This window comes from Falco cherrug, chromosome 3, assembly GCF_023634085.1.
Source record: "Falco cherrug isolate bFalChe1 chromosome 3, bFalChe1.pri, whole genome shotgun sequence".
Classification (NCBI taxonomy): Eukaryota; Metazoa; Chordata; class Aves; order Falconiformes; family Falconidae; genus Falco; species Falco cherrug.
Window position 1 is genome coordinate 32,492,634 of NC_073699.1, and position 144,179 is coordinate 32,636,812.

The window sequence follows — 144,179 nt, forward strand, 5'->3', positions numbered from 1 at the left end:
CCCTGGAGGCTTTACTCTGCACAGAATCTTATAATACTTCAATTAAGGGACACCAAGCTGCCAGCCAGACAGCAGAGCATTTATTTCTTGATGACTCCTTAAGTTGTGCCACAGGCCTATCATTAAGAGAATATTTTTCACAGCATGTTGCAAAGATCCTCATGCCATTAAAAGGAATTGAAAAAGCATCAATTTGTTGTTTCCACCTAACACAGATATTTTTCATTGCTGGAACAGCCATTAAAAACAATCTGTTTTATTGCATTCTGAAAAGATCACAGGAAGTACACATTGTGATTTATTTTAAGTATGACATTAGTATTAAAAGCATAGTGAATCTGAAGTATTTGAAATAAATACTTAAGAAAACAAAGTATTAAATATGTTTTCTTAAAAATTTTGCTGAAAAATCCTTTGCCACATTTTCATGTGAGACCTTCAAACAGGGATTCATAAATGCCCTAGAGGGGTTCTTTGCTTTTTGAGAGAGAATAAGGCCCTTTTTGGCCATGCAATACACAGAACTAATAACCAACCCCATGTAATGCATACAAAGCTGAAAGGGGAATTTTTGTCCTCATATTCCTCCTATGGCTGTGACCTTTCCTCCAGGTGGGTTAATACAGTCTCTAGGCCAGGGCATAGGAAATTTTAGATGGAATATAATATAGATATTGAGTAAATGACACTTTCTCTAACAATTTAGGACTGATCTGTGAAGGAACTCTGGCATTGCTCAGCCGATTGAATAAGTAAACTTCAGTAGCAGGAGAAACTGAGGTCCTCAGAAGCAACTAAGTTCCCAAATGCCTACATTTCCTTAGACACCAAGGAATTGCCAATACGCTGGCAATGTGACAGTCCAAGCTAACCTTACTGATCTGCTGTGTGCCTGACCTCTGGGTAATCTGGAGATCAGCAAGCCCACAGTGATCACTCCTGCAAGCCCTCACCTAGGGAATTCCCAGACCTGCCCCCTCACTGGACATGACTCAAGATGTAAGAGTCTAGCTGAGTGGGCATGTACTGCATCCAGCTCTGGGTCCCTGAACGTAAGAAGGACATGGACCTTTTGGCGCGAGCCTAGAGCAGGGCTGTGAAGATGGTCAGAGGGCTGGAGCCCCTCTGCTATGAGGACAGGCTGAGAGAGCTAGTGGCCTTCCAGTATCTAAAGGTGCCTAAGGGAAGCTGGGGAGGGACTTTTTACAAGGGCAGGTAGTGACAGGGCAAGGGGCAATGGCTTTGAACTGAAAGAGGGTAGATTTAGATTAGATATCAGGAAGAAATTTTTCACTATAACAGTGGTGAGCCCCTGGAACAGGTTTCCCAGAGCAGCTGTGGATGCCCCATCCCTGAAAGTGTTCCAGGCCAGGCTGGATGGGGCTTTGAGCAGCCTGGTCTGGTGGAAGGTGTCCCTGCCCATGGCAGAGGGTTGGGACTAGATGATCTTTAAGGTCCCTTCCAACCCAAACCATTCTATGATCCTATGATTCTATCATTCTATATGCTCAGTTTTATCAAATTGGTTGGTGAATGGGGCTCTCCTCTTTTTTTCTCATCATCACTTTGCCTGCTTTAGAACAAAAATGTAAGCCCTGGTCTCACACATCCACAGGGGAGTCCCCCATCTGCTAGGGCATGCTCTCCTCTGGGGTAGGTGTCTTGTAATGTTCCTGTGAGAGGTCTTCTGCTTTGTATTGCAGTGTGAAGGCAAATAAGAAAATCAAGAGGCTGGCTCCCTAAGCCATTGTGCAGGCACCTCATATGAATCAGAAAAATGGGGTCAATGCTCCAAATCAGGCACTATGGGGATCTGAAGGGAGGTTTCTCACATTCCCAGTGACTCTTTCAACCATTGTGCTATTGTGGTGATTTGATCCTGGGCACCGCATGCTCACCAAAGCCATTCTAACACTCACCTCCTCAACTGGACAGGGGAGAGAAAATGTAATGAAAGGCTTGTGGATCATGATAAGGACAGGGAGACCACTCAGCAATTACCATCATGGGCAAAAGAGACTGAACATAGGGAAAATTAATTTAATTTATTATATTATCTATCAAATCAGAGTAGGATAATGAGAAATAAACCCCTAAATCTTAAAACATCTTCCCTCAACCCTTCCCTTCTTCTCAGGCACAATTTCACTCCCAATTTCCTCTACTTTGTGCCACTGAGCAGCGGAGCGGGATGGGGAATGGGGGTTGTGGTCAGTTCACGTTGTCTCTGCTGCTCCTTCATCTGCAGGAGGATATCTCCTCACACTCTTCTCCTGTTCCAGCATGGGGTCCCTCACAAGGGAGACAGTCCTCCATGAACTTCTCCAAAGCAAGTTCCTTATGAACTGCTACAACGTGGGTCCCCCATGGAGTCATGAGTCCTGCCAGCGAGTCTGCTCCTGCTTGGGCTCCTCTCTCCACAGGTCCTGCCAGGAGCCTGCTCTGGTGTGGGATTCCCACAGGTCACAGCCTCCTTTGGGCATCCACTTGCTCTGGCGTGGGGTCCTCCACAGGCTGCAGGTGGATATCTGCTCCAGCATGGACCTCCATGGGCTGCAGGAGCCAGCCTGCCTTACCATGGCTTCACCATGGGCTGCAGGGGAACCTCTGCTCCGATGCCTGGAGCACCCCCTGCACTGACCTGGGTGTCTGCAGGGCTGTTGCTCTCACGTGTTCTCACTCCTCTCTGGCTGCAACGGCTGTTGGACAGCTTTCCCCCCCCCCCCCCCCCCCCTTCCTAAATACATTATCCCAGAGGCACTACCACCGCTGCTGATGGGCTCAGCCTTGGCCAGTGGCAGGTCTGTCCTGGAGCCAGCTGGCATTGGCTCTGTCAGACACAGGGGAAGCTTCTGGCAGTTCCTCACAGAAGCCACCCCAGTAGCCCCCTCCTACCAAAACCTTGCCAAGCAAACCAAATACAGGTATCAAGAACCATGTTGCATTTCTTTTTTGATCTTCCCACTTCAACAGTCTCTTAAAATTCTTTTTTTAATCTTGATTGGCCTATGTACAGAAGGGTGGATAAGAGCCTCTTAGAACCCACACAACCCTTACATTGCTGTTTCCCCCTTAATATCACCACTGCTACTTCTGTGTGCTGAGATATCTTTCCTAGGCACCTATTTCTGTTTTTGCCTATAGAAAAGGCAACTGCCACTGAGTGTTAAGCCTTTCCAATGCTCAGGTCCCTGGTGACCTCAGCCCTTGCACACTAATTCTGTAGTTTCATGGGCAATTTTGAAGGAAGTGGTTCCACCATTTTATGGTTTAAGGGGAGCATCATACTCTCCCTCGTGCTGGCACAGCTATTTGTGCAGTCATGGAGTTCAGATGGGCAAATAGTAGAGGTTAAAGCTAAACTGGCCAGAAAATAATTGGTTAGTTTTCAGCCAGATCAGTCCTTGACATAATCAATGTATGGCTCCACAACTGCTTGGGTGGACATAGGCCAGAGTGGGCTGAGAAGGCGGGAACAAGCAATGTGGAGCACAGTAGAGCAAGGATCCTTTCACCAGGAATAGTGCCAAATTAAATTATTTTGTCATGGAATTTTACTCCTGCTATGTTGTTGAGTTAGAGCTGGCTAAGTAAAAAATAACATATCCAGAATCTTGCAAAATGTTTGCTTTCTGATCATCTCTAACACAGAGAAATGAAAAGTTGCACTGAAAAGTGTTGGTCACCCAAATCAGATTCCTCAAGTGGCTGTTTCAGTGTAAAATGCTTATTTAATATAGACCAACAAGCAATCAATTATATTAGCCACTGGTTTATCTGGCCTTAATCTTGATCCTGGAATCATAACTCATGCGAGTAATCCCACAGAATGAAATAAGATTCTTAGCATGATTAAAACCTGCTTCCTTAAGTAAAAATTTCTAGGGTTAAGCTCCTTATTTGTAGTAAGTTGTTCTGGGATGAGCTATTAACAAGGGATATCTTAATTTTAAATCAGCTCTAAACTATCATGTTAATAGCCGAGAGAGAAAATTATTTGGCCTCCTACTCTTATTCATAAATGTGAATTTCTGTAAATATATTGAAAGGAGCAGCATTTGCAATTTCATCTCCTCTCCAATTAATTTTTTTAAAACTAACATGTATGGAAAGTGTCAATTTTGTGGAGAAAAAATACACTATAGAATGAGGGCCAGGCTCTATAGCTCTAATTCATGTTAATAGTCTTGCTTGTGTGAATAGTCCAATTGGTTTCAATGGACTATTCACACCAGTTCAATGGGATTATTCACATACATAATACCCTATGGTATTTGGGATGAAAGGCATTATATAAATGTAAACTATTATAAAAATATTAATAATATGCATTTTTAGTTACAGCAAAATATGTGTTTATCCTGGTAGTCATTATAGCCGATAAGGTAAATCATGCTTGAGCTAAGAAACTCCTACTACACATCCAAAACACTTATTTAACTGTGCTACTAATAAGTAGTTTTTTTGTAAAAATACAAATATACATTTACATGAACAGAAATGCGACATGTATTTATGAAAAAGCTTTTGAGAGCTTTCAGGTAAATAGTATGTATGTTTCCTTATTCCATAAAGGCAATTTATATTTTTTTTCTTTTTTAGAATAAACAAAATACAAAGGTCCAAATTCATCTCTGCAGTAGTTCTATTGACTTCAGGTTTTACCAAAACCAAGAAGGCAATTTCACACAAAGTGTATCACAAAAAACTGTACTGCCAACCATTCAAAGGGCCAATTTGCAATGTGTTGGGTGCAAGCAGTCCCTGCAAACCAGCATGCAACCCTTCAGCAGCTTCAGAGGAGCTGAATTGCACCTTAGGCAATATTCACATTTCTAATGCCAAAACCTAGAAATCCATAGTTATCATAGATCCTTAGAAATTCGTAGATATCATTCACAGATTGCAGTAATAATAATAATTAGAGAAAAATTGACAGACAAGTTACATCTGAAGAACCTTTCCCCAGTAAAATAGTGTATTAAAAAAACTCTGTGGGGGCACATCCACAGCCACTGTGAGTCTGCGATCGCTGATTCAAAGTCAGCCAACTCCTAAAGAATAAAAAAGGGGAGAGAAAGTGTGCAAGTAACGTACAGTTTTGTGCCTCCCAAACCAATAGCTGTGCAGTGAATTAACATCACATAGTCTAGGAAATCAGTCACTGTCAGGGAAACAGTCTGCTAATTTATTAGTTTGTTATTCTATTTTCTTATTTATTTATTTCTTAATGATTCTTCAGGATGCCCAGTAATGCAGTGAGTATAACGCAGATCCCAGCGGTGTCCCTTTGGGTGGAGAGGCAGGCTTTTTTAGGTAACCAGCATGACAACCTGGCAGAATGAAACCCTATCTTTGTGCTAGATGGGGCAGCTTCTCTCTTGTTGTTCACTAAGCATAGGAGAGAAAATTGGTGTAGAGATGACAGGGGTGGAGGCTGGATCTTCAAACCTGTCCTCCAGGCAGACAGCTGTGCGCTAGTTCCATCAGTGACTGCTTGGGCTCCACTTTACTACTGGTGTATTTCCTTGGTGTGTTTTTTCTGTCCCTCTGTGTTGTGTTTTGATTTATGTGGATTTACAAAAACAGAGGTCAACAGTACCATACATCAGTATGGCACAAACAAGAAAGGACAGAAGCTGGATTTGCTGGGGCCTTGTATGGCTCCAGCGCTGTAAGTCCACATTACGACTTCAATGGCAAAGAGGTCTGGACAAGGTACCAGTCCCAGGCACACACCACCTGTGCACAGAGGACAAACTGGTGGAGGATCCTGCAGCCACATTGTAGGTGGACCACCCAGGTGGTGTCTTGTTGTGTTGTTTCCCTCTTGCTTCCAGTAAGAGGGAAACTTCAAGTGTAATGGTGTGTCCGAATGCATGCTGCTTTACTCCATGTACAGGCATGAGGCAAATTTGCACCCAAAAGAAGCCCTCCTACTCACTGTATTGACACACTCAATGGAGACTGGAACCTTCTCCCTTCTTTCTTCCTCACTCCCCATGCTGGTGCTGGTATAAAGACAGCACCAGATTATTTTCACATGTGCTGCTCTACTTCTTTCCTAAATCCTCCATCCCATGCATCAGACTTGAGAAGACAGAGAGAAGCAATGGAAAGGGTGAGATGAGAGAAGCAGAAGCTTCTCCCTGGCAGAAGCCCTGTCACGTAGCCCAGCTCCTGTCAGATACCTCGCTATATTTTTCAGTTATTAATTTTCCAAATTCTTTCAAACTATGCTGGGCTTTCCAAACTGGATAATAAATGTTGACTTGAATCAGAATTACACTGGATTGACTTCAGTCACAGCTGAACTTGAATCAGAAGCATGCTGATTCATATCCCTCAATGTATGTCCTTTTCTTGGCTTACCTTTGCTTTCTCCTTCCTCAGGTGAAGTTCTTCATCTCATCTCTACATGTTTTCTTTCGCTTTTCCATCCTGTCTCTTAATCTCAGAAAAAAAAACCCAAAGAAGTGCATTATTCTAATAAGCATTCCACAGCAAAATTTACTGGTCATTAGGACTCTTCTTTCTTCCCCTTCCTCATCTTCCAGTGTGTCCAAATGACTGATTCACTGAAAAGAACAAACTTAATGGGAGGGTCAAACATGAATGGAGATGACAACAAAGAACTGCACAGCCCAGAGAAGAGAAATCAGATCTAATCTAGTGATCTGGATCCTACAGTTTCAACCCTGGGCTTAGTGATTGGGGAAAGGCAGCTGGATGTCTGAGACCCATCAGGCCATGGGAAGATAGGAGAGGTTAAAAAGGAACCACGCTTTGTGCTATCTGACCCAACTTAAAGTCTGGGCAGGCTTCACTTTTTCAGAAAGATCAGGCAGACCCATTCCACAGGTTTCAAAAGGGCCCACGAAAGTCTAGTATTTTCATCAGCATCTTTTAAAGACTGGTATGCTCATCATCTTCAGTGACCCTTTTTGCACAGGACTTAAGAGTGCCTTGTATCTCAAAGCAAAGTAATAAGCAGGTGATACAGAAAGGAAAATAAAACCCACCATTGTTTAGCGGCTTCTTAAGCCACAGGTTCCTTTGCATCAGTCATGTTTAATAGGTAGTAATGAACTTATCTTACATAAAAGTCTAATCTATTTTTGAAACAAACTCCCCCCACACACACGTCTTGTAGCAATGAGTTCCACAGTTTAAATATGTATTTTAAGTCTGCTGCCTGAAATCCCCTGAGCTCCTTCAAGATAGTGACTTGAGTGTCATTCTTATTCTCTGCTTTTAATCTCATTTTGCTTCTTCCTCTCACTATAAAACCAGATATTTTTATAATCTTAAAAAATACTGCTGTTCAGCTGCCACCCTATTTCTTTCTTGTATCTTCCATTTAAAAAATCTAGAGGTTTTTTGTTCAAAAATTATTCTGCATCCTCTTCAACTTGACTTCCACACCACTAAGGCTGGCAAATTGCTCTTGAGTCTCCCATGAGGCTATTCTGACCACTGAGGCACTGCATAAAACAGAAGCAGTGGCAGTAATTCTTCTTCCAGATGTGTTTTCTCTGGGAACAGCAAATTTTCACAAAGCTGCACCTTATTATTCTCTGTACAGCCAGTGTAGAATTATCCTTTTCTGTGAAACCTACAGCAAACAATGCTGAGACTGCTGCTTGTTTTAATGCTCCCTTTAACTTCCTTACATCCATCTGCCATATCTTCTTTTATCCTCTGAAACTTACTGAAACATGTCTTTTTGTCCTGTGCTTGTGCCTCTCTGTGCAGCTGAGATTCCCAGATGCTACTAAGCTGCAAGCAGTACTAATAACTCCACATCCTGCACCCGTTTTTTTGAATGTGGAACATGTACAAATCTCCTTTTCATCTGCAATATGAGTCGAATTTTGTCACAGGTAGAATGGCACATTTAAAAAAAAAACAGGTACCAACTGGTAGGATGCCAGATATAAATGTCAGCATTTTATCCCATTCAATCACTTGTTTTACAGTATTTTAGCACTCTGTTCATTAAATGAATGAAGCTGAGATCTTTTCCCCTTGTCTAATAACAGTTTTGGTGAGACCTAAACCCATTTTTCATTTTTGCTACAAGTTATGGGCATGGGCATGGTGACTACCTGACTGGGGTTATCACCAAACAACAGACTGAATTAACGCGTGTTGAGATGCTTGTCATTCAGTTGCTTGGTATCCCTCCATCACAGAATGGCTGTCCTTTACAATGTGCCATTTCTACTCTAGTGTGACTGAAGAAAAATAAGGCTGCTTAAGACAACAGTTGGTCTCCAGTCCTCTAGCAACTCTCTTCCCCTTTTCTGTGGACAAGTATCCTAGTCTTTAAAGCATTTTGGTTTCATTTTCTTGTCTGATGCCTGGTTTTGAGACAAAGGGATATCTGCCTGTCTATCCACATCAGTTGTGATTGTTACAGGCCTTTCTACTTACAATGCCCTTTTTAGTTTTCTATGAATTTTGGAAAGATCCAAACACAGCAGCAATGATCACCTTTGCCACCAAACATAGAAATAAATTTTATAAACTACTAAGTATTAGAACCGCATTATTTACATGCACAAAGTGAAATACATATCTTAATCTCCGAAGCTCAAATTCTACCTAAGCACAGAACAAGATGTAAATACAGGTCAGTATGTGGGAATTTTTGACACCAAAAGGAGAAAAAACTATGAAGAATGACCCTAATCCCGCAGACATCAGAGTAACTTAGGTCCTCTGTGCAAAGATTTGTTTCAGCATCTGAGGTTCTAAAACCGGAAACGTGAATTTTCAGCTGATTCTTTCGCTTTAAGAAGCTACCATAATTGAGTCATGAAAACTTTTTAATCTCTGCAAAAATGTGCTTGTAAGTAGAGTAATATCATAAACATAGATGAATGCTCATTCATGCTAGACCTTTAGTAATAAGCTTGCAAGTCACTGTCAGATGATTTGTTTCCATAAGATGCCTCATTTTTCTTACATAATTTAGGCAGCTCAAGGCATGAGCATTATCTTGACCTAAAAGAAAAAAAACCAAAAAGCCTCCATATACAGAGTTTTGTTGTATTCTGGCAAAACTCCCCCATGAAAGAACTGATGTGCTTCAAACACCCCACTAATGGTACAGTAAATTACATTTTCTCATTTGGAACATTGTAATAGATTTCTCTACAGAGTGATTTATCATGCAACAATTAGGAACCCTAGGGAATTAGATGACCATTTTAAATTTTATCAGCTTGTTTCAATAAACTGTTAATGTGACCCTAATGTTTGGGAAGCACTTTAATATAATCAGATTTCAGTTGTTCAATCTACTGACATTAATGGCTACCTCATTAATCATAGGATTCTCACTGAGACCTCAGAGGCTATGCTAAGTTCAGTGGACCAGTTCTTACAATAATAAAAACAACAGGCAATTTTCAACAGGGAAAAATTCTCACTTTCACTGCAAAACATTGGTTTTTGTTATCCTCCAGCAGTTGACAAGGTCATTTAATAATCCCCCCCAGCTTGGAAAAACAACATTTTTGTGTAGTTCAGCTTTATTCGTAAATTGGTCAATTAAAAATGATAGTCATAAGAACTGCAATTATGTTCTGTAAACAAACAGTGGCAGCCTAAGATGTAAAAGACGGGAGGAAGACCACGTAATAGACTATGTATGACTCGGTGTTATGGTTCAGAATATCTACCCCTTGTACACAGGGACATTGATGTTTCCTCCCTAAAACTGCATTCTTGTATTCCACTTGTATTCCACAATGACGGTTCTCAGCTTGCTGAATACACTACTAATTACTAATAAAGCTTATCAATCTGTAGGGCACTACAGAATAGAGCAGTGACTTCCCTGCCATCACCATCAAAATATTGTGTTATCCTGAGGAGTTCAATGGACCATATGAATAATACCAAAAGCTTTGTAGCAGATAGGGTGTTAGGATTTGTGTGTCGCAAGGTCTAGGGAAATTTTTAAGGCCTTGACCTTAGGTGTCCTTATGGAATATCTTAGGAGACACACGGTCATATTTCAGTGCAAATCTTGAAGAGGTCTAGGCATGGTTTGAAGGAAAGTTGATCCCTTTGCATGAACAGATGAACAACCAACTATGTATTTATTTTCTTTCATTCAGAAAGTTCATAAGAAGAAAGGTGTGGGCACTGGGTGTAAGGAGGTATTAAAACAATTTCCAAGAAATTAAAAGAGCAGCAAAAATTACTAGTATCATAAAAAGCTGTAAACTGAGTACAGTAGAAGGAGCTTTTCCCTTCCAGTTGCACAAGTAGGTTCAGCAGCTGAAGACCTGCTTGTCAGCCTTTCATGGACAACAGAAAGGTGGAAACTTCCATTACCTCCAAGAAAAAGCACTTTTGCTAATAAAGTATCTCCTGGAAATGAAGGAGACAATAATGTTCATAGCTCTTACACACAGCCTGAGAATGCCAAACAGCAGTAAGCACCGAAACAGTTAATTCTAGAAGTTGATTTTAAGAGGTCTTTGTTTCTCTATTGCTAATGCAATCTAACTTAGGTATATAAAATTGATAGGTTATTCACCTGACAGTCAATATGGTTAATGTGTACTTAGCTTATTTGCTGAGTTAATCTGTCCCAAACAGGAAAATGGTAGCAAGCCAAAGAGGATATGTACAGTACTGACACATTTATCCAGTCGGTTCTTAAGGCTTCCACAGAATTAGGTTTACCAAGTTGGAGAGTTGGTTCTTTAAGACATCAGCATGGATCATGCATTTTGTTTCCTACTTTGTTTAGTAATGAAGATAACAGAGACAATTAAATTATGTCTGTTTTTTTAAAGATTTAAAATACAAAAAGATGACTTGGATCTCATCAGATAGATGTGTTCAGAGGAGGAAGTGTTAGCAGCATTTTGGATAGACTGGAAGGAAGCAACGTAAAGCCACAGAGCAGAGGTGATTGTTTATATAGCACCCAAAAAAGAGTCCCAGATATGTTTTCAAGGTCAGTGAAAAAAGTCAAGAAAGTGTAAAGACCCCTGGATCACTAAGTCTACATCCTGGCTATCACAAGCACCACACCAGGCACTCTCCTTAATGTCTATTTTAAAAAGGGTTAGATTTCTTGCTAGAAATACTTCCACTGAAATATACCCCGTCCTTCTGCTCTCAGATGTTTCAAAATCTTAATAAACAAATAAAAATCATCCATGGTGAGCTTTGTCATTGTATTCCTCTTTTATAAATGTATTACCATGCTCTTTGTTATTTGACCAGCATTATCATCTAGCTCAAATATTTTTGTATCAGGCATTCCCATTGCCTTGGCATACAACCCACCAAACACCAAGTCTTCTACTTCACTGCCATATGAAATATTTCTTGTTTACCTGTGCATCCAAAGTTTTTAATTGTCTGTTCCAGATTGATCTAATTCATCTGGAATATGGCTGATGAGTCTTGCAGAAGTGGTCTTATCAGAAGTGAACCTAATATTGGGGTGAAGAGAGCTATGACAAACACATAATGGAAGGCAGAGTTATAATTAGTATAGAAAAGAGGATTCTCATATTAAAAGCCAGAGAGCTGCTGTTCTGAACTGGTCAGATGCACATACATGTAGCATGTATGACAGCAATTACAGAAAGTAAACTCACAAGGCCAAATTATTGTAAGACGAGTTCTCAAAAGCTTATCTTCTAGTTCTGTACAGTTTTTTTACTTATTAAAAAAAAAAATAATCCTAAGAACAAGCCTCTCTGATAGAATCTAAAAGGGCCAAAATGAAGGAGTCAGGATTAGCAAAAGGTCAGAAGTACTGCAGTGACAGCTATCATGAGAAGCTAAATAAAATGTTTGAAAAGTTCTGTAATACAGGATCTCTCTATGATATGCAAGTGCAGGAACAAAAGGGAGGAAAGAGCTTCATGGAGGTGACTGAGGTAGGAAAAAAGAACTAGCAGAGAGCAACTGGAGGCACAGGAGGTCAGAACGAAGACACAGGAAAATGAACTGCACTACAAGATTTGCAGTGACTGAGTCATTTTAATTTTTACTAAAATCCTTAAAAAACTTTCAAGCCATAATTTGTTAGTGATTATATATGGGGCCTTGGCTGACAGTCCAGTGCAGGAGTTGCCTGATGTATGGCTTTAGTGCGAAATGTGACATTTTTAGTACTTGTTATCGGCAGTGATCCATCACGGTGTTATATGTAAGATTACCCACCGGAACCCAGTCTTTTTGCTTCAGGTGATTTTATTTATAGTTTGTGCAGGCACAGATGAGGCAGTGAATCTAGGCTAGCATAGGAGGAGCCAAACAAATGAAGCACCTTCCTTCTGGATCGTGCTTTGAGACAGAGGGGGAACTGTGCGCTGAGCATCTCACATTTAAAAGCTGTGGCAGGCTTTAAAGGGACACTTAACTCCAGGACACAGGCTGGGCTCTTTGCTCTGGGTTTTGAGCAGTAAGGGTTGGTGTTTCAAGGGAGGATGGTGGTGTTTGAATTTCATTTATTTTGCTCTTTCTGATGGCTGTTTGGAAAGGAATGGCTTTGAACTCTTAATTGCATATTTTGTTTTTATCAGAGTACAGACCCGTCCTGTCCTTTCTCACTCCCCTCCCCACCCCCCCTTTTCTCCTGCAGCCCTCACTTTACTGCTTTCTTCCTTCTCTCTCTCCTTTCATCTTCCACTCTGACAATAAACAGTCTGGAGCTGAATACAGAGAGCAGAAATGGCTCTGATTCCCTCCCCATCCAATAAGGATCCCAATAAAACTTTAGAGTGGCATCCAGGTCTTAGCCATGTGGTATAGGGTCTGTCTCTACTGAAGAAGAAAGCAGCACAGCATGATTAGTCAAGGAGGAGGATTTTCCCTGAGCAATCTTCCACGCTAAAGGAGGTGCTCCTACATTAGCAAGAATATTTGTATATGAGGAAATGAGCACTAGGAATGGAAGAAGCACCAGCTTGGGAAGAGGTGGAGCCTGTGCAGAAAGTATGATGAAGATGCTAAGGATTAAGAGCCTGGTTGCCTCTTGATGCACCAGGTATTTATGTCAGTAATTCTCATTAGGTTTAATGTGAATAACAGTCACAAATCCCCTGGGGACTGAGAGAAGAACAGATTCCTTAATGTTTCCATGAGGAATACTTTGAAACCTTCATAAAACATTCATATTTGATGGAAAGGAAAACCTACTTTAATAAAACATGTTTACTACTGTTATACAATCAGCAGTTGGTATTTTATCTACTTGAGTATCATGTAAAACATACTTGCATTACCAGTATATATTATAAAGCTAAGATCACTTTACTTCGTATTATTGGTTTGCTTATCTAACATTAACAGTTCATTTTACTGTAACCTCAAAACGGAGTATTATGACTAAGTAAGCCAGAATGAACCCAAGTTTACAGAATGGTGTTTTTTTCTTCTTTTGCTATGACCCTATTTTTGTATGTGGCTTCAAAGGCAGACATCTGTACCGCGAAACTGCTGAGTTGTTATTTAAGGCTTATTTTACTGCCTTAAAGAAGGTCAGTTAGGTTGGGGTCCCTTGTTTTGGGCACTGCATAAATGCAGCAGGCTTTCAGAGGGATAGTTTGTTGACTACAAAAGGGGTGTCATGAGACACCTGATGTGCCCCAAGGTACTTCACCTGGCCGCTTCAGAAGGCCAAAATGTCCTGCAGGCTCTGTGCCTTACGTGTCAGTCCTGTGGGGAGGCTCTTAGTACACCACAGCACGCAAAATGGCATCAGATGCCTATGCTCAGGCAAATTATCCGATCTTTAAAATGTCTGCTGCTTCCACAATACATCCAGGGATGTTTTGCTTGTGACTGCACACCCTTAATGTCCTTTGACTATAGAACGGCACAGGATGTTCATAAAACAAGGCACACAGGTATTGAAAATACTCAGGGCTGCATATACATGGGCACTGAAATAGATACAAACAATTCAGAGGAGAGCAAGAAAAGCAGGCTCTGCTCCATAAAACCTTCCTCTGTCCTGGTGTAATTATCTTCATATAAGAATATTCCAAGTGAAACTGATGAGTATCTATTGTTGGTGAATTTTTACTTAACATAGGTTATTTTTAATTCATATGCATACATTTTAGAAACCAAGGATAAAATCCGTCCAAGTTCCAGTGCAGCTGTGTAAGTACAGGTGTGTGATCTCCAGTGTTTTATATACCTTTTAATGGTTGCTGGCATTTCAACCATTGTGAAACTTAGAGCAGTATACACTTAAAGATCACATATCACGAGTAAAATCTGCCACACTTCTCGAGGAAATGTTAAAATGTTCAACATCCATGTTCTCAACAAGTAAATAACACATTATAGGGCTACATTATGACCAGATTATATCTATTAGTTACTGCTGTGCACCATGTAAATCTCCAGATTCCCCTGGGAAATGAGAAAATCATTTCAGACTTCAATAACTAACAATCAGTTATTGCTCTGGGCAATAATAAAGCTGAATGCAATTACCTAAAGTGAAGTTAGCAGTGTAACAAATGAAATACAGATTTCTTTCTCTCCTAAAATAAATGTAGCATCTCCTCATCACACACTACTGCATGGTATAATAGGGTCTTCTAAACAGTGTATTGTCTGAACAGCCTATTTGAGATTTGAAATATATGTGATTAAAACTTATAAAAGTTACTTTTTATGATATCACTTGCATGATTAGTGCTGGAAAAAGACTAACGGCTATGAAACTGCAAAAGTAAAGCACTCATTCTAGGAAAACAGATTTCAAAACAAGATTCTCTGTTCCCAGTAGTACTCCTCTTCACACAGTAAAGACAATTTACCCCAAAAGGGAAATAGAAAATTTCTGTTTATAAAATGCCTTTGATCACATTTTTCTCAAAACGTTAGAGTTGTAAATGTAGCATTTCAGTCTTCATACTGATCCTGCCTCCTGTCACATTAATTTATTATTTATTCTGCTAACATGAAAATGTACAGCCTGTTAAGGAGGAAAAAATGTTTTATTTTAAGCTGATTTTTAAATTAAGTATTTGAGAACTGAAGTCCCTAGAAGCTAGAACTTTTCTTAACTTAGCACTGGATTGTATAATGTAAAGTATATACATAAATGTTTGCAGGATGAGGATTTTTGCATATAACTCTGGAAGGAATAATATTATCAGTAAAAACTAAGAGATTAGATACTGGATGAAGGAAAATATGTACAAAAATCTTCATAACTAAGAATAAAACTGCTACCTTTTGCCTTGTTATGTAGGGTAAGTTTTAATTCTCCATGATGAATTATTGCTAATTAATTATTTGCATGTACTTCCTCCTTGTCACTACAGAATTCAATTATTCTGGAACAGATTTCCCAGTAGAAAGTTAATCCTAATTCCTGATCTTTTGAGAAACCAGCTTTTTTATTTATAAATACAGGTTGGGCTTGAACAAAGAACATTCCAGTTATTTCTAGTTACTCAAGTCTTTTTTTACGCATGACGTTTATTATGTCATTAGGTATTTTTTAATGCCTTAAGATAAAATGGTGTTGACATTTTTTAACAGCTCCTTGGAAGCTAATGACTCTCCTTTCAAACTGTGCCCACTACTTTGTTGTTGGAGGGTAGCTCATTTTCAGAAATTTTCAGGCAAAGAATATCTTTTTGTCATATATTTATATGGTGCATAGTTCAACCTATCATTAGTATTACCAGTATTAATAATAATGTATTTACAAAATGTGTTGAAGCAACTACACTCAGATCTGGCTGCCCTTCATTTTGGTAAAAGTTTTATTAGAATAAAGATATTGAGTCAGTGGATGCTTTAAGCAGATGAAAATGAAAAGATGGATCACTTTGGCTATACTAACCCTGAAAATATACTTTTTAGCTTATATTTAGACCATTCTGATACAACTCTCATTTTTTTAAAAAAATATTAGAATCCATGTCACCATTAAAGCAAGGTAGCATCAAGAAGGGTAATGATGTGCAGCAACTAGGATAAAACACTACAGCATGAAGCTGCATCATTTTGGTTCAGTATTTTCTCAGTTAACTGGAGCAGTGCTTGGCAAGTTATTTGTAAGGTTTGAGGAGTTCCAGCTTGTTACTGCTCTACTCTTATTCCACCCCTGCAAAACAAGGAGAATGGGGATGCTTTCCATGAATGCTGCCCACCATTATGAACTTAAGTGTCCAGACTCTCTGGGTCTGATATTTAGATACAGTTTTCATAGGGGAGAATGAAACTCACAAAGCTGTATCACAGTAAAAGGGAATTAAGGAACTAATTACCTTACATCTGGACTTGTGGCCAGCCAGGAAACAGGGGTTATGTCTGTACTTAAGTGGTATGAAGTGCTGACAGAGAAAGCATCCACATTATCCTTGAATTCAGGCTGTGTAAAAAATCCCATCTGCTTTTCCTAGCAGGTGATGCCAGGATTTTTCTAGGAAGGATCCTTCTGCCTTGTGTCAATCATTACCAAAGGGAAAAGGTGTTGGGGGGGGCAGCCCTGCCAGGCACAGCATGCCAGCCGCACAGCAAGGGAGCTGGTGCCTGCACGGCTGCAGAGCCCTTGCCACCACTGATGCCCTCTTCCCTCCTGACAGCAAAAAAGTGCTGGCAGTAAATGTGGTCCAGAGGACAACCTTGAGGATGCTTCCACACTTCAGTGGCCTGTAGCCACGATGCATCCCATCAATTAGGCAAAGGCTGTCAAACTAAAAGACTTGCTTTCTAATTGTGAATTTGTTATTAAGCTAATTAAGAAATTTTGGCAGTCCGCTTGTGTTTGTGGGAAGAAATGGTAAAGCGTGACTTTGGTAATAACAAAACAATAGAGCATGCATTAAAGATATTAAGAAAGAGATGGTGAACCAAAAAAGTAGCTATTATTGAAGAATAATTCTGCTGAGGTTTTACAGTGAATGACAGCAGGCCATGCTTTTAAGATTTTTGACAAAACTCCAGCTAGAAATATAAATTCATTTTGATAAAAAATGAGGACAAAATGTTGGCAGGTAGTAAATAACTTTGAGGATAGAATTAATACAGTGATAAGAGAACCTGTTGCTAATCTGGAACCATTAAACAATTTTTAAATGAAGGCAAAGAATTACAAATGATGCCTACAAAGGTGGGAGGCTTTAATGTAGAAAACAATGATTTGAAACTGTTATAGTCACTGATTCCAAATGATTCAATGCAGTTTGCCAAAACAAAGCTTTGACAAAGCACATACTCAGTTGTTGGATAAAAAATCATGTAATAGAGTAATGGTCAGGGTTAATGATGTACTGTAATTCTGAATTTGCCACTGTTGGGATAATTTTTTTAATAAGTCATGCAATAACTCATCTGTATTTTGAAAAGCATTTTGAAAAATTAGATAGACTGCAGCAGACAGCTGTAAAAATTATGTGAGAGCTGAAGGAAATGCCTAACAGTAAAAAAACTCAGTAAAACTTCCCAAACCTCATCAAGTATAGTTCATTGAAAAGAGGGTTAGACTGTGGTCTGATTACAGTGTATAAGCACCTTCACAGAGAAAAGATGCTGAAGACTTCTCTGACAAATAGAGACAGAACATGAGCCAACAGATGAAAGAGGGAATCAAATAGGTTCAAATGAGAAATTAGGAGCCACTTTCTTTGGCTGTTATTTTTTTGATCTTAAGTATGAAGGTGATTAATTGTGGGAACAAAGTGCAGCAGAAAAATGACTGATTCTCCATCCCTGGATTTCTGTAACTCCTTTGCAGATTGCACAAGGCATTTCATTCAGACTCACATCCCTTGGCTCAGCAAACCTCAGCACAACAGTAAGTGGACAAGTTTTAATAGCACAGGATATAAAGACTGTGAGATAAGATGATCTAACTTTCTGTACTGACTGTAAACTATGACTCTGGAGAATGTAGGCACCTTTGTACAGGTGTCTGTGATGAACTGTACTTTCTCTGAAATAGATGTAACCAGTCATGATGAGTGAGACAAAACTCTGCAGGAACCATACTTACTTCAGTTTGAATCATGTAATCATTTAATTGAACAATCTTGTTACCCATCCATAAAATATATGATATATATAAAAGTCTAACACTGCCCACATAAAACAAATATTAACGGAGAAGAAATATTACAAAGTAGCCTTAACCACTAACTGTAACTTAACCACTAAGTAGCCTTAACCACTACTCTGATGACATATAAGAGTAATTTTAAAATAATACAAAATTATTTTTTTAAAAAAAGATTAATGTCTTATTTATCCACTTGAGATGCAAATCTATACATATATGTAGTTTTACCATACAGTAAGGTATGGAATTTCTGGCTAAATTACAAATTTACTGTCAGGAAGGAGCAAAAGTAAGTCTCTTTCATAAAGCAAGTTGGCCAGGAGTTGCCAGCATTGCCTTCACCAGCTGGACCCAAGCCCACTGCATCTGCATGTGACAGGCAGAGCAGGGAAGAAAACTGGGTCCAATGAGCATCCCAGGTAAAGAAAAGCAAGTAAGCAGGTCCACGGTCCAGTAAGGATCTCTGTTTTAAATCTGCTGCCTGATGTTTGCATGTGGTGCCCTCTTTTTTTTTTATTTTTGGAAAGCAACAATTGCTTTTTATTTACACTTTCTGCAAGCAATGACTTTGTATCCCTTTCTCAAGTTATCTCTTTTCTGGGACAAAGAGCTCTAATCAGTTTAATCTTCTCTTTTACAGTAGCCAAATCTGATCATTCTTGTTACCCACCTCCACAATGTTTTCTGGTTTTATGTGACAAGATGTGGTATTCAAGATGCAAACATGTTGTTGCATACTGTGGTATAATGAGGACTTCAGTTTTGTTCTCTGTTCCTTTCTAAGCAACCGATTATTCCATTTTGATTTTTCAAGCTGTGCTAAGCACTGACCTGTATATTTCAGGTAACTATCTACTGTGACTTCAGGATCTTTCCTGAATGGTAATATAGACACAGCTAATATATATAGCAGTACAATAAACACTGCCAGATCCTGGCACTTGCATTTGATCACCTGTGCTACTAAACAGCTACAACAGTCACCAATATAGTATTGGCCTATGCCAGCTAGCTCTCTCCCAAACTATTCCCAGGCATGGTTCAAGCTTCCTGAAGCATGAGTCATTGTCTGCCAGCAATGGTTACTAACAGGTAGCCTGCACGTAGCCACACTGTTCTAGAGGGTCAGAGGGAATAATATGGGCATGTGCCAGGACCTCAGTGTCAAAGAACAGTCCTGGGTAAACTTAATGTACAAGTATGTTTTGGTGACAAAGGGAAGACTAGGAAAAATACAGGCCCATTGCTCAATGAGATGGAAGCCCTGGTTACACAGGACATGGTAACGGCTGAGGTACTGAAGGCCTTCTTCGCCTTAGTCTTTACTAGCAAACGGGCCTTCAGATTCCCAGGTCCCAGATCAGGAGGAAAGGCTGGAGCAAGGAATATGTACCCTTGGTGGAAGAGGTCTGGGAATACTTAAGCAAACTGGATGTACATGTGTCCATGGGCCCTGATGAGATGCACCCATGAGCACTGAGGTGGATGTCATTGCGAGGCTACTCAATAATCTTTGATCAATCATGGTGACTGGGAGAAGTGTCTGAAAACTGCAGGAATGCAGATGTCACACCTGTCTTCAAGAAGGGTAAGATGGACCCAAGGAACTATAGGCCAGTCAGCCTTACCTTGATCCCTGGGGACATGATGCAGCAGCTAATCCTGGAAACCATTTCTAGACACATTAACAACAACAAAATCAGGAGCAGTCAGCATGGCTTCACCAAGGGGAGTCTAACTTGATGAACTGCTACAATGAAATGGCTGGCATGGTAGACAAGGGTAGAGCAGTGGATATTGTCTACCTGGACTTCAGCAAGGCCTTTGACATGGTCTCCCAGAAGACAGAATCACAGAATCATAGAGTCATTTAAATTGGAAAAGACCTTTGGGACCATCAAGACTGACTATTAACCCAGGACTGCCAAGTCCATCACTAAATCATGTCCCTAAGCACCACACCTATGCATTGTTTAAATACCTCCAGGGATGGTGATTCCACCACCTCCCTGGGCAGCCTGTTCCAGTGCTTAACCACCCTTTCAGTGAAGAAATTTTTCCTAATATCCGATCTAAACCTTCCCTGGCACAACCTGAGGCCATTTCCCCTTGTTCTTTTGCTTGTTTCCTGAGAGAAGAGACCAACACACCCCCTGCCTACAACCTCTTCTCAGGTAGCTGTAGAGAGAGATCAGGCCTCCCCTGAGCCTCCTCCTCTCCAGACTAAACACCCCCAGCTCCCTCAGCTGCTCCTCATAAGACCTGTGCTCCAGACCCTTCACCAGCTCCGTTGCCCTTCTCTGGACACGCTCCAGCACCTCAATGTCCCTCCTGAAGCGACGGGCCCAAACCTGAACCCAGGATTCGAGGGGCGGCCTCACCAGTGCCCAGTGCAGGGGGACGATCACCGCCCTGGTCCTGCTGGCCACACAGTTTCTGATACAGGCCAGGATGCTGTGGGCCCCCTTGCCCCCCCGGGCACACTGCTGGCTCATGCCCAGCCGGCCGTCAGCCAGCTCCCCCAGGCCCTTTTCCCCCAGGCAGCTTCCCAGCCGCTCTGCCCCAGCCTGCAGCGCTGCCTGGGGCTGCTGTGACCCAAGGGCAGGGCCCGGCACTGAGCCTGGTTGAACCTCCTACAACTGGGCTCGGCCCATCGGTCCAGCCTGCCCAGATCCCTCTGCAGAGCCTCCTGCCCAACAGCAGAGCAACACTCCCCCCCAGCTTAGTGTCACCTGCAAACTCACTGAGGGTGCATTTGATCCCCTTGTCCAGATTGTCAATAAAGATATTAAACAGGACTGCGCCCAGAACTGAGCCCTGGGGAACAGCACTTGTGACCAGCCACCGACTGGATGTAACTCCATTTACTGCCACTCATCGGGCTCGACCATCCATCCAGCTTTAAAACTAGCATAAAGTATGCCTGTCGTGCAAGCCATGAGCAGCTGTTTTCTTCAGGAGATGCTGTGGGAGATGGTGTCAAAGGCTTGACTAAGGTCCATGTAGGCAACATCCACAGCCTTTCCTTCATCCACTAGGCGGGTCATCTTGTCATGGAAGGAGATTAGGATCATGAAGCAGGACCTGCCTTTCATAACCCCATGCTGGCTGGGTGTGATCCCTCGGTTGTCCCGCACGTGCCGTGTGACAGTGCTCGGGATGACCTGCTCCATAACCTTCCCCAGCAGCGAGGTCAGGCTGACAGGCCTGTAGCTCCCTGGATCCTCCTACCTGCCCTTCTTATACATGGGCATCATGTTGTCCAACCTCCTGTCTTCTGGGACGTCTCCAGTTTGCCAGGACTGTTGATAAATGATGGAGACCACCAGCTCCCTCTGTATCCTCTTGAAAGATCCTCATAGACAAACTGTTGATATATGAGCTGGATGGGCACCCAGCTGGGTTGTAAACTGGCTAAATGGCTGGGCCCAGATGGTGGTGATCAGTAGCGTAATTTCTAGTTGGAGGCCAGTAACTAGCAGATACCCCAGGGGTCAATACTGTGTCCAGTCCTGTTTAACACCTTCACTAACAATCTGGATGATGGGACACAGAGTAACCTTAGTGTGTTTGTAGATGATGGTGTTATTGTCCATCATTTGTACAGATATTTTTCCCGTGGTGTATGCACAGTTCTTATTTCTGGATTTCATCAGTCATTTTAAAATGTAATCCCTGAATATCATGGTATGTTTCTGCTTATCTTTGAAGCCAGTTTTACTTCTGATTGCTTTTCATTATTTTGTATAATCAGAAAATATTGTTGCTTTATTATTGAGTCACTTAGGACTGTATTGAACAGCATGGATCACAGACAGATCATTGTGAATACACTACTATCCCATTGGTACAAAACCAGAGCTATTATTTCTATTTATTTTTTCTAGGTTTTATACAAGAAAAGTAACTTGCCTTTTATCCTATAGCAACTTAGCTGTTTTGGCTTTCCAGTTCTAATATTTTGACCAGTCAACCTTAGCCACATTTTTAGGTGACTCTTTCAAAGGACTCTTAACAGATGCAGGAGGCATGACCCTCATCCTCAAAAATTATGGGGTATCCACCCCCATGTGTGGCATCCATCCAGTTCTATTTGCTATTGTAGTTTCAACTGTTTTCTCTGGTACCTAAGTCAAATGTCCTGGTCTGTAGTTTCCCAGCTCCTCCCAGCTGCTCTCTGTTCCTCACTTCCCCATTTGTAAAACTGTGATTCCACTATCCCTTTATCTTATAGACTTGCAATGAAGATTAATTAATTTTTATTTCTGAATCACTCAAATATGAGTGACATGAATGACTATAAGGCATTTAAACTATTGAGAGAAGTCTACTACGTAGCGAATAAAAAGAGTGTGCACACAATGAACAGCAATAAGAAATAAAACACTATCTACTTATTTGTAGCGTGCTGAGTAGAAGCATAGAGAGTGAAGTTGAGAGGGATGATTATTACCCCGTAGTTTGTTTTACAGCTTCTCGAAAGCCTTGAGACATCCTCACTGGAAAAGGTCTCCTCTTCTGAGTGGAAAAAACACCTATTCAGTAAAAAAATGGAGAATTCAGCATAATGCTTAGAAAAAGCATATCCTTTCTTTCTATTCTCATTTTGTTGAGCTTGAACTCCCAGCTATTAGCTCTTTATATATATTCTTTCTACAATATATGAAGGTTAAGGAAGCCGTTGTTACCAGATTTTGGTTGCTCAGATAGCTTTTCATAGATGGTGATCAGATCGTCCAGTAAATTTCTGTTGTTGCATTAAACAGACAGGTTCACAAGTCTGGGGTCTTACAGAGTCCCTCTGGCTGGATATGCAAAGGGACTTAGACATCTAACTGCTGCTTTAGGTGACATTCACATAAAAATTAAGTCCAACATTTAATTGTCCCTTAGACACTGGACTCTCAGAGAGTTGCTGCATCTTCATGCCAGTTTCACGGGCATGATAGCATTTGGTCAGTTGTCACTCCTCAGGTCACACCTTACACAAAGTTTTCCAAGGACAGGACTCTTCAGGAGAAGAAATTCCTGTTTTACCTTGCAGTCCAGAAGAAAGGGCATTCAGCTGGTGGGAATTGTTTTCAACCCCTCTTTCTGCTTCATTGGAAATAAAGACTAGATTTCAGGTCCCCACACTTCCCAGGAGAGGGCTCCAAGGATTCTGCTGTTGGGTAACTGAGTGTATCAGGAAAAGTTCTCTGTTTCTCCTACAAATGTGTTCAATTATGTATTAGCTAATGAGATAGTAGTGTAGAAAAGTGCATAACTCATTTAAGGCACACATCTGGGATGGGAGAGAAGTAAGTCCAACTCCATACTTAATGGAATATTTCATTATTCATACAAAATTGAGGAGATTTCCGAGGGAAACTGAAAACTGTATCAACCTGGCAATTTGGGCCACTATCCTGCAACATGGAGAACATGGCTCCCAAACTATATTACAAATAATTTATAAAATTGTAAACAGGTTTGTTTCCTGGATGACCACACTAATTGGAGGCAGCCCATTTCTTTGGTTAATTTTGGCATGGCAGAACCCACATTCATTCTTGGAAGCTGAGCTTTTCCTCTGATGCTATAACTATTCTATTGATAATTATTAGGTTAACTTTTTAAAAAGAATAAATAACAAAAATACCATCACAATGATATTGGAAATATGTGATTTTTCTCAATATGAAATGCATCATTGTAATTATGTAATTAAATCAGTAAATATGAAAATTGTCTCCCACAACACAGATGACAGGTGTTCAAGTGTAAGGACTCTATGTATTACATAGAATCATATTTCCAAGGACTGTATTAGAAAAAACATCATACATTGTTACTAATCTTCAGTTAGAATCAGGACATGCACTTATATATATATATATATATATATATATATAAAATTATTATTGAGGTATGTGAGGATGTTAGAGTGCCCAAATTCAGTTTATAACAACAGACAATCTTTACCATACAGGAAATCTACTAATATTGTAGAATATAAATAAGGGTGTGCATGTGTGTGTGTTACTCTTCAAGGTCCCCAAACAAATCACAGCTTACCTCTGTCTTGTAATAGGGCCTGTTCCAAAGACCTTTGAAGTTTCCAATTGACTCAACAGGCTTTGGATCTGGCCCTAAAGTAGTAAAACCTTTGCTGAATGTTTATAGATAACCACTTAGTGCTGGCTTAAGAAAAGAAAAAGGAAATAAATTAAATGCATCTTCCAGTGACATAAGCCTCATGAAGAATTAACTAGGATAAGCACTTATTCTAGTTGGTGCACTGTCGATCTGAACAATGAAGACAAAAATAATAATTAAAACATAGCTTCATGCTGAGATGAAACTTTCAAGAGTGTCTACTGTGTTAAGCTTATGATTTTTCTGGTTTTGTATTTGCAAGCATAATTATGTCCCAGAGGCAACAGGAGCTAGTGCCTGTCAGTCCCCATTTCCCCCTCCGATAGGAGATTAATTTCTTTACACAGAAATCCAAAAGTTGATGCCAGAGCAATAATAATAATGTAAACAAGTCTTTTATTCTTTTAATCTGGAATGCATAATTTAATGGCATAGTTGTATAAATAATGAAAATACCACATCTACTTTAGACAATTAAGGGTAAACTGATGGTAACATTTAATGTAGTATTGATTGACTGTATCAACAATATGACGGCAGACATCTGTATGGATGATAGCAGTTAGGAAAACGCTACCAAGTCTATCAATACAGATTAAGTAGGGGTGGAATGGAGCAGTCTTGATGGCTCAGAGTACTGGTAATGGAATATGGAGCCTTTCACCCCCAGCACACTGATTCGAGCCAGCCTAGGTCAGTCTGTGACTGAAAGTCATTACCATCAGATGGTTCTTCAGTAAAATGTTTGTCCTAATGGCAGGCTGTCTACGTCACAAAATACACCATCTATCATGACTGACACCGTGTTGAGATTTTCAGCTGGAAGGCTGGAAGGAAGAGGATGGGGTCCACATCCCTTCTACCCTTGCAGGGAGCAGGGGTAAGGACAGCTGTCTGGGGCTGCTCTGCTACAGGCTATGCTGCAGAGGTTTTAGGGATGTCAGATTTTAGGGACAGTGGTGCTAAATACTTAAAGCAAAAAGCAAGAGGAAAGTACTGAAATGTAAGACAAGAGATAGGAACTAACAGACAGAAGTAATAAAAATGAGAGAAGCACAATAGGAGCAGGCTCAGCATACTGGCAGCAGCATGTTACAGTAACTATCCTGCCATGCTTGTCTTTTGTATGGATTTGAGAGTAACAGTGTTACGTGGGGAAAGCAAAACAGGTTTGTTAAAAAGGAATCATGAATAAAAGCACAGTGGAAGCTAGTATCCTAGGTTAGTCAGAGGTGAGAAGCAACATATCAAAGATAAGTGAAACAAGTCAGGATAGGAATAAAGGATTTCAAAATGAAGGCAAAGTGCATACAAAGCTGGCATGGAGATGGGAAACACTGGAGTGAGGAATGACATGGACAAGGAGATGAACTAAGGAGATTCTTTCAGCAGCAGTTCTGGTTGGATACAAGCAGAGCAAGACTGTATTTATCAAAGCCACCAGAAACTACATTGTTAGGAAGCAACGGAGCATAAAGAGTTTTAGTGTCATGGTTGGATGGGGAATATCGTACCTTTTGAGGTTCTGGAGTAAGGTATTAATTGAAAGATTTAATGATGGCCTGAAGAGTAGCCCAAATCAAACAGCTGTTTCAGTGGCAACATTCAGGCTACAGGTGCAGATTGGAAATGAGGCAAAACTCTTGACTCATAGTGATGGCAAAATGAATAGAACAAAAATAATTAAGAACATTCTTTCACAACTTTGAGCTTAACCTGGTGGCTAGCCATAAATGAGGAGACATCAGGTTACACAGTAGACAAGTTGTTGCATTTTTGATAGTTAGTGTTCTGTATGTGAATTTAATCTGTGTGGTCAACTTGGAACAAAGATGTTGAGCATTATTTTCCAATCTTTTATCTACTGAACTCCAAAAGCTCAGGGACTGCTTCTAGGAGCTCTGCAAAAGATAAATAAGAAAAGGAAGCCTATTTTCAGTAGGCTTAATTTAGCTTCTATTCAAAATTTTTTTAGAAATCATAAAGTTGAAAAGCACTGCATAGGAGAACAAAAATTCTTGTCAAGTTGCCAGAGTAAGTTTAAGATCTTGTGAAGTAATGAAAAATAGGAGGAAAACCAGGAAAAGACAGTCACTGAAAACAACAGCCAATACCTTTTCTTCAAAATTTTGTGAGATAAAATAAAACCATGTAAGTTTAAAAAGCACTTTTGGATTTTATAATTTGTCTGCTGAAGGGATATGGCACCAAATTGATGAGTGTGGCAACATCAATAAAATATTCCTCTCTGATTGATATACTCTTAATTTATAGTTACATATTTAGTAATTGTATCCTTTGTGTATTTATACCTGTAATAGGCAGATTATAAATATCCTGACATATATACTCCACCCAGGCTGCTTCTTATCCTACAGAACACATCAAGCCTGTCAGCTATACTTTCTATCATGTAAATGTCAACCGCCCTTCTGACCATTCCACCAGTATGCATGCCTTCTCTGCAGAAGAAACCTCACAATGGGAAATAAGCATTTTTCCCATAAAATGAGGATTAAGAAAGAAAAAAATATTGAAGACAGTGAAACTGAAAATGGTAAAAATTTCTCAGTGGTTGTACAGCTCCTTTTCATGAAGTCATAATTCCTTATGACTTCTTTATGGATTCAATATTGAGGCTGCCGGGCATATACAGGTTTATTACTTAGAAGAATATAACTTGGTGGTGAAATTAATATTGTCATTAGGTGAAATTAGGTGAAACTGAACTAGAACCATATGTATTTTCCTACACAGACTCATAAGGACAAACTCCTCAGCAGTGGTTCAGAAAACGCAAAATCTTGCAGCCGGGTATACGTATTCTGATATTCCTTCATGTTTGTTTATTTTGATTGTGATTACACAGTCAAAAATAATGTGTAAGAGCTATTTGAATGTGATTGAATGCTATTTTGCACGTAACACCATATTCAAATATCCATGAGCATAATCTTGTGTTTAACCACATCCTATTAAAAAAAAAATCAAAATAAAGTATTAAAATATTTTACATGTATATGGTTTCTGGCTTATCATTAGGAGTATAAATGAAATAAAACACTGTAAAATTCTGAACACACCGAAGTTAGAAAAATCAAGAGGTGGTACCCACAGTGGGTGTGACACCCCCTGTCCCACAGGGGACAAGACACCCTGGGAAGAAAATGAAAGGTTGCGTCCAGTGAGCTGCCATGTTCAAAGCAGCTAAATAACCTTAATGTGAGATTTCTTGGCAGAAAAGGTACAAAAAAAGCTTTGGGTCTCATCATTCAAAATCAGGACAGGCTGTATTTCTAAGAAAGCTGTTTCATTTTAGCCACTCATTAAGCTTGGTACAGAAATGACTGGAGAAAATTCCTTGGTTTGGTACAAATGCCAGACGGAAACTCTGATTAAATCAACTTTGTTGTAGGCTCATTCTCCACTCTGTATGCATGTCATCTAGAAAGATGGGAAAGTTCAGCTGGGTATGGCTTTCACTTCCTAAGTTGCAGAGGTAAACAAATGCAAATATTTTTATGTGTGTATCTTTCCTTACAGGGGAGTGTTACACTTGGTTATCAACTGCCATTTTGCAGGAAGCAAAGCATGCACTTGCAATACTAAGCAGTGAGCTGTTCCAAGAGTCAGTAGCTTACTCCTTGCACCGAAGTAAATGAATTATCTGTTGCAAGCTATCATCACCTCAAGGTGGTGAAAAATTACCGGGCAAGGTTAATAACTTTCTGTTTTAGGACCTTAAATGTAAGTTCCCGCTGAAGCAGGCTTTTGATGGTGATGATGTAAAGGTGGCCAATTGCTTTTCATCCTGCCCATGCGGAGCAATAGCTCTGACACAGGTAGGACTAAAAACCGAGCGGGGGGTGCGAAGGGGGGATGCTGAACTGCTCCACGGCTGAACCTTCAGCCTCCCGCAACGCGTCTCCCCTGAGAAGCCCAGCCAGGCACCCGAGAGGGCAGGCCGGCGGGAGCGAGGCATACCGGCGGGCGGGCAGGCGCCGCGGGGCCGAGCCGGAGGCGAGAGCGGAGGCCGCCGCTGCCAGAGAGCCTCCCCCGGTCCACCTGCGGGCGCAGCTGCCGGGCTGTGGGTTGCGGGGCCCGGGCAGGTGCCGCAGGGCCGGGGCAGCAACCTCCCCGGTACAGGGCGCTGCCCGGCAGGGCGGGCGGGAGCGGGAGGCGGGGACGCTCGGGCGGGAGGCGGCGGCAGCCCCGCCAGCACAGGAAGTCGCCCCGCCAAGAGAGGAGGGAGGAGGCTGGAGGCGGAGCTCTGCCGCTCGGCCCGAGGTACCGCGCCGCTTCCCGGGGTGGGCGAGGGGCCGCGGGCGCCAGGGCCGGCCGGCACCGCCGGGCCTGTGGTTGTCACGGCAACCGCCCCCCCTCGGGGCGGCAGGGGCGCGCTGCCCCGCCGCTCCTCCGGCGCCGCCATTGGCCTGCGGGCAGGGAGCGTCCGCACTGGCGGCGCGCTCGGCCGGCCCGCTGTCCGCCGCGGGCCTCCGCTGCCATTGGCCGGGAGAAAGCGCTCGCCTCCGCGATTGGCCGGAGCGCGCTGCCAATCGGGGCGGTGCCGCGGGCGCCCGGGTGCCGCCCTAGGAACGTGGGCTGAGGGGCTGGCAAGGGTCAGCGGCCGCGGCCAGCGCGGCCATTTTGGGTGTGGGCGGGAAAGGCCGCCGCAGGCTTCTGCCCCCCGGCGGCGTGCACGGTGCCCGGGAGGCGCGGGTGGGCGGCTGCCCCGGGGGCCGGGGTTGGCCGTGCAACCTGACGGTGTAACGAGGGCTCCTCGGCTGCCCGGTCTGTCAGCCCTGTGCCAGGCAGGGTCCCTCACCAGGCTGCGACTGGCCATTTTGGAGGGAAATAAACCCCTTGCCGTGGGGTCTCCTCAGCGAGGGCTCTGTTCGAGGCCTGGTCCGGCGGCTGTCAGGCTGGCAGAAGCCTGCAGTGCTTCAGTGTGAGGACACCCCACGGCTTTCCTTCGTGAGCCCAACTCCTGACGTGCTGCCCGCCAGCTCAGTGTGTTTGAGTATGTGTGTGTGAAACCCTGTCTGTGTGGGGTTTCCGGGTGTCTGGGAGCTGGACAAACAGCTGCTCTCGTGTGTGTGTGCATGCGTGCGCGTAGGCTGACCCCCCACACAGCAAGACCAGGACACAGGGCTGCTGCACGTGCGGTGTGTAACAGGGCTGTATCGGGCTGGCTGGCTGTGCGTGTGCAGTAAATCTGATACAACCTGGGCTTGTTGAGCTGGCTGTGTTTACCTTGCAGGTGTGGTGTGTTCCGGGTACATTGGACTCCTTTGTGTTTTCTGTAGAGTGTGCTGGTCATGCTTATGCTCTGAAAAGCCTGGACAGAAATATGGGAGCTGCAACATTTCAAAATGTGAAGTGTTGGCAGGGATTTCTGCCAGCATATTCGTGTGGCTCTCAAACTGCGCTGCCTTACATCAGCCTACATACTTAGGAGGATGGAGTGTAGTACCAGCAAGCTCCCTTCAAAAAGCTTATGCTATAACTGGGCTGTATGTACAGCACACACATTCACACGCAGTAATAGGGCTCAAGCTCTTTGCTGTTGGGGGCCAGGCTCATTCCTAAAGAGCTAATCAGAATGGAAGGGTACCTGTTACTGAACACATGTTGACTTTCTTCCAGCCTTTGCTGCTGATAGGTGACTTCCGTAGTGGAAAGCTGAAGAAAATTATGTGTAAGGGATACACGTAAACCTAACAACAAGTATGGGGAAAATTGAACCATTTCTTAAGTAGTGCTATTTGGCCTGTCTTCCTTGGCTGAATCACTTCACCTCTTGGTACAAAATGGGCTAGGGACAAACTTTGTTGTTCAGAAAATAGTTTGTCTGTTTACTAAGGAAAAAAATTGGGAGATGCTTTTGTTGGCATGATTATCTTTGATCATGAATTAGTAAGATTACCCTTCTAGGACTTTTTTTCTGTCTTGATGTAAGCCTACTTCAGTCAATACCGTAAGTGTAAGCATAGAGAAAACAAAGAAGTGTTGACTTTGAAATAAATTAATCACATCAATACAAGCAGTTGACATATTTTTTTAGGAAAGAGCAATTGCTAACTTTTTTTCTGTTATTGTTGGTTCAACATGTAAATTCTTCTTGTAATTTATTTTGTAAGTTATAGTGATATAATTTATGTATTGTCTTCTAGCTGAACCTGTTTGAGCATGGGTAGATGAGCCCAGGTAGATAACTTCAAGAGGTCCCTTCCAGCATCAACATCCTGTAATTTTGTGAATTTGATTTATTAATTTGACCAAGTAGGGTTTACAGCAATATTCTACAATTGCCCTCTTAGCCTGTCTAAAATAGTATTTTGTATCTGCAGAAGCGATATAGAAAATACTCGGTTGTTTCAGCACAGATGTGGAAGTTCTTCATACATGTTAGGTTTGAAAGATTACTTCAAATCAAATGACTAAACCAGAGGTTCCTGTTAGCATTGGTGAAACTCGTTTTATAATTAATCTTGTGTTGATCTACACACAAGCACACATACGTGTTTCTGTTAAGTTCCATAAAACCAGGACTAACTCTTCCATTTCAGATGCAAGCAGCTGAGTTCCTGAATTCAATTACTGCATCATACTGAATGAGCAGGATTTTTCAATACATCATTCCTTAGAAACAGACTTTAGCAAAAGGTGATATGCAGCAAGATACTTACTTTTCTTTGTAAGATCAACAATAAAGGCAGTGCTTTTATTTCTCTTTTTTTTTTTTAAATAAATTTATGAACTTGAACTATACAGTGTAAGTTTATATGCATTGGAAGATTCTACATGCAGTTCTGCCAGTTCCCTATCTTAATAGCTCTTGCTGTTACACTCTGCAGTCTCTTCAGAAAAGGAAGCCAGTTTGTGTGCCAGTTTTATAGCATAGGTATGGGAAAATCTTCTAACTCACTGTTGGTCACAAATACAGAATGAATGCTAGTCATATCTAGGATTTACTTTGGTCAAGTATTTCAGCCAAACCCTGCAACCCAATCTTAACGGATGACTCAGGCTCAGTGTACTTTATGGCAGTAGTTCCAGGAAGCATCCAATTTTAGTAGACTACATAGAGAAGAAGATGAGGGTGGGATTTTTGCAGTGCAATGAAGACATTTTCCTTGGATTTTTCTGTTAAATTTGTTTCTTGAGACCATGAATTAGATTTGTTTCTTATATAGTTTTAAGTCTTTCAAAAGAAACCAGATATGATCAAGATTAGTTTTAGTTAATTGCAGTTGTAATTGTAGAGTTTCTGTGAGATTGTTGGTTTTGTTTTCCTTTGGTATATTTCCATATTAATCTGAATTTTTAATTAGGCAAGACAAGCTGTGAATTATCTGCTAGGGTAGGATACTTTGGAAGGTCTTTATACATTGCTAAAGCAGGCTGACATTACAAAATGGGGTTACATGTTAAAAAACCTAAACCTGTTTAATATCCCCTTGGCAGAGCCAAGTCACTCTTAATTCTTCATAAGTAAATTGTTACATTTACATGTTATGAGATACATAAAGAGAACGAAACATAGGTGACTGTAAGGCCTAGACAAAGAAGCTAATGATTTTCATTTATAGTAGAAGTCTCCCTCAATCCTCCAACTGTCTTATGATACTACTGTTGTAATACAGTTGCTCCCTGGAAACAGGACTGCAAAAGTATATGTTTTCTGACACAAACTCTGCGTCAAATTTTTCTGCTCTTGCAGATTTTTTTGATTTGCTTGCAGGTTTACTTTTTATTGAGGAAAAAATGTGAAGAGATTTACAGAATGCATACTAGCTGATCATTTTTTAAAATAAAAAATGAAGTGCTTTTCAGTGAATGGCTATCCTCATTTCAAATGAAGTCTGCAATGATTAAATATTAAAATGATCGATGGTTTAAATTAATATAAAAACTTTTCAGGAGATTATTACAAAGATTAACATTTTTAATGTTTTAATACTTCCATAGTTTATCAATCACAGGCACAGTGAAACTGTTTTTAGTTAGCAAGCTGATGATCTCATATATCATTGCAGTATTATGCACAACATAAACATCATGGTATCGTTGGTAGAGGAGATGAAACACAATTTGTGTTAAGGCTTTTTAATAATCAGTTTTAGTCTCAAAGTATTTTTTCACACACAGAAGAAGCAGGTAAGATATTAATATATTTTTTCCTCTTTGGAAAGAAGGTAAGAAGGAAAGATAGTTCCAGAAAAACTGTGGTGGTTGCCATTTAGGAAGCAACTCTGTTTCATATAATGGCAAACATAGATGGTCAATGGTAATGCTACAGAAGGGAGGAAAAAAAGCACTTGCATGTGTTTTTCCAAGTAGGACTTGCATAATGCAGCTTTAATATCCCAAAATTATCTGCAACAGTCTGTGATTCCTGATAGATTTTTACTCATTATAATTATGTTTTGAAGGTGAAGAGAAAATGTCAGTACAGTGCTTTTGTATCACTAGATACCCCTGTAATTCAGTGGGCTGAGTAAACAGTTCCTCCAGGCACTCTTAACATGGACCGTGCTAATCCCTTTGTTTCCCATTTCTTCTGCTTTTTTTTTTTTTAGCAGCAAGGCTAAAAATCAGCATTAGTGATTCTTAAGTTTGATTTTGCCCCTCTAACCACGTATTGCAATGATATAATAGAGCTTTATACAATACACTGTATTGTGTCCTAGGATTTTTTGCAGTTACATATGATAATTCATACATCAGCAAAATACTCTTTATTCATGTGTTGCCATTGTTCTTGGCGTTGTCCTTCATCCAGTATGTTTTACCGTCAAAAACAAGACAGAATTGGAAAGACATGGTGTGATGAATTAGCCAATGTAAACCCAATAGCAGCTGTAAAGAAGGATGGGAGATAGTCAGGAGAGGAAGGGTGAAGTAGAACTCCAGGAATAGATGGTGAACTGGTGAAGTGAATAAATGGGCAAAGACTGTTCTGACAGCAGAAGCTTACAGTGGAGAAGTCACTTATACCAGAAAGGGCAGGTATGAGAGAGGGAAAGAGCAAAGGTTAGCACTGGGTTAATGTTGAGAATAGTATTGGGAAGTTAAAATCCAGAGGGCAGACGGAAGGACACCATTTTGTACAGAAGTCTGTTGTTGGCTACTAATGCTGTTATTTCTGTTATTAAGACAGACAACAAAATAAAAGATGGGGTTACATTGCCTCTAGTCAGAAAGCCAAATTTATCCTCATGTATTTCCATGGAAATAAAATAATGGAACAAAATAACCTTTTATGTTATGAACTGTTTTTTATAGTGAGGAAACAGATTGGGTTGGAAATGTGGTAGATTTCAAAGTTTCAGTTGTTTTCTTTCTGGTTGTGCTGTGTGGTGTAAATGCAGAAAAGGTTAAGTTTACCCATGATAATTCCCTCTCACATTTACATTATCAATCAGCCTTTGTAGCTTTTTGTGCTTTTATCTATTGTGTTTTCATTGTAATCTTTACATATGAAGTTCTCAATTCTACAAACTCTTATGCTCAAATTTATTCACGAATGGCTCTGACAGATGTGCTCTGGAAGCCTTAGATGCTGTGTTTTAAGATGCCGCCAGCTGGTTGCCTTCTCCCCACCCCTCAGGCTGCAGTCTGTGTGCAAGAGCCAGCAATATCTGCACCTCAGTTCACTTCCCTCACCTTAACGCACGTTTATTTTTGGGTGGCTTGCGCTGATGCATCGGCTGGGAACGGGGTCCTGGGGGCAGAACATACCCCCTGTTGTTGCCCTTTCTTACAGGCTTCTCACCCTGGCAGAGAGGTGATTAAACATCTGGGGTCAGCAACACCTTAAAGCCTCTCGGATACCCAAAGCTTGTTTATGAGACTCCCCTGTAGTTACAAGTCACAAGCTGAACAGGTTTTAAACTTTAAAATAAAAAGTACTATGTTTTTTCAACTTGTTACTGTACCCAGTCAGTGTGGAGAACATTTCACTACTTGACTTTGCTGTATCACCATCTCTACATAAACTGTCACTTCATGGTTTTGCCTACTCTTAAAAGTGATCATGACTAAAGGCTCACATTAAAAAACATAATCTTTCTTTCATTTAGTATGTATGCCATAGAAATTTTCCAGTATGCGGTTTTAGTATTGTAAGCATTGTGTGTGGAGCTGATTACACTGCCTGCAACTAAGATTACATCACTTACTTTATTGCTAGACCGGGTTTGTATGACTTACGTTCTTGCCAAAATGAAACAGTTAACCTGAAGCAGTGCATTACTTCTTTTGGTTTTGTGTCATGGTTGTCAAACTGAAAGTACACTATTTGTATAGCTAACATTTACATTTGATTAGGTCCTTGATTTACTGTTGCTCAACTAAAATTAATTTAAAAATTAGTACTGTACAGTACCAATAAAACAGATAAAGAGCTGGTGAGCTGCCAGCGCTCAGAAGTAATGGCTGGAAGCCACTGTCAATGGAAGAGAGCTTGTGGGGACTTTGCCCAGTATTTATGTCAGGTGTGATGCTTTTCGCTGTTTTAGTCAACTGTGTGGAAATAGAAAAGCGATAGTGACAAACGATGGATGGTTCAGTGATTGCTGGATGATGAAGAAAGGATGGAATTTAAAGCGTGGCTGAGATCATAGTAACACGAGTCCGTTAAAAACTAGTTTGCATGTGTTGAGGAAGAATGAATGCTCTCTGTGTGCAGAATGGAAGATTTTTATTTTGTAAAGCTGTGAGTGCGGGAAGACACAGGGTTTGTGAGGAAGCTCCGGTAGCCAAAGGGAATTCAAGTGCACTGTAGTGTCAAGAAGGACTGGTGCTGCCTGGTAGAGGTGTGGAGGGGAGAGGTAGGAGGGTGATTTAAATCCCTTGAATAAGACCAGTGCTGGAATGTTGAATCTAGTTCTACATACATAATGTTGAGTGTCCTAGGTAGGGGTATGTTGAATCTGTGTGAATTTGTCGTTTCTTCCTATCGCAGAGGGCATGGAAAGCATTGTTTCTTTTTTGTTGTATATAAGCATCATGGAAAACTTCCTATAATATGTTTTCTTAAACTTTAGACTTTGGTGTGATTAAACTTAAATTTGGTTTTAATGGAACCACAAAGAATTGCAGCAGCTAATGATTTGGGGGTTGCTTTCGTTCTGCAGTCATAAAATAGTCAGAGCAAGGATGGATGTTGCTTTCTTTGGAATTTCTTATGCTAATTAATTTATGAATATATCGTTCTGTAATTTGCAGTGAAAAGGTTAACAAAGCATTCTTAGATTGCTGTTTACCTTTTTATTCTGAAAGACAGGGTAATTTGAAAGCCTGGATTATTTTGGTGTCTTTCTGGGTATACAAAGCAGCAGACCAACAAGCTAAGTAGGAAGAAGGTATTCTGGTGAAATGATTATTGTAGAGACAAAACCTATTTTAAAAAGCTTCAGACTGTTTTCATTTTAAGTACACCAGTGGGGTTAAATAATATTAGTAACTTCTGTTAGAGTAACAGATCATAATAATTTAAAACAAAAGGTCCCAGCGCACTTGCTAATATCCTTTACGGCTTCAGTAAAATACATCTGAAATGATTTACAAAGCAAAGCTTCTGGATGAATTCTTCTAGTTCTACATGGGAGGAGGGCCTGTTTTTCTTCATGCATGTTTATATAGACCCATGGAAATTGTGATCTAAATGTGGGTACCATACTAAAACATAGCCATATATGCAGAGCAAAGAATTCAAAGCCACTTGCATTTTGTCATTTATTGCACACAAGTAATGTATATTGTATAGGCTTGGTTCAATTCTGTATCCTGACCATAGAAGGACTCTATAGAATATGTACTGTACCTTGAGGAGACCTTCAAAGGGAGGGAATGGTGTGTATAGGAAAAAGCTCAGGGCGATGGCTCTCTGACCAAACTTGTCTCGTGTCTGGTTTTGAGCCTTTGTAGATGCTTAGTGCTGGAAATACTGAAAACCTGGAAAGATGTTTCCCCTGTGCTATGTTGGTATACATCTTCATTAACTCATCTCATAAAAAAATAAATATATCAGTATGAAAACAACTGGGATGGCTGTAAAGCTGAGTGCATGGGAGAGTGTATTTCAAAAGCTAAAAGCAGAAGCAACTTAGCTAAAGTCCTTATCAGAGTTGACCCAGCTCTCTTTAAACTTAGTAAGTTTGGTTACAGGGTTGTACAGTTTTGGTACAGTAGTGGCTGCACTGAGCAATTGTAGCAGGAAGAGAACCTGCACCTTCTTGTGATGTTGGTGTTGGATCTGTTCTTACAAAAAACAGGCTGACCTCATTTTACTGTATGCTCTAGCAGGGTTTTTTTTGTTGTAGTTTTCAGTCTACAAGACTAGATTTCGGGTGGTATGTCCCCCTCCTGCTGATAAAACTTTACGGCAGAGCCGAGGCACACATTCTCCTTTGACTCTAGCCATGGGCATGTGTAAACCCCTAGTGCTTAAGAGAGATGCATTCAGGAAATTAGAGTGAATGGGGTGGATTGGCATCTGCCATTTTATCTCAGGTTAGGGTTTCTGAAGAAATGCTTGCAAGCTTATACGTACTTAGTAAATGATCTCTTTTAGGAGTCTCATAACTTCCGTTCCATTCCTAATTAGTTTGAATCTCTCATCAGAGGTATCTCTTAGGCCAGAGAAGGCCAGCCTTTCACATGTCAGAACCCAGGGTCTTAAAAATCTGCTATCTCCAAAAGCACCAACCCATGAAAAAGTGTTCTATTTTGTATTTCACTAATATTTATTAGTAAATACTAACCTAATTACTAATCTAATCAGTAAATAGAATTTCACATGTACTGTGTGACTTGAAACATCCGAAGGAGTACTTTTTTTCAGTGCGTTAACCTCCATTGGAATTTCCTCTTAGTGATGCAGGCACACTGTTCAGGAGCAGTGTGAATAGGTGGGGACACAATCTCTTTCCATCCTGTGATCTTATAGGGAAAGCTGTGAGAAGAGCCCAAGCACACATTTGCAGAAATGGGTGCATCCAGGACCTTCAGACATTCACATGACTGTTATTTCAACTGATAACTTTTCTGCTGGTTGACAGCTTTTCTTGCTGCCTGTTCTTCCCAGCTGCCCTCCACATTTGTCTCATCTGCCTTAAAATGAGGCAAGGAAACAGCTTGCCACATTTTCTGATAGCCATCGAAGTTTTTTTTTTCTTTTTTTTTTTCTTTTCATTTGGTGCATATGAAGGTTTTAGCCTGATTTTGATCCATTCCTTTAATTCAATTTTTGTTTAAGATTCAGATTTTTGATAGATACCAATGGTCTTGCATTCCCTTTTTGCCCAAATAGAACATAAAGCTCCTCAAGAGATGGTATCATGTACACAATTACTTTATTCTTTATCTTAAAAATCATTGCCTTTAATGGAATCTCTAGTTAGGTTTCAGGAGCCAAGGCCCGAGTAATTTAGATACAATCTGCAGAGAGTGTGCTTGGCCTATTGTTTTGAACTACTTTGGAAACTAGTGAGCCGATGCTGTTTAAGCCGTATTAAACTCTTCACCCAATTATGGCCTAATCCTTCAAAACCAATTGAGTAGGACTTGGTTTTGAAAATGCTGCTGCTAACATCTATGGGCCTGTTCACTAAGCCCTACTATTAAGCTAATTATTAAGTGCTGTAGGGCTGAACTTTACATTTGGTATGTTAACGCCAAGTTATCTACCAGTTTATCTACTGGTTTTTGCCTCAGACAATTTAAAAAAAATACAAAAAATTGATGTATTTCATTAAGGCTAAAGAAATGCATGTCAGCTTTATCTTCTTATCTTTATGGGAAGTATTAACAGGTCACTCTGTCTTTAAGCAGTTATTAAGAAATAGAGAAAACGTAAATGGCAAAACCACCAAATTAAAACTCTTTACATATATTTCTTTTGCCTGGTGACTAGTATAGATTTATTTTTTTTTTAAGCTGAGTTGCTTTCCTGAATGCCTAATACAGCATGTGAGACAACAAAAGTGGCATAAACCTATTTTTTTTTCATTCATACATCAGTCTATTTAATACTTATCGAGCTGCAGTAGTTTCAGAGAAAGGAAGAAAAAACCCACATTCATTCTGAACACTGGATGGAAAGATTACCTTTTAAGTCCTTTTGAACAGCAGGTTTAGTAATGGAACTAATAATTCAGTTTTGCTGAAGTGTTACGATTAGGTGTACATGTGCTGAAGTGTTATTTGCTGCTGTCATTTGTAGCCTGCTTTCAACTTTTGCATGCTTGCGCAAGGTAGAGAAATAAGGCAATCATTAGACTATCAATGTGGTGACCAGTTTTAGCAATTACTATGACCTGAAGTCATGTGGTAGGACATCGTATTATACTACAGTGAAATATCTAACAGAGGGGAACATTTGTCTGACTCCCAGCTTTGTGCCTGCGTGGCTTATTTGTGACTGTTTTCTCTTCTTCAGGTTTTAAGTTTTGTTGGTTGTCCAGCAGGAAGAGATTGTTTGCTGAGAGCTGCTTATCTTCTTGAATAATAGACATTTAAATGAAAATGGAGTCAAAATAGATTGGCTATCAATATTAGAATTAATGTGGGAAAAATCAAGCTGAAACCTAGCCTAACATACTTCAAAAAGGATTTTTTTTAAATCGGGGTGAGACGAGAGAAAAAATTCTAGCAGTTTCAGATTTTCTTGTTTGATATATTACTTCAAAGAAACTGTTTCAATTTTTAAATCACTGACAAAAATTATATTTGTTATGGTCCAAGGTAATGCAAGCAAAAAAAAAAAAAAAACCAACCCAAAAAAAGGCACAATAGAAACAAACAAAAAAAAAATGAATATGGAATTACTTACTGTTCCTAATTATTTTTTGTTGTTGTTTGAATAACTTCAAAAGTTACAAAATTTATTCTCACTGGGGGTTGTTATCCCATTTTACAATATTGATAATGTGAAACAGACCTTGTGTCCTCTGGATGGTGTTGGAACTGTAGTTTAAGATGGATATGCTAAAGGAAAGTATAATTACTCCCTAAATATTTCTTCTCACTTAGGGAAGAAATAAGAATTTAATATCTATCAAAAATGAGCCTAAGCTTAAAATCTACAGATGAGGAATTAGCAAGTGTATATAATTAAAGCACCCAGGCTTATAGCAAGCTATGTCTTGCAGCAGTCCCAGGAAAGGAGTAACATCTGGAAAAAACCCGAATTTTGGTCACTTCCCAAAACTAAAGAGAGGGGAGAGTAAAGGGGTTATTTTCTGATTGAAAGAAGGGAAAGAAGTCACTCTTCCTCAGCTGTAACACCTACCAAGGCAAAACAAAGTTTCTGAGGTTTTAGAGTAAGACCTGGGTGAAACCATGTGGCACTCTATTACAAGAATTGTAGCTTCATCTAGAGGTGAAGCGCTTAGGCAGACTAAGCTGATTTTGAAATTTAAGGTCTATGACCTCTAGCTTTATACCTGTTATTTAAATTATTCCCTACTTCATTAAAGGAAATAAGTGCTGAATGGGCATGTGGTGGGGATCAAAGACGGAATAAAACTGCCTGGATTTAACTGAACCGCAAAATGTTCACTGCTGATGCTCCAGTTACTGAAACAGAGCAAATAAGTGTTTCTTGTGGTTGCTCTTGACTCGATGAACTGTTAATTCATGAGGCAGAGAGTGTGTTTCTGTTTCTGTCTTGTGCAGTTGTCACCCTGGTGGAGGTGTCCTCCGTACAGGCCCTCAGAGGGCAGGGGCGGCTGGACAGCATCTGCCGTCACTCCTGTAGAAGCTGCACCCATCCTTCATGATGCACCTCCGGGCATCGGGTAGTCTGGATGCCCATTCTCTTCCCACCCTCTTTAGCTCTGATTTCTACCAAAGTGTTCCCCCCACCTAAAAAAAACCCCAAAGTTTAAACAGACTCTGTTATTTTGAAGAATGTTATCCTGAAATACTGCATATGGTGTCATTTATCGTGTAATTTTCCCTTTAGTGGCTATTACTCTTTCCTCTGGGAAATCCTACATTTTTAAGTGTCTGGCAAGGCAGAATCGAACCACATTTATGCTTTTCTCCTTCATTAACTTCTTTAAGGATATTTTCTTGACACACCAATGCTGTCATATATTCATAAAAATGAAAAAAAAAGTTCATCTTTGAACGTTTGGTATTTTAAATTTGTTCAGATGAAGATCTGTCTTCATATTAAAATGAATGTATGTTTCACAGATGGTATAGCTCTACTCAGCTCTGAAGTGAGTAGGGCATTTGGTTCTGAAGACAAATAACAAACCTTAATAATGAAAAGTAAATGTGAGGTGCCTATAATTGCTACATTTAGGAATATTCTGCAAAATGTCGTACTGTTTTTATAAGAAGTGTAACACCAATTGGTAAACAGCTATCTTCTGTGTAAGTAATGTTTTTATAAGTGAGTCTTCATGTAATACATTTTTATTCTTTTTGCCATAGAAGCTGTAACAAACTGTACTCTACTGGGAATAGATGGAACCTTTGATGTTTTTAATAGTCTCTTTTTGTTTAAAAACCCAAATTTACATAATACAAAGTTAAAAAAAGAAATCTTAGGTTTTGCAATCCTTAAAATTTTCACTTTTTTCCTGGCTGTCATGAATACACTTCATGATAATCTTTTCAGCTCTTCAGATATTTAAAAACATTTTACATCTAGTAAAAGTAAGTAGTCTTTTTGCTAGAGGAGTAAATGCAAATATTTTGGCATAAGTAATCCCATCAAAATTTAGGTACTTAGGGGAGGTTTAGGAGCATAGCGAGTAAGAGCAGAGGCGGCCTCCTGTATAACTTGGGTGTCTCACCTTCCTGAAATTAGGTGGAACTGATTGGGTGGGTGATGAAATTTATTTTTCATAATATATTGCCTCAGGATTTTGAAACATCCAAGAGAATATGCTGAGTATTCATATGGACTATTACCTGTGTACTACCTTTAAATAAATTTTGAGCTAATTTCATGGGTTTTGTAGGCACTATATAACTAACAAACAACAGTGCAGCTCCTTTCCCTAGAGTGTAAAGAGCACTTACTAGAAGTAACAATGTGCGTTTTATTCCTGGTACTTACATGAAGCTATGAAACAGCCTGATATTTTTCATTATAAAAGTTGTAATTCCTAGATGGTCTTGATGATGGGATATGGTGTAGTGTTTGTTGTCCTTACGTGGAAAGTTAAGGTTATTTTAGAAATACTTGTTCCAACTGGAGTTAGAAATCTGGTGTTTTGATTAATTTTCCCAAATTTAATTCAATTTGAATCACCCCTGATGTTTTCAAGGTTAAATCAAGTAAAGAAATTATAAAATCCTTTATTAAAAGAAAATGAAATAAATCCCCAAAGTAGACTAGATTCTGCAGGAAGTACCATGGGCAGGTACTTTTTCCTTTAAAGTAATAGTCTCATCCTTTGAAAGGGATTTTCCAGAATGGTAAAGACTACTGTAAGACATCAATAGAACATGAATGTATTTTTTTTCAAATTTTTTGTTTGTTTGTATGTTTTTTTTTTAAAATAATAGTTGTAAAAGTTTTAAAATTCTTTCTCTTGGCTAAAGTATAGGTAAAGAATTCAGCTGCATTTTTCTTGCAATTTTGGCTGCAGGTTACTTCCACTGCATTTCTTAGTTACTGTACTTCAGCAGTACACTTCAGCCAATTAAACTAAGGAACAGCAATGATTTCCAAAATACTTACATGCAGACAGCTTCCCACTCTAAATGCAGTGGTAACACATTTTTTGCAGTAATGGGTAGTTCGCAGGGGATCTGATGTGTTCCTTGGGTTTTACCCGAGGAGGATAAAAGGCTGGTTTTGCTGCCTTGTATCTTGTAAGGGTTTTAGTTTCCATTATTTATTTAACTATGAGCTATGGAATTGACTGGTAAAAGAACAGCTCTGTCACTGCCATCAGTAAGCTTTTAATCATATTAAAAAATAATTTGGGTTATGAGTTCAAATTATCAACCTTCATTGCATCCAAAGAACAATTCCCCCTAACCCCTCAAAAAAAAAATTAGAGTTAGATATCCATTTGCAATTAAGGATAAGGTACTTCTGCATATATACAGACACTCACTGTGTATTCACCTGAGTTTTCCATTACAGCTGAAGACTTGGTCCAGTACTTCCCCATTCTGTAGTGGTTCTTTTCTATCCTGAAGTTTTACTTACTTTTCTCTCAACCAACTAGCTGTATTTCAGGTACAAACCCAGAATTTTATTGATTATTTCTTTAACATGTCCTCTATTTAATATTTAGGCAGCTTATTGTTGAAGAATACAGACATACAATCGAATATCATTGCTAAGAAAGTTTGTACGTGTGCGCATATGCGTATCTTTTGAGTGTTCACTGGTTTACACTTCAAGCCTTTTCACTATTATTAACCATTTGTATTGCACCATCAATGCACAAAGTGCAGTCTTTGTGCTATGTAGTCCCTGTACTTATTTTTTATTAGTATTTCCAAAGTCATTCATGGTGTGTTTCCATTTCATTAAAGTGATTGCTTTGAATTGTTTTTTATTGATACAAGCTGCATATGCATCAAGAATAGTGAATTGGGATCTAAGCACTCCTGTCGCCAGACCTTGAATGGACATTCAGAACTGATTTATATTTCATAAAATACTATTGACAGTTGGAAGTGATAATAGGCAATTTATTGTGCATTTTAATTATTGTCAGTCACGGCTTATGAATAAAAGAGGAGGAAAAGAAAAATCATGTGTTCTTCTAAGGGTGCAAGCCTTCAAAAGTGAATTACTAGACGGGAAGAGAAAGAAAGTGAAAAAACCAGTAAAGAGGACCACAGAAACAAAGACTTATTTTGAGCTTGCAGTATCTCTGAAATAGCAATAAACAAAAAAAATTATTCCATTGGGCCTCTCTTTGTTTTCTTAAAATCTTCTTTTGTAAAAGCTTGAAAGTTGAAGAGGGCTTGTGTTGCCTTCAAGTGATCTGAAATTACTCTTGAAGAATTTTTAGTAGCTTGTAAAAAGAGCAGCGACAAACTCCATGTTTTTTAAATGGTCATTTAAACAGTCATTAAAATTCGAGGGACCTGAATGCTGCTCAGGGTGCATTTGGCAAAGAAATATAGGAAAAGCCAGATTGTCTACTTGCTGATGTTGGAGGCCATGGAGTGGCCAGAGACAGCTGGGAAAGACTTGAGTGCAAGTTTTGTTTACAGTAAAGATGACCGATGATTCTAGGACAACCACTGCTATTTTAAATGGGGAAAAGGCACTTTTCAAATTGTTTCATGATTCATAAAGGTTCCAGGCTTTTCCTTTATGGAAATGTGATCAGAAAGTTATGTTGGAAACCCCTCCTCAATAAGGTTCATAAATAATAAATATTATCTCTTATTAATCCATATTTTAGTTTAACTCTGGCTCATGGCAAGTTGCTTCCTCAGGGAATGCAGTATTCTTTATAAGAGAAGGTGATGAGCCACAGTCCCCGAGGAATTAAATTGTGAAAACAATCTCGGTTTCGTACATGCTAATATAGATCTGTTATTCCCTTTCCACATCTATCACAACACATTCTAAATTGTGGCTGATCTTTTATGCAAATAGCTGTCTTATTAGACATTGCGGCTGTATGTGCTAATGTCTCCATGGGTTTCTTGGGCGTTTGCTATCTAACCATCAAAGCGGTGGAAATGAATGATGATTACTGCATCCCTTTGAAGAACAAAGAGGAGTCGAGGTTCTAGATGCGGGAGTCAGTGATACCGAGCCACACAGGCAAACGTGAGCATCTCTTGTGGCTCATACGGAGTCGGGAAGTAATTTTTGCCTGTGTTTTCTTCTTGTGTTTTATTGGCACTGCTAAAACTGCAAGCATCTTTCACAGCTGACGTTTTGTTACAAAAGATTAGTAGGCTGTTGAAATTGAAAAAAGCAAGTCAAACAGTTTCTAGCAGTGGCATAAAAAAGCCAAGAACTAGTATTGTGGTGTAAAAATGTATCTGTTATTTCCTCAACTAGCTGAAAGTTCAAATGAGACTTTAATTTTTCACTCTTACGAAGTTATGTGAAAAACTCATGAAGTTATGTGAAAAATACAATTCAGTCAGGAGAATAGCTGGGAAGCATAATGGGCGGGGGTGGGGGGGTAGAGGAACCCCAGTGGGTTACAGTTCACTGCTTATGTGTTTTACATAAAATGGGAATATTCTCTGAATTAAACAAAAATATGTATGAAAGCATTAGAATACTATAACTGAGTTTTCAATTTGGGTTGAAAAATATTGGTAGTCTTCTATACCTTGTTATTATTCCTGAATACCTTTAAGAAAGGTTGAGTTTTGAGCACCTAAATTCATTTTATACCATATCCCACACTTTAAATTAGGGAGCCTGGATTTCTCACTTTACATTAAATGCCAATAATTCTTACATGACAGATAAATACAAAAGAAAGAAAAATTGTGGTTTTAAAATGCACAAATAACTGGTGGGATCATTCCTGCAGCTGTACCTTAAGCCTTGTTTGAAGGTAACAAAGCAAATAATGGTGGATGTTTAGGGCTGGGATGCTGATGTTAGCCCATGCAGCAGTGCCTTGGCATGCTTTTTGACCCGTGGTTTGGCACTGCAGTGCCTTTAAGGACTGCGCTTCCCAGACAGAGTGCCTTGGCAGAGCCTGGGGAAGTTCATCGTGCCGTAGCACAGCTGGTTATGGCTAACAGAAAAGTAAAACTCCTGCAGATACTCCAAGGCCATATGTGCACAATCTGCGGGTGGTTTGTGGCTACCCACAATGGTTCAGCCAAAGTTTGCCCTTGACACGGTGCTCACCAAGGCTGGCTGGAAAAAGGCAAGTGTTGGCTGTTGTGCGTCTTCTGTGCTCAAACGGTAAATCTGACACTTCTGGAAAATGTCAGTCCTCTTGTGAGTGCGGGGGTTGGTGTCGTAGAGGTGGTCAAATGGTGGGGCTTATCATCATTGTGATGGGTGATGCCTTCAGCCCAGCCAAAATGGTCAAAAACCAGTGTTTTGAGCAACAAGAGTGGCTATAAAAGTCGGGTGGTTTTTTACTGTGGAAAAAGAGATGAAATTAGCACATTTGTAGAATCTTAGTGTATCTTTTGAGTGGCAGCTTAGTGAGGGGATGAATAAAAGACCGTAACATTTTGCACATTAAATGGATACACTGAGAGTTTGCTAGAACACTACTCGGATTATGCTTGTTCAGTTACACAGGTAGTGTGGGAGCACCAAAGAACCAAAAAGAGCATCTTTGGATGAGTGATAGTGCAGTTCCCTTTGCACTCCTAGTGTCACCTGTTTGTGTTGTGCATTGTGAGAAGCCCATTCAAGAGGCAGGATGGTTGTTACCTAAATGCATTGAAGGTGGTTTAAAGTCTCAATACGTTGGCTGAGAGGTGTAAAATGGGCACAGCCCCAGCTCTCATTTTTATTTTCCGCTTCCTTTTCATTCGCAGATCTCTAGAGCCCATGGCAGGAAGGTAGAAGAGTGTGGGGTTGCTGTGTTTTAGGTATCTGTTTCTCTCTTTTGCTCAAGGTGGCTGCAAGGCTGCATCTGCAGGTGGTTTTTCTGAGCAGTTACACCTGTAGGTGCACACATGCCTAATCCTACCTCAGACTCCTGCATGTAAACATGTTTGCCAACAATAGAACCTGCTCACAATACTACATTCACTCCCTGGTTTACTAAAGAAAAAAATTATATAGGAATGTAATTCAATGGTACCAAATGCTGAATTACAGTGCAATCAGTTTAAATACTTTTTTTTAAAAAAAATTATTCAAACTAACATGCATTCTGTAGTGTTAATAACCCATGCAATGGGGAAGAAGGTATGTTTAGAATTTATCTAATAGTCTTCAGAATAGTGATGATTAACTCCAGTGTCTCATTGTACTCTGGGAAAGCTTTATGTCTTTGTGTATAATCATGTAAATGTTGCTTGTTACAGTTTTTTCTGATGTTATAAGTCAGTGATTTCCTTAGTAACTTATATAGGAATAATGCATTTATTTATTTTTTTTTTTCTGATACTGACAGTGATTTTTGGATTGAAAACGATGGGTAGAAAAGATGCCTCTACAGCAAGGACTCCTGTTGATCAGTACAGGAAACAAATAGGTAAGAGATATGAAGAAAAGTTTGTGTGCTTAAAAAAAACCCTTTTTTTTCAGTGAGACCAGTTTGTGTAACAAAATGTATAATTCCTCTTCAAAAACTTTGTTTCGCTGGTGAGTGGTGCAAAATAATGAGCACTCCAACAAAACTTTTTTTTTTGTGTACTGTTGACTAATTCATTCAGCAAAACCTTTTATGAAGACGGTGTTTCAAGTAACTTGATAAATTCTGTGTTCTGTGTTTGGAAATACTAGTGGGATACTGCAGTGCAGCGGCTCCATGATGTTTCTGAACTGTTGGAAATTTCCTGATTTTCTTGTTTGTCTCCAGTTTAAAATATGGGCATTTCTGACAAAATACTCTTCCTGCTTGTAACAATTTTTTATACTGAACATTACAGACCTTTACACTGTATAACTGCATTTTTTCTCACAGTAATGCAATACTTTTAACATGTGTAATAATTTATTTTCCTAGGTCTTTTTCTGTTCTTACCCACTGTATATGTAGGTAACTTGTATACAAAGTCCACACATGCACACAGATGAATGCATACATGTACACATGCACACAGATGCCTACGTAGCAGACTCAAATCCCTATTTCTTTGCTTAAATGCAAAGGTAAGTGACTTATTTTTGGAATACATATGTGAGCATTCTGTCTCTCTAGGTGTTAAAATATTGTATTTTTTCTATTATTTAAAAGTTCGTATATAAGATGAAGTACCTTAATCTATACTCAGTTACTTAAGTAGATTACTTTGTTTTACAGTTGCTAAGCACCCACATCTGTGTTTAAATATGCAGAAAAATAGCAAGTGTCTGGGAAAAAAGGTTGTTTATAACGTACATCCTCATGGTGAAAGAGCTAGGGCTGTGTGAACAATCTTATTTTTATCATGTCTTAATTCTTTTAGTGCTGCCTTATTATTTTGATGTAACTGCTTTAATCATCTTTTCTGCATTTAAAGTTGGAAGTAAGGGACTACTTTGTCTTTTATTTGTTTGGGATAGCTGTGGAATGCTCTGTGTTTCCTAATCTTAGCCACTTGTGTGGCTGGCTTCCTCAGTTCATTCTCTGAGAATGTGGCTGAAAACTTCTGAGTTCCTTTGTGGATGAGGAGCAGATATGCTGAAAAACGTTTACATAGATGTGCTCTGTGCTTTTGTGAGATTTGGGTTTTGTGCAGAAAACATTGCAAGGAAACTATTATTGAGCAGAAGATGACACCACAAATATTTCACCATGGGACATTTGGGACAACTTGTTCCCTGTAACTGGATGTTTGGATAGAGGATGATTGCATCAGCTTTCTGGCATTTTCTCCCCATGTTTTTCATTGCGGTCACTTCTTTTTCAGCCACCTCCTTTAGGGTTGCTTTTCTTCCTTTTGTGAACACCTTCAGGTGGCCATGGTGGGAGTTGTTTTATGAAGTCCTCTGCAGGGTGAAAGAGACTGGTGATTTCTAGTGGAATCCCTGGAGAGGAGGCTGGGCTGCTGGAGGACCACAGGGGTATGAAGCTGCATCTGAGACTCACAAAATTACCTCCTGCTCTTCCACAGCTTGGGCTATTACTTGCACATTTGTACCGTGGGGCACCAGGGTTGCACATCTCATACCTGTGAGGTGCCAGGACTGATCAGCTGTGCCTTGAGCAGGGGAGAGGGCACTGTGCTGTAGCGAGGGGGCGAGAGTATTTGTACCACAGCCCAGCACTCAGGGGGATCCTGTTATATTGCTGACTCTCCAGTTTCGGGCTAGCCTGTAGTCTGAACAGTTTGACACCTTCCCTGTTGTTCAATGCAGCACTGTGATCCACTGAGTACTGCAAAATACAGTGTCTGAGGGGACTCATAATAAGGTCATTTTCCTTAGATGCAACGCATTGCTCTTAACTTGGCAAAAGCAAGCATTAAAAATTATTGTAGGGAAGAATGTCACACTGGCAGGCAAATGAACTATATAACCCGGGAGGTGTTTCTATGATTGTAGTATTCCTTTGAGGACAGAGCGCGAGGACTAAAATAGACTATCCACTGCCTTTTGCTCTGGTGATGGTTGTTTAAGCTCCCACTTTGGTCATTCACTGATATAGCCATAGAGTTTGCCAATGGAAATTAATTCTCTGAACTTAATGAATCTGAGGGGGTTGAAAATTTATGGATATGGTTTTATACTTTAATGTTGTGGGCGTGTTTGAGTTTTATGTATAAGCATTTGGGGCTAGCTTTAGGTCTGGTAGCTGAGCTTAGTGGAGCAATCCCTCTGGTCTCATTATGCCTTTAGGTGTATTATAGGACAAATAGGTGTATTACTGAGAAATATTGTCCATTAAAGAACTTTCCTTGTCATAGTGAATATGGAAATCTTTTTTTTTTTTTGCCATTACTTGATTTTTTCCTACTTAAATAGTTTTGCTGTAAGTGATAGTAAGTCACTTTATTACTTTATTACAGAATCACAAGATGGCTGAGGTTGGCAGGGACATCTGGAGGTCCTCTGGTCCAACCCCCCTGTTCAAGCAGGGCCACCTAGAGCCAGTTGCCCAGGACAGTGTCCAGATGGCTTTTTAATGTCTTCAAGGAGGGGGAACTTCACAACCTCTGTGGACAACTTGTTCCTGTGTTTGACTACCCTCAAAGTAAAACGTTTTTTCTTACGTGTTCCGGTGTGTGCCCGTTGCCTCTGGTCCTGTCACGGGGCACCACTGAGAAAAGCCTGGATCCATCCTCTTTGCACCCTCCCTTCAGGTATTTATATGCATTGATGAGGTCTCCCTTGAGCCTACTCCTGGGTAAACAGTCCAGGTCTCTCAGCCTTTCCTCACAGGAGAGATGCTCCAGATCCTTAATTTTAACTCCTCTTGATCTAGTTCTTCATAATCTGATTTCACTCAGATACTTATGCAGAAAGAATTCCAGTTTTTTTTTCTTAAAATCCATTCATCAAATAATCCCTGGATTTGGCAGTTTAGGTGCTTTTGCAGGGATACTTTTGTGTGAGGCTGTTCAGTAGAAGACCCCCCAGAATACAGAACACTGTCATGCTGCAGGCTCATCTGTTTTGGAGGTGAATGTTTGATCGCCCTTTCCCAGACAGGTTATATCTAGAAACAGTGGGCAAAGGGAGGATACTTGGGGCCTGTCTTTAAATACGTTTGATAAATACATGTTTTTAAAGTTCTAAATTCATGCTTGGAGTGATTGCGGTCCTTCCTTTCCAGGTGTTCAGTATTTATGGATTCTTGAAAATATTATGATGGATGCTGGTTGAAAAGCTCTCTCTTGCTGACTAATAGTGTGGTGTTATTCTTTAGCTTATGATTTAATGTTTTCTAGCCTTGCTGGATAGAAGGTAACCAGATTGAAACATTTTTAATACCTTTTTTTTTAATGGAAAATGGCAGTCTTCAAGGAATAACATGTCACAAAGTCATGTCAGCTTCAGCACAATTTTCGGTTAGATGTTTGGTGGAGTAATTTGAAATAAAAGCAGACTTTTAATTTAATTTTGTTCCAAGCTTTCTGTTTTGTTCCGAGTTTCCATACGGCATGCCACATGTTTGCCCTGTGCCACAGTTCAAGTTCATGTTGATCACTTCGCTTCAGCTGTTTGCCTTTTTCTCTCCTCCATGAGTGCAGGATCACTCATGTCTTGTTTGCCACTGTGCCGTTAGCGGTTGCTTTTCGCTTCAGTAGCATTTTCAGAGGATTCCCCCAGCACAGAGATTGATATTGCTCTTCTTTGTCAGTTGGCTTTCAGCCATCTCTCCAGCCACCAGCCAAAATTTCTCTGTAGTGCCTCTTGTTCAGCAAGTGCTCCAGTATCCGACAGTGGCAACTGCCTTTTCCGTGGGGAGCAGAGGCAGCCTTTTAGTTACCAGACCAAACTGGCACTAGCTTCGTGAAGACTGTCCCCAAGTGGGACAGGCAGCAACAGCAGAGACCTTTTCAAACTGTCTTAGACTGTGCCTGGAGGAGGGAGGATGGCACCAAGGGAATCTCTCCCTGTTCAGTTCCCCATGAGCCGCCGAGGCTGTGGAGGAGGCCTGAGGAAAAGTAATTTTTATGCTCTTTATTCAGCTCTCTCTCACATACCCAAACATATACCTGTAGTGCAACAGCAAACAGGGCAGCTCTTCTGCATAGCATTTCCTTCTCACTGCTGCTGTTTGTGCTGCTGTGCTTAATTTGCTGGGATCAGAGGAAAGGTGTGAGGCAGTTTGCATCTTTCTGCATTTATGCAGCTTTGCTCAGCAAATGCTGTGAAAATAGCAACAGGTTTTGCACCATATTTGCTTTGTTTACTGTTATGTGTGCTTTAAGTTCCCAGAACAATTCCACATGTATATTTTCCATCCGTCTTCATCTGGTGTGTCGCTTGCTCGGCATGGAAGCCGCAGGATTTGTGGGTAGTGTTCATGACTCGTGTGATTGCGGGATCCTAAGCAGGCATACTGAGAGGATTATAGCATAACTAAAACCTGGTCTACAAATCAGGAATAGACATACTTTTGGCTCCCGTTACTATTGTGTTGCTGTAGCATAATTTTTCATGAGGAGAGGTTGTTTGCCAATCATTCAACCTCCAATTTGTAGACTTAAAGGTCTGCTTATTGTCTGCTCTGTATCTTGACTTGCTAGCTTGATCCTGTAGGGGCTGGAGCTTGTATAGGCATAGCCCAGGGTATCTGTGGAGTAAACGAGGCTCCTCACATCCCCTAGGAAGGAGTAAAAGTTATGAATGAAAATAAATTCTCTTTTTGTTTTGGAAAGCACAAGGTGCTAGTCTGAGCACAAATGGCTGGTGGTGGAGGTGGAGCTTGCTGGCACAGCACACGCAGAGTGATGGGGGGTGGTGAGGGGGACTGGGTGGGAGTCCTGAGCCCCTGGCTGTAGCAGCGCAGGAGAAGAGAGAGAACTGCCCACCTGAACTAACAGATAAAACTGTGGGTAAAACTCACCCCTTTTAAAACTCCTCGGTGTGAGGAACTGGTGACTTGTTCAGAAGAACAACACCTCATCCTAGTGCCAAGGGTTACGGTCCCACTGTAGCCCTGATGAGAAGGAGAAGAGCTTGTCTCCCAGCGTGAGCATGGTGGCCAGAGCTGGGCTCCGTTGCCTCCCAGCTTCCTGCTCAGAGTAGCTCAGCTGGGTGATTGCAAAGGAAAGCAGTCCCAGTCGCCCAAACCAGGCATCGTTTGTGGTAGTACGGTTGCACTGGCAATATGAAGGAATAGACCTTGGATGGACGGATGGGTGGGTGGGTGGATGGATAGATGGGTGGACGGATGGGGACTAGCGGCAGCAAGAACATCTCTGGTGTTCCCACCTTCAGCTACAAGCTCAGGTGTGAGCATGGACCTGTTGGCTCCCTGTCTCCAGAGGGAAGCCCTTCTTGTGGCAGATTGCCACTTCCACTTGCCCTGCTGCTAAAAGAAGCATCTTTACTTTCTACCAGCTCACCTTTTTCTCTCTTTTCTGTTATTGCTTGTCTTCTCTTTTTACAGTTAATATCCCTCCTCCACCTTCCTTATCTTAAGCCATTATATACTCAAAGCAAACTGGCCACTAACAGTCTTCCTTTTTGGCTTAATAAAAGGAATAGTGTTACATTTTGATACTTTCTTCTGAAATATATTACATACTTTGAAGTGAAATGTGATTGTTTTGCTTTGGATCAGGAAATGTTTATCAGCATGAAAATTTTAGATTTCATTGCTGAAACAACAGCAACAGCAGCAACAGCAAAAAAAGTTTCGACTGAGTTTTTGCTGAAAATTTCAAATTTGTACCATTTGTCACAAAATGGGAATTCCTCTATCTTTTGTCTTTTAAGAAAAGGCATAGGACCAGAAGGCAGCATTTATATCATCAAGATTGTTCTCCACTGCCACAGCCAAAGATGTAGCAGGACTGATGTTAATGGAATGAAAATTCTCCAAACTATTTTTTTAATTAGTCATCTCCACCCCCACCTCTGTTTGATGTCAGTCACCTATTTATTGGAGGAAAGGCAGAGAGAGGAAAAGTACAGAAACAAATACTTGTTATTCCAAGTTGAGACAAAAAGGGAAGAGTCCTCTCCTACTATTTAGTTAGAGTGTAAAAACAACCCAAGGAATAGGCAGTTCCAGTGCGCGGCGTGCCCTTTTTTTTTTTTTTTTTTTTTGCATGTGGAATATTACATTTAATCTCTTGAATTCTTCTAGTAAAAATGTACTATTAAGCACATAATAAAGAGAAGTAGGAAAAAACCCTCCTTTTGCTATTACGTGTGACTGTTGACAAGTTTTACAATCTTTTCCTATGCTGAACTTCATAGAATTTCAGAGTGGTGTGCTACAGATACCACGTGTAGTCCCTTTTCTTTTGTTTGGGAGGAGGTTTTATGAAGAATTAATTTCTTTGCCACAAAAATTGAACTAGGTATTTGGTCAGTGGTTGCTGTTTTGATTTCAGTTTTGTGCCAGTGGCATCACTTCTTGGAAACTAAAGCAGGAGCAGCTGAGGAAAACACTGCTATGAAGTGAAGCCTAGTCTGGCTGTACTAATTTAATCCACATTTTGTGATGATTGGGATGTCTTCAAATATGTTCTGTGAAGGCTGATGATGGATTTTAAGCACATACAGTATGTGATCACTTATTTTTTAAAGTTCAAAGCAGTAAAGCTGTATTTTATTGCCTTGGCTTGAAGCATAAAAGGTGGTGGTAGATCTGGATATGTACTACTGTTTGCGTGGGTATTATTTAGGTTTTGTTTGCTGGACAGATGCAGCCCCAGCCTGAGCAGGAACAGGAGGGGCAACTGTAGAGCCAGGGGGCTGTGGGAGCATGTGCACACACCATGCAGAGATGCTGAGGAGTAAGGCGTTGTATCTAACCCTTGGCTGCCATCTCTTCTCCACAGCAAAATCCTAATTTCTTTGAACTTGTTTGATTATACTACTTTTACTATATATTTATGCTACGCTTGTTTAGTACTTTTATACAGATGGAGGTTCATAATCTGCTCTTATTTTAATCTCATCAACAATATCACCATTTCACTCAGCGGAGTTGCTACAAACTCTTCATAGGTGTAAAAGAGTGAAATTCGACATGCTGTTTCCAACTGCTGAACTGCATTTCAGCATGGTGTTATTTCAAGCACCTGCAGTTCCTGTAAGGTATGTGGTATCTACAGGGCTCTTGCAATGATATATGTTTGTGCTTGTACTTTCAGGTTCTGATCGATTCTTCAATGGATTCATTTCTGCAGTCAAAAAAAATCAACCTAAACCAACTTTTTTGCATCCTCTCCAAAATACATAAAAAATTCATTATAGACACATCAGCATGTATAAATTACATTCAGAGGCAGAGCAGTTTAACATTTTTAGAAATTCATCAAGCTTTGAAAATCTTAGCTCGTATGTGTGAAGGGTGGACTTCAGAGTACTCGTATCTCAATGTGAATCTGTAAATCTAACTTTAGACACCCATTTCTAAAAAAATCTCAGACCTAATTCTTCTGTGTATACAGTGTTCATATATATGCATTCTCTGCATGTGGTGCATGTGCTTATATTTGTAGTTAATATTATGTCAATATAAATGCAAGGAGAATTGGGCAGTGAACTACAATCTGATTTCCTTGTATTTCATCATAAGCCAGCAGTGCAGAAGGCTAAGAGTGAAATGCCCAGTGCACATGCATCGATCAAGATGTGCTTGATAGATGTTTAAGGTGGACATAATGCATAGTTGTAACTGTATTTCTCCAGTTGCAATGCTATGAGATGTAGTGCTTTTTTTTTTCCCTTTTGGTGCAGTTCAGTTTTGTCCAGCCATTGTCCCCCAGCGGAGGGTGGCAGTCTGTTAGACCTGCGCTGCTCCTCTGCTGTCTGGACTAGCAGAAACGAAGACAGCAGGGAGTCTGGCGAGCACTGCAGGGGTCGCTGGTCTAAGAAGAAAGACATAGAATCCCATTGGCTCAATTCAAGAGATTCAACTGAAGGAACTTTTGTATTTTCAGGACATGACCATGTGCATTATGTAGTTCAACAGGTATTGCACCTATTTATGGCCTTAAAAAAATGCGTTGGATGTCTGTGTTCAGGGTAAGCATGATCATGGAACAGTCATCTGGCTTTTGTAATGAATTTGTTCACATTGGTGATTGCTATCGTGCGGTCCATTAACTGCACATTGTCAGGGATTTCTGTAACTGGTTTGTATTAAAAATATTTTTTCAGTGGAAGTTTTTGCTTCTATTATGCCTTATTTTGGAAGAAAGTTAGGAACTGGCTGCATTGTGGTTTTCGAGGTCTCGAGCTATTTATGGGATTGTCTGCTAGGCTCAACATATTACTTGCAGGCTTTAAGTGTTGGATGGGAAATGAAGTAACGGCAGCAGGAGGATGATCTCAGTAAGATCAAACTGCTAGAATGAAAATATAAAAAGGCGGTTGCTTAATCTGAATTAGAGTTACAGAAATCGCAAACATCATGTGACTAGCTTTTGCTTTTGCTTGATGGTAAAGGCTGATTAAAAATAAGCAGTATTGAAAGTATTCACACATTCAAAGTTAGAGATTTTTCATTTGTATAGCAGTTGGATCAGTACAGCAAAGTACCACAAAGTGAACAAAGAGCTCTACAATAAGAATTGGAATGTGGGAAGTCAAATACACTGCTCTGACTGAGCGCTCTGGTTGCAGTTAATTTACGGATAATATAAGGCAAGTAACTAATCTGTTGTTTAATCTCTGAAATGCTTTACTTGAAATCTGGTCCTTGTCATCATCCCAGCTACACGGATACCATATTTACCATGGGACCAATTGAGTTTTGTTCTGCTAAGCTACTGGTACTGTTCTAAAATTACTCATATATTAAATAATATTTTCAGAATTTTGACTGCCTGTTAAATAGAAAAGGTGGAAAAAGCCTGCCTTTTCCTTAGTTTATTTTCTGTGAATATCTTACCATTATTGCCATATCTGCATTGGTGCTGTAAGATTTGTAGCAATGGTGATACCCTTGATTGTGATATTTGATTTTTCATTAACAAAATAACAGTAATTTTAGAATGCATAGGTTTTTTGTTAGAAATAATTTTCTTATGGTATTTTAATCAAATACCGGTGAGCTTTCTCGTTCATAAAGATTGGGGTTTGGATGATCAAGGGTGTGATAGGTAAGAGGATGTGATGCAGCTCATCACTAAATCACTTGTTCAGGTTCAGCCTAGGTGATAGTCATGGGAAGATGGTAACTGCCTGGCAGATGTTGGGTGGCATTTATGATGCAATGTTTGTGCATTCAGTTCCTAGTGGAGAAGTGTTGAAAAACATCATTATTTGTTGGCAGTCAAAACAGAGAGGCGCTGAATAATGAACTAGCATATGGAGTGAAAGTGTCTCAGCGTTAGCCATGGTCCCTTCAGCTCAAGGTTACAGCACACTGGCGAGAGTGTGCCCCAGATTCACTGAAGCTGTTGTAAGTCTAAACTCAGAGGGTGCCTTAAATCCCTCAGCTTTGGACCTCCTGAGCATAGTGCTCGTGCTGACCTGCCTCTTAGCAGTGCTAATTAACTTTGCCACAATACTGTGTGTTATGGCAGTGCATCTCCTGCTTTGAAGCTGGTTGCTACCTAACCAGTTCACAGACAGAATGAGCGTGCAACTGTTTGTGTAGACATGACCTGAGGGATCTTCAGTCACTGTCACTGAAGAGCTGGAACAAGTTATAAATTGAAAGTAGAATGCAAGTGGGGCCTCCTAGGAGTTTCACAGGCATTGAGGGAGATGTGTAAGAATAATCTCTGCAGGCTTCTGTTCTAATGAGTGAAAGGTATGAGTTTAGGCTGGTGATTCACATCTTCACTTGTAGGTTAAACAAGGTTGGTACTGCTTTCTGGTACAGAGGCCAACTGGCATCAGTGACTCTGAGCATACTGTTAAATTCTTTTATCCTTAAAAGAGAGTGGCTGCTGGCAAACTGCTTGTTGAAAATTGTTCCAGGTGCATGTTAACTCTTGAGCCATGTGTAGGAGTTGCTTGGGAGAGGGTTGCTCTGGACACAGACTGTGCCAGGGACTGTTATAACAATTGCAATGTGCGTGCCATTGATTTCCAGTTCCTATTGGCATGGTAGAATACATTTGGACACCTACAACCAGATAGCCAGAGGGTACAGTTTGACATTACAAAGTAATCTCTAGCAACACTTACCTGTCTCTACTTGTTCCTGTTGCCATGTCACAGTGTATACTATACCATCCTCTGGGGTGGCACAGTGGAGCAAATATGCATTGGAGAGCAGGATGGTGCACTGTAGTGTGTGGTAAGACTCAAGTCAACAAGTGCCATAAGCCAGTATTGCTGTTGAACATATTGCAAAGCCAAGTGTGTCACACAACCTTGAGTGAGTCTAGGAAGAGTCTTTATTCCATGTAACATGCGTAACGAACAGATTACGAACTGTAAGAAGGGTTTGCTTCCTGTGCGGGTTTCCCCCGGCTTCTTAGAATCACTTTTGATTTCAGTCCAGTGGCCTCTGTAGGTCAAATCAGTACTACTGCCTGAATTACTTTATGAATAATAACTATGATAGTGTAAATCTGTCTATTTATAGAGGTATTTTACGCTGTCTGCAGTGAAAAATGATGTCTTCTATAGTTGAGGAAGGCACACCAAAACCTGAATGCAGTTCTTTTTTTGGCACAGCCTTTTCCATAACGTTCAGGTATAGGTACAGTGTCTTTTGCCTACTGAACATTAGAGAGAAATGGAGTGAAGTAAGTACTGGTATTATCTCTGAAGAAATAGTTTTCCAGAAAAGATAGGCTGCGGTCTGCTGTGTCTTTTCTGGAATAGACGGGGACTGTGCAAACTAGAATGCACTGCACAGGGAGAAACATTGAATAAATTGCAAATCAAATAGAACTGAAGGTACAATCCTTAACATACTTCATAGTGTGAAGTGTCTCAGAAAATCAACCTGCTAAGTACAATACCAGATGGAAACGATTGGTAGAGTTACAAGAAAATCAGACTCATGTCTGTAACACAGGAGGCTCCATGTATCTTGATAGGCAGCTTGGAAAACCACAGACTCCATAGCATATATTCCACGGAAGAGTTTCTGTCCTAATGGCTTCATGGAAAAAGTGAGTATGACCTGTTGTGTTTGTGCAGAAAAAAGTATCAAATTCTAATGAGGAATTGTCATGAAAAGGACAAAGAGGGAAGTACTTTCATGTACTCCTCAAAGAGAGAGAGATTAAAACATTCTGGTTGTGGGCAAAGCAGAAAGAATGTAGTCCACAGAGGATTGTCTTCCCTATCTTACTTCTGTCACTGATGCAAAAAGAGAAATTAAAAAGCATAGTTCATGGTTGACTTTTTTGCTTTATCCAACTACCTTTCAGGTAATTTTTTAGTCTGAAGAGAAACAAACACTTCCTACAGTCAGGAGGCCATGGTAGGAAGGTTGGATTTTATGGTGGTGGAGATTTGGACAGGTATCTGACACTACTGAATTTAGCAAACTTACTTCAGATGCTTATCCTTGTAACGGGGAGCAAAATCCAATCCGTAAGTATGAAGATAAAACAAATAACATTTAGGTACTGGAAAGGCTTATTGTGGTTCTTCACGATTTGTTTATTGACTATTGTCAAAATACTATCAGAGAACCATGCATGCTGCTAACTTATAAACATAATTAAAAATTATATATTAATAATTTTGGAAAAGTTTCACAATAAAGGAGGCTAAACACCAGTGCAGGTTGCCTAGAGAAGCTGCAGAATTTCCATCTCTTGAATTTTTTTGAAACTGAACTGTATGAAGATGTGAGTCATGGGATCTAGCTTTGAAGTTAGCCTGGCCTAGCTTCTGGTTAGAGTAGGTAACTTCCTGAGGTCCCTTCCATCCTGAATTATTCTGTTAATTTGTGCTATTGTTCTCATTTGTTTCTGAAATGCTGGGAATATTTGCTTAGAGTGGTACCGGCATAGAGTCCTACCACAGAAAAAGTTCTCAGAGGTGCTCAGTACACTCCTGTGCGTGGGCAGATGGAGAAACAGAAAACTAATGATATGGTACTTGTTATACGTCACTCTATGGGAATATCACGGTGGGTTGCATCAGCATCTTAAAATATGGCTTATATCTTTACTTTGATGACCAGATAGCTTCCTACCAATGCTGTCATTTCATCAGCTGGAAACCTTAGAGTAAATGTCCCCTTGTTTCCGATGATTACCTATGGTCATGAAAAAAATGGGTGTTTTGTCCTTGTATGTATTTGAAGTAGAGGTAAATATTAAAGCTATTAAATAGTGGACTGGAGACTGCATTTGAAGTACAGCTTTGCTCATCCACATTCAAGAAAGATGAATTGAAAGTGAAAGAGGTGCTGAAAGAACTGCTAGGGTGACCAAGAAGAGCCTTGTTTAGCACAGCTGAACACTAAGACAAATTTGGTTCCTGTCAGTGAGTGTTTTGGGAGTAAACACTTGGGAAGGACAACAGTCCATATATATCCAGTCTGTAACTGTGTATAACATGTCCATAAAGAAACATACCTGGAAATTAGAAGGCAGTTTCTTACCAATAGGATGTTGAGCTTCTTGAGTAATGTCCTACTGATAGGGCTGAAGATAAAAAGATTCCCAAAGCTTTAACTTGTTTTCCAACTGATCGTTTTCTATGATCAGTTTTGAACAAAACTGAATGATGTGGGTGCCTTCACTAACAGTGCTTGATTTCAGTTCACCAAGTCCTTTCTAGTCATATGTTCCATATGGACAAAGTTTCACTGTGAAGTGGAGCAGCTTTCAGAGATATTTAAAGCTAGAAAATGCATTTGGAAGGATTACCATAACTTTGACTGTAGTTTTACTTGTGGAAAAATTAATACTGAGTATTTTCACCAAAATCAAGATTTCAGGAGAACTGAAAACATAATCTTGAATTTCACAGGCTCTTCCCTTTTTTGTTGAAGAGAATATGAAATTCCTGCTGAAAGTCCAGGCTGAAAGGAGGGAGATGAGGGAAAAGAGGTACATTTCGATTGTAACATTAACCTTTGTTTTTCAGTGCCTGTGCTGTCAACCTTCAATGTGGTGAAACTATCAAAAAATTTCCACAGCATCATCTTCTCCTGTTTGTTTTGGGGATTTTTTAATAAACTACTGGGTGTACATTTGGTGTTGCTGCTCTTTTTGTTCTTTATATTAAAGAAGTGCAGTACTTAGGAGAATCTAGTAGTAAGTATAGTGTGCAGTTTCTCAGGGGATCCCTAGTTGTATATCATTGACAGGGTTCTCCTGTGTCATCCCTTGTCTCTAGCTGTTACAGGATGTCCTACTGGTACAAATAGGATGTGACTCAGGCATTCTTGTCATCAAAAATGTCAATGGAAAACTAAAAAATGGTTCATACCAAGTACTTCTAGCAATTGGCTCACCTCTAGGGGCAGGAGGGGGGGACAGAAAAGAGAAACACATGGTATTTGTAGGTTGTCAAGGAACCTGGGGTTGTATTCAGTGTGTGCATAGGAAGAGTTTGGAAACAGTTTACAGCAGGTGCCAAAGGTGGTGGAATAAGGGCATAGTAATATGGGTTGTCTCCACTGCATACATCACTGACTGAAGGGCTTTCTAAGGGAGTTTTCCTTCTCCACCTATCTATTTATTTATTGAACAGCATATGCAAGATCAGTCATTTACCAAGAATTATTTTAACCTAGCATAGCACATTTTGGAAGACATTCACGTGGGTGTGCAGCACTAAGCATTACTGAAGTCTTCAGCACAAAATTACTTGGATCTTGGAAGTGCATGCCAGTACAGGGCATATTGGAAGAGCTTCATTCTCAGTAAATCTTGGAAGAAGTTGATATGTTGGCTAGAGTGGGTTATACTTGAGTAAACACTTGGACTAGAAAGTGGTCAAGGCACATGTATTTACGTGGACTGTTGGTCACTAAAATATCACAGGGACATATCAGCTAAGGCTGCCATTTGGTCATGGTGTGGGATGCTGGCCTTGGCGAAGAATGAGGTAAGACTGTTACCATGTTTTATCTCATCAAATCTCTGCAATTTTCCTAAGTCAGAAGAAGGAAGACTGTTATCTAGGACTGCTTGCACATTTGATGAATCAAAACTTGAATGTCTTGTCCAAGGTCATACTCAAAACATGTGATTGAGAGAGGAAAAGATATTCTGGTCCTCATCTATTATCCTAACCATAAATGCACTTGTCATCTTCCATTGGTCTCTTGGCTCATTTACTACACATCATAAACTTGGTCAATGAGTCTTATTGTCCATATTTACTTAGCTACTGAAAGAGGAAGGGGCTTCTGAACAACATACATTATCATAAAATAGCAATAATTCAAGAAATTCTGTATTCTGGTACACATGTTAGGACAAGAGAACTTTATATTTATTCCTTGACTTCAGTGCTTGCCTTTGAACTTGCTAGCACTATATTAAAAGTACAGGTGGATACCTAAATATTTTTCCTATCATATTTCTGTGGAGAAACACTGTAAAAATTAAATTACTAGAACACCATGGAGTGAACTATCAGTGAGACCTTTTGCCACACTCTATAGCCCTTTTATCATAAGAGAAAAGAATTACAGATTAAGACATGAGCATTAAATTAGCATTGTACTTATGCTACAACTTTGGGGGTTGTACCGAAAGAACTAAAGAAGTAACTTGATGTAAATCTTCATTACATGCACGTTTCACTCAAATGTTACTTGCAGTAATTTTTTTTTAATAATTTAGTGTCCTCTATTCTGCATATGCAAAACCCCTTTGCTAAGTTCTTAGAACTTGGCATAATCAGATCTACGGGCTTTTTCTTGATCTAGGAAAAGTGTGTCTGTCATAAAGGACTGGGTTGTTACGGAAAGTGAAGTCGTGTCTCTTTTCTTCTGAGGGACTGAACTGTTGAAAAACGGGCCTCAGGGAGGGTGCGTGGCTTTGCTTTGTTCTGTGTTTCCATACCTATCTATGAAATGAGACGTTCAGAAAAACAATTCACTCTCCGAATGTGAGACACACCTCTGGGTTGTGAGGAAATGAAAAATCACTCTGAAAATGGAGTAGATTGACTGTTTTTCACTCTGCATGCTATGTATAATAAATGTGGCCTTTCTGGTATGTTTAAAGAACAGAATCAATCAGAGCAAGAAACGCCAATAGAGGACTGTTCAGACAGTTTATAAATAACCTCTCTCATCTGTCCTGAGCAATGCTTGTCCTGTCTGCTGGGAGCCCATCGCCACGGGAGGCGGGGCGTTCTGTCTGCCGATGGCTGCACATCAGGACTCATCTGCAGGACATGCACTTGGACTAGGACCACTGGTCATCTAATGGTGCATGGCTGAAGTTCTGTGTCCTGTATCGCATGCTAGACCACACTAGGTGACCCTAGGCACAGGGACTTCTTCAGCAAGGGAGGGGGGTGTGGGGTTATCAGATCAGAGCAGTATCCATATAAACAGCTTGTGAGGAAACAAGCATAGCTAAAAGTTAGTTTTCTGTTGAATTCTGTTGAATTTTGTATGCTTTTAATTCCAGAAACTGAAATTGCTTTGTGCATGGGTTTATAAATATTTAACATGCATTTTTAATGAATAAGAAATTGACTTTAAGGGTCAGTAGAAGATCCGGTTACTTTTTCAGGTACTTTTTTTTAATTGTTTCTCATTATATTTGTAAATGTAATTTTAAAACCTTTAAAAAGAAATTAATATAGACCATCAGAGAATCATCTCTAATAGATAACACTCATGAGTGTTTTTCACTTCTATTATACTGTTAGACCAGGATCTCAGAGTTTTTGATGAATACCAAAGTCTTGCAAGGAAAAGAGATTTCCCAAGGTCATACAGTAATTTTGTGGAAGATTCAGGAATAGAAAACAGCTCCGTGCTTTATCTGCTCTATTCAAATAGTTTTCTAGATGGTAGACTATTTTCCTCAGCAGTCTCTCCAGCTTTTGTATGTTTCCTACAAGAGACAGGGTACTGAAAAGATCATCCTGTGGAATAAAGTTTCGGAAAAAGTGATGCTGGGAGCAATCTTTGTTTCTTTTAATAAATTGCCCTAATACATGCCTTTCACTATTTAAGTTGTTTATAATATACTCATGTTCAAAATAACTATTGCTGAAACCCACTGACTTTGATTTATTAAATTATCAGTAGAGCACTGATGCTGGCGCGAATGACAGAATAAAATCAAAAGGTCTCAGGTAAACTTGTTACCATCACTCTGAAGGAAGAGTGATTGGTACATACAGTATTTAAGTTACATGTCAAATTTGTATGCCTAAAAATAAGGTGAGAAGTAAAGCCTAGCTGTTCTTCATTATATATTGAAGATTGCAGTATTTATGAATTATACCAGACATTTGCCTGTGAGGCAGCAAGTCAGGAGTAAGATGCCATTATTTCACGTGTTTTAATGCATGCACACATGCATAGTTCCTTTTCTATGAGCCTTCAGAAAGGGAAAAGGATAGAGTAGTATTTCTGGAAAAATAAAAGATAAATTTAAAGTTAGTCAGGCTCCTCTATCCAAACACGAACCTCATGACTGGCTGTAGCTCAGTTTGACTTTTGAAGGTAAAATTGTGTCTCCTAATATGCCTTCAAGACAATATTGCACCTTTCATTCTGAGGTCCGTAAACCATTACTCTGGGTGCTTATAAATATGCATTTCCTTTACACTTTTAAGTAAGCTGCTACTGCTGTCATTCACTTTTAGTTAAGACCTGTCAGGTGGTGTTTCTGTTGAAGGAAAGCATTTTAAATTATGGGCTAACTGAAGATAGGTACTTCTTAGGAGTGCTAAAATTGCGAGTGAGTTGGAGAGATTATTCCTCACAAGTAATTTTAGGATCCTAAGGGATAATGGTGATGTGTGCAAGAGATGTTCCCTTCTCCGCTAATTCCATTAAAAGCCTCTGATTTCTGCATTGCTGGAGTGAGACTCCAAAAACCTGCTTTTCCTTCTTGCATAATCACTTTCACAGTATCTTGTAACATCCACCTCTGCTAAGACTGTCAGTGCATTGACTCCTGGAATGACAGTGATATGTAGGTCTGACAAAGCATCCTTCGCAATATGCTTCATTGAAGTGAGAACTGCAAATGCTGACAGTATTACTGGAAACCTTTTACTTAGGCAGAATTAAAAAATTACAACTTGTATTTTGGGATGGTCTTGTAATACACAGCTGGTCCAGAATGATACGACTTACTAGTAAGGAATTACTGCATCTTGGCAGACAGCATCCGATTTATTTTCAATTCTGAGAAAAGCATTAGCCACTGGATAAGACACTGGATCAGGGGTTAAGGCATTCATGATCACGGTTGTGCCATTTTTCTGGTGCCTGACCTCATGCAAGTCTCTTCACCCAGATGTCTTTTCTTCCTTCCCCTAGTCTTTCCCTTTTTAAACATGGCTGTGATCATTCATAGGCTGTCCCCATCTCTTGCAGCTTCTCCACTCGTAGGTGAATGCCATGAATCCCATACTTAGACTAAATCAGTAAATTTGGTCTGTTACCCACAAGTTATAGCTGTTTGGTTCAGACTTTGGAAGCTTTTCTTTAGCAAGTTGTGACCAGTGGCGAATTAATGGTGAGTCAGTCTGAAGCAGAGAATGTTTTTAATCCTGACAGCAAGGATGCAGGCTAATGTTAAAAGGGATTTCAGCTCATTAGAGAGAAGGGACTCCAGCTTCTCGTGAGCTGCAGTCTCTGAGGCTCTGTTCCTGGTTCATTGTGTGACTTTGTCAATGTTCTTTCTTTGAGCAAGGCTTTTTTTAGTTTGTCATAAAATCATTCCTAAAATGATTTAATGCTGGGTGATGTACTAATACTGTTCAAATACTGCTATCCTATTGTGTGTGAGAACAGAAAACTGTGAAGCTGCTAGAAATGGATGTGAAGTGGTATCTGCGATGGAAGTCCTGTGCTCTGTTTCATATGGCCCCATCTTTTCCCTGAGTTGCTCAGGTTTTGTGTGCTACCCCCAAGACCTCTCTGTTCCAGCTGGGGAAAAGGAACCTGTGGATAACAGGTTGCATCCTTCATCCTTCCCTTCCTGGAGTAGCTGTCACCATCCCTCCTCTATGCAAACTGCCACAGCGGGACAGCTGGTCAGCTTTGGTTGGGGAGGTCTGTGGCTCCTGGAAGGGTGCATGGAAGAAGGGGTGACTCCAGATCCATGTGGTGCCACAGTCCCACTGTGACATCCCCCAGGGGCAGACCCTGGTTACCTAATAAGGTTGGACACATCAGATAATGTGTGGTTGACTACAGCAGAGGGAGAGGGATCCTCCTCTCCTGAAACCCCACCGACCCGTTAGCCAGAAGGTTTGATATTTTTATTACAGTACTTGGTGATATTGTGGTGCTTATTCAGCTGCCGCTGCTGTGAATGATTCAGTGATGTTTTCTGGCAGTAGCATGATGTACACCAGAGTAATTGGGAATAAATTTCAAGTTACTGGTATTGAAAACATTTTTCAGGCTGAGGTTGGTTTGGTCCTGTTCTTGTGCTCAAGAGGTTAAACTTACTGCCCGAGATGTGATCTGGAAGAGTTTCTCGCTGGTTCAGACAGGCTCGGGCTGTTGAAGGGGTTTTCTTTAGCGGGGAAAGGGGAAGGGGGTAATTCTTTCCTTTTGATCATGGTCTTAGATTAATTTACACCTGTGTTGTATTTTTTCCTAAAAACATACCCCAGTAAAGTATCTTTGACTTCTGTAACCTCAGTTGCTCCTGTTCTTTAAAGCCAAAAGAAAGTAATTTGTGCAAGACAGTGGGAGAATCTGGCTATGTAGTGGTAGATGTAAGAAGAACAGAGAAGATGGTCTGTGGAACATCTGTTACATGGATATGCTTTATTGTGGGCAACTGAGTTGCATGACCTGGTCATCAGTCTCTATATTTTCCTTTATTGTCTTTAAGTGTTCGCTGCGGAGAACTGTTAGTAGTATTTTCCTACCTTCCTGCCTAAGCACAGGCTAGCTTTTATTGGAGCTAACCTCTAGTAATTTTAAAGGCAACATCACAATAACAAGCAAACAGATGGGACATATAATACTCATAAATTATTGAATGCAGCTTCCTCATCCTTCACAGTAAGCTCTTCAGGACAGGGACAGGCAGTGTCTTGTAAGCACCTACAGTAGAACAAGGAGGTAAGCAACAGCCAACGTGATTTGTCAAGTCAATTCAATTTTCTTCTCTGACAGAGTAGCAAACCTTGTCGATGGAGAAGAGGAAGAGGTGCCATATGCCTTGACCTTGTCAAGGCTTTTTGACAATGTATTCTGGTAAACAAACAAGAGACGCATGAACATGAAGCTACTGCAAGATGGGTACTAAACTGGTATGAAAGCTGTTCTTGGTAGTTACTAATGGTTTATTGTCTGTTTGTAAAGGTGTAATGAGGGATCAATAGCAGTCTGTCCTGGACCCAATATTCTAATTGCAAGTGGGATGATGAATTTAGTTTGCAAATTATACCAGTATGGGAGGCATAAAGAGTTAAGAGTTTAAGATTAGAATTAAAACTAAATCTGAGAAATTGATGAAATGACCTGGAAAAATAGAATATAATCCAGCAGGGAAAAGGGCAGCATTCTTAACTTTAGTATAAATAACCAACCTACAGACTGAATATGGGTAAGAAATGCTTAGGCAATAATTTTGGGGAGAGGGTTTGCAACAGTGAGTAGAATCACAGGCAGACTATGACTGAATGTGTAAGGAGAATATATACATAAAAGATACCAGTAAGCCCTCAGATGAAGCACTGTGTTCAATTTTGTGCAAAGATCAGAAAATAAGTCCAGAGGAGAACAAGAAGAGCCCAGAAAACAAAGGCTGAAGGGCTGGGTCTGAGGGCTGTTCCATCTGGAGAGCAGAAGGTTTGAGAGATGTCATGGCAGTCATTAAATAAGTAAAAGCCTTATGCAAAAAAAGAAGGGAATAAATCAAGTGTCCTCCAAGACTGTGGTGGATATGACAAAACATAATGTGCTAAGAGTTCAATACAGGAGATTTGAGTTAGATATTGGACATGAGGAAACTTTTCATTATAAGCCTAATGAAGCACTGGGGGAAAGCTAGTGAGTGTGTACCAACTTTATTTTTAAGGATTTGCTTTTCTGTGATTCTGTTGTCCCTGTGTGGAACATGGTTGCTGGATGTGTCCTCCAGGTTGGTATCTGCGACAGCAATGTAATCATCTCTCTTCCTCTTCTTGTCTTTGCTACTTAGCTTCTATCTGGCAGATCGTTTCCTGTTCAGCTTTTTCCCCTATTAAGTGAGCTGTGAGTACACCTCCAAATGGGATATATTAAAAAAAGTCTGAGGCCTCTAGGGACAGAGATGGCAAAGACCAGAAGAGCACGCTCAGGGCTGGCACAGCTCTGGAACAGTGGTGTTGCATGCCACTTCCGTCTTCCTAGAAAGCTCTGACCACAAGCCTGTTTCCACTTATTTCGAGGTATATCACATTTTTCTCTATTTGCGGCCAGCAAAGTTAATAAAACCAGCATAAACCAAATTGGAGCTGGGTGCAGTCTATTTCAGAAAGGCAGAAAGACTCTGTGCGCCGTGTCCCCCTCACCATGCCTTACACTGCCTTGTTCGCACCTCTCAGCATCAAAGAAATAGTACAATAGTTTCTGTTGTCTAAAAATCATCTAATCAAATGTTAGATAAAAATATGGCTTTTAATTGCATTAATGGTGGGTACTTCAATCATGATCAATAGTATTTTTATTTTGCTTTTCTCATTTTCAGAATTTATACTACAGCATGGTTGTATATATGAAAGTGCAACTGCTAGTAGTTGTTCCATAGCAAAGTAACAAAAATGTTTTTAAAACTACATATGCACATCAATGCATGTATATATTATGTAGGTGGAGAAGAAAGAAGTGAAGCACTCACCCAGTGATCTGTTTCAAATTAATTGTGTTAAATTGTTTTTAAGTAAGGTGTTTAATGTCTTCATAGTTGTCTGTTTGAGTAGGAAATGTTAAGGAGAGTATTGGAAAGGTTAATTGAAGAACGACATCCTGTGTGTTGAAGATACCCCTTTTACATGGAGCTGTTACTTTTTAATGGCTATAGACATGCACCTGTTGGGCTTGAGCAAAAGATTGTAAAAGGTGATTTAGCGTTAAAAGGCATGAAAGAGGACTACCCACCAAATAGCATCTAGTAAGCATCAATATTTTTAGTGCTGTTCTTCAGATCTTTTATTATGACCTTGCAGTTAATTGAGTATATTCTACAGGTATTGAGAACAATGAAATTACTCAGCTGAATAGCTGATTTAAAGTATTGATGTTATTTTTTGTTTTGTACATTATTGATAATCAGTTTTCTGATTTTTTTTCTTAAATGCTTATATAGACTTTTAAAATATTCCTTAAAAGAAGTATCAGAAAAGTTGCTAATTTAAATGTGTTCTTAATTCCTCATTAAAATCAACATATGTCTAATAGAAATTTTAAATGTAAAGTGTTTCTTTAATGAAATGTTGCTTTTCATGGCAACTCATATCAAACTCTGAGGGATTTTCTGAGGGATTCTGTTTCCAGTCAGTATATTATGTTTATATTACCAGACTTCTGTCTTGGAATCAGGAAAAGATAGCAATAATTAAATGGGTATATTTTGGTATACTTAAGAATTCTTTATATTTTGGGGTGGTTTTAATCTTACATGCAGCATAAAAGGAACTTATTCATTTTAATGCATCCTTTTTGTTGGCTTAAAGCTGAAATATAGTTGCTTGAAAATTAATTTACCCCTCTTGAATGACTCGCTGGATTATCTTTGTAGCATTAAATGTCAACCCTGAGCTCAGAGCACATTGTGTCTACGGTAAAAAGTTGTCCCTGAGCACTTAATGTTGTGTTAAATGATGATCTGTCCTTTGCAAATGTATTATTAGTGTCAAGCTGTTCCATTTCTCAAGATTGAAAAATGGTCAGTGATTTGAGCTGCTGTTAAACCTGAATAAAATAGAGAGGCTGTGGGGGGGTTTCATGCCTTTTCTGAGTACAGACATACTCTTGAGTAGGTATAAGACATATCAAAACGTTTCTGTTAACGTAAGACCCCGAAAACTCCCTTTGGAATCACACTAATTAAAAAGAAAAAAACTCACTTCTGCTTCTCGGGAAAAGAATGGTCATTGAGTACATCTGAATGACACTAAGAACACAAAACCCAATAATAAATACTTGAGAGCTTGTTTCTGTAATGTGAACTGGACTTCTGTTGCCAATTTTCAAACATAGATTATAACACTGTTATTGATGTGTGATTTGCTGTCTGATTTTAACTGAGGTTAGGCCTGAAATTGCTGTGGAATTTTGGTTTTCAGAGGTTCTGGTAACATCCTAAATAAATAGTTATTTCCAGTTTTAGAGTTACAGTGTAATGGATGAGGCATGCATGCTTACGATGTGTCACGTGAGAGCAGAGTTTCACAGAATTTCACTGGATTGAAATTCTGTTACTCAAGGAATACACAGTGACTGGTTTAAAAGTCTCTCAAAGATGTTTAATCATATACTTCTGTACAGCTTAGAAGATAGGTGCCTAGGTACCTTTATGGATCTAGGTGGTGTTACAAAGCACTTGAGAAAACACTTTCCTCGTGCCAGACACCTTAACTGCTGGCATTAATAAAGATACTTGAAGAAAAATTCTGCTACTGTGTGTGAAATGATAGAGCTCAGTTTTGAGGAGTCCCAGGACACGCAGAAAAAAACCAAACACATATTCTTTCCTGTTATAAAACAACTACCGTAAATTTATGGAATTGTTGAAAGTACAAACAGATTTGAACTTTTTAGTCCATTGACTTGCTGTTTACAGACCCTACGGAATTCTTTTGGTGCACTTTAATTACATTACTATAGTTACATTAAGGTATTTCAGACAATATGATTTTATGGCCAAATTCTTCCTGAGTTGTCAGCCATTTAGCTGATTCCAGGGAAGTGTTCCCTGATGACTGGAAAAAGGCAAACGCTATGCCCATCATCAAGAAAACTAGGAGGAGGACGTGGACACAATAGAGTGCATCCAGTGAAGGGCCAGGATGACCATCTGGAGCACAGGTTGTACAGAGAGAGGCTGAGCGAGCTGGTTTGTGCAGATCTAAGAAGAGGCTCAGCTGAGATGTTACTGCTGTGTACAGGTATTTCGTAGGAGGCTACAGACAGGGTGAAGCCTAACTTTCATCAGAGGTGCACAGTGGTAGGACAAGAAACAAGTTAGAACATGGAAATTCCCATTGGGTGGGAAGGCAGTGTTTTTGCCAGAAGGATGGTCAAAGGTTGCTTGGAGAGGTTGTGGAATCTTCACCTTTGGAAATACTCAAAACTCAGCTAGACAAGCTCAGCTAGACCAGCTCCCAGAACAACTGGATCTGATTTCAGGTTGGCTTCAGTTTAGAAGTTGACTCTGTTCTGAGTGAAAGGTTGGAGCAGATAACCTCCAAAAATCCCTTCTAACCTAAACCATTCTATGAGACTGTAGCTTAAAGCCCCAGGAGCCATAGCTGGTACACAGGAACGGTTCAGAAGAAGCAGTGTAATAAATATGGTACATCCTCACTGTAGAAGAATGAAGCTGGGTTAATTAGCATTGATAATATACAGCTGTGGTTGGCTTCAGGGGCGGAGGGTCGGCCGATGTAGATAAGGTGCAGCTGTGGCTGGTTCTGTTAAGGGGTTGAGAGCCAGTGAAGGGAGAGCAGCTGAAGAAGAAGCAAGAGAAGAGAGAGGGGGTCCTGGATGAGGTGAAGGCAAGGCAAGGCAGCGTAGCAGAGGGACTGCATGAAGAGTGTGCTGGTATGAGATGGTAAAAGGTCTTGTTGCAGCTTGATAGTTTGGAGAGTGCTGCAAGACCTCACAACAGTGGATCTGTAGTACAGGCATAGCTAAGTGGCTTGGGAATCACCATGTCATAGCTGAGCAAGGGTGGAAGTAAAACTGTCGTTTTTAGATGCATTTTACAGTCCCTTCGTGGTTCTGTGATATTCTCTCTATAGTACTAGTAATACTTAAGATAATTACTTCAAAGGTAATTTGACTATATCTGCAAATGTCCTGAGTCCAGACAAAAGCACGTAGGAAACTGATTCTCCTTCTCCACTTGTCCTTTAGATACAGTTCCTTGGCTCAGATTAATTCTGCTTAACCTTAGAGGCGAAACCAATGCACCTGACTTGGGTGCTGAATATCTAGGCTCTCTCTGTTGTTGATGACAATAAAATAGGCACTGATAGTGAATGCTTTAGATCAGGGGTCCTCAAACTACGACCTGCAGGCTGGATATGGCCCCCTAGGGTCCTCAATCCAGCCCCCGGTATTTACAGAACCCACCCCACCCCAGCCCCCTGGTCAGGGGGGGAAACCTAGCAGCCACAGATGACTGCATCTGCGTGCTGGCCCCCTGGTTAAAAAGTTTGAGGGCCCCTGATGTAGACTGTCCTAAACTGCTGTCACTCCCTCTTTGGAGAAGTTTCTTCTATGGGAAGAAGAGACCTAAACAAGCAGTCACCTAAAACTGAAGTCCGGTGCAATGACTGTGACCTTCTGTATCTTGCGTGTAAGGAGGTTGTGGATGATGGTGTGGCTGAATCTGTCTCCATCCTGGACGTGCACCTCTATCAGCAAGATCTAACTTTTCCCGTTCCCCTGTTACAGTGGGGAAAAGGAGGGGATGCTCAAAATCAAGACTTTGGAAACCCTAGAAAGACAGTAGAGCTTGCCACAGTCTCTGTAGTTTCTAATTAGCTATGTATACATTTTAGCATGGGTTTCAGCATCACTTACATTAGTGTACTTTGTTTATACGACTGGTAACTAAAATTTACCCAGTAGCTGTAGTTTTATTACACCTTAAACAATACTTTAACATATGAAACGGATTGCTACTGTATGGAAAATGTCTTACTAATGTTTTTATTATGACTATAATACCAGCACAGAAAGATTCAGGACAGCAGTTTGTTGGTTGTTATGAATTATAGTGAAAGTGTTGAAAGGAATTTTAAATCTGTAATGTTGATTAGCGAATTTTACTATCTGTCAGTTTTTTTGGCATGCTGTAAATAACTCATCTTCAAATAATTTGTCTGAGTAATTAAATTTAGATTGCATATTTCTCATTTCAAATATTTTGACTCTTATCTATTTGCTTTTCCATTGTGGCTTAATTGGTGTGGTCTATATAAACGGACAATAAATTTATATACCTTTGTTATAAAGATCAGTCAGTGAATAGAACTTGGTATTCATCCCAGGCAGAATTATGATTGAATGTATTTGCAAGATTAAAGCACTGAATTTACTTTTTTCTAATTAAAGGCAATTAAAGATTTGCAGACACAAATAAAAGACAATGAATTGAGGAATAAGTGTAGGAGCAAGTCCATTTGCAGGTGAAAAGAAGTGCCTTTGAAGCAGAACCAGCTGTATTTTCATTGAAAGAATAACAGTTTAGGAAGCTTTTCTGCATGTGCTTGCTTGATAGCATAATGTACTCATAAGCAGCTTACGCAGTACAGTATTCAGAAAATAGCAGTGCATTAATTTTTAAAGTAGCAAATGCAGGCAAAGAGCAATGCTGCCACATGATGATAATGAAGGTGGATATTGTAAAGTCTGCTGAGAGAAAAGAAAGCGGGGAGCTCCTGAAATGTGAACATTTATAAAACAATAACTAGATATTCATATGATAATAAGCTTGGACAGGAGCATCAACAAAGGCCAAAGATGCAGTCCTGTTTCTGCTTAAGCCTGATGAATTGAAAAGCAGAGAGGTAGCCTAGGCTTTAGTCTCTTATTCAATTCCAGTAATGAGCTACTGTTAGAATGAGAGAGTAAATATCTAGAAGGGATTGGATGGGAATCAATTTTTTTTTTCTCATGAAGTTATTCTATAGATTTGTTTAGGTTGTATCTTAAATGGCAGCATCTTTAAACACAATCTTAAATGTAGTCAGTGTTCTTAAATACAGTTCTCAGTGTGTTGTATTCACATTTAATTGTACAACAGGGCTTGGTATGTATGTGAAGGTACAGTGTTATACATATTGCTTGGTAATGTCACAACATTTCTGTAGGCTAAAAAAAAATGGTCACCCAGAACTAATGAACTTGTCTAGCTCATATGTATTTAGTTTAAGTTTTGCATTAATCATGCTGTCACTGGAGGTTTAGTTAAAAAGAAAACTGAATATACAAGATCAGGTAATCTCTAATCTGTTATTAAGATTATTGAATAGAAGATATATGGGATCTCGTTTCCCTTGTGACTAGAGATAAATCACAAAAATTCTTGTGTAACCCATAGATTTTTAATCCTAGTTACATGAGGAGAAACCAACTTGTTTTGCATATAGTATGAATCCTTAATATTCACTCTGAGAGAGACACTGGCATTTCTTACAATACAGCTGTCTTTAGTAGCTCAAGAAGTCCCTGTATTTCACCCTTATCTTCACCCCTTCCTAATCCTGGAAGCTATTAGAATAGTCTTGATTTCTACCTGTGAAAAGTTTTCTAAGCAGATTTGTAAATAGGGCACAACTCAGTTCAGCTGCTACTGAGGTCACTTTTCCACTCCTTTGGAAAAAAATGTGCAAGAAAGTGAAAGGAAGGGGTGAGGTGAATGGTGACCTCTGGAGAGCTTCCAAAGGGCAAAGCAACTTCAAGCACTGAAATGGAAAGGTGGATGATCTTGGCACCTGGTCTTGGGAGGGACTGGCAGGAGGCAGGGCAAGCAGAGAGGTGATGGCTGTAGTCATTACGCAAAGTTGCCTTATCATGGACTAGTTCTTTGGCCTTAAAAAAGGAAAGTGATGGACTTGGAACAAGTTATAAAGAAAGAAGTGGCAAATTTGTTTAAAAAAAAAGTGGAAATTGGGGTAATTGTAAGGAAAAATTAAGGAAGCCTGACATGGGAGTTAGAGAGATGAGGTGACGAATTCATAAGAATAATGAGAAGTAGAAGAGGAAAAGATTTTGCTTAAGTAATATAAAAAGTAAGATTTGGTGTGGAAATTTTCCAATTCTGTCTTTTTGTCTTCATCTTCTTGCCTTTGTATATTCCCTCAGGAAAACTCAGTGCCTTGAATAGCCATTGGGTAAAGCAGACAAACGGGGCTTTGTCTGATGAATCTGTCTTGGCGGGCTTTGACGGTCACTTCCTGGGCAGAAGGAACAGCTTACGCTGATGACTCTGACAGATAAATGTACAAGAAATATTGCAGTATAGGTGAGATAAAACTAGAAGACATTGGGAGTGTGAATATACATATTCCAACTGGTTGAGTTTGCAGGTCCAAAAGAACGTAGGGAGCCTGTATTACTTATCTCTGCTTCTTTTCCAGGTGGTAATGATCAGTATTCACATGGTAGGGCCTTTGCATTTCATAGTTCTTTATAGTCCTGTAGTGCAGATGTCTTTCCCAAGGCCTCAGAAAGTTCAGATGTTTTCAGAGTCTGTCAGTACAATTGCTGAATCTGGTTTTCATTACAAACTGCTCCACAGATGCCCTTTTTAAACTTTTGCACTTGGTGGACTCAGACTGTTTCCCCACCATATTTTTTTTTTCCTTTTGGCTATCACATTTAGCAAAGAGAATGGTAAATTAATTGCAGGTGCATAGATTCAGAGAACTACCAGCTCTAGAGCCATTACTGAAATAGCCTATTTGTTATATACATGGGGTGGGGAGGGTGGGAGTGTTAGTCGTTCGTAACAGATTTGGTATAAATCTGGAAGTATTCTCTAGATAAGTAGAATCCGGTCTTAGCCATAGCCATGACACTGGAATAAACAGTAGCAGAGTTCCTGAAACGAAGGGAAAGAACACCGGTAAGTTTTTTTCTGGGAGTAGCCTTGGTCCTGCTGATAAATGGAGTTCACAGACTGGGTCTCCTGTGCAGTATCTACCCCTGCTCATGTCACCTTCGCAGCTGAGCCTTGGAGAGGAGGAGGGAAAATGGGCAGTGGAAGGAAGGGGAGGTGGGTTTCAGTAGCTGACTTGTTTCCCATTCCTAATGGGCCTTACAGAGCTTTCCAGTTTTCATTATCTACTGTTGTTGCATCACTGGAAGGGAAAGCTCTGGCTGTCCTGCTTTATTTACCCCAGATGAGAGAGCAGCAAACCTGAATTATGAGAACTGAAATTGAACTTAGTCCTTGTCAGTTATGTACTTTTAAACAAAGGTATTTTTAATGCTTAAAACATCTTGGATAAATTTCTGTAGTTTGTTCACAAGTAAGTAAGAACAGCTGCATCACTTTATTGAGAGTTGGCTCCCAACAAACAAACAAAAAAAATCAAGGCTGGGGTATATCTGTGCCAAATTTCAGCCTGGAGTGAATTTTTATAAGTTATAAACTCCTGTCATTAATAATGGAAATTCTGACAGCTCTTTAACTATTTCATAGCAAAAGTATGACTGCAGTACTTTAGGGAGAAGAAACACGTTCTCTTTCTGGCTGGCTTCATCTCATGACAGCCATTTTGGTGGTTCCTGCCATTCTTTCCCTAAGTATTCAAAAAAATCACTGTACTCAAGATGCATCCTATTATCAGATATCATTGACTTCTGAAGAATAACACTGCAGTGGTCCTGTCCTGCAAAGAAGATATATTGGACTGGCTGAATATGTTGGAGCATCTGACATAAATTGTCATTCTGTCATCTTTTCTTCTCTCCACCCTTTAAGAAGGTTCCTTAGATATTATTTTTTTTTCCCCAATAGACATGGTTTCAGTTATTTTTCCTTTTATCATTGAGTATTTTCTAAGTTATTTCAAGTCTTTTATGAATAATATCTGACCAGAGGATAATATGGGGACCTTCACAATATATAATCTCTAGGATTGAGGAGAGATTATACAATAAAAGTAAATTGGTAATGTGAGTTCAGCATCCACAATATGCTACAGAGAAGAGCTCTGCATTGAATATGAGCAGAGTGATAGAGTAGACAAAGGTAGAGGCATGTTTCCATTAATCCAATATATCAGTGGAGAAGATCTTTCTTTCCCAGTTCATGTTGCAGAATTTCACCACTGCACTATAATATCCCAGTTTTGAAGGTGACCATAAAATGAGAAGATTGCATTTTTTATTATGAATGTAAGATCCCATCCAGTTGAGCATATGGGAGTGTTGCATACACAAAACTACTGGGCACAGGTTTATAGGAAAGGTTAAATTATTTGAATGTAACAATAATGAAAACTAATGTACAACTAGATAAAAATAGTTGTTTAAAAATCATAGAATAATAGAATAATTTAGGTTGGAAAAAAACTTTAAGAATATCAAGTCCAACCATTAACCCACGACTGCCAAGTCCACCACCAATCCATGTCCCTAAGCACCACATCTGCGTGTTTTTTGCACACTTCCAGGGATGGTGATATCACCAGCTCCCTGGGCAGCCTGTTCCAGTGCTTGACCACACTTTCACTGAAGTAATTTTTCCTACTATCCGATCTAAACCTCCTCTGGTGCAACTTGAGGCCATTTCCTCCTGTCCTTTTGCTTGTTATCTAGAAGAGACCTACTTCCCCCTGCCTACAGCCTCCTCTCAGGTAGCTGTAGAGAGAGGTAAGGTCCCCACAGGTCTCCTCTTATCCAGACTAAACACCCCCAGCTCCCTCAGCCGCTCCTCACAAGACCTGTGCTCCAGACCCTTCACCAGCTCCGTTGCCCTTCTCTGGACACACTCCAGCACCTCAATGTCCCTCTTGCAGCGAGGGGCCCAAACCTGAACCCAGGATTCGAGGGGGGGCCTCACCAGTGCCGAGTGCAGGGGGACGATCACCGCCCTGGTCCTGCTGGCCGCACTGTTTCTGATACAGGCCAGGATGCTGTGGGCCCCCTTGCCCCCCCGGGCACACTGCTGGCTGATGCCCAGCCGGCCGTCAGCCAGCTCCCCCAGGCCCTTTTCCCCCAGGCAGCTTCCCAGCCGCTCTGCCCCAGCCTGCAGCGCTGCCTGGGGCTGCTGTGACCCAAGGGCAGGGCCCGGCACTGAGCCTGGTTGAACCTCCTACAACTGGGCTCGGCCCATCGGTCCAGCCTGCCCAGATCCCTCTGCAGAGCCTCCTGCCCAACAGCAGAGCAACACTCCTGGCCAGCTTGGTGTCATCTGCCAAAGATATTAAACAGGACTGCGCCCAGAACTGAGCCCTGGGGAACAGCACTTGTGACCAGCCACCGACTGGATGTAACTCCATTTACTGCCACTCATCGGGCTCGGCCATCCATCCAGCTTTAAAACCAGCATAAAGTATGCCTGTCGTGCAAGCCACGAGCAGCTGTTTTCTTCAGGAGATGCTGTGGGAGATGGTGTCAAAGGCTTGACTAAGGTCCAGGTAGGCAACATCCACAGCCTTTCCTTCATCCACTAGGCAGGTCATCTTGTCACAGACGGAGATCAGGTTAGTGGCCAAATAGCCAAACATTTCTGCTTTAAGCATCGTAGCTCAGCTTTGGAAGTGGGCAATAAGGACAAAAAGGCTGGAAAAGCCAAAGTGGTTGTACTGAGGCTCTTAGCTCTCTGAGCAGTTTCTTCACAGATTCCTCTTTTCCTTCTCCTTCTTTTGTGACTGTGTCTGTACCTTGACTTCTGTTAACTTAAAGAAGCTATGCCTAATAGTACATAGCACAGCAGTAACAGGCCCTTCAGAGAGCAAAAATATTCCTGAGAGATATCAAGTGTTTTATGCTTTATTATTATTAAGTTGAGATAAATGATTTATGCCATTTCTAAGTATGTCCTCCTCTGAACTCAGTTCTTGTGGACTCACAGTAATCCAGTACTTTTCTGTGCTCTTTATGGCTGCAAGAGCTAGTCCCTCTAACTTTTAAAAAGTCTAAGACACTTCTACAAGATTGTGTGTGACATGTTTCTACAAGCAGATGGTGTGAAGCAGTCATTTTGTTAGTGCTTACTTGGACTGACCTGCATGTCTCTGAGTTCTGATGCTTGCAAATAACGTTCCGGTTCAAAATGATGAAACACTTACACTCACCATAATGTCCCATATTACACATTCATATATGCATTAGGGATGACTAAACAACAAAAATTATAATGAAAATTTTGTTATGATTGAAATGAGAGGGAAAAACGTCATCCACTTTTAATCTACTTATTTGCTGTCTGATGCTTACTGAACTATTTAATAAACATTGTACTAGTAGGTGGTTATCCGTATGTGTGTTTTGATGGCCCTCTGGAGTAATAGGCTCTAGGCTGCTCTGTCGGCTCTTGCTTGTTGTTATCATTGTCTCTGTTAATGACTCTTGTTCCACGGATTAAGCCCCTGTCTGACAGAGTTGCTCCTGTTTCAAGTGCTGGTCTGTGGGATGTTTTCAAAATGTTCGATCTGACTTGTCAACTGAAATAATTGCTGACATTCTTTATATTCTTTTTGCATCATTTTCATTAAATGTGCTTTTCTCCTCTAGGAAAACAAGATTATAAGAAAACCAGGCCTATGTTAAGAGCTACAAGATTAAAAGCAGAGGCCAAGAAAACTGCACTAGGCGTAAAGGTAGAGATCTATTTGAAAGCTTATACCACCTTTGTGTGTACTTTTCCCCATAGATGTACTGTGTGTGAATATTGATTTCTGAGAAATATTGTTTATGACACTTCAAAATCTAAGTGCAATGCCAGAATATGAAATATTTATGATGGATTGCTTTTACTTAACCCTAAAATAACTAGAATAGTTGAAATGCTAAAAGATTTTAAGTAGTCCATGTCCTTGTTATGATGCATACTTACTTTAAGGTCAATGAAGTACTATATGCTTAGAAAACTGATCTTTTCAGGGAGCCTTTCTGCACACAGAACAAATGCTTTAACGATTTCATATAGTTATAAAAATGTCAATAAATGTCTTCCTTCTTCCTCTTCTTATCCTATACCCAGGAGTAATTTAAAGACTTAAGTTTGTTAAGTATTGTAAATTCTCAGCATTATTATCTCAGTCTACATCCTTGTGTACTACCTCTGACCAGCAAAAAGAAGGCTTAACTAAACAGCAAAACACATGGAAAGGTACTGAACTTTATTTTGGAATCGTCCATTTTTCAGGCATGTATGCATTATAATAATGACTATTTGATCATGGCTGTGCATATGAGCAAGGAGGACAATTGGGAATATTTTGTGCTATTTGCTACCCCGTGTGTCATCAAAACGGGATTTATGTGAATGCACGTTGTTTATTTAAGTTGCATCTAGTATTTTTTCCTCAAACTTATATTTGAATCAAATTGATATACAATTAGCTTAGCAGCAAGAGTAAAAACCGAGCTATAAAAAAGTGGAACAAATACCTGGGTATTGTAGTGAAAGAAACTTCATAAATGTTAAAAGGAGAACATTTTCTTGTTTCTGGCAGATGAGAAATCAATTTTTTCAAGTTACAGCTTATAGCAAATGCCAAGGTATTACTACCAAGCTGTAACAGCTGTTGAGCTGCCAGATGATGTATTTGGTTGTCTTCCAGAATTTGCTATTATAATCACGAAACAGTGCTTTCTTTTTGCTCCTGATTGCTGATCTCGATCAAGCATTACCATGCGATGCAGTATGTTTTCACAACATAATCTCCTCCGTTAGTGCTGTGTGTCAAGTTTTAATGAGAAAAAGTAGATTGCCTTTTTTGTTTAAAGGATAGATTATTAACCTTTTGAGTTCAATGTTTTTTCCTTCCTTTCCTATTAAATTTTACTTTTTCTTTTCATTTTACTTTAAATGACATGACCTTTTAAAAGTGATGTTCTACTTGGAGACTTCTACTGTACAGCCTAGTTCTTTTAAAATCTGCATGTTTATTACATGTGTTTCACAAGTGAGAAAAATAGGAACCTTGGTCCTTCAAAACCTGTTCTGTTTCCTTATTTTCCTAAGTAATTGTTAGTTAAAAATGAGGGAGAATAGGAAAGCATATGTGTAATCATACGTATAATGAAGAATCAAGTATTAGTGAGTAAAGAAATTAAAAGCAGTTTATTTTGTAGACATCTGTCCCTGCATGTTATAGCAGAACACCAGCTGACTTCTAGGTAAGAATGAGTTTTACCATCAAGGTGCACACATGCTCTGCAGGTCATGGGATGTTGTGTTTCTGGGTTCTGCCAGTTTCAGTGTCCAGTGTCTGAGGTTTGCAATTCTGCCTGTGCCTTTAGAAGAAAAGGGGGAAAAAAAAGAAATTCTTTAAAACATTGTCTCCTGGCTGTAATATTTTTTGCACACCTGGACCTTAAAATGTGACTCTGGATGATCCCCAAACAGATTACAGTCATTTGCTTTGCTTCCCAATTGCTGAGAAAAGCTGACAGAGGTGAAGAAAAGGGAAGGTAAGTTGGGCACCTTTCCCTCCAGGGGTATATGCTTGTGGGGGACGGAAAGCAGGGCCTTTGTATGCATCCTTCTCAGGGAGCCTGCTTAATGCCAACAACCTCAGGCTTACTAAATGTTACAATACTTCTACCAGAGAACAGGCAGTCCCTGTAGAATAAAACTCTGCACTTCAGCTGACAGACCCTGAAGTGCTCACTGTGGAAGCATATTTAACGTCTTGGGGTAAACTTGCACCTCCTCCTGTCTTGCAGTGGCAACTCTTCACCTGCTCCATCCCGCCAGGTCAGCAGAGCTTCACCACGGGCAGTGGATGTTCCTGGTGTGCCTGCAGGGAAGTTGCCCTGCCTGCCCCAGGGGAGGCTGCTTAGTTGTGAAGCCCTGGAACCTCTTCCTCAGGCAGGGCTTGTTTTGCTCAGTCCATTGTTAAGTTCCAAGTTCCTCCAGCTGTCCTAGAGCAATCTTCTTATGTTCATTCTCCACACCTATCCCAGATACTCCTGTTGTCTTCTGGATAAATTTCGAAATACAAATTTCCTGAAGTCTCCTGCTTAGTGTGACAGCAGGGTATTAAACCACTCCTCATGTCTGTGGCTGTCAGAAGAGTCAACAGAGTTGAGGTCCCATCAGGTTATGTATATTCGTGAAATTATTTTGAGGCTTCAATGTGCATTCCTTTGATTGTTTCCCAATATTCAGAGCTTTTGAGTGTGCCCAGGTGCTTCCTTTGGGAAGGGATCGTCACAGTTGTCGCAGAGTTTTCTGATGGTGATGAGTGACATGATTCACCTTCCAAAGACTGAGATTTTAGTCTTTTTATATGATGTAGGCCCTGATTCTGTGCTGTGACAGTTGATTAACTTTGTTGAGGGGAAAAAAAGTGGTGTAACTACAGTGCAATGAAATAAATGGTCAGCACTTTAAATAGAAATGTCCAGAGTTCTTGTAAATCTTTGAGAAAACCCACACATATGTGTATTTACTATATATATTTTATTTGTTTATCCAGGTTTCAGTACATGACGCAGCAGGCAGCATTTCAAAATATATTAACATTTTCCTATAAAAAGCTAAGTTGCAGTTAAGACAAATACTGTAGAGGAAGGATATCCTTATCATACATGTAAAATTATAAGCTCTCTGAGAAAGAGGAATATTTTTATAATTCTGTGAAACACCTAACACAGTAAGTACCATACTGCCACTTAACATGACAGGATTTTTAGTGCTTATTGATACTCCAGAGTTGTTTTGCACTAGTGTCCTAAAGGGCTTATATTCCTGGCTGTAAACTAAGACTCAGTGTAGTATTTGGGGGGGAGAACTGGAAAATAGCGAAGGGATTTTAGTCCTTAATTTCTGTGAAGATAATGAAATTCAACTGTTGTGTATTTCACCATGAGAGTTGACAACATTTACTTTAAAAAAAAAGGCCCTACAAATGACATCAAACTTTTCAGAACCAATCCCCTGGAGATCCTTCACATTTCATCGCTGGCATACTAATTAGCTTGTCTTGTCAAATTTTGATTGCCTTGTCATTTTAATGCAAGGTTTAAAGTAACAAAGTTTCTTTCAGTTGCTGGCATTTAGTACTTTTTAATTTCCCCAATGAGAGATTTTATCCATGTTGATAATGTCAGAGAAGCAGCTAAGCACTAATAACTATCAAAAGTTAGTTCAAGCAGGGTGACCATGTTAGTATTGGGTGTCTAATATTTTCTCTTTAAACATGCTTAAAAATTAAGTACTGTAGCAGAGCTATTGTGCTGGCTGTGTATATGTGACATTAATGCAGACAGTGTCAAAATAGATGGTGCCTCTTGGAAAAGCAGAACCCCTGTCTCAAGAAACAACTCAGACAGAAAGCAGTATGCCGTATGTCTCCTGGTGTTTGGATAAGCCCAAATTCTTTGTAGCTGTAGTTAAAAAAGGGAGCCACTAACCTTTGTTATCCCCCCCAGTGGGAGCTCGTGCTGGTGGAAGCCCACCAGCTCGTCCTACCAGGTGAAGCAGCGATGGGTCTGCACCTTTGGTGCTAACTCTGCTCTCAGTGGGTGAGGAAGAGGTGCCAATAGGAGGGTGACAAGCAGAAAATGGTTTGAGGAATGTGGAAGCTCAGCTCCAGATAACTGGGGTTTGATATGTGGAGGCCAAAGGTAATGGGATTTCTTGGGGAGGGATTTTTTTCAGACACTGCAAGAATGAATCAGTGGTCCATGGGATGAATCTTGGAATTTTTCTCTCTTGTTGAAAGTTAGACACAAATCTGAACAGTAGTATTTTACACTCACTTGCAAAGACATAATCAGCTGCAGAATACCACTCCATAGAGAATTATTAGCAACATAGTACATCGATTGAGCTAAGGAAAAAATGTTTCCTAAAAAAGTAGGAGCTTAATGTCTGTCATTCTTTTGCATATCTACTGAATCTAATGTGTAGCTAGCTAGCTCACTATTAAGATTTTATCTCATCTGGAACAAGTTATGTATGAATAGATAAGAAGACATTCCTAGTGTATTTTGGCAAAGGGTATTCTCTGATTTCATGCTGTTCATAATCTGCTAAATTAGTGAACCACATTTGCCAAGTTAGAAATATAGTTTCATAGCTTTGCAGAAATTAAGGCCACAAGGGACTATTAGATCATTTGATCTGGCCTTCTATATGTTACAGATCATGAAATTTCATCCAAATACTTTCTAGGAAGTCCAAGCACTTTCTAATGACCAAAATACTGGGTCTTCAAACCAGCTTATGTGCCTCACATAAAGAGCAGGGCAGCTTAATGTGCCATCGGGGAACAAAGTGTGATATTCCCAGTGATCCCGGTAGTCAGGCTTTGATCCCTGACCTTGAAATGAAGGGAGGGGGGAAGAAAACATACAAAGAGAAAAACAAAATCAGATTGCTCCCATCTGACCCTGGCCTGACCTGTACACATAAGTACAGTAATCATGGTGGTTTGCGCATGTGAACAAGATGCACCAAGAAGGAGCTTAGGAGGATTTTCTGTACAATCTTGGAGCAGTAGTCTGTATTTCTCAGGCTTTGGTCTCTACTGATGACCAACATAACACTTCAAAGAATAGTTGACAACAACAAAACCTCAAATCCCATAAATCAGACCAGTACAGTTGCAGAAAAATTTCCTGAAAAATAAAGAAACTTTTTTTGTTCCTATGTAGAAAAGGCTGGAGCACTGAAGTATGAGGTGCCATTACTTTTTAACACTCAGGTACTTCAGAGGCTCATAATATAGCACTGACCATGTAAGTAATCCCAGTCTTCCCAGCACCCTGGAGGAGGAGTTCATTCTGGAGGGCTGGGTTTGCCAGCTCCAAGGCTGGCAGTTAGGATCTCCTTTCCACACAAGCCCAAGCTGAAGTTTTCTTCCCAATAGCTAAATAAAAATGTACTTTTTTGACAGATCTGACCATAAAAAGCACACAGCCATGGAAGTCCATATTTTCCCCAAGAGGTAACTGGAATTGTCAATCATTCTTGCTCCTAGGAAATGGCATCTTGTTTCAAGACTGAGCTTATCTAACAGCAGCTGGACCTTGGGAGGTTCTTGTAAACAAGATAAAAGGACCCCACACTGTGAAGCGCCTTACTTAAATACAGGTGTATGGCACATATAGTTATATGTTGTAACCAAACTACATCTTATTCTTCTCTATGATAAAACAAATACCAGTCATCTCTCTGCCTTTGCACATCCAGAGATCACACTGAGGGAGTGGTTACCCCTTAAATCCAAAGATCTTTTTAGAGTCACAGTCTTTCAAGAAGAGTCCTCCACTTCCTAAGTACTATCTACATCTTTGATACCTGTATATATTATCTTGCATTTAGCTGTATTAAAATGACTCCTGTTGCTTTGTGATCATATAGCCAGGCCTCTTAGATGACTGTGTAGTAGTACCTTGTTCTCATTATTTGAGACAATAACAATCTTTCCTCCATCTGAAATTTTTACAATAAAAAATTGATAATATAAAAATTGCTGATAAAAGTTAATAAATTATTTTTGTTACCTTGTATTAAGTGTAGGTGTCCTGCAGTAAGGAAGTAAACATCCATTTTTGTATATGATTTTGTTGAAACTAGAAACATATCACAGTGAATGTCCAGATAAAGTCTTCCAGTTAGAAATTATATGGGATAAAAAGGTTGATGGCCAAGTCTACGTGTGTTTGTTTCATTTTGACAGGTATCTTTAGTCAGCGTGATTTTCTTTTCATCTCTTTTCAGAAATAGCTAGGGGTGGTTTAGCATTTCAAAGACAGCAATTGTGGTACTTTTTCACCTAGTTTTAAGCTGGTTTCATATTAAAAATGTACAGTTCTCTTTGCAGGAACATAGAAAATATGTAAAAAATCAGAAATTTCCTGAAAGTGTGATATTTCTCTGTACATGTAGGATAGGATGCTACCCTACACAGCGTCCAAATTTGTGCTATTATAGCCACCATTTTTTCCTCACCCCTATTTTTTCATGTCCTAATTAATCTTGTTTAGATCACAACTCTGCAACTTGCTCCACCAGGGTGAATCTGAGGACGTTATCCCTGTATTTTGGCATGAGACACATAAAACTGACAAAAAATAAATCGGTAGGGTTCTGCAGACATTATTCTAAATATAAGAGAATATAATAGAAAATTCTGTTCCTTTTAAAGGCTCCTTTGACTGTAATTTGGGATTTGAGAGCAGGGATGCTATTTCCTAGCATTCTGTATCATGTTATAAAAGAAAAAAAAGGAGAAAAAGCCCTGTGATCATTTTAAGTTTATTTCTATAGGACTTTTTCTATATTGGTTAATTATTCATGGTGAAATCCTCAGAGTAAATGGATTTTGCAGAGGGATGATGGGGATGAAGTGCAAGAGAAAGGGAGCTATATATGCCAAGCGAAGAGTATTTTAACATTTCATTTCTATGCATGGCTTAAAATACAAATAGCTAAGCCTGATAACTATAAAACAAATTAAAATGACAATATATACTGTTGTTACAAAGACAGTATAGTGGTGTAGCATCTCATTTGCTATTTACTTTGCAAAATTTATGTGTATAAAAGTTCATAAACTGGATGCAATTCTTAAGAGACTCTCTAGCTGAGAGCCAGGTGCCCTTTGTTAGGCCATTTATTTTAGGTTTTTGTTACTCTGCCTTCTTCAGTAACTCAGAGTTAAGGTTCTTGCATAATTTTCAAACCTGGAATTTCAATAAGTGTTTTCATTCCCAGAGTTAATAAATACTGATCCAGCCACCCGGTTCCTGATGCCTGTGTAAGGGAAGTAGCATTGTTGTATATCAGTGTTATTCACTGTAAAACTTAAGAGGAATTAAATAACTAGGCCCCTCAAAGCAGTTACTAGGCAGCCTGAGAATAAAAATCAAGATTTTCCCAGTTCTGTTTCCTGGAAAACAAATCTTTAATGCAAACATTCTTCAAACTTTCACTGCTGCTACCACAGAATTTCATAAGAGAGACTGGGCAGAAGGGGGAGGAAAGGTGAACCTTGTGTAAAGCAGAAAGTGTGGCAAGCGTGGCACCCAAACAAGGGGGAAAACTTTTTAATACTGGAATGAATTTGCTCTCTGTGTCAAGTGTGAACGGTGCCTGCATTGTACGGTTTTGTTGTCCACTCTCCTGAGCAGATGGAGCTTGCAGTTGTATGTCACTTGTTTATTACATCCTCTTAAGATTAGTAGCTGTGTGGCCAGATGGGTCTGGGAGCACAGCTGTGGATACAAGGAAATAAATGAAACCTGTCTGATGCTGCCATGCCCTTTTGTGAGATACTGACGTGTTGCAACTGCAACAAAGCGAAAATCACTTTCCTTTAATATATTAGTGAATTAGATGTACTTTCTTTTTTTTTAATCAAATCATATGAAATCAGGAGGATGAGGTTTGGAGGATAATATAATTCTAAATTTACAGCAAATTTACAGCAGTGATTTTAATATGGTAAAATAAATTTAAAGCACATCTCTATTAATCATCCATATAAAATGTAAAGCAAAGGTTTCTGTAGAACAAAGACTCCTATAGAGCATATGCCAACTCGGCAGTAGTATTTCAAAGTTTATTAGATGGCATATGTTGAATTATTGATCCAACATTCTGATAAACTATATAATGCATTCATGTAAATGCAAATGAAATGCTGTTCTATAGAAGAATGCCAGAGTATGGGCTAGACTTTAAAAAATAAAGCTAACTCAACTTTAACTCTTTCATGGCAGCAGACACACAGAGGTGGTCACAAAGCCACCACCGGTCTAGAGATACTGGATAGAATTCATCCTGCAGTGCAGGTCTCCATGCCAGAGGTATCATCTCCACTCCCCTTCTAGTCTAAGAGGACAAACAGACATTTTAGGAAGAACTCACCTGACCTACGTGACTTCTTTTAGAGGACACAATGAATCTTACACCAAAGAGGGCCAGATTCTCTCCTTGAACTGTAAAGGGGGACTGATTGTCTGGGTGTGGTGTAGGCATCTTCATTCAGTCCCACTGGCAGAGTAGGTCTTCTGTACCAGTTCAGATTAGTTACAGTGTCAGCAAACTCTTTTTCTTCTCTTCTTTTAAGTGTACAGTGGATTGTTCTGATGTAGATGGTTTGTAGGTTAATATGAAGCTGAGATTTGGAAGGGATGTTGTTGCTTCTTTTTGTAGTGGGAAGATGGTTTGGGGAGTGCTAACTAACCAGTGCCTTTTGAGCACCTCAGTGCATAATTTGAAAAATACATCATGATGATAAGGAATGAACCAGTGCATGTCGTTAGCTGTGGAAGTTGCACTTTCTGTGAGCTGAAGGAGCATAAGGATTTTTCTCAAATTTATATTTCTTCTTTCTTTGTCTACCAAAATGAGAGTCAACACTATAGGAATTTTGCTGTGCTTTTTAGGAAAATAAAAACCTAAAAATGGGAAATACTGTGACTTTGAAAGAAGTAGTGTTATAAAGTGGATGATCGTACTATGATTTATTATATCTGAGATCCAAAGTTGGAGCTTAACAGAGTCCAGCCTCAAGACAGAATATGATGATAGGCAGTCACATAATGAGTATGACGTGTAGTACAAAAACATTTTTCTGCTTCTGAAAGCTGCTATAAATCATGTATACTTTGGAAGACTCTTTTATGTTAATTAAGGAAGATGCAGCAAGTCGCAATATTTTATGGGAAGAGAGGCAAGCGCAAGTGCAAATTGTTGTGCTTTTTGCCTTATTGCAGAGGGGAAGGAAGAAAAGTTTCGTCCAATTCTGAAGGATTTTGTAGTTCCATATTGTAATGCATGCCAGGAGGTTGGGAGGTAGAGGTAGCAATTTTCATTGACTTCCACCATACTGTGTTTGCTTCATTAAAAAATTACAAATTTGTTGGCAAAAAGCAGTACCATATTGCTAGAAAACATCAAAATTCACAGTGTAAATTCATAACTGAAATTTGTGTTCAAAACTGTGGTTTGTGAATTCTGTCTTTCCTTTCCAAAAAGAAGGAATACCATAATAAAAGGATATAAAGCTCCTATTTCTAGGTCAGAACAAAGATCTTTAAGCCAAATATCCTCTTTCTGGCAAAATCTTTATTATATGAATGGATTTCGTAACATTCTGAAATGGTAATCACAAAGAAGAAAACATTAATGTGTCAATGCCTTATGCAGTTATAGATGTCTGATGTTATTTTGATGTGCATTATAGAAAGGAAATAATATTTATTCCTGATTAATCTGAAAATATGGTAATGTTTCTAACAGGTTTTGTTTCTTTTTTTTTTTTTTTTTTTTTTTTTTTCCCCTCTTACTTCTACAGGAAGTTGCCCTTGTCCTTGCAGCTATACTGGTATTTTTGTTGGCTTTCTATGCTTTCTTTTATCTTAATATTTCCGATGAAGTTGACCTTGATCTGGATCCAGATGAAAACTAGCAGATGCAATGAATCTATCATCAAGATTTCTTCAGCTTCAACAAGACTACATAGGAACACACAGTCCCTTCACTGTGAGACAGTAAATTATGCCATTTCTTGCAGTCCAAGTTCATAGGAAAGTTTTGCAATACGTCAGTCACTTTTACATTCCAGATCTCCAAAATAAGAGAAGAACACTCATGCCCGGCAAGCATATTTGGTTAACACCAAAGCCAGGAGCATCAGTATATGAAGTTTATTGTTTACACTATTTTTTTCTCAGGCAGAGAACTTTGATGTCAAAAGACAGGTGCTATTATTATCATGGGTATTGATGCTGACTTCACAGGAGGAGAGTCTGCCTTGACTAAATTTAGGAATCAAAGCTTCCTAATAGCCAAATTAGTTTCCTTTTCCTTTCTCAAAAGAAAGCAGAAATACCAGATAAAAAGTCTTTTATTAATTTGTATTTAAAATATATCAAAAAACCCTCATCCTTTCTCTCTCTTTTAATCTTTCTTGTGCATGTGTCACACGCGCATGCACTAAGATGGAAGAAATTGTAGGAAAAAAATATCTTTTTAGAAGCAGTCTGTCACCTCCTATATGGACTTAATTTTATGTCATCCCAGATTCTGTGTGCCCATATATCTGCAGTAATCTTTTTCATTCTTTGCCAACTGTTCAGCACACATGTGTTCTGTCAGAAATGGCACCTGGATGACAGAAGCTCTAACATTCGCATATGCCTCTGAAACACAGTTCTTTGCCTCCTGTGCTGTCTGAACTAGTGTAAATAGAAAGTTCAGTCGATGTTGGCTTTAATTAGTGTATTGCTCTATTATTAATATAAAGTCAAAATTGTATTTTAATTATACTCTTCCTGCTGGTTGTGGTATCAACTTGCTCTACCTATTAGGGGGATATTGTAAAAAAAAAAAAAAAAAAGAAAAAAAAAAAAAAAGAAAAAAAATGCTTTCCAGTTATACAATCATTTTAATCATCAAACTAATGTGAGAATTTTTAAGTATTACGAAACCATTTTTTTAATGTGTACTAATATTTGGGAAAATCTTGGCTCCGTGACATCCTTCAGTTCTTGCAAAGTACCTTTCAGAATAAGCACTGTAGATAACATTTCTGATCCCTTTGATAACCATAAGCCACTTGATGAAGTCGGTATGTCAAAGCAGCTGCAGGGAGCTGTAAAATTCTGGCTTTATCCTGTTCTGCTTCAAGTTTGGCATATAACTGAACTTGTGGTTGTAAAGGTTCAGTTCTGACCCTTTTAAAAATGTGGTCAATCTTTCTTTAGTTCGGATTCACTTTGATACCAAGAAAAGCATAGAGCCATTGGTGCAGAATGTGGCAAGAAGCGTAGGCAGATTGACTTCCAGAAAAGTTATCATAAAGTTGTCATTCTATTAGCAAACTAGCTTGGCTTTATCATTGATACCAGTTTCAGGGCTGAATGTTAAGTTTAGTTGCAACTGAGATCTTTACTGACTTGTTCCAGAAATGCCTGACTAAGATTTTGAAGACAAAGGGATACAAATTATAGCAAATATTATAATGGAAAATATATTTATTTTAAATTGACACAGTCCCATTATCACCACTTAAGGAACTTAGATCAATACAGTTTATTTTTAAACCGTACGGTAATTATGACCATATACATTATGAGTCTCTAAGGATCCACTTCTTATCTGTCATACTCCTCATTCACTTTATGCAATGCAAAACAACTCCTCTAGAAATTCAGAGTACAACAGTCTTCCTAGAAGAATGTGAGAGTGGCGTAAACATATATGTGCAAATATTTCTCATTTTCTAAGTATGACTGTTACAGACACAAAATCCTACCATTTATGCATTCGTATGACTTATAGTCCGCTAATACATAAATGACCAAAAGCTTAGCAACGTGTTGCATTTATGGTGAAGCATTATCTGACACATGGCCCGACTTTCAGTGGAGTCAAAAGCATATCACAAGCTGTCTCCTTGGATGTGACTTCACCAGTGCTGCACCACATGTCACAGAAGCTGCAGACCTCTTCTTTGTTACTTTGCATGAGCAATTTTCTTGTTCCATAAAATGCTGGAAGGATTGCTTTCTTAACGTCTGCACGTAGCAATCTGGGTGATGTGTAGCCTGAGAAAGATGTGTAGTTATCCCTTTCATGCAGGTTGTCTTGTAACCTGCTTTCTGAATCAGTTACATTAAAAAGAAAGCTATTCCATTGTCAAATTTATGAACATCAAGTTCCTAGAACAGGAGGATTGCATTTCCCGTAATTATGACTCACAGACAAAATCCAAAGCGTGTATGACTGAAACAGCTTCCCCTGATTTGTGGCTTATGAGTCCATATTGCCCACAAGTGCCATAGTTTGCAGTTTCTCTGTTGGGCCTTCTCATTTACATGAAAGATACTCTCATGTAACAAGAAAATTTCCTTTTGCTTAGATAAACTGGGTAGACTTCTGTTCAGTGTACATAGAAATACATGGTAGATATTGCCGCAAATAAACTTCTTCTCTTATCACTACAATAATTTCTAGGAGTCATATGTCTATATTCTTTAAAGCTAAAAGCCCCCACTTTTCATCAAATTGCTCATCCTTGGTTTTCTAAAAGGCACAAGCACAACAATATTATCAGTGAGGTCTGATTCTCATTTTACTAACTTGTGATTCCCCTCAATTCACTGAGTTTACAACAGATTTACTCCAGGGGGAAATCAGAATCTGACGTGAAGTTATTTCTTCTTTCTGGAGCACTACATTGTCCATGCCTGCTATTTTAAAGTAGAGACTAATTTTAATCTTGCAAACATGTGGCTTTTTTTGCCCTTATCATATCTGAGATTGAAATATACCTCTTGGGTTTTGGACCACCTATATTTGTATGAGTTGCTCAGTGTCTGTTTTATTAATAAATATATTTTGAGTACTTTGGTGCTTTTATTAATTTTGGACACACTGAATTATATATACATTTGAAAGGACATTAAAGCAATCTAACCTGCACAATGTTCAAATGTGAGCAGTGATACTCACCAGTTTTAGAATATCTGGATTATTCTAGGCAGTTCTAGCCCCTAAAGCCCCTAAGCTCATATTAAAACGAAGTGTAGCCTATGAATACTTAAAAGATAATAAAGAGAAGGTCCCTTGGCATCCTACCCAATACCAATAGAGCAGATCTCTTTCTGCAGACAAAGTTGTTCCATGTAGCTCCATCAACTTCAGACAGATTGACTTTGCTATAAAAGTAGTACTTTTATACACTTGTTTCAAAGAAAGATTGCTGATCAAACCATTTCCACAGCAAACCTGGCTTAATGGGGCAGGTTTTTTAAAGGATATTCACATCTGGGGAAAGGGTAGACATGGGTATTGCTGTTGCCCTGTGCTTGTGGAGTAAACAGAATTTTTTTCCAGCAGAGGTTGTGAAGGAGATACCCGTACTGGGTCCTTGTGCTGTGGGTGGGAGCAGATGTCCTGTCTGGAAGAGTCTCTGGCTAGGAAGGCCTAACAGTCTTCCAGCAGTGACTTTGGTCGGTAAATCTTTCCTCAGCAGTTTTCTTTTTCTCTTTGATCTTACAAAAGCAGAACCAGCAGGTAGACTATCTCAGGACAGAAGCCTCAGTATAGTAGTTTTACTAGTGCTGCTGCCAAGGAAAGACTTTAACTCTACTTCCTAGAGTCCATAAATATATTTTACTGGAAGCTTAGGACGCATGTTAAGCATTTCCCTAATAGACCCTAGAGATATATTTAAACTTTTCTTGAAGAACGCTTTATTTAAAGTTCACTGTTGCATATCATATAGACATCATGTGATTCAGGATCTGCCATAGCTCCTTCCATGTATCAGACCAGCTGTAGCAGAGACAACAGGTAGACTGCAAGATTATGCTGCAACATGTAACTGCAAACATCCCCAACATGAGCAAAGTAATGTTTGCTTAGGTGTCATCTAGGGCAGTTGACCTAAACGTTGTGTTTGAAAACAAACAGTTTTTAAACAACCCTACTAAATGAGGCACAGTAAAAGCCATACAAAACCACTCATCCCATTTCCATGAAAATTGCTACCATAGAAGAGGCTTATCTGCTGACTCTAGGGCCAAGTTTTGAATGCTGCTCTTTCAGGGAGGAAAATGTTATTAGCAGCTCCCAGTAGAGAGATGATTCATTTTGCTCTGATACAGGATTGTGCCTGTAAGGCACAACTGAGCCAGTTAGTGAAGGTCAGATGCATTCAGGACAATCCTCAGTAAAGGACTGTACTTGAAATGCAGACTAGGCAAGTTAGAGTGCCAACAAACAGGATACTACAGATCTTGAACGCATTTCAAGTTTTACTTACAGTAGCATAATAATTAGTGGTGCTTATGACTAAGAAAATAACAATATGGCACATCAATAAGACGGCAGAAATGTGATGTTGGAACTGCTTCTTAAAAAGACTTTGTAGTGGTTTATGCCTGCACTTTGGGAAATGAAGCCATGAGATGAATAAACCAGCAAAGATTGTCTGTGATCTTACGCTTACAATATTTTTCCCTGAAAGAGCCAACAGAGATATTTTGCAACAGTTTTCCCCATCATCCTCTTAGTTTGCTGTAATGCATTCTTTTGTAGATGTATTTCTACACTTTTCCAAGAGTAGAAAAATATTTTTTGTAGTTCATCAATGCATTTAATTGACAGAATCCTGTACTCTTCCTTTTATCCCCCCTTAATCACAACCAAGTCGGTGGGGAGACAGCCAAAATGTTAGGTACCAATGTCTCTCAAGCAGATGTCACACCAGTATTTTTTAGCTCGTTTAAATGAATAAACATGTTAAACTGTGAAGTATTACATTTTAGATTTTTTTTTTCATTAAAAAAAATGGGACAATCTGTTTACTGTCCTTAATTGAGACAACAATCCTGGTGGTTGCCAGTTTTGGCAGTTGTAATGATGAACTATAAATATTGGGACAAATCAACTAACTGGTGATTGTGGAGGATAGTTCAAGTCGAAGCCTCATTCTGCATGAATACTTTTTTCAGTGCTATATTTTTTCTAACTTCTCTAATTGTTATACTGGTTTTGCATGTTAAAACCACAAATAAATACATGACTAGTCAAATAGGCTTGATTCTGTTGTCTTATTCTGAATCACTAAAAAAGCAGATAAAAGCTGACAGCCATGCAGCACAGTTCGTGCCTTGCCCAGTTTCTTCCTAAAAGGCATCTGCTCAGGTCAGTTATAAATGTGAGCTATGAAGAGCTGCTTTTTGCTGAACTCGCAAAGAGGTTGTAGGAATTTTAAAGAGTGAAGCCACAGGAGGTGAGTATGGAGTTTGGTGACAATCTGGTGTCATTCTCCTATCACAGTTCTTCTGGAAATGAGAGTGGAAGAAAACTGAAGTAAAATGGCCCATTCTGCCAGGAGACAGCCACCTCATAGCTCACTCTGTTGCTCAAGAAGAAGAGGGTAGAAGAAAAGAAAATTCTGATACCTCAACTTGAATTTTTCATAGGGCAAAAAAAGGGCCAGGAGGAGATAAAGATGTCTGAAACAAAGCAGCTTCTCGTTGGATCAATGGTTCATTTATTTACGTAAGGAATAAACAGGGTTTGGGGGGTTTAGAGAAAGCATAAGTCAAGGCTGATTGCTGGTGCCTTCATGTATAAAACAAGTCACATTATGCCACTCTAGAGTAGCTTTGTCTGTTACTGAGTTAATTGTAAATGTACTGATACTGGCAATGTTCCTATTTCTCTGGAGACACCTTCTTCTCCTGTGATACTATCAGCAGAGAGAAGGGACGGGGAGGGAAATGGCAGGGGAGTCCTTTTGCTGACTCTGCACTCCTAAGGCATCACCCCTGCTCGGTGGGGAGCTGCTGGTGTTTAGAGTAGAGCTGCGCTCCTGGATTGCTTTGGACAGGCTACAAAAAAGAACAGAGCAGAGCTTAACCTACAGGGTGAGCCTCCTACCATCACTGGTGCCTGATTTGTTACCACAAATAAATAGAAGCTGAGATGCTCAGGCTTTTTACTTTTATTTATTAGGTTCTCAGGGAGGTGCCATCAAAATTGTGTTTTGTTGTCCTTTTGGGACTTGTTTCTGCATTGTTGTTTCCCTTAGTGTCTGTGGGACTGCTTTCCAGTCAAAGAATGTCATGCTCATGCCTACTGCCTTTGATAGGAAAGTTGTAGGCATCATTCTTTTGCAAGGAGGGGCTGGGCAGTGACCTGCCATCTCCCCTGCTCTCGCCTGGCTGAAGCTGAAGAGGCCTCAAGTAACTATTACTGTGTAATATAGCAAGACTTGCTCTGGTTTGGGAAGGACAGAAAATTACAAATTCAGGGCAACTTTAGCTCTTCCTGCTTGAGGAGCCTTCAGAGCAGCCTGCACGGTGAAAGTCAGGTTTTGCTTTCTTCCCTTTTGATGGCTTCCTTCAGCTTCTCACTTGAAAGATGAGCTGTGGTTGTCTACTTAAAGCAGGGCTGTTTTGACAAGTGTCCTGGGTTCTCACTGTCCTAATGAGCTTGTAACTGTTCCTTCTTGAAAGGCAAACAATCATATTGGTGGTATCTGTTCATTAACTGTAGCCAGTCTTGAGCTGCTCTTCTCAGGCAGAACTTTCCCTTTGTACCGCTGTGTCTCTGCTGCTCCAGTAATAACGGGATGTGCTGAGCAAAGAAGAGAGTAGAACGGCTTCTTCAGATCATTACCAAAGCCACAAATTCATTTAAAGTTAGGCAATGTATGTGGGGAAAATTTTCCCAGTACGCTATATAGATTTTTATTTTAAAGAGCAGCCTGTTAAAATCTGCTCTGTTTTTGTGAATGCCATTTGACAGTCCTTGTCCTTATACGTGAAGGCTTGTGAGTTCACATTAAAATAAGACAAGTTATAAACATGATTGTGTTATTCATGAGAATATGTCCACTTTTTTTTTTCTCATAAGCCAGTCATTAGCAGTTTTAATTAATAGGAAAGTGATTTTGTTTGTGGATGATACAGCCGGGTCAAATGTAGCTTCTCATCTGAAATGTTACAGAATGATAATTACCTCCCTTTGGTAAAGGATTGCCTCAAAATACGAATTCCTTGTAATATGTATGACTTTTTCCAAAGACTGAGAGGCTGAAATTTGGTAAATTCTCCACAGAAATATCAGATGTATGACTCTTAACAAGAGCAATGGTTTTGAATTTTTTCCTTGTCAACAAGTTTTACCTTCCGTAATAGGAAATTTTCAAGTTGATGTCATGATGGAGTAGGTAATGCCTGAAGGACAACTGAAAAGAACAAAATAAATGCTTAAGAGACTCTTCACATGCATTATTCAACCTCCTGTATACACACTGCTGTGACTGGACTATGTCAGCGTTACAGGGTGATGGAGAGGCAATGCATCTGAGACAATCTACCCTCAAATTCACAGGCACAAGTGTTTCTGCTGCACTATGTTATGCTCTTATACACGGAAGAGTTGTCTCTTACTGAATGAATTCCTACCTACAGAACAAGAAAAGTTCTACTTTGTACATCTTAATGTAATATATACGGATGGAAGAAAGAAAAAGTGCCCCCTGTGAGCACGGGCATTTGGAAACAGCAATCATTCCTACAGCACAGGGGTTGTGCATAGGCACAAAACATGTTAAATTTAAAAGATAATACAAATACAGAAACGAAGCTTTCATTGCACTGCATATTTATAAAGGATAAAAGTATGCCTCACTCCTCTGTCCTATATTCATCATTCCTTATGGTACAGATCTCTACAGATCTACTCTACAGAGTAGTTTCCACTTTAAAGCCCTTATTCCTCCTATTCCACTACTAGTTGGGGGACCGTCATTGCCATCTCAGAATGAAAAATGATCTGATATTTCCCAGAACTTAAGAAAATTAAAGTATCCTGGTTAAGCACTGAGTTATTCAGTTGCTTTGAAAGGGTCTACCAGAGGGTGTGTGTACAATGATTTATAACACCAAATGGTGTAGAATAACAGAAAAACATTAGAACTTTCAACTGATCACCTTAACTATGGAGCTGTCCTGGGGGCCTTTAGTGCTTCCTTGCTGCTTCCTTGCAAAGCTTTGAGGAACAGAACTGTCACATCCACTCATCAACATTTATCTGTTACCATTTTAGTTTTCACGTCCTTTGTAAAGAATTGAAACTGCAGGGTCGTTGGTCTGGAGTAGGCTGGGTTTGATCTTTTCACCTAAATTAGGCCTTCCATCCTGCTCACGTCAAGGGTCTTTAGCTGACCCCTTCCAGATTGCAGTGAGCAGTTTGAAAAGAGACCGCATACTCTTCCATCAGGTTAGCAATGAGGTAACACAAGGTGAAGGCACTGGAAAAGTGGCTCAGCGTCCTTTTGAGAGAGAAGTATTTGCTGAGCTTGTCTGGCAGTGTGGTACCAGATATGTCACGCTCCAAGCAAAGGGAGCAGTGAGCCTGGGCAGATGGATCTCAGGATGTCAGCAGGGACTGGATGCAGATGTATTGCCAGATGCTGCTTCTTATGCACTCCCTCCTCCAATGGCACAAACCCAAGAAAACTTATGAGAGGACCCAAGTGCAATCTTGCTGTTCAGGAGTAAGAGTTGAGATCATGAGAAGTATCTCTCGTGCTAAGGGTGATGAAAAGTTAGTCAATTCATTAACAACTCAGGATTTTAGGAACTGCAAGTGCTAAAATAAACCTTTCCTAACCTAACAGTAGGGATTCATTTGTAAATGAACCTTTGCAAAATCTAGGCACATTACGGATAACCAAACAGTTTAATACTTGTAATGGGGAAATCTCTGCAGCTGAATATGAGAGGAAAAGCATTTCAATGAGAAATATGTTAATTCTGTTCCAGAGGAACTACAGAGGCCCTAGTTCTGATAGGGTCTGAGGAAGGAGTCTTGTACGCTAATGATATCTGCCTCCTTTCATCATGTGCTAGTAACAGGGTAATACATCTCTCCACCCATCCAACAGGAATACTTCAATTAAGTAAAACAGGATTACAAAACACCAGGCTACCTAACTGCCCCAGTTTAGAGAGCTGCAGAAATAAAGCTCTCGGTTCATTAAATTATAGCTTATATAGATACCCCACTATTGCATGCCTCACAACCAAATATCAAACCCACATCCACTAGCAACATGTTCACGCACTGTCAAGTTCTCGTGTGTCTCAGAAGTCTTGAGGAATGCAGGGGCTGTCACGTGTGAGAGATTTTATCTTGTGTTGCCCCTCTCGCAAAGTGTTCCTTGACCTTAGCATAGGCTGAGAGCTGAAGTTGGCAAGCTAATGAGGAGGAAAAAGAGGATATTCTGTAAAACCTCTGCTATATGCTAGTCTTAACCATTTAGAAGCAGACATCATAGCCATCCTTGGAGGTAGAACTGGGATAAAGTACTCCAGGAAAGACACTGTTGTTCCTCTTTGGAAAGAACAGTGGAGAAATCTTTGGGCCATCTATGTCCCAATGGAGGAAAAATCAGTGATGTGGCAGGCTGAATAAATGGTCCTGAAATGAGGACAGCAACCAGCAACCAGAGCAGCCCATTCTTCCAGAGCCTGAAATCCACAGCAGTGCCATGGCCCAAAGGAGCAGCATTGCCGGTCCATCTGAAGCCCAAGCCTTCAGTGAGTTCATTCTGCCTTGGAGCTTAGGAGAAACAAACTTTGTGTGACCCTTCAACAGCAATTACACAGGGTATCTCTCCAAGAATGAAAATTTGCTCACACAGGAGAAAAGAGCCTGAAAACCTCTGCGTAATACTGCTGCCCACCAACACCCACTGTTTGTGAATTGTATCGCTGGCTTTCATCCCTCTGAAAAACAAAGTTGGTTTGATTAATATTGTAATGCTCCTAATGACTTGTTTTTTGGATATATGGCAGCTGCATATTTTTTAAAAAAAAGCCCACGCAGATAGCAGCTTGATTCACTGAGGCTGGCACAGATTGCCCTTGCTCACAGAGATGGGTGCAGCACCTTCAGCAAGGCAGGTTGTTTTGGAGAAGGCAGGAGTCTATTCATGGTTGCGCCCTCACTACACACTTCTCCCAGTGGTATTCCCTGCTCTGGGAGTCCTGAGTCCCTGCAGGGCCAGGGGGGCTGAAGGTGCTCCCTGCTGCTGCATCAGCCTTTCCAGCACTTTAAGTATTGACAGGGCTTATCTGTGCGGTAGACCTAAGCAGGTAATACCCTGGAGGCAAAACCAAGGCAGGAATGCACGTGGGAGGATGAGCAGGAGCCCCACGGGACACAGACCCTAGAAGCTAAATTGTCAGGAAGACCACGTCTGAATCCAGCTCCAGTCAGAAATGAAGGGGGGGTAGAGGTTGGCTTGGATTAGGGTTGATTCTCAGCTGATCCTGAATGTACAGTGAGCAAGTGCCCACACCAGAAGTCTCTGGAGAGCAGAAGGCAGTCTGGAGTTGCAGATGCATGAACATGCCTCCGAAGGGCTGCTGCCCTCCGGGCTGTCTGCTCCCTCTCCACAGTGAGACCACAGGTGACTTTTGCAACAGCCTGCCTCATAACACACTGACCCACTGCATGCCGTGGCAATATTGAATTTACTTCTGGGTGTGCTTGTGTTTGGTTTTGTTGGACATCTTTTCAGACCCGTGATGTCTGAAAGGCTGTCCCCAGCTGCCCCCAGATAGCCCGTGTTTGTTGCTGGTATGAAGGGTGCATATGCACAAATATGTGTGAATATTGCATTGAGAAAGACTGGGGGCACATGGAACGTAATTCAACTTTTAGCGTAAAGGTTCTAAATTTGCTCTGGCATAATTATACCCTTTCTGTTTATGACTTGTGACTTGTTTTATTCTGATGTTTTTCACACAGCTCTATCTCTAACCACCGCTGAGATTTTAGCATAACTTTAGGAGACAGCATCGCTTTCTGTCTCCCACATACATGTGTGTTTTCTTGGGCTGCATTAAATAAGATATTTTGCAGGAAGCCAGTGTGGCAGAGTTGCAACTTCTGAATAGCTCTGAATTGAAAATACAGGCAAAGGAATACACCTAGACTCTTACTTCCAAAAAAAAGAAAAAATTGAATGGTTGTATACATTATTCAGTCATGGATTAAAATACTTATTTCTAATTATTAAATACTTAATAATTTAAATGCTTTTAATATTTTAATTAAATCCATCATGCTGAATAATACCAAATTCATTAAGATAAAAGTGATAGGTTGGGATGAAAATAGGCATCTTAAAATGTGGTTCATTTCGCTCACCGCATGGGGCTTGCAGGCTTCATCCTGCATTTCACAGCCATTGGGAAGCTGCAGTGCTGGTCCAACACAGACAGGATTTTCTTTCCTCCAGTATGGTGTTGGGATAGCTGTACAGTTTAGGATTTTGCTGTTAGGATGAGGCAAATCTCAAAAACCTAATAATTACTAAACATCCCCATAGGACTTTTCTCCAAAGGGGTTTTAGCTGTGGTTTTCCTACAAACCTCAACTCAATTTCCCTTTCATTGTTACTTAGTTATAGTACTTCTCCCTTCTAGTGATCCTAATCTATCACACAGCATTGACGTTATCCGTGTTTAAGCAGATGTTGTGATTCACTCCAGAGGTGGCTGCATTTCAGTAGCTGGGTAGAGTGGTCCCACTGCATCACTTTGCAGAGTTCGTAGAATGATTTGAAAGGAAACATTGTATTTAAATGTAAATTATTTTACTAGTAGTGTTATTAACATTATTTTCAACTATTAGGAGTGAATAATAAGAATTTATTTATCCACATTTGGAGTAGAAAGAAGAACACAGAGGAATACAGCAAAGGTATTTGTCTACCTATTGCTTAATGTGAATAGGCTCATAGTTTATTATCAGCTGTGTATGCTTTTGCCTTGACTCAGATAGCACTAAATGTAATGAAAACAGTTTGGAGGTATTTGTCTGAATTCAGTGAACAAATTGTTTTAAACAGTTTTGAACATGAATTTCACATTATGGCTTCATTTTCCTGGCAGGCTTTATCGTTCCTTTGTAGGACATCATTACACTGACTGTGTGAAGCACTTGGAGAAATAGTTTACAAGTGCATCTCACCTGTTGCTCATTCCGACAAGATTCGTACCATTAAGAGAATGGCTGTAAAAATTTCTACATGGAAATCTGCTTACCTGATTATCTAAACATGGTGCATACGATTAATTGCTAATAAAATCTGGATCAGTCTTTGTTAATGTAGCCTGTTCTCCAACAATGGAGAAAAATCTGTCCTTTGTACCTCTGAAGCATGCTGGCTGATGGCAGAAAAATATTTGGAGCTTCCCAAATCCAAACCCCAGGGTTTAAGAGGATTCAAGACCAATAAAGGTTTTACCCATCACAACACTCCACCATTGCAGTATGCGATTTTTCAGTCCCTGATTACTGGAGGTGCCCAAGGGTGGAGCATGCTGCCTTACCTTGATCACAGGACATGGAGATTTGGAAGTCAGGAACCTGTCTGAAATCCCATGCCCCTCCCTACTTTTTAATGCCTTTTTGATAAGTTTTTGGATTTCTGTGCCATCACGAAGAATTGTCCCTTTCCCCATCATCTGAATGCTCTCTTAATGGTAGGTGCCTATACCATCTCTGTCAAAGGTGGAGCAGCTGTCACGTTTCTAAATCACAGTCCTGATGGAAATTACCACCCCTTTTCTGTGAGAAGGGGTGAAAAAATCTCATACTGACTTCCAGGGAGATGAAGTCTTGTGACTAGAGTGCTTCACGGGAGGAATGAGCTCTGACTGGACAGAGTGAGGCATTGAACTGTATCTTTCATATCCCATTCAAATAATGCAATAGCTTAGAAAAGGAGAGGACTCCAGTGACCATGTTTCAAAAGAAATTGATAGCTGCCACTGTGTTTTATGAAAAATCCAATTTCAGAGCTGTTTGGTAGGAATTTTCAGAGTGCTCAAACCAGCTCTGGGGGAAGATAAACAGAGGAACTTATTTTTTTAAGTCACAACTAATCTGGTGCCTGAACTGGATGTTGGGCAGCTTGACATTCTTGAGACTGAGGAGCTCTTTGGTACGACCAGAATTCAAGTTGTCTGGGGAGCTTTTGTGCTGGCAGCTGAAGTCAGAGGGAGTTTTGAAATCTCCCGAATTAGACAGCAGAATCTCTGTTTTGGATGTAAGCACATAAATTCCACCTCTGCCAGGTTTTAAGCACCTAAGTCCTCTTCTGAGCATGAAGATGTGACGGACATATGGCCACCCTTCATTCTGAAAGTCAAGTGGCATTGTCATTCTTATTGCACAACTCAGAAAACTTTTATACCTTAATTTATTCTCAATGTGTATTGAACAGCACTTTTATCCTGAGTTTTCCTTCCACCATGTGCTGAGGTAGAGTTAATTTTCTTCATAGTAGCTAGTGTGGGACTATGTTTTGGATTCATGCTGGAAACAGTCTTGATAACACAGGGATGTGTTTTTGTTATTGCATAGCAGTGTTTACACAGCATCAAGGCTTTTTCTGCTCCTCACCCCACCCCACCAGCGAGCAGGCTGGGGGTGCACAAGAAGCTGGGAGGGGGCACAGCTGGGACATCTGACCCCAACTGACCAAAAGGATATTCCATGCCGCATGACATCATGCTGAGCATATAAAGCTGGAAGGAGGGACATTTGAAGTGATGGCGTTTGTCTTCCCGAGTAACCATTATGTGTGATGGAGCCCAGCTTTCCTGGGGATGGCTGAACACCTGCCGGTCCATGGGAGGGGGTGAATGAATTCCTTGGTTTGCTTTGCTGGCGTACACGGCTTTTGCTTTACTTATTAAACTGTCTTTAGCTCATCCCATGAGTTTTCTTACTTTTACCCTTCTGATTCTGTCCCCCATCCCACTGTGGAGGAGTGAGTGAGTGGCTGTGTGGGGCTTAGTTGCTGGCTGGGGTTAAGCCATGACACACCATTTCTTGCTGAACTACCATGCAGTGGTCATGAAAACACATGAGGGGTTTCTATAACAACACTGTGAAATAATAAATAACACAAAGCAACTCTGCAATCTCCAAATAATGTAAATGCTTTTTTTATTTAATTACTATTCACATTTCTGTCCAGCTTCAGAATAATACAGCTGCAAAAGTAATTAATTAATATAGGAATGCAGTTTAATAACAGCACAAGGGTTCTGTGTTCACCCATTGGCTATGGGCACTAGCTAGCATGCTGATAACAGGTTGTTGCCATTGTTGTCACCTCATTAGAAAATTAGCATTTAATTAACTTCGGGAGATATGGAACAATTTTGATATGGGAAATATTTGTACACATTGTCTATTGGAATTAAAAGCTCCCATCCAGCAAAAAGCACAGCAGTCTCTACAGCTGGTGGCTGTTGGCCCACAGAAACTAAACAGACTCGCTGGTCTGTGCAGCTGCAGTTGCTGCCTTTGATTTGGAGGGGAAAGGGAAGCTGCGAGATGCACTCATATCTGAGGCATCAGATGAAAGGAGTGATCCAGCAGTGGCGTCAGCACTCACCTTGCAGGCACTGTAGCAAGTCCCCAAAAGTCTTAATGCATGGCCGCTGCCAACCTATGAACTGTCAAGTAAAAATTTTGAAGGAAAGGTGGATGTGCTTCAACCTGAGCCTGATGCAGCCTCCTCCAAAGCCAGTGGGAGTCTTTCCACTGACGTCAGTGGGCTTTGGATGGCCCCGCTGGGGTTTCTTGGTGAGAGCCCCAGTGCTGCCATGAGCCAGATGCAGGGAGAGGGAGGTCAAGCTCTGCAGAGGTTAACCACTGCTCATCTGGGGTGGGGGCAGGGGGCAGAGGGTGGGGAGGAGAAGGAGACAGCAAGAAAGGGAAGGCGCTGCTGAAAGGCAACGATTTTCTTGCAGTTGCTTTCTCGCTGTTGACACTGGCTGAATGGTCTGAAGTATGATTTAGATGCTTTTGTGGATGAAAAGATCCTCTTTAAACTACAATGTTGAAAAACAGTCTTAAATCTCCTGCTAGGAAACACAAAATAAAAAAAAAATCCCTGGTTCCTAGGGTGATTTGTTATTCTGACCGGATACTTTTATTTAGGTTGGTGCAAAACCAGACGAACAGTCAGACAACGTTGAGCCTTGCTCCTGCAGGGTAAGGAATTCACACCTACACGTGCCAGCACCACCATGCACATCCATGGGGGATTCCGCTAAGCAGGGGGTAAATGGTTGTATCACCTCTGTCATCCCTCAGGCTCAGGAGAAGACACTGCAAACCCTCTGCACGTGTTTAATGTTGCACATGCAAAGCCGTGGAGCCATGCCAGCATCCCACAAGTTTCTCCCACTGATGTTCCTACAAGCTGCAGCTGCAGCAGCAGGATCCGTTCTAACCTCGGGCTGAACCAGACCTCTGCAGCAGCCGGCCCGCCTCAGCTGCTCTCGCAGCCCTGCTCTGGAGTCTCCAGGTACTTCTGAGAGAGATGTCACTGCCCTTGCCAGCAAAAACAGAGCTCCCAGCTCTTTGCTTGCCCTTCCCCAGCCCCGCCAAGCAGATTACCACCTGACAGGAGCACTGCAGCAAGACATTAGGGTCTCACCGAACAGGATGGGTGGGCTGTATTTTGTAAGGCTGTCTCCCCTGGGGGGATCTCTCTCCTGTCAGTGCGATGGACTGACAGGTAGGGACCGACAGCACCCATCAATCACACCTTTAACATCCTGAAATGCTGCCATTTCTCTTGTGGAGAGCAGCAGCCAAGCCGACAGGCTGCGCGGGGCTGTCAATGAGGAAAACGTCCGCTGTGACAGAGCTGCTCCTGAGGGGATCTCCCACGGTTGTTCGTGTTTACCCCGAGCAACTGCCCCCTATTCTTCCTCCTGGCATGAGGTGAACAAATACCAGAGCTGGAGGGATTAAGAATAATTGTGTTGTGATCGGCACAGATGCTTTTTGAGGCAGACGCCGAAGTGCGTGACACTACTGTATGCTGTGTGTCAGGGCGCAAGGCAAGCAGATAAAATGCAATGGTATTCCTTCAGCGAAGGACAGCCAGACCCAGTACTGCAGGGCCGAGGCATGTATGCCTGCGTTACATGCCTTTAATGGGCTGCAGCAATTAAAAACTCTGTGCATGTGAAGCAAGCAATCTAGATGAACATAAGCACCAAGGCTTCGCTGTTTCTTGAGAGGGAAATGATCCCAGCCTTGAATAATGCAGCAGCATTTTATCATCCAAAATTCACCCAGTGTGTTCAGGGTAAGATCAGTGCTGAAGGTCAAAGGTGGAAGTAACAGCTCAAAGTCCTTTCAGTGCCCAGCAGCAACAGTTAAATACCTCAAAGGAGAGACAAATAAATGAGGAAGCAAAGTAAAAAGCAGCAAACCAACAAAACATCTCATTAAAATCTCACTCTTTATCAGCATTACATTTTCTCGCCGCTGGTTCAGAAGAACAGGCTGCTTCCAGCTCCCAAATCATGCCACAAGCCTGTTGCAAGGCACACAGGTTGGGCCCTCACTGACAAGTGACGGCTGCTGTGCGAGTGGCTCCTCCGTAGGGAGGACGTAAGGACAGACATCTGTCCCCTGGGGCCTGATGACCCACAGTGTCATGCAGGCTGACTCAGGCCAGGGCCTTCAGAAGAAAATGCTAAATAGTCATGTGGTTTTACATTGGCCTTTCCATTTACATTTTCTTGTGTTTATGCATTGCTCTCAATGCCAATAATTTATCTTCTGTGAGATTTAGACCACCTACTTTGGTGCTAAAATCCAATAATATGATTTAAAAACCTACAGGCCACCGCAGTTTAACCTTAGAGGCACCTACATCCATTTTAGACCCCATAGCTCCTGGGAGCAAACACCTCTTGGTCTCAGAAACATTTGGGCATCTAAAGTAACTGGACTCAGAGCACTAAGCTTGTGCATAGCAGCCAAGAGGCAACCCAAAATCCCATGGCTGAGATCTCTGACCCATGAGCCTGTTCTGGCTTACGGCCCAGTGCCAGTGGCAGGGTGGTTGCATCCCTGCTCTGCACGCTTTGCTCCCCACAGGTTAATCCCATACTCGGGAGGAGACTTGTGGGAAACATCTGTACTAGCACGTCACACCAGGCCAGAACACGGCTGTATCTCCCACAGTTGCCTGAACTGTTTTCTTGGCAGGTGTCTTCCCAGCAAGATTTGGGCCCGAGTCCATCTTTTATGGCCATTCAAGGTCTGGTCAAAATCCGGGATGCTATGTCCATGTCTGCCCATCCTTTACCTAGCAGCCACTTCTGTCATCTCTGGGCACAGATGTGCAGCAGTGGAATCCTTACAGCCCCTCCAGTCCCTGCTCTCAGAAAATGTAAGGAGAGTTACACAGCTGAACACTGAAGAAATTTCAGGTAGCACTAAGTTCTCCCCCCTCCATGCTACCTACATTCTGGCATTTCACTAATTTGAATTGCTGATCTATTTAAAATGTAAATTGCTGATCTATTTAAAAGGCTACAGCAGGAGCACAGTTTACATGGAGATCCAGCTGGGATGGAGGGTCAACATTCAAGTTCAGTGTTTTCTTTCTAAATAACTTGGCTGCTAGAACAACACCTCAAGGATTTGAATTTAGTAGATCAAATTTTCTTCTCAGTACATCCCCACTGACACCACTTAGGTCAATGGACCAGCTTGTGATCTCAGTTAAATCAGCATGTATTGGGAGTAACATTACAGAGACTAGTGGAACTATTCCAGATTTATATTGGTGCTAATGAGACCAAAATCTGGTCCAATGTACTTGCAGAGACAGAACAGAGAGCAAAGCATTCATTTCAATCCTCAAGTAAAATGTACTGCACTGCAGACTTTTTAAAATCTTTGAACACAAGTCTGCATGTAACAAGGAGAATAGAGTGAAAACTAAAAGAAAAACAAATTAAAATTTATCCACTAACCTATACCAAAACTAGTAAAACCTAGGATTATTCTTGGGTAGATGCAAAAAAAATATTGATCATATCAGATAAGCTATATGAATGCTCAAGTTATGAATTAGCAATTATTTTAAAAAGCTTCTAGTTTAACACAATATTTTGAGATAAGAAGAATAATTCAAGGGTCCAGCCTTGCAGAGACTGGGGTACATTACTTTTGTTAGTGGCACCAACATCCCATTTACTTTATTCGTGTTTTAGTAATCACCCATATGATTTGTTGTACTACTATTCCCAAATACCTACCAATTCCTCTCTTTTTATTCTTTCCACCTTAGCTTCTTTGTAATTTATCAGCTTGTTCAGAGAAGATTTCAGAAAGCAAACTTTTTTTTCAATATGTGCATGGAGAACATTATGAAAATGTGATATGAGAATGATTCCCAAAATCAGAAAAGATTGGTTCAAGTTCTTCTTTAATGCCTATTACAATAGAAGAGCCCTCCCCCTAGACAGCTTATTGGGAACATCTGAATTCTTCCTGTTTGGATGATGAAAAGTGATAACTAGCGCTCTGACAGTCAAGCTCCCAGTGTTAATACATGTGCAATGCAGTTGTAGAAACCAATATGCCATCAAAAATAGAAGTATGAACTGGAGAGCAACCAGAACAGCTCCAGCTCCTCCAGCATTAGTGAAGCTCAGGAGGTCCTGCCCATTTGATGAGGGGAGCAGAAACTCTATAAATTGTGACCCACCAAATTGTCTCCTTTTTCCCAGGTGTGCAGAATGATTGTCTGGAAGTGTGAGTGAAAAAAACAGCGGGAAAGATTTTTTGTAAAATAGCAGAGAGATAGAAAAGATATTTCTCAGCTGTTCTGTCCCTTTCTTTTCAAATCAGGTGAGAACAGGAGAAGGGGCAGGGGGTGGGGAGGGAAACAGGGAGATTAGGGTAGGGCAATAGGGAGAAGCTAAAGAAAGATCAGGGGTCCCCCTGAAGGACGATGTTTCCTGTCTCCCTGCTCTGGGAGTCCCATTTCTTGCGTTTTGCTCTTTTTTTCTTCCTTTTGTTCTTCCTTTTGTTCTTCCTTCCTCTCTTCCTTCCTCTCTTTCTTTCTTTCTCTCAGTTATATCTACATGGACTGGGATCCAGCATAGAAAAATGTATATACACACACTGGAGGCTCAGCTGTGTAAACCACAACAGTTTTTATGGGAATCAGTGGTGCTGTGCTGATTTACATGACAAGAGGATCGCACCTTTCTACCTGCTATTTAAACTGAGGTAGCAAACTACTGCTGTCATAATTTGTGCAAAGTTTGTATTTCTGTTTTAACCAGTTTCTGATATGGACTAGGGAAAAAAAGCACACGGAGATCTTATCATCTCTAGTAAGAATCCAAGCTCCAAACTTGATAGTATGTGACTGTGCATAAAATTAGCTAGATGTGTCAGTTAGCAGATCTGGCTGAAGTTGTGTGTGATTATATTCTGCATGCATATTTGTTTTCAGTCATATTTACAGGGGTGCCTCTATCCTGATGCTTCAGTTAACTGTTACTTTAAGGAAATAAACAGAGGTGAGGGTCCAGTCACCTTCAGCTGTTGGAAGTTAATAAGGTGTTAATGAAACATTGGCAAATAGCAGCAGTTTAGCACTTGGTTGACACTTGATTTTTAAAAGAGGCAGAGTGTAAATAAGCTGTGTTTGCAGTGAAAATTAAAAAAGTGGGAGGTGGGGGAACAAATAACACTCTCACAGCTTATTGGTTTTAAGCAGGAAACACTTGATAGACCACATCAGGGAGAGTAACTCAGATCCTGCAGTCACTGGCAGCAAACAACGTATGATTGCAAAGGGCTCTGTTTTCATATCTGCCCTTTTAAAAAACTCTTCTAATGTAAGGCTGGCTGTTGCACACACAGAACTACTGTAAGAGGACACTTGGAAGAGGACTCCAACCCTTGGAAGTGTTCTGTGTGAACATCTGGCCTGTTTCAGACCACAAATCCTATGAATCCTGTGGCTGTTCATGAGGGATGGCCTTTACACAGGGCACCTAAAGCCGTCAAGGAGCATGAGCTCTGTTCTCCTGCTGCATTAAGGACAACACAATATGCCTTGAGAAATGGTAGCACTCTGAAGATATATTAACTTCTGTGTCCTGTAGCAGGGCCATGGAAGTGATCTCTGGCATGCAAGAAGCAAGTAATTTGGGCTTGACATGCGTCAGGCAGTTCTACATAAGGTAGTACAGCATCATCCTGATTTTTCACCACTCACAGTATAGAAGTGGGTCCTGGAGATGGTATAACCAAGCTATACCTGGTGTCCTGTTTCTGGCTCTGAAGGAAGAGGAGGATGGTGATGGAGCAGGAGCTTCCTTGGTGTGGGAGTCAAACTAAACAAAGGTAGCTTAATAAACTAGCATTTCAGAGAGATCTGGGAAGAGTATTAGCAGCTTTGTTCCAGAGTGGTTTCTTAGAATAGGGATCATTGACATTGACACCCAGAATCTAGGCTTAATAGGAAGATGCACATTTGTGACTAATGCACTGAGGATTTTATGTTTATGCGATATATCCAGAAAGATTCCTTGATAAAATGTTCTACAACAGAAAAGCTAATGCCAAGGCAATTAAAAAAGGGAGATATCCTGGGAGCATCACTTTTTCTGCATAGTTACAAAGACATTGTTTGTTTTGCAGGTGAGTATTGTGCAAGTGATGTTTCCTTGCCAGGCTGGAGAGATTGGTGGGTTCCAGCAGATTATCAGCCATGTCTGAAATTACTTTAGCAGCATGGAGTTGTTATATTCAGTAACCTGAGTTACTTGATTTATTTTTTTTCCCCGTTCTCATGTGTCACATTCATTCACAGCAGCCCTTACTACAGTGTACCTTACCAGCATAAGGCAGCTCCTTTGGCACACATACTGTATAATAATCTCTTACAGTATATTACAATTGCAAATTAGAGTTAGCTCTAATTTAAAATGTAAAAATTTCATTTTCCTGAGGTAAGGATTGTCAGAGGAATAAACCTGTGGGTGTAATATACCCATGGGTATTAGCAATTCTGAAGTGTTGAATAAATGAAAGAGACAAAGCCTATATTTTTTGTGTAGGGTAAATAATGCCACACATAAATATTGAAGTATTGAACATAAAACACTCTACGCAAAAATATAGACTTTGTTTGCTTGATTCTCCCTGATGTGTTAGAAAAGCTTTAACCCAAGGGGGACTGTAAGTGCAGTCTTTAAAATGAATTCAAGTGTTGCATGTTGTCTATAAATTTCTCTATTGAATTACTGTCTTATTTTCAGTTTGAGGCAATATATTGTTTTGTTTATGAAGACTACAGCCTAGTGGGTATCTTTTTTGTATCAGCATACTGTGAGATAAACACCTTCCAATATATTTAAAAGAATCTGCAAATTCATGCTTCCCAAATGAGACAGAATCCACATTCTTGAATGTCCTTCCCAGTAGCACTGGAGTTTGGCGACAGTCAGTCGGGATGTTGGGCAGGGCACGGGGGGTGTCCCAAGTTGACTGTGAAGCAGATTGGGTACCCAGCTGCTCACACACGGAGAACTTGGGGTCAGGATTTCCCCTGGTCAAGCTGGCAAAGAACATTGAGAGCCCTTTTCTGCCTTTGTAGTATATGGTCCATTTCCTAGGATAATCCATTTTTTTCACTAGCTGCTATTATGAGCACATAAGACACCAAGCAGTACACTTTGACCTCTCCTGTTCTCTTCTGTCATACACAGACTATTTGAAGCTTTTGGCCTTTTGTACTAAAGGTCTAGTTTTGTTGTAGGATGTCAAGGCTCCTTTTGTAAGGGGCACAGAGCATAATTCCTATGATGCTTTAGTCACAACAGTGTATTTGTTTTAATGACAACTAAGGCACCTTTAGCAAAAGCGATTGACCCTTGGTGATGGACTGACTTTCTTGCCATCAGAGCATGGAACATTTGTTTTGACATTAATGCAATAATACCAGTACTGCTGTTTTCTCTAAGTGTTGTGCTCTATGTATCCGAAATTTGTGAATGCAAAACATGCATGTTCAGTAGTTAGAATATAGATAACCAAGTGAAGAATCTTTTGCAAATAGAATTTTCATCTTTTTTTCTCCTTGTTTCACATTTAAGATAAGAATACAAGGTCTGCTTTCTTCAGATCCAGGTCAGTGCCGCAGAAGATTGTGTAATCACTTATAAAAGGAGTCATCCGAGGCTGTAAAACAAGGAGAGAGAGAAGATAAAGCAAAAATGCTATCATCTGTGGTATAGCAGAGAGGACTGATATGAATAGAAAGAATGAAGGAAAGAGCACTAATATTTCTAGAAAGAAATTATTTCCTCTAGGATATTTTAGAGGAATAACAAAAAGTAGTAAGGGTTTAACACCTGAGGAAGAACTGCTCTGTGATTGTGCTGAGAGTTGGTCTTTGTTCATAAAGGTTAAAAATCTGAAATTTTCGAATTTGAATTAGTCAGAAGCTAAAAAATCTCTGCACATATTTCTGCTTGATTGCAGATCTTGGGGAAGATTATTCCAGTTGTAGCTTCTCCTCAACCCATGTAACCAGTATTTTCCTAGGCTGGGCTAGAAGTTCAGGGCAGGATTCAGTCTGAGATTAAGACATGCATATTTGTGTACCTAAATATGTCTTTAATTTAAAACAAGTCTAAGCAGTCTGACACTCCATGGCTCTTCTGGACTAATGTTTAATTTCCATTTATGTTCATTGAACAGGAATAGCCCTTTCCAGAGGAACTGACATCCCAGCCTGTGGTCAGGACACCTAAGTAAATTTGATTATTTCTACCTCTAGCCTTTAAAATCCACGTTTCATCTATTCCAGATTCCTGTTAGCCCATCTTTTAAAAACAAGTTGTCCTCTGTTAGCATACGTTTTTCGTACCACAAGGGCACTGGTGGTTTACAGAAGCAGATGATGGGCAGGATGCCACACTACATTGGGCACAGTTTTCCACTTGTGAACAATAGCGTGCTGGACATGCCAGAATTTGAGCTTCTGGTCTGGGCAACTCTGGAGGAATTTATGGCCTCACCTTGCTGAATTGCCACTAGCTGGCCTGCAGTGTGCATTGGAGAGTGGTTGTTTTCCATGCTCTGATGAAGATATTTTTTGGACCAGTATCTAGAATGTACTGCTTATTTTGCTGCCCTTCTATGCTTTCTGTGGAATTAGCTTTAGAGTACTCTTGAAGGTGGGATGTTTGTAGATCAGGGTCCCTGTTAGCTGTGGCACATGGATTGCAAATATAGCTTGCATTCAGGTTGAAAAGTGCCAAGGGTTGATTATAGGCCACTAGCCTCTTTGGGTAGCTTGTTTTGGGCTTATAAATGTCTTGCGCAGGCCCAGGATGCCCATGCATAAATTGTCATCTCAAATGAGGAGAGGAAGAAAGGCAGATCTGGACAAATGGGCCAAGTTCCTAAACTGGCAGTGAGGCAAACAATGTTGAGACCTTTCTCCCCTATGTAATAATATGTTGTGATTTTTCTAACTGTGGCCAGTTTGACATTTACACAGGTGATTTTCTGATGGATAGCTGTTAGGGTACTCTGATCCCAAGCAGCTGAACCACTAAAGTTGGAAACTCTATTTAACTGCATTCTCCCTGTCCAGATCAATAGTCATTCTATGACGAAGCAACAAGCATGACCACACACAAAGGGCTGAGTCCTTTTTAATTAGGTGCTCCCATGATGATTATTTTCCTGACATACAAAAAAGGAAAATTAACCTATGCATAGTTCGCCTCTAAGCACTCTTCAAGGGTTTCATTTAATTTGTCAGTGATACAGAACGAGGAGTAATTTCTTGGTAGATATTTATCTGCAGGGAAGAAGGTGGTAGATAGTTACCCAGGCCTGTGAAGTGCAGGTGTTCATTAAGTGTACCCTGACATAAATCTCTTCCTTTTTTCTTTTGTGTCTTCTGTTTGTTTGTTCTCTCCTCTTTTATTCAGGAGCAGCTGAGTGTTACCCAGCAGGGATATCCACCTGTGGTGACTGGGGTAGATATGTCATAAATGTTCCTGGAAGTTCATTAAAATAAATCTAGCTCCCAAGCAACTTTTGTTTGCTTTTGAGCATTATCTTAGAAAACTCTGCAGCCAAATGTTTACTACATCAAGATATGACTTTTTTTTCATGGGCTTGTCTTTTCTATCACTTTAAAAAGAACTGGTTGCGCCCTTTATTAGAAGTGACAGAATTTAATCTGAAATTACAGCAAGACCATACTTCCTTAATAGGTTACAACTAGGGCCTAACACCTCCCCCCCACCCCCAAGCAAACAAAAAAACCCAAAAAAACAAAAACCAAAAAACCCAAAAATCAAATCCCAGAACTTCAGAAAGCTTGAAACTGCTCTTCAGTTTGCATTACTAACTTATTGGTCATTCAAAACACTGTCCGTATAAAACACCTCTTTTATTCTTTCACTTTTTTCTCAGTCTGACTGTCTGGCTGTGTTTTTCTGGGTCAAATTTTTTACACTTTTACCTTTTAAATCATTGGGAAACATTACTGCAAAAGCACGTTCACATCAAAAAGGCCTTGACTACAGAGTCATATTCTGAAAATAGTTGCACTTTGCATTTTTCTGCCCTGTTTCTAGGAGTTGGTTTCACAGCTTCCTCCACTTCAAATATTTTACTTCAAAATTTCAAAAGCCTTCTTTATGGTCACAACCATTTATAGTAAGCTTTAGCACACAGAGGTGCAGCTACCTTGGTAGTTTCTGAGTTGAAAGCAGTTATTAGTATGACAATGATGTTACCTGTTGTCTTCTGTGGATGTTACAATCAAGGCACTGACCTCATGCAGTTAGATTGGGAATTAGATATGAGTTTGGAGCACACAGAAACCCCAGCTTTTTATTGTCTGTCTCTTGGTTAAAACTATAATTCCTGTATTTCTATGCAATTTGAAGAATATTTTAGGATTCCTGATACATGAAGATTTACAAAAAATGATTTGATTTGTTAAATAATTATAAAAAATTATAGAAAATATAAAAATATTAAAAAATAATTTGTTAAAGATCAAAGATATTATGTAGTAAAAAAATTGTTGTTGTGTTTTATTAAGATTGTTGCCATGTGCAATACAGTAATAAAATCTAAACAGGTCAAACTGAAAGCTCAAAATGTTTCTTTGCCATGTTCAATTTTGGAGAAAGGTGTTGTCCAGGGACTGAATGCCATTAATTTTAAAGCTTTTTGGTCAGAAGAGAATAATCGTGATTTTGTTTAAATATAGATGGTTGTGTCTATATTTCACTGGAAAATAATACCAAAGAGAAGAATAGAAGCAGCTGTGACCAACTGTGAGAGAAATTGTTCAAGGTGGCTCTCAAAGGCAAGCAAAGAAGACCACAGAGACCAAGAGAGCAGCAGCAGATAAGGACTGGGCAGACAGACTTTATCAAACCCATCTTTGAGATAGGATTCTGCAAGGCCTGGAGCCCAAATGAGGTCTGGTGGTGGACCTGGAGAACCTAGGCAATGTTGTCAAGTGGAACTCATCTGGTGATGCAGATGTGCAGTCTGGAGAGTTTCTGTACTCAAGCCATGACATAGCATGCAACTTGTAGTGCAGATCTGGCAGCATGACCAGTCCGTACTGTAAATTAGCCTTTGTCTTTATTATGTCATTGCTCTTTTCTTCCTATAATAGGCAACTTCTATAGCCATGCTTAATTCATAATGGAAAGTTTGGTCAGCAAACAGATACTGGAAAAGAATATTTGTCATTTGGGTATTCAAATAATTAGTTTTCAGCATATGTTATATTCCAGTGGGGCATAACAGGCTGGTGTGTTTGGGGATGAATGCATAAACCATTCAGGAACTGTTTGAAAACAATTAAGGAAATAATATGCCTAGTGTATATAAAGTGGGCTTTTAATTATAATAGAAAAGAATTCTTGAGAAATCATTTTTAAGATAACTTATTTCTCAAGTGTGTTTTGGCAGGGTTTCAAATAATGTATCAGGTAGTGATCACATGTTGTGTGACAGGATTACAACTAACCCAACACATTATACAGGCTCAGCTGCTGCAGCTCCATCCAAAGTTAGTGATGTCCTGAGAAGGTATTGGAAGAGTTCAATCTGTGTTCAGGTACTTTTGTGTGCAAGATGTTCTGATATTGCATCAGAGGTGGAGAAGCATACTGTTACACTGAACCAAAACATGCCAACCAAGGCGGGTTGATAGGGTGGCCTGCACCGAGAAGGTGAGAAGCACTTATTCCCCTTTGCAGGACAGTGGTGGCTGCATGGTATAGGATCTGACCTGTTAAGTCCAGATTTGATCTGGATCAAAAATGAATATGTGAACATTTCTGTTGAATCAGCCAGAGCATGCATTACACAGTTTAGACTTCATGCTTTCATGCTGGCTTTACTCTTACTCTGGCAGAAGAAAGAATATGGCATTAAGGCTGTCAGAAAGTTTTGTCAGAACTTTTGAATTAATTTGGACTGGAAAAGTGAAGTAAACAGCTGGATTAGCTCTTTTTATTGTATGGCTACTGCAGGTTTTTTGTCCCATCAGGATTTACAGGAAGAGATTTGTCCATGTTCTGTTTACCGAGCTCTGATCTAGTAGAAAAGTTCATGCTGTCACCAACGCTCATACCTGTGGGGAGAGCTGGTGCTGCTGTCTTCTTTACTCAGGGTGTCAGCAACTGGAGTATAACCCTAAGGGAAGAGGGCCTTGGATTTTTCCTCCTTGTTCATTTTCAGGGATATGACACTCTATCAACAGGCTCCCTGTGGGATTGGGAGGTGAGATGTTGGCAGTTACTGGGACAAAGAACAAGGAGTCTCAGTGGTCCTGGCATTATCCAGGGAAGAAAAACTAAATCCCCAAGTTCCAAACCATTTTGCAACACATATTTTTGTGTTTCATATGATATCATAATTGTAGCAAAGGCTAATGTTTGTGTGTCTGGGCTTTCTACCAAGCACAGGAGGCCCACGCTCTGTCTCTTCTCTTACCATGAATATTGCATTAACGCTTACAAAGAAGATAGGAATTCAGAACATATCACCCTACATTACAAGATGTTGATTAAGATGTTTTCACAGGAAGATGAAGGTGAAAAGGAAGATACCTTGGCTGTGGTATATGAGCTACCACTTGTGACTGTGAGAAGGCACAAGGCTGTGTACCATAACTGGGCGTATGTCATAATTGCATGACCACCACTGAGAAGGTTAAGCTTACTTATTAGAGAATCACAGAACAGCTGAGGTTGGAAGGTGTCTCTGGAGATCATCCAGTTCACCCTGCCCCCAACTCCAATTCTGGAAATGTTTTTATAGAGCAGGGAGTGAGTCCCAACATAAAGACTTTATGCTTTTGAAAGCATCACTCTAAACCTGTGATACTCTTGACAGTACAAACTTTGCATATAATACATTGAAAGTAATTACACCAAAATTTCCCTCTTGAAATATAAGTGTTTTTTTTAAAAAAAATCTCTGTCTGGCTTTGAAACTAGTGTAATGTTTGTGGTTTCTGTAAACTGCCCTTTGCAAACAGCTTCTTTTCTTCAACTGTGAATCCCAAGCTGTATAAAAAGCCAAGGGTATAGCCCACAGTTTGCATTAAGTAGCATTTGATTAGGTGGTAATAACATTAATTGACACCCAGAATCAGTCGGCTGTAGGTGATCTGAAGCGATAATGCACTAGAGCTTCTAACGTTTTAAGTCAAAATGCTCCCTCAGCCTGGGGAAAGATGCAGGTGTTTGGGATAAAAGAGTGTTTTGTAAATGAAGGACTTGAACACACTGTGGTTCCACTTCATTACTCTTCTGCTGTTGCTTAATGTAAAACGATTGCTCTATTACCACTTTCCTTTTGTGTTTTAAAAGTATTAGAAAATTAAGCAGAAACCCTTAAGAATAAAATCTAACCCAAATATTTTTTTTGGAAAAAAAATATTTCAAAGCAAAGAAGGAAAGAGGTATTGAATAACTACAAAATAATTTAGAAACATTCCTGATTCAAGCCAGCGTGTCTATTACTAAAAGCTCTGATTATAAATGACTAGTTCTTTATCTTGCTTGCCTTTGTAATGATGAACCTTCAAAACATTGGCCTTCCCTGAAAGATTGTTTCAGCTTTGTGGATTAGAGTCTTCATGGAGATAGAATACATGTATGCAGCTGGCAAAGCAAGTGTTTTAGTGAATTGTGATTGTTCCCCAGTTCCCACAAATCCTTTCATAAACTATAGGCTCCATTCTTTTTTTAAGGATCTTTCTTACTTTCATTAACAAGTGAGACATTGCTGAACTATATTTGATATACTCAGGAGTTAGGCTTTAGCAAAGAGTGTACTCAGCAAGACTGAGACTCACTAAGACTGGGCGAGTCTTAGCGCTCTAGTAATTTTGCACCCTTGGGGAAAGGAAAAAAACATGAGCAAAAAATGCTGAAAGCCTTTAAAATTGGCATACACTACATGTGGCTGTGTAGAGTATAGGCATAAAATACAGTTTGACTTTGCTGTGAAATTACAGGTGTGCATGTCTTGTCTTACTACCTTCTCTGAAAACTTCCTTGTCCTGTATTTTTCAAGGGCCAGGACCATGAAGCTGTGAGAAATGTTCCACTATCAGTGTGCACACAGTAACAAAGCCAGAGCAACAACGGCAAGACGAGGGAGGTCTTCTGCAACTAGAGACCACAACATTTAGCCCCTGCCCCAAGAGCTGGTGCCTGGCTTCAGGCAGAGTACGGCACGGGATGGCCAGGCGGTGAGGCAGGGGATGCGATGGTAGTACCTCCAGCCGGCTGGTGCAGCGGTGGAGGTTGCAGCTGGTGTTGTACCAATGGACAATGCCACTAGTATGACATGGGGACGAGTCATGTGATCTGTGGGAATAAACACATTCCTCCTCTTTTAAACATGTGTACCGTATTTGTCTCTGGTCTAAATGATTCTTGTGGATAATTCTGAGCAAGCCTTTGGTGTCCTGAGTGGTACCCAAGAATAAAATCGGTTTTCTTTATTTTTAAATAACAGGGAAGAACAAACATTATTAATGAAGAAACACAAAGTGGGTAAAGCTGCATTTAGACATGTAGATCAGTATTTCTTAAGTTATTCTATTGGAACATCCATGCAGTTTCTGTGGACAAATCATTTGTATAACTCGAAGAAGAGAAATGTGTAGCATAAACACAACAAAGATCCAATTCTTTTCTTAAAGACTATTATGCAGTTTACATAGCTTGCCATTCCCAAACAAAGAGGGGGTTTGTCAGACAGGGAACAATGTGCATTGCTGCAGGCATGAGAAAGGAGAGCTGCATTTAGAAAGTATTACAATTATAAGGGGAGTAGATTACGAAGCAGATAATTAATGGTATGGATACAGGATCTTCCCTTCCCACTGGGATTCATTCTCACTCTGTTGGTGTAACTTATAGCCCTGAGGAACACTCTTTTTAGTTTCAAGGCTCTCTTTCTAATCTCTAGGTCTTTTAGTGTTTTATTGCATTGGTCACAAAGGTTCAAGGAGTCACTCCAGAAGATATTCTCTCCAAGGGATTAAAATGACTCAGAGGAACAAAGCAATTTGGAAGAGCTTTTGCAGAAGCCTTCCTCCACCTTTAACTACAAAAAGTCGCCTCTTCCACTCCTGCAAGACCATTTCCATGCTTTGCTCTTCTGATTTTTATCATTCTTCCTTCAGCTAGATCAGAAAAGAGTATGTAAATCTAAATTGACTTCATAGTTATATCCAGTGGAAACAATATATTTAAAAATGTGTATGCTTGGAAGATTATTCTGAATGTTAAAACCAGTTATTTATATTATTATTGATTACAATATAATTGCTTTTTTTTCATTACATTAAATAATATAATTTTCTCTTCTGAAGTACTTTTTGTTATAAAAAATAAGATTTTGGATGGAGAAAACTAGTCTACAAAGGATGACACTTCCACTAACATTTTTTTTAAGTCATTCCAGTAGAATAGGGTAGAACAGAAGGTTGGTGTGAGATTTATTTCTGAAACACTTTGAAAAGTTGTTGAGCATAATTATTTACAAAGAATTAAGAAAATAACACAAACACTGCCAGCAGAGAAATCATTCTTAAATTTCAAATCATTAAGCTGGCTGGTCAACTATATAAACAATGAACAAGAAGCATAGGTTAGAATATTCTTTAGATTATCTGATACAGATTGTTGTTCATTTAATGTGTGACCTGTAAATAGAAGCCTTCCTATTTGTATGCTAAGCACATATGTAAGAACAAGAAAGGACTTGTAAGTGAAACACAGCATCACCTTGAGGTGCTTCAAAGTTACACGGAGCAGTCAAAACAGTAACCAAGGTAGCATCAAAGCAGTAAGGATCTTAGCCTCCATACAGTAGGAAGGGTATATGCATATTTACAATATGTAAATAATTAGAGAAGAGCCTTCTGTAATGCATTATGAACAAGTGTGTTCTGGGTGTTGATCTATTAATGCACACATATATTAATGCATTTAATGTGTTGAGGTATGTCATGCTGTACATACTGCTAAAGTAAAACTATATTTGAAGCATTTAAAATTTGTGGGGTTTTTTCCTGTGTACTCGAGCATCTCTGCATTTTCCTCTTAAATAATAGTAATCAATTTAGCCTTTATTGGTTATATTTATGTGAAGAGGAGTCTTTCAGTAGGCCAACTGATATAGGAAAAAAGGCTTTTATCTAGTCACTCGACCCCTTTTGGTCTAACATACATAGATATTGTTCATTCAATTAATGTATTTCAGTGTGGAGTGGAAAAAAATGGAAAATTTTGTTAATTGCTGAAGTTGCTGGAAAAAAAGGTATATATATTCATGAAGCAGGTCCTGTAGTTTGATGTTTTGCATAATATAAGCCCTAGAACACCACCAAAAGACAGCTCTGCTTAAAGAGAAATGCTGACTGTATTGTTTAATAGGAAAACAGAGAATAATACTGATTTTATAGTAAAATTATAACACAGACTTACTTAATATTGAATCATGTTTAATTCATATCTGTTTCTATTTATTTTGCAGAAGGTTTTTTGCAGTTCAGTATTACCAAAACCCCAGTACTTCTACAGAGTCAAGCTTAGGGCTTGTGGTACGGTAAGGTTGGATAGTGTTGGAATATATAAGTACTATCTTAATGTACGTACCATCTGTGTTTCATGATTAGCAGGTAGATAATAGTTTCACTGAGTCCTCAGATAGTTAGTGTTTTTCTTTAGCCATACTAATAGATCTCTTTGGAAACAATATTATGGTAAAGTTTTGCATTCATATTTCTTTAACCTACACATCGGGGGGCAGGGGGGAGGAGTTTATGAAAAGGAAATTAAATTTAATTTTGATTATTATAGAGATAGAAAATCCTTAGTAGGATAGAAAATCTGCATAACAAGCATTATAGAGAGAGCAGCTCCCTTTCCAGTGCTTCTGTGGATGAGGGTGAGGAAAGAGGACAGGAAGACAGGAAGAGAAACAGATATAAGTATCATCATGACATATATGGGAAAATAACATGGAAAATAAATTGACCAGTACAGTTAAATAACTGTAGGGAGACTTCAACATAGCCAAGAAGTAAATCACGTGCCTGATCCCAAGTCCTATTATAGGTTCTTAACTACAAGACTAGTCTTCCTTTTTCAATTGCAAATTAATAATAGCATTCTGAAATTACCATTTCATTCAGCTTTGTTTCCTGTTGTGCTGGCTGGTGGTTTGCAGTGTATCTGGTATCTTACCCCTTATTTTTCATTAATTGGTTGGCATTTGATTAGGCATCAGCCTCCTGAACAACAGGGAATTTTGTATTTGAGCAAGCTGAGGTGAGAATTGAGTCCAATGTAAGTCATTTGAGTGCAGCTGAGCTGGAGATTCAAGGTGTTAAGTACTTACTGAAGACTGTTCTTATAAATCAGGCCAGTATGTGTATATACAACCATGTAATCTGCATTAATACACTTAGGTGTGTTCTGTATTTTAAGAGACCTGGACAAAGAAGGTACAGTAAGGACCCAGTGAAAACCTAACTGCCCTAATGCCAATGGGACAAAAATACCTGCATATTTACCTACAGTGTAGCCACACTATTGTTTGTGGGTTTTTTTCTTTGCACATTCATCTAACCTGAATGTGAAAATGGAGAACGGAGGTAATGTGGAATATTTGGTTTGTTGCTGTGCTTTTGCTTCTGTTCAGCAACTGTCATCTTGCTTCTCTCTCTCAGCCAAAATAGAGCTGAGGACACTTCATAAGAAAAGAAGTTCTACAAAAGCCTGCCCTGTTCCCTAAGGAAAGATTTTTAAAAGTTTTTTTCTTTATATATAGTACAGGAAAGTGCTCCAGTTCACTTCTGGCTGGTGCTGAAAAGGGCTTGTTACAGTCTCTCTTTTTATGTTTTGCACCCTCTGCAAAACCTTTTACCACCTGAAAATTTACTGCATGGCAGAGGAACACAGATCTGTAAATGTGAAACATAGAGTTTGCAACATTATGGAATCAAAATACTTTAGCACAAAAGCTTCCTGTTTTTCTAGCATTATAGGAATGAGAAGGGTCCATAAATTTGTAAAGCAAGTCATTAGCTTAAATGTCATATGTGCTGTACTTGTCATGCAAATTTAAAACCTGATTTACAGGCTTAAAATGTTATCAATTGAGCTAAAGTATTATGTAATACCTGAAGTAACTGCTCTCCCTGAATTATTCAGAAGCACGTATTTATTAAAGAAAAACAAATCGAGCTCAGGTTTTTCTGTGTTAAATTTAAAAAGGGGAGCAAACTGACAACTAATCAGCCATAGCTTGTAAAAATAACTTGTGGCTATAAAAAGGAAGGGAGGGGAAAAAAAAGAGGAGGGGTGGGAGGTAAACATTCTACTGTGCGGATTGGTTGTGCTTTATTCTGGAGCAAACTTGTCCAAATGAAATATAAATGTGGTAGCTCAGTAATAAATGGGGAGCAGGAGGGTACAAGCAATAAAATCAGGTGAATGCATTGAGTGCTCTGTATTTTAGTTAAGTGGGTGGTGTAAGGCGGTAATCGAAATCTGTTACCTACATACCCTGTTTTAACGAACATTACTTCGTTATACTGCTGTAGTGAATGTTTCTCATTTTCCAGAAGATAAGAGGGTATGTTACTATGGGAAAAAGATATACTCATTAAACTGCAAAGTTGCCAGCATGCCATTCTTGATATATATATACACAAACACATATGCATACATATATATATAAAATGATTAAAATGTTGCTGAACCCATGCATACAATTTCATTTTTGCAATATTCATTTCATCTATTGCAGAGAAATGCTGTTTAATTTGAATGAGACTGTGAATTTTGCAAAATGAGGAGGTAATAGCATTTTACTTAAACTTATGGCATCTCTATTCATATTGTATGGTTCAGGAACAGTTTCTTCATAATTAATGTGTCAAAACCCCACATTTGAATCAAGAATGATGAAATTCATTCAGGGTGATTTGCTAGAGAGTAATAACTTTAAACTTTCTCCCTTTAAACAGAATTGTTACGGCTCTCTCATCACTTGTCCAGGGTCCTCTTATTTCCTTTTCTTGTTACCCTTGGAAATGCACTTTTCTCTTATAGTATTTCTTTAATATTCATGTGCTTTGCATATTGTATACATTTTACGTGTCAATTATTGGAGACTGTTATACCAGTTTTTTATCTGAATATTGGTAAATATTTTTTAAAACTCACTGAATCAATAAGAAGATGTAACATATTACACCTCCAGTACAAAGGGTATAGTCAGTGGGAAACCAAATTTTTACAGTAACGTGGAGACTTCCAGGAGTCCGAGTTGAGAAATGTGAGTTTGTAGCATGTCAAACTTGACTCCACAGTATTTGGCTTATTAGCTTACTGCTGAGCACAGGATGGTACCTCTGGCCTTGATTCATCAGTCTTTAAATAAATGGATAAGTGCTCTGTTGAGTCGGGGCCAGAGGAGTGCACTGCCTGTACAGGGCATGTTGGGCGAGAGAAAATGTTGACCACAGAGTTTTGATTTCTTCTTCCTTATAGGGGAACAAATTTGAAGTAAGTCAGGAGAATAATGTGCATACAGAAAGAATAGCAAGAAAGGAGATGGACCAAAACATCTTACCTAAATGTAGCTTTCAGTTTTGTGTTTAGAACAATAGTGCTTGTTCTGTGAGATGGGAAAGATTTGCTTGATCCTCATTATTTTTCTGGCTTTTTTTTTTTTTTTTTTAAATTACTCACTGGGGTTGTATATAATAAGGGTGGGATTTGCTGCACCTTAATGGCTATCTGAAAACTGTCTAGTCTGAGCTTCTTTATGTAGAAAAAGACAGGTTGTCTCTAGGAGCAGATTTATCCCATCCTAGGGTATGTGTGGTGAATTACCCCCAGAGATGCTGCTGTGAAGAGGGAGACTAGTGGACTTTCTCTGGTCAGACAGAAGTTAGGTGAAATGAAGATGATGCTACCTGACTAAATGTAAAGAAAGCTTATTACACAGGTGTCTGTCTTGTCTCTTGCTCAGCAGAATTAAGACATTAAATGAAGAGAAAAAAAAAAAGTTTACAATTTACCCCCATGCCTGCGTGAAGCAGGTGTCTGAATGCAAGCCAAATAGCTAGCCTTTAGATCCAGCTTAATTTCTGGAGAACGACTGCTGTAGAAAAAGCTCCCAGTGTTCCTCACATTGACCTAGTTTTCAGTGTTATCTAGTGACTCTGTGCTAATGTGACCCAGTATTTCTTTGCTGTTAGCTGCCTGGTGCATTCAGATTTTTTCCTTTTTGTTTACCATTGGTGTCTATACTCACCAAGCACCTAATCCTGCAGAGTGCTGAGTCCCACCTGGAAGGTATGGGCTCTTTTCTCATCTAGCAGGAGTCAGGCTGCCCCATTTTTCCCAAGATTAGACTGTATAAGAAGCAGGTAACCATAAACAGCATTGTAGCTGGTCTTAGGATTTTACCCCGGCAAAGGTCAAGCATAATGGTTCAGTGAAAATAAAGCATTTTGAGTCATTTATTCCTTTAAAAAGGTTTGTATCATCCATGCAGCTGCAAAGCCATAATGCTTTCATTAAAAGTCACATCTGTGCTGAATTAAACCAGGAGTCTTTTCCAGCCAAGGAGTATTTGTCAGGGTGAAAGTTTTTCTCTTAGCTCCTGAAGCTTTTTTCCAAAATCCAAGGGCTAAGACAGAGAGCAGACCTTGTCACGAGCTGGTACCGAGGTTTAAGTACATTCCTGCTATGTTATTCACCGTCTGGCTCCAATTTGGAGGTACATCTCCCTTGTGTTCACTTTATTAACCTACATATGACTGGCTCTTTTGTTTAATGTGGGAATGAAAAAATAGACGCTGGGCCCAAGAAAAGTAGTCTGAAAACATCTTTTTCCAGATTTTCTGCTCATTGTGGCACATTAACCACTTGCATGGAAAATTTGGTGGATAAAATATCTTTTAAAAGATTTTTTTGAGACTAGGCATTTTTAACTTTATGTGAAAAGATTTAAGCAATCATAAAATCTTAGTCGTCTTCTCCACCCTAACTTTTTGAGCCCATTTACTAATTTCTACCAAAACTGACTTCAAAGATAGGAATGTACCACATCTATGAAAGTCACCAAGCAGATAGAAGAGGATAGCCAAAATTAATACCTCCGCTGAGAGTGCATCTGCAGCATGAGCCCAACAGCTGTGTGCTGTGTAGCTGACCAGCAAAATAACAGACATGCATTCCTCAACAAATTGCTGGATGCCTATTTCACAAAAAGCCCCTACATAAGCTACTGCTGGTTCGTCCATCTGATGGGCATGGGAGCTTATAATAAGTGGGAGGACTTGAATGAGGAAGATCTGTGGTGGATGTAAGTGTAAGTGTGGGTTGTTGGGCATGTATGTTTAAGACAAAAGGCTTTGCTAGTTCTGCTGCTCACAGGCCAGCTGACTTAAAGAAATGCTTACTTCAGGAAGATTCAGCATTTGTCTTTTTCATGTCTTCACTGTGACCACTCCAGTTAGAAAAGGACGACAAGCAGTTGTCTGCATGACAACCATAAGCTGAGACTCCAATGGAGTTGTGTTTCTAAAGCACTGCATATTGTCTTCATTAGTTTAATGATTTATTTTATTTTTTTTTTAAATTTGAATGCAAGAGCAGCAAATCTTTGAGAAGAAGCTAGGAAGAAAAGGATGGGCATGCCTTTACCAACACAAGTGATAGGAAAAAGTGCAGCTGCACAAGAAAGGTGAGCTACCTTGTATACCACGGTGTTTCCCAGGAATCTCTGGTATTTTCCAGAACTCTCTGTGCTAAACTTTGTATAATTGAGAAGAAAAGTCCCTGCACTCAAAGACCTTACTCTGCTTTTTCTGGGTAACATAAACTTCCACAATTATTTAGGCTTTTAATACCTAACATATATATTTGTTTAAATTATCTGTCTACACACGTGCATGCATAAAAATATCTGAGCTGTTTCGCTTCTTTAAAAAAGGCCAACAAGCAAAGAGACCAGTTTTTATTGTAGAAACAATAACATTTCAACTAATATTTTCCCTTCCTCAAAATGACTGCCCACATTGCTGATGTCAAGGTCTTTCCCAGTCACAGAATTATACTCTCCTATTTCCGCAGTAAGGACTGTCATCTCAGAGGGGAAGTTATACCAAAGTTTTCTCCAGGTTTTTGGCTGAAATGCTTCATGACGGAAAGATTTTGTTTCAAGAAGATATCTGGATGTATTACAAACAGTGCAAAGAGCTTCTCTCCACTATGGAGGAGAAGGGGGAAACCACCTCCAACTCTTTTTTCATGAGAAGAGGCAGATTTTCAGGATGTGTTTAACAGTGCCGTGCTGGATCTCATATCCTGGGGAGAAGTTCTGGCTCTGTAGAAGCTGACATCGACGCTCCTGCCAGCCCCTGCGAAGCTGAGTGGAGGCAGGACTCATTTTGTGGAGGGAGGAGCTCATTTCTTCCTCAGTGTTCCAGGGTGAGGTTGGGGGTGGGGAGTGGTCCCTCTGGAGCCTGCATCATGCCACGTCTCTGAGCTCATACAGCCACAGCTCTCCCTCTATGTTGCGGAATGGATATCTTGTTTCCATTGTATGTTTTCATGGAAATAAATTTAAGGAAAATACCCCTGAAGGTAACCTTTGATTTACGTTTTCCCTCAGGGCTGATTGCCTAACCTCCTTCCTTCAATTACTTAAAAGAAGAGGATGGAGATAAATGTGAGGGAAAGTAGTACTTTTATAGGCAAAACCAGGGGAATTGAAAAAAATACTGTTGAAAGAGAATTTCTGACACAGTCCAAGCTGTCTTTGCAATCTTGAACTTACCCTGTAAGGTTTCACTGCCCCATATCGCTCAGGACCAGGGAAGGAGACGGGCAGACTTTGCCTGTGTTTCCTCCAATAGATATTCTTGGGGTGGTTCTGGCAATCAATATTGAAACATGCTTTGTTTACTTCCAGGTTCCAGCAATTGACAGTTTCTGAATTTCACTGTCAGGTGCAAACACTAAAGAGGATGAAGGGATTTCATTACTGCCAGTTTGCAAAATTGTTCAGAACGTGCTGTCTCTGGAGGATAACTGGGCTTTTGTTCTGGTTCCTCGCAAATTAAAGGAACGGGAGCTTCGGCAGTCTTTCCCGCTACCTGAAATTTACCAGCTGATAACAAGCAAGTAGGAAATTAAAGAGAAGTAACATGCATTAAACACTCTGACATCTGTATACTCATAGCAGTGGAAATTTGTATACGGAAAAGCTGTTAATTCAGTGTTTGCTTTATCATTTCCCTACCTGAACCCCTGGAAGGGATTTAAGTCTGAGAACCTCTAGCACATGCACATGGGGTTAGATATGCAGATATCTTTATGTGTTTGCAGGACCACAGGTTCAGTGCCTAAAGGATCTGGAAGGTGGAGATAACGGATTCTAGTAGCCCCAGCCCTGGGCACTGCACACCTCCCTGGGGACAGGGACATGCCGAGGCTAGGCCAGGACATTGACCTGCAGGTAGGCCTGGCTCAGCAGGCCCCATGGCTGAGCAGGTCAGGGCTGTGGGGACCTGAAGACCAGCCCTGCTGCAGTGTCACTGAGGCAAGGACTGATGGTCCTGGGGGACTGAAATGGGGTCCTGGGCCATGGGTAGGATGGGGGCAGCCCTGTGAGGCTGGGCAGGGCAGGAAAGCCCGTTAGTGCCCAGGACACTGGCAGTGTTTTGGTTAGCTGGCCAGGAGGTCAAGCAGAAAGGGGAACCTATGAACTTGAACCCCAGCTTTCCTTTAGGTGGGGATGTTGGTTTAGGTCTCTTTCCTCTGTCGAGTCACCAGCTTCTAGGTAGAACTTCACATATTTGAGACCATTGGTTGTCAGTTAAAACGGGCTGAAATTGGTCAAGTTGAAACTTACCTGGCAGCAAAGGTGGTTGGGTGGTTCAGGGATGGTGGTTAGTTGCCTTTAGGTGCTGGTAGTGCTTGGGCAGGGTTTATGGGATTGCTGGTTTTAGTAACAATATCTAGACTTACCTAGCTGATACCTTTAAGGTTTTAATCAGACTACAAAAGCACTTGGTTTTCCAAATAGTATGTGTTTTTTCTGCATCTCCAAGTACAGGCACAGATTCCTCTCCTCACACAGAAATGCAATGATACATTCACTTGCTTTACAGTTCTCCTTCGCTGTCCTCTTCTAAAAATGGCCCTTGCTGTTTGTATGTATGTCAGGCAGCTGCATTGTGTGATTACCGTTCACATTTCTAGACAGTACTCAGGACGCAGAGAAGTGATGGTCTCCGTACGTTTCTGTATCTGTAGGCTGTACTTCACCGCTGGTTTTCTCATAAGAATGTTTTTGACCCCCATTTAGTTTTCCTTGTGATAAATTTTTATCTCAAATTACTGCATAACTAACAGTTTCCAGCAGCCTGGTTTTTTTTAAAAAAATACCCCCCCCCAAAAAAAAAAATCAACCATCCTAACAACAAAGTAACTGCAACAATAATAATAAAAACCCCTGTTCTTACTAGGGTGCAATCTCAAACCAATCCACTTTGACTGTAGCCGTGGCAAATTGCTGTCTGAAAATGACTGCCCTATTCATCTGTTAATATTGTTAGAAAGAAAGCTACAACTGTACCTATCAGTGTAACTAAATTAGAGCAGGTTCACATAAGGCAGGCACACATAAAAATGTACTTATGAAACAGATGTATCCCTCAACAGGAAAATGACAGCAATTCTGATAAAATGCTTTTATTATTTACTTTCAACAAGTATCTATAGCTGCAGCTTGACTATTGTTGAATCATTTCAATAATCTTGTTATAGGCCTGGCAATAAAAGGAAAAGCACTTCAGCGCAGCGAAATGGCCTAGCTTCTGACATGTTCAGTGGCATGTCAGTGATACGGTGATATTTTTTTTAAGCTGTCGAAATGAACAGCAGCATTGTTTATCCAGGTGGTGAACTGCTTCGAAGCAGAGCACATCCCTCACGTGGAAGGCAGCAGCTGGCACAGGTTGAGCCCTGCTGGTAGGGATGGATGGCCGCTGTGCAACGGAAGCCTTGGTTCTGCTGGCTACAGGGGCTGTGCTTGTGTCTCTTGGAGGTAAACACAGCAGTGTGAAGGATTACACCTGGAAATTATAAAAGAATTTTGGCCTTAAACTGAGCAAGTGCAGGTATCTCCAGAGTTCTGCTTATTACATAAAGTTTATGATCTACTTCCAAGTTCCTCTAAAACTAGTGCCCAGAGCATCTTCTATTTCAAACCTGTAGATTTTTGGACACGGATTGTGGGCATTTGGAAAGTGGATGCAAAAGGAAATGGACAGTTAACTTTTTTTTTATTCACTATCTTTCCAGGTTTTCATAGATTTTGGAAGGGCTCTGAGATGATAACTGACTATATGCCCAAAACATTGCAGTTGGCAAGAATGGAAGTATCTTTCGCTATCTATGGGAACACAGGAAAACAGACTTAGTGACTTGAATATAGTAATGTACGATGTTTGTGGTGAAGTAAGGAATATCTTCGGAGTATTTAATTTTAATCTGCTAAAAAATAACATTGGTTCCACTCCAAAAATGTGGAATAACTTATTTTTGTTTGTTCTCAAACTTCCAGAAATATTCAGATCTGAGCAGAGAATGAAGCATTTCAGAACAGGACCTGAAAATGTCTAAAAATGTTAACTATGAGAAGTTAATATGAAATGCAAAATCTAATGTCACAAAACTATACTGATTCTACTGGTAATTGTTCCAGGTGAATATGAAGAACTTGTTCTTCAGCAGTGTTAAATTACTACTGGTCTAGTAGTGAAAGAGTTAAAGTTTCTGTAGCAGCATTGCTTTACTCATATTGTATATACTATTCTATATAGTGAAAACTTTATTTTAAAGTTTCTGAATGTCCAGTGTAACAACATACTGTGACTAAAGTCTTAAACTTTTTACTGTTTAATATATTTTTTGGATCTTGCAGTGAAATTGGCTACATGACTCTTGCTTTTTATAATTGTTTAAATTTATTTTTTTCTCTGTTATGTTAGTGTCTCTTTTTTTTAATAACTGTTTCTTTTTACAGTTTGTTTTAGTATGTATTCATTGAGAGGCAAATAGCTATATTTGAAAACTATTTCTGTTCAGAATTCATAAGTTTCTGAAACTTTCTCCCCTTGCTCTGAAACACACTGTGACTAGATTCCACCCAAAGGAAAGTAATTATTCTGAAAATTAGAAATCAATCTCATACTCTTTTTCTTTTTTTGTTTTCTTTTCATTTCAGACAATGGGAAACAAAAAGTGCCCCATATGTTAAAAATGTAAAATATTAATCCCTGCTATTCCAAGAAACAACATAAATCGTTGGATTTTGAGCTGCTGCTTTCCATGAGGACCATGTACTTGGACAGTTTGAGCAGAAGTTAACAATCACAACATCTTAGGCATTTGATTAAGCTCTTCCCGTGCATGCTCAATGAGTTTCTGCCAAAATATTTCAGGCAGCAAAAGAAATTGCTTCTCTTTTGAGAGCTCCCATTGTCTGGTTGCCCTGCTCAGCCTGAGAGCCCCAAAGGGGTGGTTTGAATGGGGAGATAGTAAGTATCTCAGAAGAACAGACATAACACAGTGTAAAGATGGTGGTAGAAGGAAGGAGAGAGGCAGGAAATTGGGAATTTGGGAGGGAAAGGTATTTTTTCCGTAGGGAATTGCCTTTTAGCAGGTGCCTGACTGGTCCTGACTCAGCTTACCTAAGGTTTCTGTCTACATCTTTTTTTTCTAAAACACGTGTAAACTTCATCTTCAATTTTACCTGACTGATAGTTCAAAATACTTTGAGTGCTATAAAGATGTTTTCTTCTAGTGACAGGAAAATTGATTTCTGGTCAGACCAAATATTCTGAAATGCCTGTCCAAAGCCCATAAACAGAGAAGCCGATATTGTATTAGTGAAGGCTGGCAAGCATGGGGGAAAAAGGTTTATTCATTCTGCCTACAAGAGCTATGTAAACAAAAACAAAACATTCTTTCAGGAGAGAACATGAAGAACTGGCAAGGAAACAGAAGTGTAATGGAGAAGATTTCTAGCCCACCCAGCTGCCTAATTACTGGCAGCATCTCTGGATTTTTACAGCATGCCTCTCTAACACAGTTCTTTGGAAACAAAATGCCATATTATTGGAAAATAGTTACAAATCTAAAGGATTTTGTATCCTTAGACTTCAGGTTTTACCTGCAGTGGAATTTTTAAGAGACTTATACTGCACGTTGAACTATATAGAACAGCCTACTGTTATCTTTTCATAACATATTAAAATTTAATTTACCAAGATGAGTGAACTGAAAGTCTAGTTTCATTTTCCAACTTGATCGGGAGGACAGTGATGGCATTATTCACAGTTTCCCAGGGACAATAATGAAAAGCCTGGGTTTTTTACAGCCTTGCACTTACAGTCTCCATACTATGCTGTTGTGAATGATTTAGCCATTCCCGTGAGTATTCTCAGCAATATTTTATATCTGATTCTTTAACAGTATTATTAAGACTTGATGGGATAGAACTAGGCTATTTTTGAGCTCTGCTAGCAAACTGTATTAAGATGAAACATCAGAATATTTTTTTTAAAAAAAAGGGCAAAACAAAAACCAAACCAACAAACCTGCAGGGACAATAAATAGGTTTTATTCAGTTTCCTGAAACCATGGCCCTGCTTGCCTGTAGAGAGAAAAGACCTTTGCTTGTTCTAATAATGCATTCCTAATTATAAACATCTGTATAAAATAATGCAGATGTATGTAATTATAAAAGTATTTAAGGCTTATTTAAGATTTCTTGTTTTGAATCTTTGCAGTCTTTCTGGGTTTAGAAAACAATGATGAAAATACATTTCTTTATTAGGAAAATTATTTTCTTTCCAGATCTGAACAAAAAAGCATTATTTTTTCTCAAGTTACTGCTCTCCCATGATGCATCGTTGATGCTGTTAATACTTTTTCTGTGTATTAAACTTTGTTATCACAGTATTACTGGAGGAGTAATTGCAATCCATTTTGAAAAATAATAAAAAAAAAAGGTGAGTTAGTTACTGCTGTCTCCAGTGACTGGTGCTAATTAACTCTGGCTTCATCTGCTCTATAAAAATGAGCACTTTTTAAATGGTTGTGAAATAGTCTTGTGGCTCAACTATATTTATAAAATGTATTTCTGTTTTTAATCCAAGAAACTGTCCAGCAGTTAGGACATCTGGCACATCATGCCAGTTAAGTAAAAAAAATAAATCCTGTCAGGTATGTTACACACAATTCTGTTTACAAGAAAATACCAGTATCCTGTACCATGAACACAGGAGGATCAAATGACCTCAGATTGTTTGGGGGGTTTACTTTGTCTTCTCTTGCTTGTATCTTCAAGCCTGTCCTAGACAGCACCCTCTGCTCTGGATGGGATTTTCCGCAGAGCCTCACTGCAATCCTAATTCTGGCTCTAACCAAAGCTGCCTCCTCTGCCTCCAAGCGAGTTCTTTCTCTCATCCTCATCCACTCCTACACACAGGGGTCAGCAAAGCTTTGGCATCCATGTAAGTTAGATTCCTGAGGGGATTTGCATATTCCTGTATTTTGGGTTAGGAAGCAGTTTCGTTCATTCCCTGTTTGCCCAAGTATGCTCCTTGCCTCCTCCCAAACATCTGAACTTCAGGTCAGTAGTTCCATATGTCAGCCTTAACAACGCTTAATCCAAACTTTAATGGTATTTTTTTTCCTGTGTTCATTGACAGGTAAGAACACTTCTACTACTGCTTATAAAACCGTATTTAGATCTTTTAAAATGTCTAGTTTCAGTGCATAGCAACTATATATCAGAGTCTGCAAAATGGTTGTCATCTGGTCCCAATGCAACTGGTTAGTTCAGCATGGGGAAAAATCTCTTGTAAAGAAGAAAAGAAAGTCAAGTTAATGCAGTGTCCTGCCACAAAGCATATCCTGCTGGTGTGAACTGTCTTGTTGTATATCATTTCTAGATACAAGGCACCACACCAAACCCCTAGCAATGTGCACTTTGTGGTGAGCATTCCAATATATTGACAAGCCGAACTCTGGCAGGTTCCATCATCCTCAGAGTATCAGAGAGATTTCAGGGCACAAGCTAAGTCCAGCAGGAGGAAAGTTTGCCATTTTGGCTGATGATACTCTTTTTTGTTATTATTTTTTTTCTTTTTTTTTTTTTCTTTCCTGTACCTGATTGCCTAAATACATTATTCTGCCAAGGTCACGGCATGGTAGTCACTGCATATTTCAGAGAAGGCACTCTGAACTCATTGTCTCAGGTGACTAAAAATGTCATTTTACTCTGCATGCACATATTGATTAGTTATTCTCACCAACTCTGATTGCAAATAGTACTGCTGTGGTGGATGCCAGATAAACATATCCTAGGGTGATCCTTAGCCTTTAGCCTATTAATCCAAGAACCTGACCCAGTTCACATGTGATAGATACATCATTGTCATCCAGACGTCTCATACGTATTTCAGTGGGATCAAATGTGGGTAAGTGCGTGGTGACATTACACCAAACCTGTGAACTACGCTGCTATGTGTACTGCTCAAACTTTTGCAATGCTGTAATTGTACCCTTTAGTTATTTTAAACCTTTTTGGAATGTAATGGACAAAAATGCTTGCTTGCAATAAGTAATGTTGCTTTGTTAGTTGCTACTCATTGTGTTACATCTTTGGTATTTGTAGATTGCTTGCATAGAGTGGGTAGTTTCATTCTGTCTCATTCAAAAACAAAAGCCAGGAAATATTACATTGTTGCCCTACAGTACTTGTATTATCTTGGGTTGCTATGACATTGCCACACATAATACAGCATAATGGCAACAGAAAGCAAAAAAGCATTCTGGCCTGTGAGAGTGTTGATGTAAATAGATAATGAAGCTTTCTATTGTGTACCATGATAATAGCATAGGAACAGAAACAGAGCTTTATATGATAGTAGTTTTGATTTATATATTTACTGGGATTTATATAAGGCATTTATCATGATTCTGTCCTCCTGCACAAATAATTACATATAAATTTCTCATGCCAAGATATCAGAGCTGCTATCTACAGGAAGATCTTTTTCACTTGTCCAACCCATTTAGCCACTGAATTAGGATAAAGCTATCTTAACTGCAAACCTCCTCATGATCCCAAACCATTTGGGGTGCTGACTTTTGGACCCTTTTTTGGTCAGGTGAGGGGATAATTTCATTCAGGCTCTTTGAATCAGGAGCACTGTATCTTTTCATGTGAAAAGTACTGACAGGCATCCTAGAAGCTGAGTGCTTTGTGGTGGGCTCGCTGCAGCAGTATGACACTAGGAGAGAGATACTTTCCTTTGGGACTCGAGTTGGGTCAATTTGAGAATAATTTTAGCCCACAGCAGCCAACCAGCAACGCAGTCACCCAGTCAGCACAAGCTCTGGTTGACACATACTGAAGGCTCCACGGATAATATGAATGTGCTGAGAGACAGGTGAATTATTTTTTCTGCAGGATTTTTAGAACTGACCTGATCCCCTGGGCTCAGGCATGCAGGAGCAATACCACAAGTCCTCTTTCCTGACTTCTGGCAGCTCTGCATCTGTCGCCTCTCTCTGCTATCCGTAAGACAGTGACAAGCAGACTGATTCCTATAAGCTTCCTATGCCATGAAAGAACCTGGGTTATACTTCAAGGTTACCTTTGAGAATTCAGAACTGCAACGTGGGCAACTTTGCTGGAAGCTGTAGGGCATGGTATAGATGGAGTTCTGTGTGAAGGGAGCTGTAAGGTTAAACTTATATATTGGAGTAGAAACCGCCTAAGTCTGCCATCAGCTGAAGTCAGAGGGGCTTGACAGCATGTTAAGTCTCCACAGGGAGCAAAAAGGTTGAAATAATTTGAATTGGTAGCCCTCCCCTTCCCTAACCGGTTTCAATCTTAAATAGTTTAAGACTCAATAGAGCAACAGGAAGGCTTTGCATTGGCCTCCAAAACAAACTGTAAGCTGGTGCAATTTGAGAAGCTCTGCTATGAGTATATTCCCTGCCTGCTGCAGCAATTGAGTGCATGGCTATTCTCCCCACCCCCACACCACCAAAAATTTGTGAATAATATAGTCAATTAGATTAAGAGAAAAAGTATGCAACACCCTCCCACCACCATTCTAAAACTGCTTTTTCCCTGAATATCCCCTCTCCTATGCTCACTTCGACCACTGGACTGAAAATCCATTATTTGCTAAATTCAGGTTAGCAGCAAAGAGAAAGGCATCACACCAGCTGTCTTGTGCACGGGACTTCAGGGGTGCTGCTGGGAAACAGCTTATTTGTGTCTGTTGTAGTTAGACTATGTCTTTCCATAAACATCCTATATGTTAGACTGAGAAAAGAAACTGATGCTTTAAGATGTCTTCTTGATTTATTTGACATAGGTCAGCCAAAAAAATAAGCTGGCTCTGGAGCATGGTACAAAAAGGAAGGAGAAGAAGGTGATAAAGGTACTCAGGAGCCAAAGCTCTTGGTAACATCTAGCCAGACCTTGGCAGTGCCCTGGGGCTCTGTCAGGAGCTCTGAACCCCATAGGCACCTCTGATCTCCTGTACCACAGAGGAAAAAACTCTATGGGTTCACCAGGACCCAAAGAGAGTCTTTAATTACATAGCATATTAAAAAAATAGAGACAGTAAAAGAAATCAGAAAATATTATCCCTTATAAGCTTAAAAATGTTAGTATATATATTTTCAGCCCTCATAAGCAGTCCGTATATTATGCATGTTAATATGTATATTTGAGTGATATTAAAAATAGCATTCTGATCATATGACAAACCAGTTGCTATAGTAACTACATTTTTGCTGTAGAACAGCAAAGTAATAATGTGTAAAATGTGTAAATTATCAGTGTGTAAGAGCAACCGGTGCGTCTTCGTGCTGTTATCCTGCTTTAAAATGACTCTTTCTATGAATATACATATCTCATTCATGTATTCTCATGACACTCCTGTTGCTGGCTCCATCTCTTCAGTTGGCCACCCTTGTAGCGCTTAAGTGAGATGTGACATTTCAGCCAAAAGAAAAAGAAGGAAGAGAAGCAGAGATAATGGACTCGATCCAAAGTAAAAAGGCTTATACTGATTTCAATGGACTTTGCCTCGGGCCTTATGCAAACAAAGGTGATTTATGAGGGATAGCATAAAAAGGCAGAGTTCACTCATTTCTGTGTGACTGTTACCACATTCTCCTGCTGAAATCTGAAGAAATGTTGCTTTTGACATTGGGGAGAGGTAGGATCAAGCACTAACATGTTGGAGATTCCCACAGCAGCCTGAGAATATCTCGGTGAATGTGGAACCAATTTTCGAGAGCTCGTCTCCCTTCACCCCAAATTCCAAGCTTCTAGATTTACATACATGTCAAATGTGGCAGGTTTTGCCATTGAAATTTCTTAGGATAGATAAATGTTACTAAAATTTAAGAGTGGGTGAAACAGTTGGAATGAAGTCCTGGCTTAGCTGAAATCAATAGCAAAACTCGCATTAACAATATTTCACCTTTTCTGTTTAGTGTCACACTGAAGAGGGCAGTGACATACTGACCTGCAGGAGATTGTAACCCCCCAAAAAGCAACAGAGATACTATGTTTGTAATGGTGTTCGCTACAGATGAGGTGTATTCTTATCCAGGGGAATTATACAGTTAACCAGTAAATCATTTGGCTCACTTGCTTTAATTATACTAGGTGACTGTGATATTTTATTTTATTGGGCTTTCTAGTTTTGCTGTAGTCCATGTTTTAAAACAGGCTGGTTGAACCTGAAGTCATTCATAATTTTCAGATCTCAGGGCACTGTGTTTTTCTTGTTGCAACCACAGCATAGATGTAATTATAATCTGCCTTGTAACAGCACCTGCCTAAGTGGAACAGTTAGTTATTTACTAACTCTCCAGGAGGGACTCCAGATTGAAGGAGATCAGCTGTGTCTCTGACCTCATGGGTAGCCCAGTACTAAAACATGAGTCCAGATTTACTGTGTCTGAATTTCATGACACAGCCCACCCCCTGTTCTGTATAACAAGGCAAAAGCTTTTTGATCAAATGAGACGAAACCCATTTTTTAAGCAAATATGTGTTCTAAAATAGAAAGTCATAGTTTAAAACCCAAATTTATTTATTTTCTTAAGTCATTATCAAGAGCTTTCTCTTGGAACATCAGACAAGCAGAACTACTGCTGCCTTAAATTCTGTTGTAAAATTATATTATGGGACTCAGATACTGGTACAAACAAAAGTGCTTGTATCGTAGCCTTTTGGAACAAAGCTTTTTTATAAATTCATGCTCTGAAATCTACATGTGGAAACGATCAGACTTTGTATCAGACTTGGTATGTGCAAAATATTGCTGTTAATAGTTTTGCGTGACACCAGACTTTTTCCTGTCTCCTGTGTCATTGCTGCCATATCAGCTCTATCACTCAATGCCAGATTTTTGTATCTCCGCTGCCATACTGTGAAAAAAAGAATTTTGGTGGAGTTACTTTTCCTTTGTAGTGGAAAATTTCAGCTTTCAGCATATATCAGAAATAGTTCAGTTGGAAATGATGCTTTGTTACCTCCATCTCTGTTCTTGCTCTATGGACTCAGTGCCCACATAGATTCTTGTGATGCACTGTAGAGGTAGCAAGAGCTACCTGATGTGGCCCAGGCTCCAGAAAAAGTGTGGGACTCCATCTGGATAGTATGCTGTAAAGCTTCATTTACTCCTACGTTAATCTTTCTTGGGTATTTCTATGCTGTCCTGCAATATATTCCTGCTTTCTTACCTGTAGTGGGGTGGAGGCAAATACGGTGATGGAGATTCAGCCTAAACAAAAGAATGGCAGCATTAAGATGTCTGACTACAGTTCTTATGATGTGCTGCAATGGCATTTCCAAAGAGAAAACCACTAGTTCAATTTAAAAAAAAAAAAAAAAAGTCTTGGGGTAAGGGGTTTGTGTTCACCTGGAAAGCTTTTGCTTTGAAACTTGAGATCTCTAGGTGGAGATCCAGGGTTTTCTAAGCAAAGGAAAATTCTTCTTTCTTGTTTTGTTTTTTTTTTCAAACAAGAACCCCAAAAGAGAACAGACTAAAGGAATTATTTTTTGAGAAGTAATGCAAGCAAAATATATATCAATAATCAACAAAATACATATTTTATAAATTATTTGTGGTAGGAAATGGTTAGGAAAGCGAAATTGTGCAAAATGGTGTCCAAGTGCATTATTGTTCATATTCCCACACTGTTGTCATCTCCTCAAAGGCTTCTCTTCCACTGACAATAAAGGATTAAGTAATATACTACTTTGCCTTTTTTAAGCAGAGTGGGAAAGTGTATTCTGCTATATGTCATCCTACACTTCCTTGATATTGAAGTTATAGATCTTATTAGTGTATCACCTTTAACTTGATGAGTCATCTTGTGGAGTCAGAATGCAGTCATTTAAACCCCTTGTCCTTCCAGCAGTATGTTCATTACTGATGGCTATGAAATAAGGCTTATAATTAGGAGCTGGTCAGCAATTCATTGACAAAATAATTTTGCCAAGAAACAATTAATTGACCTTGAAGTTGTGAAGGTATGAACTGGTTACTTCAGAAGAGAATTCTTGGGTTCAGCCTGGTATTCCTGAGCAAAACAAAGACATAGTTGGCTACTTTGAAGTGGCCAATTTCATTACAAGGGATCACAATTTCACTCAGTGATTAGGGTGTTCCTTGTCAATCCCTGGGCTATTGTAAGTACAGCAGAATTTTACTTTTCTTCTCCTTTACCATTGCTTCCTCAAAGCCACACAAACTGATTTTGAGCTATCATGAGTTCATGCCAGTGTGGAAGGGATCCTTTTTCAATGGAGAAAATCTTTCTGATATTGGAAGAACAGTCCAAACCTTTTGTTTTTATCCCAAGGTTCAACGGCCTGCATCAGCTCCGCAGGTATGGGACGCTATATTTCTCAAATGGGAAGTGGGCAGCTCCTGGATGCACCCATTTTGTTATAAACCCCTTCACATGTAGCTTACATATGGTAACTTAAGTTATGCAAGGCCGTAGAAATCTATAGGAATGTTAAGGGAATAGTTCACAACTCAACAGAGGTAAAGACAGCAGAATCTAGCATTCAATTTGCCAAATATTCTGGACAGAAGCCAGAAGTCCATTTACATATAAATATATAATTTATAATGTGGAAATGCTTCAAGGCCTTGCATGCAAATGCTTTGGATTTTTCTGAAGAAAAAAAAATTCTTTTCATCCTCTTGTCTTTGTTTGAATTAAATCATGTTTCATTGTTGCATGCATTACAATAAAATCAAAGGGCAACCTTTTCTGTCTTTGCATACAACTGGCATATAAATGACACTTCCTGCATGACATAAAAACTCAGATAATTGTTTTATAATTAATTTACCTAAATTAATTTAATAGAGAAAAAAAGCATGATTTTATTATAAATGTGTCCAATTCATTTAGAGAAAATAAACAGAATATGGCTTCTGATTCCAGTCTCTTCGAAACACTATTCCTCCTGAACAGATTAGATGTTGGGGTTTTTCAGCTGCTGAATTTTTTTTTCTCACTACTGTTTCTGAGTGTCAGTGCATTCTGGATGTTGGCTGGATCAAAAGAGATAAGTATAAAAAATCAGATCTGAGAAAATGCTTCTAAAAATATTTTCAGTAGTTTTCATTTTTTAACTAAAAATTTGTTTCTTGTTTATGTTCAGCTGCTGGTCTTGTGTATTTACTTTGCTGGCAATACTAATAACAAATAACTAATTCATCTCAGGAAAACAAATTCTGGGATTGGAGCAAGAGCTTCTGATCACAGGAATTTGTTTTTCAGACTATGGAACTGAATATCTAATGTAGAGATGTTTTGCAATACATTGTATTGTAGTCATTTATTCAAAACCAAAAGTCATTCAGCAAATACTTCGATGAATGGATACGTAAGAAAACAGTTTTGCTGATGGGTCAACCCCAACTAGGAAAAAAAATCCCAAAAACTTCTTGCCATTTCTACAAATTCAAAAATAAAAGCCATTCTCATGGGCATATAGGTCTCTTGAATGTATAAAGAAACAACAGATTTTAGAAGAATGAGCAGTAATAAGAAAAGGAGCATTTATGCAGATGAAGTAGCCAGGGAGCAATACAGTATGTCTTTTAACTAGGAAAATATCTGCTTTTTACAAGAAATAAGTATCTGAATGTAAATGCAGGTGCCTGGGCAGGAACCTTGAGAAATATGGTTTGGTATCACAGACTGTTAAAGCAGACAATACAGAGATAAAGGAAACCTGGTCAAATAGAACTCGGGCTTGGAATGTGGTAATCCCTGGGAGTACATGGGAAATTGCTCAAGGAAAATTAAAAAATAAAACATAAAGAATAAAGGTAATGCAAGGCTTTGAATACTAACAATGTGTTAAACTGCTAGGAAAGAACAGAGCATGCAGAATAATATATTTGGAATAAATATGTTTTTGAGAAGGCTAATAAACACCTTATTTTCCACGTGGCAGCAATAGTAAAGGTGGTAATCAGCACACTTAGATTCAGAATGGACAAACAGCTTATTGAACAGAGGAAGCGTTGCTGGCAACTCCAGCACTGTGCCATTAAAGCAGACTTCAGCTGCAGCTGAAGGAGCCAGCCTAACACGAGGATTTTGCCCGGTGCATCTCTTTCTGGATGTGGTAGCTACCTGACTGCCACGTAATCACTGGACCAACAAGAAGTTATGAATTGGTATGAGTAATGACAACGTTACAAGAATGACGGTCTCGGAGAATACTCGTCTATCCTGATTGATGGTGGTTTCTTTTTAAATTAATTTGAAGCTAAATAAAAGCAGGTTCTTAAGTAAGGTTTCTTTACTGCTTAAGACATTAAAGAAACCAATTAGTGGAGTCAGCTGGATTGAAAAGTTAATTGTCCTGAATACGGATGAGCTTTGGAATATTTTAAAGTCAAAACTGCAAAATTTCTCTAAAAATTTGAAGAAGTGTAGAAAGGATATCAGGTCCAAATACATTGAAAGCAAAAAAGACTCAAAAAAGGACATAAGGAATGAACAATGAACCCACAGGGAATGGAAATAGGTATTGATCAAGAAAGCAAGCTACTTCAAAGGTGAAAAATTGGGAGAGGTGAGAGAACTACCTTAAGTCAGACTGAATTAGACATTGCAGAGAAAATAAAAACAGATAAACAAATCAAGTGTACCCTGATGAAGTGTGCTGGTGATTCCAAACTGAGTGGGGAGGTGGCCACTTTGGAAGGGAGAGCCACCCTGCAGGAACAACTGGATAGGCTGGGAGAGTGGGCTAACAAGAGCCTTAAGAAGTTCAGCAAAGACAAACGTAAGTCTTGCACCGGGGAAGACACAATCCAGGAGCGCAGCACATCTGGGATCTACCCGGCTGGGGAGCAGCTCTGTGGGCAGGGACCCGGGCCCTGGTGGACAAGAGCTCAGCGTGATGAGCAGTGTGCTGCTGCGGCAGAGCAAGTAGCGGGGTGCTGCGTTGCATCAACAAGGGCATCACCAGCACACAGAGAGAAGCCATTTTACCACCCTACCCAGCACTTGTCAGGTCACACCGGGAATACTGTGCTCACTTTTGGTCCCCGCTGTGCTAAAAAGACATCGATGAGCTGGAGAGGGTCCAGAGAAGGGCCATGAAGATGACCACAGGACTGGGAAGCCTGCCATGTGAGGAAAGGCTGAGAGAACTGGGTTTGCTCAGCCTTGAGGAAAGAAAGCTTAGGGGAGACCTTATCACCATGTTCCAGTATTCAAAGGGTGGCTACAAAGAAGATGGAGACCCCCTTTTTACAAAGCTCACATGGAAAAGACAGGGGTAATGGGTCAAAGTTACTCCTGGGGTGATTCCCCTTGGACACAAGAGGACCATTTTTCACCATGAGAACAATCAGCCATTGGAATAATCTCCCCGGGGCAGTGGTGGATTCCCCAACATCGGACACTTTTCACATTCAGCTGGGCAGGGTGCTGGGCCTTCTTGTCTAGACCGTGCTTTTGCCAGGAAAGGTTGGACCAGGTGATCCCTGAGGTACCTGGTATTCCGATCTGGTATTCTGTGATTCTGTGAAATAGCAGAAGGTGTATGGGTAGTAAAGCTAACAGAAGAGTAATGAAGGAAGCCATACTTCTCTGCAGGGGGGTCGGGTGAAGATGTAGCTATGGCTCAAAAGCAAAATGATTTTTTAAATTTTTTTACAGTTTTTGACAAGGGTGAAGATGTTGAGCAATGATTTGTCTTGCTAAACTAAGCAAGTTATCCAAGGGCAAAGAAGAGAATCTGAATCCAAAAGGTTTAATATCATCAAGTATAGGGAGAAAACACGCACATTATCATCAATGCCACATGAAATAATCAGTTTGTTAGCTATTATTTTTATATTTTTTTTTAAAAGGTGCAAAGTGTGACTGGAGAACAGGAAGTATAAACATACGTTAAGAAAGAAGAAAAAGTGATCGGGACGATTTTACCTCAACAGTGCATATAGTTTTGAATAAATTTGACAGGCAAGTATATATAAAACCATGAAGCTAAGTGATAACTTAGTGCAACTTGTATTTACCAGAACTAACTTGTTATTACTATTCAGTAAAGCAACTGACTGACTTAACTAGGAAGTAAGGTAGGTCAAATCTGCTTGGACCTCAGTAGGGCATCTAATGTAGTGCTCCACTGAAGTTTACTAATTGCACTAGAGAGGGTGGGGATTAGCACAGAACTTATAAAATAGGTAAAGAGCTGACTGAGGGCAAGATAATCATGCAATGGCTTGTGCTTAAAGGGGATCATCAGGCTGGAAGAAGGTACCCTGAAGTCTTGAGGGATCATGAGGGACTGATTAAGGAGACCTAATCAATTGTCATGACTGTCATGGGCTAGAGTGTGAGTTTACAGCTCGAGTGCAGTACCTATTTCTCTGAACACACTTGCCTCCCAGTACCCCATGACTAATAGGAGACAGCTCCTCTCTTTCACTAAAGGTAGGAGTTGCACATGGGCAGCTGCTGCACGGTAAATGATGTTTTCTGGCTTTCCCTCTGGAAACCAGTTACTCTGCCCATACCTTTCCTTAATAGCTTTAGTAATGACAAAGGCATAAAAAGTGGCAGTGTGGTAATAAGACAAAATTGGAGGTTTTGTCAATATGGAGAGGATCGAAGCATAATACAGGAAGATCTGTGTTACCTAGAGGACTGAAATAATAGAAAAGAGCTGTAATTCAATAGCAAAATGTGCAAGGTCAGTCACTTAGAGGAGCAACTAGAAAAGAACCTCTCTGATAAGATCAATGGCAGGAAATGGCAGAGAAGGAGAAGAACCAAGGTACCCTCACCAGTTTCAGGATACATCTGAGCCATCTGAGGGATGCTTCTGAGAAGGTGGCAAGCCCAGTCCTCAGATATATAAGCTGAGCCTCATGTCTCAGACTAAAGATATTAATATGAGCATACAGAATGTTTTTTTCAGTTTTGATCACCTATATTAAGAAAAGCAAATTCAAAGTGGTGTAATGGTTTTTGGGGGAAAATGTGGATTGTTTTTATGAGAAAAATTTAGAAAATCTTGGTGTGTTTGCCTCATGGGGAAAAAGGACTGGGATGGAACGTGTTACTGTCTAGCAAGGTAATGAAAAACCAGCAACATCTTTTCGGGAATATGACAAAAGTGGTTAAAGGCTAATAGTTATGACCAGATCAGGTTGTACATGAAGTTAGAACTGGGAATGAGAAGTTGTAGTATAAGAGTAACCAAAAAAAAAAAAAAAAGTTTTATTTTTAAAAACTATTAGAGCCTTTAAAATTTTGGAGGTAAAAAAACACTTTATATGACATGGTTCTCAGTCATAGCAGTTGGTAAGACCTGATGAGTTGGTAAGAGGCCTTACAGATTTACTGAGGGTTTTTTAGCACTGACTAAATGAAGAGGAGAGAATGGTTTGACTTGATAGTCCAAAGGTCTTGTGCATAGTGAGTATCTGCCAGTTTCTTTTTGTTATTCTGTTACGTTTGATCTCAACCCTGATATTCATTCCTGTTCACTGAAATACTTGGCAACGGTCTATAGTTAATTGTGTGCTAAAGTGCTGTGCTTAGTGTGGAAGGACTAAAGGGCATGCTGAAATGGTTTGCAGAATTAAGACCACAGAAAAGTCTGGGCTGATATTTTAGCTTTGATTAACTATCTAATATTTGCAAGAATTTTGTTCTGCCCTGTCATTGTAAGATGCACAGCAGAATATTTTAATGCTGTGTTTTTATATGGTGCATTTGAAATTTTGTTGTTGTTGTTTACAGAATTCAGTGTAAAAATCGGAAAGATATAGGTCCTCAATGTGGTGTAGGCATAGTTCTTTGCAGTTTCTGGCAGCACTGACAAATCTGCTCCTTTAATTATGAGCAGATTAAGTGTGTTGGATGTCCATCTTCTAGTGATAATATATAGATATTCTTGCTGTGTAATTAGTGTAGGTAAATCTTTCTCCACTTTAGGTGTAGTACTCAGTGGAAATTATTATTCTGAATTTTTAGTGCTTCTAGCCTTACAGTGAATGAAGGCCATACAGAGTTCCAACTGTACCCAGAAGTAAAAATCACATTAACTCAAGTGATCCATAGTCCACTGGAAGCTATCAATAACTTGTAATCTTTCATGTTTGGAAATACACTTCTTTCATCTCAAGGTTAGCGCCAAAAAATCCTTGATGACATCAGCTGAAAGTTGAACAACTGCAATGAAAAGTTAAATGTAAGATCTGAAGAAAACATAATATAAATAAATGCACTTTTGTGGTTACTAGCCGTGAAATACCAATGAGATCTCATGGGTAATAACAAAATTTCAGTGGGAGTCACCTGTGCTGAAAGGCAATTGTAGTGGAGGAAGGTGCATGTAGTAAAATAGTTGGAGGCTTCAGGGTGTCTCATTACATTACTCATACACGATGATAATTTTCAGTAATTGGAACACTGACAAGTGAAGATTTTTTAAAAAATTACATGTAAACAATTTGTCACATTGCATAGCGGCTGAGAATGTGGCCCTCAGCAGACAAGAGCAACAAGATTAAAACTGTGCAATGATCCCTAGGTAAAAGTGTACAGTGGCCTTCCCCCTGAATCTGTCTGAAGGTGGAGATCTGCCCCCGTGTCTTAGGCAAGTGTGGCATAGACCAAGAGGTTACAGGACAGCAGGAACTGCAGGAGACCCACAATTTACAAAAGTCAGTCATTTGACATAATGGAATGCTGGGAAGTGATAAGTGCAATTAGGTCTGTTGTAGGAAATAAGTTCTTTGGAAAGATCCTTTAACTGGAAAATGTTGCTTTCCAATGAAAACTGAAGACGTTAAAATTTGCAGTTGTAAAATTTTAAAGGATTTGTGTAAATTAATCTCCTCTTCAGATGTCTAAGTTGGCATCCAGTCTGCTGAGTTTAGTTTTCAGAATTGTGCCTAGATTTTGCATGTCACATAGAGCATCACTTCTGAAACGAACACTAAATTACTACTAAATTACAGCAACAACATTTAGGGCAGTATGAGTGCAGTGCACATCAGAAAACAGAAAGAAGTGGTTTACCTTTTAAAGTCACTAGAGAAATTTTACCAGCCTGTCTCATCAAGAGGGTTAGGAAAGCTGGGCCCTTGGAGGGTAGCTGAGCTGAAGAGCTTTGGGAACAAGAAGAGGTGGGAGGTGAAAAACAGCAGATCCCAACCTGGCATTAAGCCATTTAG

At 39.9% G+C, this 144,179-nt stretch overlaps 2 protein-coding genes across 4 annotated transcripts; one reads left to right on the forward strand and one right to left on the reverse strand.

Annotated features, from left to right (window-relative positions):
* Positions 1–27,944: 27,944 nt before the first annotated feature.
* On the reverse strand, positions 27,945–29,054 carry LOC129735530 (proline-rich protein 2-like). Its single transcript, XM_055703895.1, has one exon. The coding sequence runs from the start codon at positions 29,052–29,054 to the stop codon at positions 27,945–27,947; it is 1,110 nt and encodes a 369-aa protein (XP_055559870.1).
* TRIQK (triple QxxK/R motif containing) lies at positions 28,407–92,929 on the forward strand. 3 transcript variants are annotated; one of them, XM_055705485.1, is made up of 5 exons: positions 28,407–28,498; positions 45,686–45,789; positions 46,270–46,350; positions 77,932–78,017; positions 87,681–92,929. In XM_055705485.1, exons 3-5 carry the CDS (start codon positions 46,290–46,292, stop codon positions 87,792–87,794), a joined length of 261 nt encoding a protein of 86 aa, XP_055561460.1. In that variant the 5' UTR covers positions 28,407–28,498; positions 45,686–45,789; positions 46,270–46,289; the 3' UTR covers positions 87,795–92,929. The 3 variants fall into 3 exon arrangements, with proteins under 3 accessions (XP_055561460.1, XP_055561461.1, XP_055561462.1); XM_055705487.1 differs by lacking the exons at positions 28,407–28,498; positions 45,686–45,789 and adding exons at positions 43,281–43,419; positions 43,983–43,988; XM_055705486.1 differs by lacking the exon at positions 45,686–45,789 and having other exon boundaries at positions 28,439–28,498.
* Positions 92,930–144,179: the final 51,250 nt, after the last annotated feature.

Excerpts from the sequence above, each read along its gene's own strand:
- TRIQK (XM_055705487.1), top strand. The coding sequence starts at position 43,296 with ATGCTGCTCAGGGTGCATTTGGCAAAGAAATATAGGAAAAGCCAGATT. Across the intron at positions 46,351-77,931 it reads TCAGTACAGGAAACAAATAG|GAAAACAAGATTATAAGAAA; the intron begins GTAAGAGATATG and ends TTTCTCCTCTAG. Across the intron at positions 78,018-87,680 it reads AAACTGCACTAGGCGTAAAG|GAAGTTGCCCTTGTCCTTGC; the intron begins GTAGAGATCTAT and ends TTACTTCTACAG.
- LOC129735530 (XM_055703895.1), bottom strand. The coding sequence starts at position 29,054 with ATGGCCAGTCGCAGCCTGGTGAGGGACCCTGCCTGGCACAGGGCTGAC.